The 144179-nt window shown below is 37.7% G+C and overlaps 6 protein-coding genes across 12 annotated transcripts; 1 reads left to right on the forward strand and 5 right to left on the reverse strand.

The window, feature by feature from the left end:
* Positions 1-29085: 29085 nt before the first annotated feature.
* On the reverse strand, positions 29086-32836 carry LOC136236092 (accelerated cell death 11). The gene is made up of 4 exons (XM_066026196.1): positions 31517-32836; positions 31240-31412; positions 29395-29540; positions 29086-29304 (listed from the first exon to the last, which is right to left on the reverse strand). Exons 1-4 carry the CDS (start codon positions 31706-31708, stop codon positions 29198-29200), a joined length of 618 nt encoding a protein of 205 aa, XP_065882268.1. The 5' UTR covers positions 31709-32836; the 3' UTR covers positions 29086-29197.
* A 19630-nt stretch (positions 32837-52466) lies between these two features.
* LOC136236100 (187-kDa microtubule-associated protein AIR9) lies at positions 52467-80535 on the forward strand. Of its 6 annotated transcripts, none has more exons than XM_065990788.1 (38): positions 52467-52847; positions 53418-54292; positions 55370-55441; positions 55524-55589; positions 55779-55850; positions 55958-56023; positions 56131-56193; positions 56277-56342; positions 60417-60516; positions 60752-60853; positions 61710-61942; positions 62032-62146; positions 62523-62643; positions 62761-62936; positions 63853-63988; positions 64237-64337; positions 64443-64490; positions 65499-65683; positions 65782-65899; positions 66015-66142; positions 68978-69146; positions 69592-69710; positions 69953-70121; positions 70241-70325; positions 70452-70525; positions 70616-70735; positions 71726-71921; positions 72002-72123; positions 72666-72873; positions 73104-73177; positions 75443-75581; positions 75886-76067; positions 76718-76873; positions 77070-77201; positions 78726-78784; positions 79457-79489; positions 79582-79713; positions 80107-80535. In XM_065990788.1, the coding sequence occupies exons 2-38, from the start codon at positions 53525-53527 to the stop codon at positions 80281-80283; spliced, it is 5082 nt and encodes a 1693-aa protein (XP_065846860.1). In that variant the 5' UTR covers positions 52467-52847; positions 53418-53524; the 3' UTR covers positions 80284-80535. The 6 variants fall into 6 exon arrangements, with proteins under 6 accessions (XP_065846860.1, XP_065882273.1, XP_065846870.1 ...); XM_066026201.1 differs by having other exon boundaries at positions 53482-54292; XM_065990798.1 differs by having other exon boundaries at positions 53509-54292.
* Positions 80536-80747: 212 nt separating this feature from the next.
* On the reverse strand, positions 80748-82916 carry LOC136200427 (cationic amino acid transporter 1-like). Its single transcript, XM_065990812.1, has one exon. It carries the CDS (start codon positions 82715-82717, stop codon positions 80948-80950), a length of 1770 nt encoding a protein of 589 aa, XP_065846884.1. The 5' UTR covers positions 82718-82916; the 3' UTR covers positions 80748-80947.
* Positions 82917-83990: 1074 nt separating this feature from the next.
* On the reverse strand, positions 83991-86036 carry LOC136200438 (pentatricopeptide repeat-containing protein At2g13600-like). The gene has a single exon (XM_065990817.1). The coding sequence runs from the start codon at positions 85965-85967 to the stop codon at positions 84210-84212; it is 1758 nt and encodes a 585-aa protein (XP_065846889.1). The 5' UTR covers positions 85968-86036; the 3' UTR covers positions 83991-84209.
* Positions 86037-89452: 3416 nt separating this feature from the next.
* LOC136200444 (30-kDa cleavage and polyadenylation specificity factor 30) lies at positions 89453-99474 on the reverse strand. Of its 2 annotated transcripts, XM_065990823.1 has the most exons (7): positions 98944-99474; positions 97708-98109; positions 94190-94352; positions 93896-94006; positions 93520-93588; positions 90825-90911; positions 89453-90534 (listed from the first exon to the last, which is right to left on the reverse strand). In XM_065990823.1, the coding sequence occupies exons 1-7, from the start codon at positions 99327-99329 to the stop codon at positions 89674-89676; spliced, it is 2079 nt and encodes a 692-aa protein (XP_065846895.1). In that variant the 5' UTR covers positions 99330-99474; the 3' UTR covers positions 89453-89673. The 2 variants fall into 2 exon arrangements, with proteins under 2 accessions (XP_065846895.1, XP_065846901.1); XM_065990829.1 differs by lacking the exon at positions 93520-93588.
* A 12266-nt stretch (positions 99475-111740) lies between these two features.
* On the reverse strand, positions 111741-129133 carry LOC136200457 (uncharacterized). Its single transcript, XM_065990837.1, has 19 exons — positions 128687-129133; positions 127020-127123; positions 125396-125482; positions 124534-124609; positions 124352-124426; positions 124196-124249; positions 123584-123643; positions 123164-123280; positions 122892-122986; positions 122594-122796; positions 121682-121779; positions 121382-121485; positions 121143-121308; positions 120877-120999; positions 120275-120357; positions 115200-115338; positions 113699-113728; positions 113255-113325; positions 111741-112684 (listed from the first exon to the last, which is right to left on the reverse strand). The coding sequence occupies exons 1-19, from the start codon at positions 128723-128725 to the stop codon at positions 112174-112176; spliced, it is 2235 nt and encodes a 744-aa protein (XP_065846909.1). The 5' UTR covers positions 128726-129133; the 3' UTR covers positions 111741-112173.
* Between the last annotated feature and the right edge of the window lie 15046 nt (positions 129134-144179).

A 144179-nucleotide genomic window follows, 5' to 3' on the forward strand; every position in this document is an offset into this window, starting at 1 on the left:
ATATAGGGAAGCTCCATGATAGTGGCGGCACAAAGGTCTTCATACCTTTGGGTAGGGGTGGGCAAAAAAACCGAGCAAACCGGTAACCGAACCGGAAACCGATAATCCGAACCGAAAAAAGAGGTTAACCGAACTGGTGGTTTTCTTAATGGTTAAAAAAATTGACTGGTATCGGTTTCGGTTTCGGGTTAGAGTATTCAAAAACCGCGGTTAACGGTTAACCGAACCGTTTAATAAATATATTTAAAAAAATTAATATATTATATACATATATTATAACTATTAAAATCAAACCCTATTCTATCTATTGTTCAAAAACCAAGATAGAAAATCAAAGAGGAAGCCGCCGTCCATCTCTCCTCCTCACACCATCGTTCCTGCTTATCCGGATCTCCACTCACGCCGGCCGTCTCTCCTCCTCACACCATTGTTCGTCATCCCTTTCGATCTCCTCACACGGTCATTCCTCATCCCTTCCTATCTCCTCACACCGTCGTTCCTCATTCTGTCTCGCACCGGCGTCGTTCTGATCTCGCACCATCTTCGTTCGATCTCGCACCACCGTCCTTCCGTCTCGCACCTCTTTCATTCCGATCTCTCACCGATGTTGTTGATTAAGGTAATTAGTAATATCTGGGTTTGCTAATGTCTGGGTTTGCTGTCATTCTTTATCCTTTTGTTCAATGTCTGGTTTGAAGAGTTTGCAGACAGAGAAGAAAGTAGCAATATTGTTGGTTTTGTAAGAATATTTTCAGTAATGATGAAATTGTATAGCTAGTTGGTAATTGAAATTGTTTATCTTTGAAAGAGTTTGAGGAATCTCTTTAATTCAAGAGTTTGATAGCAGAGTTTATCTTTGAAATTATTTATCTTTGAATTTGTATAGCAATGATGTAGTTAGTTGGCTAGTTTTGGACTTTCTTTTGATTTTACTTCTTAACGATGAAATGCACATCATATATGATATATAGCTAGATTCGTGTAAATTATGTCTCAAAACTGACTTATATATTTCTTGATTAATTATGTTATGTATGATCCTAAAGGTTTTCAATTTAATTTAGGTTTGGGTAAAAATTGTGGTTAACCGTTGATTTTTAGTTAACCGTTGAGAACTGGTTAAAAACCGTTAACCGAAAAACCAAACCGAAATTAATGGTTAACCGTTCATACGGTTAACCGATATATATGGACCGGTTTCGGTTTCACTGGTTAAAAACCGATAGTTTCGGTTCGGTTAATTTTAACACCCCATGGATCGGTTAACCGAACCGTGCCCACCCCTACCTTTGGGCCTCCTCCTCGATGAGGAGATGAAAAGGAGCCCGGTATTGGCGGGTGAGTGGTGGAGTTTCCTCCCGTTCGGGAGGTGGAGGTAATTGTTGGTTTTGTGCGGAACGGGAGGATCGGGCCCGAGTGGACCGTGGGGGACGTATGTCGGCGGCTCTTTTTCGTGCCATGACAATAGTGAGGAATGGAGGAGAAGTAGAAAGAGTGGGAGATGAGTGTTGGGGAAGAGTTGGGTAATGAGTGGAGAAAAAGAAGGGAAAAAGGAGGGGTATTTATAGGAAGGAAGCGGGGATTCAAGCAAAACTCGGATCCCCAGGAGGGGTACGCGCGGGCGTGAAGCGGCCACGCCACCCGTATCCCACCTTTTGAAGTGCTAATTACATAATACGGGTGCGATACGCGGGGCGTACATGGGGGTACGCCACGCGTAATGCACCTCCTGCCCTTTTGGATGGAAGAAAAAGGCAGGGACGCGGGGCGTACAAGGGGGTACGCCGCGCGTAAAGACGGATTGTGAAGAATCTTTTTCGGTTTTTTGAGATGTATTTTGAAATTTTTTTGGAGTTTTAATTCATGATATTATTAATGAGGTGTTAATGTTTTTATGGTTTTTATGTTTAATTAATGTTTTTGGGTGTTTTAATTTTGAAATTAAGAGGGTAGTTCATTTTAATTTATTATGGAGGGAGGTTAAGGATTTGAATTTGAAAGGGTGGAAGTTGATTGGATAGAAGAAGAGGTGGAGTGGAGAAGTGGGAAAGATTTTTGGGGAAGAGGAGTGATGGGAAGTTATGACAAAAGAAAGGCTGCCATGGGGAGTTGTGATTCACAACTCCCAGAGGATACGCGCGGCGTATCCTAGGGTACGCCCCGCGTGTCCTCTATGTGGCACTTATTGGGATTAATCGTAAGATACGCGGGGCGTATGGGGCGCATACCTTAAAATTTTTTTGGATTTATGTGGGATTTGATTTGGTTTTATAAAAATAATAAAAACTAGGCTAAAAATAAAATAAAAGCAAAAATTAAAACATAAACGAAAATAAAATGTAGAACAATAACTTAAAAAGGAAAAATAAAGAGAAGAGAAAAGAACAAAAATTTATAATTCATATAAGAAAAAAGGTTCGAGTAATTCAAACCGATGCTACGTTTATAGTCGAAGTAGCTCGACTTTCTCACGCCGCGGCTTAGGGCAAGATGTTCGGGTTGGAACTTGACGGGTCCGAACTCCTATTGTTGAAGAGCGTTATCACCTGTCCGGATTCCCGATTCTTACCTCGCGGGTTTTGTTCAGTGTTCGCCGGGAGGGTTCCTAGTGGCCTTTCTTGTTGTTGACGGTTTAGGTGGGCCACCTGGCGGCTAAGTGTTGGTCCCTTGTAAGGTTGCAAGTATAGTTCCAAGGGGGGGTTAGGAACTATTTTACCTTTTAAAACGATTAGGGCAGATTTCTTTTCTCTGAGAAAAGATTATATGACAGCGGCGCTGATCAAACGACAAGACACTGGCTTAGTCAACTAGTGACTAGGTCAGTTTCGTTGCTTAGGTCAGGAAATAGCACTTAGAGTCTATTCCTGACTTAATTCGTTGGCAGCGCACAACTCAGCTTGACCTCTTTTACTTGGTCAGATTTAGTTTGTTTTAAGCAAGCAATATAAATAAGGAGTTAAGGTTTAGAAATACTTCACTCAGCAGATTTATCCAGGTTCGGCTTCTTCTAAGCCTACGTCCTATCCCCGGAACACTTCCGAGATTTCAAATCCTCTACTGAGCTCTTTAAAGGTAGAGCCTCAAACCTTTTACAATATCAGCAATTGAGTATGACAATAGTACCTTCCTCTATACTTCTACTCAATCCTAATCTCTCCGCTGGGTACTTAAAACCGAGTACTCAGCCTCTCCTTTCTATTCCTAGAAATGATTAAGATTTGTCCTAAACAACAATTGCTAGAACACCTTAGATGATTGAGGATCAATCACTCTAGACTTTTACACAAATGAATAAGCTTGTAGTGTAAGAATTTGCTTTGCTTTTGATGGAGAACTTTTGTACACGTTTGGTCAGCGTAACGGCTTTTGCTCAAAGTTCTCTCCTGAATGTGGATTCTGAATGCTTTATTTATAGAGAGCTGTGAGAGCTTCTAGTTATTTCGAATTTCGAAATAACCGTTGGAGGGAAACGGCTACAGGTCGTTTTCACTCAGTCTGTCAGCAGTTCTCTTGGCCAATCAGATTCCAGCATCTTCTGTTCTTCGGTCAGTGTGACAGTATGTTCCTCCAAATCGGGTAATGTCAACTAGACAGCTTGCTGTATCTTCTGTTCTTTACCGAAAGAGGAAATACTTGGTCTGGAAGTTGCTTTGTGGTCAGCTGCTGTCTTGTACGTTTTGTCGAGACAGCTCAGCAGCTTCATACCGAAGTTGTCTACGTGGATCTTCTCGATCCTTCATTGGTGAGCTCCGTTTCAATACTCAACGGCAGCGTTTTGAAATACGCGGGCTGAGTGATCTTGGGCTTGTTTGACTTGGGCTTTGACTTCCATATAGGGCTTAGGCCTTATGATCTTTATGTCTTATAACAATTATAAACTCAACATTGAACAAACACATTAGTAACAATAAATCAAAGCACTTAAACTTAGTGTGTTGTAGAATATTTAATTTCACTTAATTAATTTTGTCAAATCAAAATCCTGTGGAAAGGTGTTTCAACAAACTCCCCCATTTTGATGTTGGCAAAACTAATCAGCAAGGAACTCAGCGTTGAGCTCCACCATGATAGTTGACCTTTTTGATTAAGTGAACTCCCCCGTCAGGGCTGAGCTACTGACTTAGTTTTATTCTAAACATTCTAAGGTTTAATTGAATAAGTCTAAGGTCAGTTTTCAGGTATAGGTCAGCTTATGGGACATATTCTATTTTACTCAATATTCAGCGGAAGTAATGACAGAGCGCTGAGTAAGTTATTTGTTCAATGGTTTATTTTGGACAAGTTCAAACATTAATTTTTAAACGCAGCATGCATTCAGATAATACTTGGCATTTGAAGGATGAATAACAAAAGTTATGATAGAGAGATGCAAGTATTCCAAATCTAAAAATAACAGAAGTTAGAATTGCTTTTTAAAAAAAAGATAAAGACAAGACATTAAAAAAAAACAGGAATTTTTTTTTTTTTAAATTTAAAATTCCTCCCTAACTTCTAATTTTCTAATTCTCTAATTTTTAACTTAGAGTTCCTTCTCCTGAGTTGCCACTTTTCTCCCCCGTTTTGCCAGCATCAGCAGTAGGCATATTGACGGTAGGGGCAGGAGACTTGGCTTGTGCTTGTAGCAGACGAATTTGACCCTCCAAAGAATTCATGTGATTGACCATAGTCAACATGAGTTCGGTCATTGTGGTCATTTGAGCTTGGGTTGGTTAATGCGTCTGAACCGAAGAGAAGTGGTTGATCAAGTCATGAATTTCACGCAGAATGTGGTGAGTTACAGATGGCTGAGAGGACTGATCGTGAGTGGACTTGTTATGGTTTGGTGGAGAATGAATTTGTTCTTGAAGCAGAGTGTTAAGTGAGGCAATGACACGCCGTCATGATTCAGTAGCACCTAGGTGTGCAAATTTGGTAGGAGTGGGCTCGCACTGAGTGCCTTGAGTAGCATCAGGACAATGGGGTGTGTTGACTTCAGGTGCTGAGTTGCTCTGGTATTGAGTTGGAGGTGGGATTTGAGCTTCTTTTGGACTAGCAGGGGTTTTGGCTTGTTTCTCACTTTGAGGAACAGAGGCTTGTTTTTGTGGAGAACCCTCTTGGGTAATGTGGGGCTCAAGAACAATTTCTTCTTCTGTTCTCATTTTCTTCTGAGCTGACTCAGCTAGGTCCTCATCAGCTTTCTTCTTGTTTCTTTCCATTAGCCTTACCTTTCTTAGGACAGTACGAATATCCTTCGAGCAGGTTCCCTTTTTCTTCTTCTTCTCAGCTTGAGCAATCTCAGATGGCAAAGTAGAAGTATACTCAGTTTGAGGTTCATCTGTTGGTTTTGTACCCTCATCAATTTGAGCAGTTTCAGCCATAACATTAGCTATAACATCATCCAGATCTGTTAGATTTTCCATTTCTCCAATGGGTTGCTCAGTCTCAGCCATAATATCCTCCTTCTCAGTGCTTCCATTTCCGTCATATCCTTTCAGGGGTTGACTATGTGATAGTCCATTCAGCAGACCTGCAGTGATAACACTTCCTGATGAACTTATTTCACCTACAGTCTCTATATTCTTATCCTGTATTATCTTGGTGATGAGAGAACCCAAACGGAGCTTCCTTCCACTTCGTTGAAAAGCTCCGACCAAAAAGACAGGAAGATTGAATGGAGTGCTGGTCAGCATGTGCCAGATGAAGCATTGTTCAAAGTTGGAGGTGGATGAGGGTGAGCTGAGTTTAGGAAAGATGAAGTTGGTCAGCATGAAGTGGACCATCTTCTGATTTTTGCCCATGCAGGTGCTGGGTACTTCTCCTTTGTATTCTCTGGGTTTACAGAACCCCTTCATCTTTTCTGCGATGGCTTTTGGTATGGGCTCCTTTGTTGTCCTGAACTGGATCCTTGTATTTGGTATATTTAGCAGTGTTGCTAGATATTCAGGGGTTATTACTATCTTTTGACCTTTAACTGTGGTCTCTAAGTAGTCAGAGTCATCTGCATCAACGTGCAGGTTGGAGTAGAACTCTCTCACTATCGTGGGATAGGTTTGTCCGGAAAGAGAGAAGAGACCTTTCCATTTGTTCTTTTTGATCCATTCACTGAATGGTTTCTCAGAAGAGACGAAACCAGAGTGAAAGTATCGACTCCTTAGTACTTCTTGATTCTTGGCCCAAGAGTGTACCTTGATCATCCTTCTTACCATGCTAGTTGAAGGACCAGCCTGATCAGTGGATTTGAGGGTTGGAGAGAAGGTACTTTTGTTTAAGGACATTTTTTGAAGTTCTGAAGCTCTTAAGTGCTTAAGGAAAATTCTGAAGCTTTCTAAAGTTCAGTGCGCATGAAGAGAAGGTAGTGGGTTAATATCCACTATTTATAGATTTTTAACTTGGATTTTCATTTGTATTTTGGTCGGTTTTGCCCTTGGGTTGTCTAATCGGCAGAAAATCTGACATTTATGACACTTTAAGACGTTTTCGGCGCATGCGCAGTACAGGTGTCATTACGCGTGTGGTGGCATTAAATGCTAATAATTACTTTTACTCAGCGTTTGTTGATATAAACGTTTCATATTCTGAGTAGTCAGTTTTGTTCAACGGATAGTTATAGAGGGTAGTTAATCGGCATGAGATAACTCACTCAGTGTGCATTTATTTCTGGGCATGTGATTTTGACAGATACTCTTTAAAAGACTCAGCATGGTAACATTCATTCAGCATGCATCATATCACATTTTTACTTAGGAATTTAAGATAGTGGATTAAACATACCAATGGCTTCTCTCAGTATGCTGAATTGCTCTCGTGCTAGAGGCTTTGTAAAGATATCAGCGAGCTGCTCATCTGTTGGTACATAAGTCAGCTTGATTTCTTCCTTGAGTACATGATCTCTGATGAAGTGATGTCTTATGCTGACATGCTTCATCCTGCTGTGCTGGATTGGGTTCTTTGAGAGGTCAATTGCACTTTTGTTGTCGCATTTAACTTCAATTGTCTTTGTTTGAACACCATAATCTTCAAGTTGTTGCTTAATCCATAGGACTTGAGCAACACAGCTTCCAGCAGCAATGTACTCAGCTTCAGTTGTGGACAGGGCTACTGACGCCTGCTTCTTGCTGAACCAAGATACAAGACAGCTTCCTAGGAAATGGCATCCACCAGAGGTGCTTTTTCTTTCCAGCTTGTCTCGGCCATAGTCAGCGTCAGTATATCCAATGAGTGTAAAGTCATGAGTATTTGGATACCACAAACCTGCATTAACTGAGCTTTGCAAATATCTAAGGATCCTTTTTGCGGCTATGTAATGGGATTCCTTAGGGTTAGCCTGATATCTAGCACAATAACATGCTGAGAACTGAATGTCCGGCCTACTTGCTGTTAAGTAAAGTAAAGAGCCAATCATACCTCGGTACAACTTGCTGTCTACTGACTTACCATTCTCATCAGCACAGAGGACAGTGTCAGTGCCCATAGGAGTGGATATTGGCTTACAATGTTCTAGTTCATATTTCTTCAATATCTCCTTGGCATATTTAGCTTGACTAATGAATATGCCATTCTTTCCTTGTTTAATTTGAAGTCCAAGGAAGAAGTTGAGTTCTCCCATCATTGACATTTCGAATTCAGTCTGCATTTGCTTGCTAAATTCCTTGCACATAGATTCATTAGTAGCACCAAATATGATGTCATCTACATATATTTGTGCCAGCAGGGTATCTTTACCCTTTCTCTTAATGAATAAGGTTGTATCAGCTTGACCTCTGACATAATTTCTAGTCAGTAAGAAGTTGGTCAGCCTCTCATACTAAGCACGTGGTGCTTGCTTGAGACCATACAGAGTCTTCTTGAGTTTGTAAACGTGGTTTGGGAACTTAGGATCCTCAAACCCTGGAGGCTGATTGACATAGACCTCCTCGTTTATTACTCCATTAAGAAATGCACTTTTAACATCCATTTGAAACAGTTTAAAATTTATATAAGATGCATATGCACACAAAATCCTAATTGCTTCTAGCCTTGCCACTGGGGCAAAGGTCTCACCATAGTCAATACCTTCTTGCTGACTGTAGCCCTGAGCTACAAGTCTTGCCTTGTTTCTGACTACGTTTCCTTGTTCATCCAGCTTGTTCCTGAAGACCCATCTCGTTCCAATGGTCTTTTGGCTCCTTGGATGTGACACTAGCTCCCATACATTATTTCTCCTGAATTGGTCGAGTTCCTCTTGCATGGCATTCATCCAGAATTCGTCATGCTCAGCTTCGGCAAAGTTCTTCGGCTCCTGAACTGAGACGAAAGCTACATTGCCGAGATACTTCCTTAGTTGATTCCTTGTCATCAGCGTATTTCCAGCTGAGTCAAGAATTGCATTTTCTGAATGCCCTCTTGGGACTCTTATCTCCTTGGGTAGATTCATGTCTTGTTCTACTCGTGTTTCAACATTCTCTGCAGAAGTAGATTGGTCAGTGAAAGTGATTTTAGGTTCACTCTTACTCTTGGTCAGCCGTTTTGTGAAGGACTCAGTAGCTGGTTCTTGATCAGCAGTTGCTGAGTTTGGTTCATCTTCTATCAGCGGCTGGTATCTTCCTGCAGGGTCAGTTTCATCGAATTGCACATGTATAGATTCTTCTAATACTTGTGTTCTCTTATTAAAAACTCTGTATGCTTTGTTGTTTGTTGAGTAGCCTAGAAAGATAGCCTCATCAGCTTTTGAATCAAATTTGGCTAAGCTATCTTTGGTATTTAAAATAAAACATCTACAGCCAAAGGCACGAAAGTATCCAATGTTGGGCTTTCGTCCTTTCCAAAGTTCATAAGGGGTTTTCTTAAGTATAGGTCTGACTAGAGCCCTATTTAGAATGTAGCATGCTGTGTTAACAGCTTCTCCCCAAAAATACTTTGGAAGCCTATGCTCATCCAGCATTGTCCTGGCTATTTCAACCAAAGTCCTGTTCTTCCTTTCAACAACCCCATTTTGTTGAGGCGTTCTAGGAGCAGAGAAATTGTGGTCAATGTCGCTGGCTTCACAGAATTCAACAAACTTTTGGTTTTTGAATTCTCCACCGTTATCACAGAATTCAACAAACCAAGTTTGAAAATGTCTCAAAGGTCTCATCCTTGCTGGTCAGCAAGATAACCCACGTATACCGAGAGAAGTCATCTACAATGACCAAGGAAAATCTTCTTCCACCCAGACTCAGTGGCTGGACTGGACCAAAGAGATCCAAGTGTAGTAACTCTAACGGACGTTTAGTTGAGACAATGTTTTTACTATGAAAAGATTGTTTGGTTTGTTTTCCAGCTTGGCAAGCGTGGCATAGTTGATCTTTTTGAAATTTAAGTTCAGGCAGTCCCTCAACCAATTGCTTTCTTGCTAATTTGGCCAGGAGGTCCATGCTTACATGACCAAGTCTCCTGTGCCATAGCCAGGAATTTTCTTCCTTTGTTACTAAGCACACAGTTTTTGAAAACTTTTTCTCTAAGTCTAGCATAAAGACATTATCTATCCGAGGGGCAGTTAAAATTAACTCATTAGTTTTACCCTCGTATATTTTACATCCAGTAGCATCAAATATAACTTTTCTCCCATTGTCACATAGCTGAGCTACGCTGAGTAAGTTATATTTGAGTCCGCTGACTAGGGAGACAGATTCAATAGTAGGGTTACCTCCGATGGTTCCTGAGCCTACTATCTTACCCTTCTTGTTGTCTCCAAAACTTGCACTCCCTCCTCGTTTACGTTCAAACGTGATGAACTGAGTTTCATCACCCATCATATGTCTTGAGCATGCGCTGTCAATATACCACATCTTTGACTTCTCGGCACATCTCAGGCTTACCTGCATTGTAACTAGTTACTTTTAGGTACCCAATTCTTTTTGGGTCCTGACTTGTTAGGTGCAACAGGTATAGCATCATATTTTATTTTATGGCGACATACATGGACAGTATGGCCATTCTTTCCACAGAAGTCACAACTGACCTTCTGTTTAGGATTTTTTACTGACTTGTCAGCACCCTAGTGCTGAGCGTGCCAGCACACTTTAGTAGTGTGTCCTAACTTCCCACAAAAGTCACATTGGACTCTTCGCTGGGGATTTCGTCTCTGTTGAGTACCTTGGTACTGTGTACCTTGATACTGAGTTTTCAGTGAAAAATTGTTTTTGTTTGGAACCTTTAATTGGTTCTGAATGGTTGTGATATCCTTCCTCAGTTTCTTTGAAACTGACTGGACTTCAGAGACAGACTCATGAATGATTTTCATATTTTCATGCAAAACTGAGTTGTCTTGAAGAAGGTATCTGAGGTCACTCAGTTTGACCTCTTCTACTTCATCACAGCGTCGGCTGAGTGCTTTAATCTTCCTGTTACACTTTTTAACAAGTGTATAGAGATCACTCAGGGCGTTACCCATTTCATTTCTGAGTTGAGAGAGTGAGATTACCTCATTAGATTGCTCTTCATTATCTGACTCATCAGATTGGTCAGCATGCTCATAAATGCATGGCTCAGCAAGTTCGTCAGCCATAAAGCATATCTTCGCTGACTCGGTGGCCTCAGTTTCTGTTGATGAAGATTCATCACTGTCACTCCAAGTAGCCACCATTGCCTTCTTCCCACTTTTCTTGTCTTTCCTCAGCGTGGGGCAGTTTGACTTAATATGGCCATCTTGATGGCACTCAAAGCATGTAATGGGCTTTGAGCTGTCCTTTCTGTATTTGCTGTTGCTTGAGTCAGCCTTATACTTATCAAACTTTTTGTAAGGCTTTTTAGAATATTTGTCATTCTTTCTGAACAGCCTCTTCATCTTTCTTGTGAACATAGCCATCTCCTCATCATCAGTTGAACTCCCGTCAGTGGAGTCAGTCTTCATGACAAGTGACTTCTGCTTCTTGTCATCAGATTTTTCCTTCACCTCAAAGTTTTTCATGGATATCTCATGGGTCAGTAATGAACCGATGAGTTCGTCATATTTGTAGGTGGTTAAATCCTGAGCTTCCTCAACTGCTGTCTTCTTTGCTTGCCAGTCTTTTGGAAGACTTCTGAGTATCTTTTTGACTTATTCTTCCTCAGTGAAGATTTTCCCAAGTCTCTTGAGCTCATTAATGATGTTGGTGAACCTTGCGTTCATGTCTGAAATGCCCTCATCATTGTTCATCTCGAACAGCTCGTACAGTCTCATCTGCTGATTCACCTTGGATTCTTTTACTTTGTTTGTTCCCTCGTAGGTGACTTCCAGCTTCTTCCAGATCTCTTGTGCCGACTCACAACCTGAGATTTTGTTATATTCTGCAGCATCGAGCGCACAGTGAAGCATATTGATAGCCGAAGCATGGTTTTGAAGCTTCTTAAGATCATCCTCTGTCCATTCAACCTCAGCTTTAACAACTGACTGGCCAGCAACAACTTTCACAGGTACAAACGGGCCTTGGACTATAGATAGCCAGGCACTCATGTTTGTAGCTTGAATGAAGTTCTTCATCCTATTCTTCCAAAAGGTATAGTTTGACCCGAAGAATAGGGGAGGCCTGGTAATGGACAGCCCCTCAGGTAATATCTGAGTTGTCTGGTTTCTAGGGAGAAACTGAGTGCTGTTTTCGCCCATGGTATGGATCAACTCAAGGTTGTTAGACTTTTAGTAATGAGCTTTTGAGGCTCTGATACCACTTGTTGGTCCCTTGTAAGGTTGCAAGTATAGTTCCAAGGGGGGGTTAGGAACTATTTTACCTTTTAAAACGATTAGGGCAGATTTCTTTTCTCTGAGAAAAGATTATATGACAGCGGCGCTGATCAAACGACAAGACACTGGCTTAGTCAACTAGTGACTAGGTCAGTTTCGTTGCTTAGGTCAGGAAATAGCACTTAGAGTCTATTCCTGACTTAATTCGTTGGCAGCGCACAACTCAGCTTGACCTCTTTTACTTGGTCAGATTTAGTTTGTTTTAAGCAAGCAATATAAATAAGGAGTTAAGGTTTAGAAATACTTCACTCAGCAGATTTATCCAGGTTCGGCTTCTTCTAAGCCTACGTCCTGTCCCCGGAACACTTCCGAGATTTCAAATCCTCTACTGAGCTCTTTAAAGGTAGAGCCTCAAACCTTTTACAATATCAGCAATTGAGTATGACAATAGTACCTTCCTCTATACTTCTACTCAATCCTAATCTCTCCACTGAGTACTTAAAACTGAGTACTTAGCCTCTCCTTTCTATTCCTAGAAATGATTAAGATTTGTCCTAAACAACAATTGCTAGAACACCTTAGATGATTGAGGATCAATCACTCTAGACTTTTACACAAATGAATAAGCTTGTAGTGTAAGAATTTGCTTTGCTTTTGATGGAGAACTTTTGTACACGTTTGGTCAGCGTAACGGCTTTTGCTCAAAGTTCTCTCCTGAATGTGGATTCTGAATGCTCTATTTATAGAGAGCTGTGAGAGCTTCTAGTTATTTCGAATTTCGAAATAACCGTTGGAGGGAAACGGCTACAGGTCGTTTTCACTCAGTCTGTCAGCAGTTCTCTTGGCCAATCAGATTCCAGCATCTTCTGTTCTTCGGTCAGTGTGACAGTATGTTCCTCCAAATCGGGTAATGTCAACTAGACAGCTTGCTGTATCTTCTGCGCTTTACCGAAAGAGGAAATACTTGGTCTGGAAGTTGCTTTGTGGTCAACTGCTGTCTTGTACATTTTGTCGAGACAGCTCAGCAGCTTCATACCGAAGTTGTCTACGTGGATCTTCTCGATCCTTCATTGGTGAGCTCCGTTTCAATACTCAACAGCAGCGTTTTGAAATACGCGGGCTGAGTGATCTTGGGCTTGTTTGACTTGGGCTTTGACTTCCATATAGGGCTTGGGCCTTATGATCTTTATGTCTTATAACAATTATAAACTCAACATTGAACAAACACATTAGTAACAATAAATCAAAGCACTTAAACTTAGTGTGTTGTAGAATATTTAATTTCACTTAATTAATTTTGTCAAATCAAAATCCTGTGGAAAGGTGTTTCAACACTAAGATCCCTGCAAAACACTTCGGTATCGGAAAGACGGGTTAATATGTCCTTCAACAAGGACGTGACCGATTAGTCGTGTACATTGTTGCAAGGTGGAGCGTTCCGATTACCGGGCGCGGCTTGTGGTTGCCCGAGCCCGTTTTTCCGAAATTCTTGCTCAAAGCCGGATGGGGGCCTCAGCACGTTATTATTATTGCCATATGATAAGTTCGGGTGTTGGTACCGAGGCCTCCATCCGCCGTTATTATTATTATTATTGTGGTGAGAATAGGAGTTTGGATGGGTAAATTTCATCCATGGTGTACAAACTTTAGCCTAAATCACACTTTGGTGTACAGACTTCAATTTGTCACACTAATATATACGTACTTAGAGGTGACCTCCCACTATGGTATATAGCCGGTTAAAATGACCGGTCAACGCTCAGTCAACACGCCACCTCAGCTTTGACCGGTCAAAAAATAAAAAAAAATCAACCACTAATATCAAATTACTATTATACCCTCTTTTTTCTTTCTTCTTCCTTTCCCTTCCTTCTCTCTTCTCCCTTTCTCACTCTAACTCCTCTCTCTTTTCAAGATTCTCTGATGCTCACCTAATTACCAACCTTTGAGCCTCAGACTTCCATTGATCCAATTATTATTCTACCTTTATTTATTTATTATTTCATCACAATTTATTTTCTGATATTTATTTTTTCTATTTGGCCAATAATTCTGTAGCATCCATCCACTAATAATGCCAGCACCAAGCTTCATTAGATCTTCAGTCAATGATTGTTTGCAAATCGGGATTCTTCATCACATCTTCCACCACTTTCGCCGTCTCCTCTTCCCACCCAAACCTGTACTGCTGCACAACTTTATTAGTGAAAAACGGAACCGTCGTTACTCTTTCAGGAATTACAGCGAGCACATGGGGCAACGTTTGAATCTTAAGTGCCTCGATTGGGGAGAGCTTCGCAGAGAAGCCATGGAAAACTTTTTTGTAAATATGAATGACTCTTGACTCGTGTGACTCGGGTGAATCAGTGAATTTAGTTTGAGAAGAAGAGAGGGAGCAGAGGAAAGAGTCGTACCAGTGCTTGTGGAGAGTGAAAATGGAAGGCTTGGCATCGAATTGGACTTTAACGACGAAAGTTGTGGGTTGATCATTATTAGAAGAAGAAGAGGAGGAAGATAGGTGTAAAGAGAGAAAAAAGAAGAGAAGAAAAGCAACCATATAAATATGATATGAGAAAGTGATTTTGATAATGGAGAAACCAGGGAGGGACATACTGAAGGAAAAGCCATTTTGAGTCTTTAAATAAAAGTGATTTTGTATATGCAAATGCAATGCAGCTTTTCTTGAAAACAAATACCAGATGAAGGAAACCCACTTCAATTAGAAAAGGAACAATATACATACTAACAGATGATCTGAGAGAGAAGGAAGAATGTAAAGAGACAAACCTGGATCTGAGAGAGGAGCACACAAAAACTGAGAGATTGTAAATATTTATATGGGTCAATTACATGAATATCATTATTAGAAGAAATACTATTTGGTGGTGGAAATTTTTCACAAGTTTGGTCCGACATAAGTTTGAGCAGGAGATAATCTTGGAGAGAGAGAGAGGTTAGAGAGAGAAAGGGAGAGGAGAAGGGGAGAGGAAAGGAAGAAGAAAGAAAGAGAGGGTACAATAGTAATTTTATATTAGTGGTTGAATATTTTTTTACTTTTTGATCGGTCAAAGCTGAAGTGGCACGTTGATTAAGCGTTGACCGGTCATTTTAACCGGTCATATACCACAGTAGGAGGTCACCCCTAAGTACGTATATATTAGTGTGACAAATTGAAGTCTGTACACCAAAGTGTGATTTAAGATAAAGTTTGTACACTATGGATGAAATTTACCCGAGTTTGGATGGGAATTATACCTTTGGTTGCCTCCTATATAACTTATGTTTTCGGCATCGCCGGCGAAGGGGCTACCGATTTGGCAATTAACCGCATCATGGTCTCCACCACAGTGGGTGCACATCAGGACCTGCACACTTTTGTTGAGGCTCAATTGGGCGATCAACGAGTCAAGTTTTTTGTTCATTTCTGCTATGGAGCTTTTCGGAGCCTCTTTCTCCATAGCGAACGTCTGGTGTCGCGATGGGCCGGCAAGCCGATCCTCTTGCCATTGCACACTTTTCCTTGCGAGCTCATGAATGAGCTCGTATGCCTCACTAGCTGACTTCCGAAATAGATCCCCACCTGCAGCGGAATCAACAGTCGCACGGTTAGTAGGAGTTAACCCGTGGTAAAAAGTGCTTACCAAGTCGTGCTTTGGGATGTCATGGTGGGGGCAGTTTCGGAGCAACTTCCGGAACCTAGCCCAAGCTGCGTGAAGGGCCTCGCATTCCAACTGCCTGAAGGATGTGATATCGGTCCGTAACTTGACTGTTTTGGACGGCGAAAAATAGTAGGAAAGGAACTCCTTTTCGAGCTCTTCCCATGACGTGATGGACCCCGCCTTCCAATGAGTGTAGCCATTCCAACGCCTGTCCTGTCAATGAAAAAGGAAACAATTTCAGTCTCACAGCCTCAACGGGAACACCATTTTTCCGAGAGGTATCGGCACACATAAGAAATTTATCCAAATGTTCGTTGGGGTTCTCATGGAGTTCCCCTCCGAATTGACCGCATTGTTGTATCAATTGGATCATTCCGGTCTTGATCTCGTATGTATTGGCCGGGATCGTGGGGGCGACAATGCCATTATGATTTTGGGGACGATACGGAGCAAGGATCTCCATCATCGAACGTGTATCATTACCCCCGCGGATGTTGTTCACTTGCGGCCTTGGGTTTCCGTTGGGTTGGTTGACCTCGGCGTTGGGGTTTGCCATTTTCTCTTTTCGAATCCTACAAAGAGTACGTTCAATTTCAAGATCAATAGGAATAAGAGAATCACTTTTCGATTGGGTGTGCATAAAGTAAAAAGGAAGTATAAAAGGTTATCAACAAGAAAGAATAATGTTAGTCAAAATATATATAAACAATTTATACAAAAAGAATGCTTAAACTAACAATGAAACGTTTTTGTCTAATATTGTAGGAGATCATAAATCCCCGGCAACGGCGCCAAAAACTTGATATGCGTGGCTCCTAGTGTAGTGTTTTCTACGATGACGACTAAATGTGTATTGCAGTGAATGTGCTATGAATATGATGTGATCTTTTAAATGTTCTAACTCCACTTGACACTATGACTACTTAAGGGCAAGTGTACCCCGTCGTATCAAGTAATAATCCGGTTAAGACCGGGTATCGAATCCACGGGATTTATAATTACAAGTATTAGACGACTCGGTTTCGTATGGTATTTAAGCGGCGATTACTTTGGGGGTGAAGTAAGATACAACTACACACTATCCTAACTATTGGCGACTCAGATTTGTGTAGCTAAAACCCTATGAAGTGGGATGAATATCGATAAGTTATAACCACAATAAATAATGACTCTAAATGTATACGGATAGTAAATTACTCTTGCAAAGACGACTAAGTGTAGTAGGACCGACCCGTGAAGCACTTAGACTACATGATTCCTAGTCAAGGCGTGTCTAAAGCGGGGGAATTAGAAACTAGGGCCCGTAAGTTCCGTGGCTTGTCAATTCCTACGGTTTCCGGTTTGTCACTTCCGGTAGGGAAACACCTATATAACTCCCTAAAGATAGCCCGAATGGCGTCGGAAATCGCGTTCTCCTACACAATAATCAATTATCAATATCAAAACAAGTAGCAAACACTAACACGTAGAGGGAAATAGAGATTATAAATCATGAAATTATAAATATGAAATGTATATAAATGGAATACAACTAAGCCTAGTACATAGGAAGAGTGCAAGCTGATTAGCACGTAAAAGGGAGAATCCGCCCTTGAAACTAGCTAACCAGACTCAAAGCCGTCTCCTAGGTCGTGGAGGTGGAACTCTCGAGCTTGGTGACGAATGGTGGAGCGGAACTTCGATGGAATGCCGAAACAACCGAACAAGCTCTCGAGGTGGAGAGTTTAGCTACAAAAACTGAATCTATACTACAACAAGTAACAAAACAAGTATAGTTTGCTCTCTAGTGTGTAATTATTTCTTGGTATCAAATGAAGTTCAAGAGCTTCCTATTTATAGACATCAAGCAAGGGCAAGTTTGTAATTTCACAAAGTACAAGTATGGAGCAACATTATTTGGTGCAGAAATCCCATGATACGCCCCGCGTAAGGTGGTTTACGCCCCGCGTAAGTGCCCATTCCATCAGAAATCTTCTGCAAGTGGACCAATTCCGTGTCTTTTTGTCTCAAGCACGCCCTGCGTAGCTAAAGTACGCCCCGCGTGTTTGAGTCTCTGAAGTTTTATTGCTTGAATTGGGGTTTTTACGCTGTGCGTAGCTGAAGTACGCCCCGCGTAAAAGAGTCTCTGAGTTTTTATCATTGAAGAATTGCCTGGTACGCCTCGCGTGTATGGTTATACGCCCCGCGTACGAAGAGTTGACTCAGGGAGACAGTGCAGTCTGACTTTAAGGATTAGGCCAATTATTGCCGACATGTGTCATACGCCCCACGTAGGGTGGCATACGCCCCGCGTATGCTGAGTCAATTCCACATGGCTCCTGCGGATAAGGCAATTATTGCTGACACATGTTTCACGCCCCGCGTAAAGGATTATACGCCCCGCGTATTTGAGTAGATTTTTGCTCCTTGCTCGTACCTGAAATACAAATCTTGCGAGCCGAGTTAGCTTGACGTTTTTATTTCCTAAACTAATCAAAAGCATGGAAAATTAACTGAAAGTACGAGATTTATTTTTATTTCTTTATTTTATCAAAACACTTTATTTTTGTAATTAAACTTTATTTATTTTATCCAAAATTAACCCGTAAATCACGCTAAAAGATAGGGGTAAAATACCCCTATCAGACATCCACATTGACAATTTGTATACACAATTTGTTGAAATTGTCTACATACTCTCGAAGGGGTTCATTCGTCTTCTGCTTTAATTCAAAAAGCTTCCATGACTTGACCACTGGAGGAATACATCCGGCGAATTTAGCACAAAACTCTCTACTCAATTGATCCCAGCTGTCGATTGATCCGGGAGGTAAAGATTGGAACCAATCATAGGCGGGGCCTCCTAAGGTGGTGATAAAAATCCGGCATAAGACCGCCTCACTTGCACGGTTAAGGTTGGGCAACATTCGGTACTTTCTTGCATAGGCCTCCGGGTTGTCTGCACCCATGTAAACGGGTATATTAGGTATTTTAAAATGTCTCTCCGTTTCTTCAGCTTCAATCCATGTCGTAAAGGGTGAATCACGATTAGCGAATAGATTATGTCGGGCAATCTCTTCATTAATGCGAAGCACCGCAGCTCTAACACGATCATCAAAATTCTCTGGACCCGCCCTCGGCGGTCTTCTAGGGGGAGATCTACTTGGAGAAGATGAGGAGCTAGACCCGGACGATGGATCTGATGGCGAATGCCCACCTCCAACACTCTGTCCTCCAGGAGGAGCTTGGCTGTTATCTCCTCCGTGGTCTCCTGAATGAACGTGTCTATTCTCTCCTTGGTTTGGTGGTGGCGGTGGCCTATCCGAACGTGGCATCTCTACTGACCTCTTGCTTTGTCTACGACCAGTTGAAGGGGGTGATCTACCTCGACGGGAAGATCTCTGTCTCGGGGGCGAAGGGGATTTCGACCGCCTGGTTTTCCCCTTTCTCCGCTTTTTGTGCCTTCGACCTTCTGATCCGCCTTCGGGGAGATTCGACCGTGGGCGGCTTGGGTTACCTGATCCGCCCAGATTTATCCCTTGGCCAGCGGATCCCCCAGGGGGAGTTTGGTTATTCCCACGACTTCCTCCTGCTCCATCAGAAAATAATTGCCAATTGAGTGGCGGTTATTGCCTGCGACGGTAGTAGTCACCATGGAATCCGTGGGTTGAATTTGGAAGAATGAAGAATTATGGGCGTTTGATCCTATAGTGGCCTGTTGCCATTGAGATGACGTAGGATTTGTGCGCCGAAGCTCTGGTACTATCATGAACGACCTTAGGCGTCTTTCCATCTTAGGGCCAAACGCTCTTCCTATGGATCCCGCACATGTTTCAATGAATGTATCTGGCGACATACTCCTTCCATCCTGCGTCGCATGAGTGCTCATATCAACGCGTCCAGCGCTTGTTTCAGGTTGGCTTGATGGTGTTACCAATGGTGTTTCAATCCCCGAGGAGGGGTTCTGTTCTCCATTCGTCGTACCTTTTTAACGTGAATGAAAAACCCTTTATTTGATTAAGGATCCACGATCGCCGCACCAAATGATGACTAGTGGAGAATTTCCGATCGACTTCCGTCTCTGTGGGGGCGTCGTTGGGTTCGACGGGGGGAAGCTCCGATGCCAAAGTCAGTATAGAAGAACAAGAGAGCAAACTGAATTGACAAAGGGTGAGTGAATGTGTACCTTGATAGCTTGAGATGCAAGCTATATATAGTAGTGAAGTTGTAACCATTAGTAACTAGAAAGTCTCCATTAAGGCTCCATTAATGGCGTTTACTGGTTTCCTTTAAGCATGTCCGTTAGGAAATTGATTGCTTATTAATGGTCTTTATTGCGGGATCGGCTCAGCTGTTTCAATAGCGGATTGGGCGGTTATGGCGATTCGCCTCATAGGTTCGCCCGCGGATCTCTTGTGGTGAGGTGTTGGTGATCCGCCTGTCGGATCCCTTTGCTCAATACGCCGTGATACTCCAGTATCAGGTGATCAACACGTGGTGTTCTAGGCGAATATCCCTTTTGATTCTTGGGATAATATCACAATGTTATCAATTTATTTTATAAATTAACCTCTTTTATTATCTAATTATCACAAACAAACCCCAAAATTAAAAATAAAAATCAAATACACCTTTTCTTCTCCGTCTTTTTTTAATTTCTTTTTTTTTTCTTCTTTTTCTCTTCTCTCTCTCCTCTTTGTTAATCTCTCCCTCTAAAATCAAATTTTTTTTTTTGATAATCCCTCTAAAATCAATTGAATCCATTAAAATCAAACTTCTTTCTCTTTGTTACTCACAACAATAAACGCTTCCTCTATTAAACTAAATCGTTTCTACAGATCAAAGAGGCATTTATTGATTCAGACCGAAGATTATCATCATTCCCGCTCGATGCTAAAGAATCTAGTGTATCACTGCTTCATCCACTTGCAGGTGTATCTGCATATAATTGCATAATATCACCAGAATTAGTACGGCCGAGATTAGCACTTGAACCAAGTTCGGTTGGATCTATCAGCCCTTCCAATTGCTTAAATGGATCAGCTGCTGAATCACTACTGTTAGCAGTAGGTTCACCCAGGTCAAGCAAGTCCGGAGGTGGTTAAACTAGAGTTGTTTTCTCTACTGGAACCGCTGCGCTAGCTACACTTGCTGATTTTGAAACATGGCTGCTTCCTTTAGCAAGCCTATGGCTTGTAGTAGATGATCATCTATCAGTTTTTGATGTACCTCCAAATAGTGATGCATCGAGCTTTTGCTTTTCTGGAGAGATTTCAACTTGTGGCTTCTTCGACTCATAAGATATTTCACGTGCTTTTAAATTTACATTGCTAGCCCCATTTATATGAGTCCCATTCACTATTTTCTGTGAACTAGAACCTGAGGTAGATGATGCAGTTGACGAGTAAGTTGGCTTCACCCACTTCTTTTGTATAGTCGTAGTTTAACGTCTGATGATCCAGTAGGAGATGAAGATGGAAATTCAATTGATTTTGGAGAGAGAAATTAACAAAGATGAGAGAGATGATGAAAAAATAAGAAATCAAAGAGAGATGAAAAAGAAGGTGTTTTTTATTTTTATTTTTAATTTTAGGATTTGTTTATGATAATTAGATAATAAAGGGGGTTAATTGATAAAATAAATAAATATAAGTACCAAATTAACTCTTTTTCCTTTAACTTTTAACACCGTTAGTCAATTTGGTATGTGTTTGCTAACAGAATGAACCTCAATGTACTATTTTGTAAATTTTTAAACCACAAGACTGCAATCGAAAACAGGTGTAACCACAAGATTTATTTTTGTACTTTTCCCAAAAAAAAATATTGAGCATCCATGGATTGCATTGATTTAGAGAAAAAAAGAAATGAAGCCTTCCAAATTTATTATTCTAAATGTTTTATTGTTAAATGGTATTATCTTCTTCTTTTACAACAATTTTTTTATTTAAAGAGAAAAAAAAAAGTTAAGAGCATCTGTAGTTGTATAAGAGGAGAACCATTCTGCAAATATATAAACTTATAAAACTACTCCAACCACTAAAATACAAAAAATAGACAGTGTTTGGTTTTGGTTAATGTTCAACCATGGACATTGTTTTGGGATTCATCTTTATTGGTGTGGCAGGTTGTTATTTGGTGCAACAACTAAATAATCTGTCAATGGATTCTGTTATTCAATATAAAATTATATTTATGATTTAATTTTTTTATATATTAGTATATAAATATGACTGGATGGTTGGACATAGTCATGAAAGCTATTGAAAGGAAAGGAAATGAAATGAGTGTATCATCAATGTGACCTCTATTTCATGTACTATAGTCTGTACCCTCCAATGCCTACAGAGACTAGAGTGCTCTAAAATAATGTGAAGATGGACTAGTTGTAGCAATAAAAATACTATTTCTCTACAAAATATTTTATTAGTCCAGGAGTGTTCTCTCGGTCTACTCAGTTTTTTAGCTTCCCGCCTTTCATTTAAAAATACATATTTATACTAATTAGTTTTTCTATTTTCAAAGACAATTTATAAAGTTACTGAATTTTGATAAATTTAACTACTTAATCCTTTCATCCTTTCATTCATAAATTTTATATAAATGAGATAATTATCAGTTAATTTATATAGATATTTTAATTAAATTTTATATAAAAAAATTTAGAGCGTCGCTATTTACCGCCCTCATTTTGCTTTTACCACCCCCTACATGCCATTTTCGCCCTCATTATTTTTTTTTCCTAAAAATTGAAATCCCCTCTTTCTCTCTTCCGAGCAAACCAGAAATTTGAATAAAAATGGATCCGAGAACTCCGGAATACGACAATTTCAAAGACAAGGTAAAAATCAATCGTAAAAGTACTGATTTTATTTAAAAATTAAATTATTTTTTTGTTTTTTATATTGCTTGGGCGGGTCAAGAACCCTCATGCCCAATGGGGAGGCGGCTCTAGGACCCGCCCTCACCATTGGGCAAACGAGTGTAGAACCCGTCTGCCCAATGGTGAGGTCGGGTCCTGGAATCGACTCCTCCATTGGGCAGGCGGGTCCATGACCCGCCCCAACCAATGGTCAGGTGGGTCCTGGACCTGCCTGTCTATAGGGTGAGCGGGTCCTGGACCCGCTTGTCTGTGGGTAGGAGGTTCCGGACCCGATTTCACACCATTTTCTTGCTATTTTTCCACCGTTTAACGTATATTTATTTCAAATATTCATGAATTTCATTCATTTTCAGGAGCCAGTTGGAGTTTGGATTGGTAACGGGATCGATTATAGTACATGTTTCATGACGAGCACATTATTTCAGACAAGTATAGAAACAATTCATTGGGCTAAAGACATCACAATTAAAAATTGTTTCGAGATTGTTATTTTTTCACACAAACACAGAGGAAAATAAAAGCTTCTGAGATGTCCACGTGGCGAATGGTATAGAGGAATTATGAATCCTTTAGAAGGGGATTTAAGTAGGAAAACTAAAACTAAATCGTTCAGCTGTAAATTCTGACTTAAAGTCAAACAGTTGCAAGATTTTTCGGGTTGGGAGATCATGGTTTATATCGGGGAGAAGGGTATGCATAACCATAAATTGAAGGTTTATCCAGAGGGACACCGACAGATAAGCGGACTCAGTCCCGCATCGAAACAAATTGTGCGTGACATGAGTTCGTATCAAGCAAAGTCGTGTGCTATTATGATGGCACTTTGTAAGAAATATCCAGCAGACAACCCAATAATAAATCATGTATATAATTACAGAGACTGGTTGAGGAAAGATGGGTTTGAGGGCAGAGATGTGATTACTCAGTTTTTCCATCTTGCTGTCGAGAACAATTATGTTCATTATACGCTTGTTGATCCGGAAACCAGTGTGTTAATGCATGTATTTATAGCACATCCATCTTCTGTGGATTTATTGTGTACATAATACTAGTATATTGGCATGGATTCAACCTACAAAACCAACAAGTACAGAATGCCATTCTTTGAAATTGTAGGGATGACTCTATGTAACAACAACTTCAGGATAGCTTATGTGATTATGAAGGATGAGACCGAGTCGAGCTATCATGAGATTTTCTGGTACCTCCTATATTGCTTAATTGGAATAAATGTCGTCACAGTAACGTTGAAGGATGGGACCTCTTGTATGCGGATCGGTGAGCACAATGGGATAGACTGGCTAGAGTTGCGGGCTATTGTTAAATATTATATTTGTTTATTGTTGTTTATTATTTATTAAATATTACTATTTAGTAATATCACTGTTTAGTAAGGTCACTGTTTAGTAATATCATTGTTTAGTAATATCACTGTTTTGTAATATCACTGTTTCGTAATACCACTGTTTAGTAATGTTACTGTTTAGTAATGTTAATGTTTAGTAATATCACTATTTAGTAATATCATTGTTTAGTAATGTCACTGTTTAGTAATGTCACTATTTAGTAATGTCACTGTTTAGTAATGTTACTGTTTAATAATGTCAATGTTTAGTAATGTTACTATTTAGTAAGATCACTGTGTAGTAATATCACAATTTAGTAATATCAATGTTTAGTAATACTACTGTTTAGTAATATCACTGTTTAGTAATGTCATTGTTTAGTAATATTACTGTTTAGTAATGTCACTGTTTAGTAATGTCACTGTTTACTAAACAGTGACATTACTAAACAGTAACATTACTAAACAGTGATATTACTAAATAGGGACGGTAAATAGCAATATCACTATTTAATAATATCACTGTTTAATAAGAAAACTAGTCAAAAAAACAAATCAAAATGTTGTTTAGTAACAAAACGACTGAAAATATTGTTTCTTAACAAAATAACTCAAAATACAGTCTCGAATCATTTGGCCAAATGTCAATTACTCATAACCTGCTCCAGTTCCTCCGCCCACACATGTGAGTTTTCCATATCTACCCGTTTGAAATCTTCTAACATGCCAAGGCATACGTTAGATAAGAGAGTAACCTACTGCAAAAACAAAAAACAAAACAGTTGAGTTCAATTTGTAAATGTTATTAATTAACATTTAATTTAAAAAACTTGTATTAATAGCTAAAATCAAAATGACTTACAATCTCACTGTTCGAACGAGTGAGAACCTCCGGTGGGTGTGCATGTATATCAGGGGCAGATCAATGTGCACGTACATGAGACATGAGAGGTGTGATAGTCTCGATCCTCATATAAGCGTCTTGACCTCTGGGCGAGCGCCCTTATACCAATCAATCAGTTCCTGCAAAATGTCCCTCTAGTATGGCCCCTCAGCTAGCCGCTCCAAATCCTAGCAGCAACATGTCCAAGAAGCTGGAAATCACAGAACCATCAATACAATTGGTCCACTGGGGACCAGATCTGTCACTACCCAATCCTCGTCTACAACATCCTAGAGCGCTTGCTGCTCCCTACAATTATATTACACATATAACATTTGAACAATTGAAGTTCTATATTAATAACTAAAGTAAACTAATAACAAAATAAAAGAATAATGTAAATTATTTACCAGTAAACTAACTAAAGTTCTATAGGATAGGCAGGCCCTGGGCCACTTGGGCTATGGACAGGCGGGCCCTGGACCCGCCTGAGCTATGTACTAGGGGCAGCTGAAATCGTTTTTTTTTTAATTTAGAAAAAAATCTTACTCGGGTGGATCATTTTGCTCCTTTTCCTTTGCCTTGACGACCAGCCATGATTGTTGTTCGGGTGTGAAGTGACGGAAGAAATTAGAGATAGGATTTGAACTTTATTTTTTTAAAAATAAGGAAGAAGGGCAAAAATGTCTATTAAGGGACGGTATTAAGTAAAAAGGGACGGTAAATAGTAATTCACAAAATATCTTATATTAATGCAAATATAAAAATAATATTAGTAAGTATTTTTAATTAAAAATATATGATCAAATTTATAATAATAAAATATTTTAATGTAAATAATAGTGAATCTGTTTTTCATATAATAATTTGTAATTTATGCACCATTATATATATGGGGGCTCAATGTTTAAGTCGGTAAAGAATATGATGATGATAATCTGTAAGTACAAAGTATGGGATTAGAAAAGTGTATCTCAATGCCTTGGGATGTGAGGCTATTTATATTAGGATACTTGTAACCATAAAACTAGTAACTAGAAAGCCTTTCATGTATGCTCTTTTAATGAGTAGTTATTATACTATTCATGTCTGGCCATTAGCTAATTTATGGAGTTGTTTCTAGTCATTAATGGCTTCAGTTAGTTTCCCTTCGGAAAGTCGGCGCCGACATCCTTGAGAGGATCAATGCTGGATGGCGGGTCTTCCAATCTTGGCGGTGGAGGACCTTTTTAAGGCGTTTGGCCTTTACGAGGCGTATCTAAAGGTCAAGGGTCCTCTGTGGCATATGACTTGCTTCGTACGCCACCTAGCTGGCGGACCTTGTTCGCTGCCGATGTCTAAATGCTTCTTTGGTCCTTTAATTATATGGGGCTTTACGAATTTGCTGCTAGATAATATCTGGATGTTATCAGAATATATATATATATATATATATATATTAAAAAATATCTGAATAAATAATTAAAAACCAAATGATAAATTTCCCTAACCATCATAAATTAGTTTAGTGTTCCATAAGTTAGATAAATCAATATATTAAAAAAACCAATTGTGTAAGTTCGAGTACGATAGTAGAAAACTTCAATTAGGAGAGGATCCACCTAAATGGTGTCTGACGAGTCTTGAATCGATAAATCGAGCAAACTATAAAAAAACCAATAATGTAATATTTAACAAAAAAAACTGCCTTCTAAAAAAACTACTTTTTTTGCTAAATCAATATGTTGGCTCAAGTGGACAATGGCCTCAGTCACTTAAACTAGAGATATCGATTTCGAATACTAGTGTACGTAAAAAAACTTTAATGGAAGAGGATTCACCTAAAGAGTGTCTATCGAGTCTCGAACCGAGCAATTAGATAAATTATAAAAAATATTTTTTACTAAAATAATATATATCAAAATTAATTAGTAATTGATGAAGTATGTGAGGAAACTCCCTGTTACCCATCAACATCGGTCCCTGATGTCATATCCCGTCGGACCTGGACCCAACTCACCGCCTCCAAGCTAGATCATTAGCCTAGAGGAACCATAAGGGCAGACTAGCTCCGATCCCGAGAAGAACCTACAAATATCCTTCAGCTACAACCTCACAATGGTAATTTTTTCTCTCTCTAATCACTTGGATCTTCTCTCTATATATTATCTTTACTAATTTGACTGTCGGAGTGTGTTCAGGGACTTTTCCTAGCAGAGGACGAACCACGAACACAACGAACTCGACTCCTCAACATTTCGTGCGGTGAACCTGGATTGAATCTTTTTAAAACCCTTCACCTTTTTTCTCTCCCACTTAGCGACATGACAGAAACCCCCCAACCGGTGGAGCCTACACCCACTAAGGAAGTCATAGGAACCAGTCAACCTACTCGACAACAAGATCTGGAGACAATAGCTAACTGCCTCAATTTTACCGACGGCGCAACGGCTAGCTCCTTCACGGACCTAGACCAAGACTCGGCAGCTCAACTCCTAAAAACATTGCAGCAGTTCCAGGCGGCCAGGCCGAGGCCCAACGCCAAATGCTAGCCACCTAGATGACCATTCTAGAGGACAACAAGAGGATCTGGGAATTCCTCCAGTTTAAGCACTCACTCGAGCCAGAGGCAGCCACTCTCGGCCTAGAAGAGGCTAGCACCCCACGTACGATGATTTGGAAACCAAGTTTCCAGCGTTTCTTGGACAAAAAGGCCTTGGGAGGCATTGTGGGAGGGAGCATCACGTCGAGCAAGACTCCTTTGGTCCAGCGAATCATAGAGGCCAGCTTCTTGAGGAATTGAAAAACCCATCAATTCCCCTGCTACACAGGGATCGAAGACACCAATAAGCACTGTGTCACGTTTATGAGCATGATTAACCTCTACTCAAAAAAGGACCATGTCATATGTAAAGTCTTCCTCACTACGTTGGTAAGCGTAGAGCAAGAATGGTACAAGAGCCTGACGCTAGATTCGGTCGATTCTTTCGACCTCCTCAATGATCTCTTCGTCGTTCGTTTCGTAAGAGCCATCAAGGCCAAGAGAATCGGCTCCGACCTCAATGACGTCAAGCAAAGGCCAACGGAACCCCTGATAGGATACCTCGCCCGGTTCCATCATATATCCTCACAAGTCAAGTCCATGAACGTAGAGGTCACGATCGACGCATTGGCCAAGGGCACAACCTTCCAGCCCCTACGACATAGCTGCTACGCAAACCCTCCCTCAGCTTCCAAGAACTCATAGTGGTAGGGCATGGTTTTGTCCAATACGACGATGGTCTTCGACCCACAGATTATAAGGAGAGGGAGAAAGACAAAAAGCTGAGGAAAGAAGACTGAAGCAAACCTGCAGCCGACAAACGAGATGAGTGTCGAAGTCAAAAGGACAAAGGGCTAATCCGCTACCACCCCCACGATGAGACTGCCGAGAAGTAAGAGACGAGCGACAACCTCAAGGAATTTTACCAAACACTTTCTATCTCCTATTTAGTATTGAAAGGCAAAAGGCAATTCTGAAAAATAGAAACAAACAGGCACTAAATATCTTAGCCGTATTTGGTATTTGGAAAGTTTGATGTGATAGTTAAATAACAGTGAAACCAGTTTTTTCAAAATTTCAGTAACGTAAGGCTAAAATTGATCTTGTTTGAAAATGTTAAATTAAATTTGAATTATTTTATACATTAAAGTTAAATTTGCACTTGACAAAAAATGTTAGGGTTAAATTTGATCCTTGTCCCAATAAATATTATTCTTACTAGAATTTATATTTAATATTTATATTTATATTTAATAAAAAAAATATAAATAATTTTTTTATAATTTTTTAATATTTTTATTAAAAAAAATTATTTCCCCCCCCCCCAGTTTGTGTAGTGGCTTTATCCACAAATTCATGCAATATTAAATAAAGGGGCTCTGCAATAGTAGAATCCCTTTACTTTTTCTCCATTACGGTAGATTGTGCACTGTAATGGTATTCTTTTTAATTGGAACTAAAAACAACCCATCCAAAAAAATATTTCCTAACTAATACCATATTAATAATAATTTTTTCAAAAAGCACCAAATTGATATTTAACCCCATGATGGAAGCAGAAAAAGAACTCTAGAAACTAACTAAGACAATGAATTTATACTTGTCTAATTGTATTAATTGCTTTATAAATTCATTATCATTTAAATTATATTTATTTAATTGTATTGTACAATGAAATTTTAATTTCATTAAAAAAATATTATTTAGTATTCAAGAAATGAAAAATCTGAATTCTAAAGAGGATAGATATAATAAAATGGAAGGTGTTCTCCCTCTAAACAGGGGCAAAGATGAGGGAAATAGTATCTATCCTTGTCGGCTATTTATAATATTCGAAATTTCCTTTTAACATTTTGAAAACAGTTTTTTTTTTAATGGGATTATAAAAAAAAAAAAAAAAAAAAACTTATTTCAAACTGTTAAAAAAAAACAATTTTTGAAGCAAATGAAATAAATACCAGCCTTTTAAATGAATTAAATAATTTGATAAACAAAACCTTAATAGGACAAAATAAATTATCATCAATGGTTTGATATGTCAAAAGAAAAAATCTGAGACTCAACTCATCAAAATGAGGAGAAATTCTAAAATGCTTGTAATTAAAATGAAGAGAGTATAAAGAAAAAATATTATTTTTAGAAGTATGGAATCACGAATATTGTAGAAAGTCTCTTGGTGTATATATTAACAAATAAAAAGGATTGATAATATAATCAGTTAATAAATATTATATAGAAATTGTATAAATAAGAATAAGATAAAAGCGTTCACTACCAATCTATACCCAAATCTTTAGAGAGGAATAATTTGTCAATGTAGAGAATGACAGGTGCTGATGCAGCAACATAATACTCCATTTCAACCTTGGCTGAGCTCTCTGCAAAACAATACAAAAAGAATATGTTACTTGAACAATCAATCAATCAATCAATCTCCTTCTTTCTTTGTATGAATGCAAAGCACTCACCATTTTCATTCAGCTTGTTTAAAAGTTGTGCTTTTGTAGGAAGAGCGTACATTCCTGCACCAACAGCTTTTCTGATAGCCCACCCGTGATGAGGGGCAAATACCTCTGCATAGGCCTTAGAAGCTGCCTCCTTCAATGATTCCCCCCTGCCATCAATCAACTTCTAATTAGACACAACCAAACCAATACTCCCCATGAAGTCATTTCCCAGCATTCCAACCAATAAAGCATCTTTCTACTTACAGATGGAATTTTAACACAAATCAAATGCCTACTGCTGGTTCAAGGACCCATTTCTGCGCCAACATGTGCATTAATCATGTAATAGTCTTCATCAATTTCTTACGTGTAAAAATATTTAGCTCCACTGCTCACCTATGCACTACATTACCCACAACTTCAACTTTCAAATAGAATCACATTTACCCAACTCACAACAATGCTTCTTTTCACAAATTGGCCAGCAATTCATCACACTTACCTCTCACAACAAGGTAAAGGAAAAAAACATATATATATATATAACCTGAATGCTTCATCAAACAATATGTTTCTCATTACAAAGTTTTACCATATATACAAACATATTACAAAATCCCGGTGACATTGATCTCAGTTTTCAATGTTCTAAGATGATGCTTCTGGAAACATGAAGAATATGCTAAAGTAGCGGTTAGCCAAAAAATTGAAGGCTTCACTCGTTCAAGGAATAGAAAACTGAATGTTTCATCAAACAATATATTTCCTATTACAAAGTTTTACCACACATGCAAACTTGAAATATAACCACTCTAGGCAATGATGACAATTACTGCTGCTATTAGTATTATCCAATATGCATGTTGAGTCACAACACAAACAAGTTCACAATGCCATACTCAGCTCGGATATATATCGAAAATGGAATATTGTTAGCAGTGAAATTGATGATGTAAACAATAATGAAATAAAGCATATGAGTTATTTAACTCCCAAACTAAGGTGGACAAAAAGTAAAAGAAGTCGGAAAAAAAAACAATTTGTCTATTGAGTTAAGAATAATAACTTATGCTATTCTACTCCCATTGTGATTCTGCTTCCTAATTCAGTTATCTACTTTTATTTTCTTTGATTTTTGGTCCATGTTTTGCTTAGCTAAGACATCAATATCTCCATTTGGTTCAGGGGAGGGGGAGGGGAAATGATAGATAGATATCTGCAAACAGTTGGTAAAATCATAATTTGACAGGCTCCTCCCAATCTTGGTGGAAAAGGAAATTTTGACTACCATGCAGATACTTTTACATTATAGGCTTGTAAGTGAATGTGTGCAGCAATTGCAGTCCAAATACTCATGTTTTCATATCTATCAAAGTGGCCATTGCAGCCAACAGGTTTCAAAGTAGAAAGAAATTTATTTTTCATAGAATATATTCATAGAAAAGACAATGTAAAGCTACATATCTGATTTGCAAAAAAAATAAAGAAATAATGAAATAAAACCTTCATTATTGGTCCAAACTATGGGCAATAACCTCATTGTATATGCTCATCTACAAAGCCTTCGATAATTCAAAGGTTCAAAAGTGTGATATCAGCTAATTTCCTATCATGAAACTAATTAATTTAAGACCATGGCAAGCAGCACAGAGACATTAATATTCATCAAACAGCAAAATATAATAATAAGTGACCAAAAGTGAGGTTGGCCATTGCTTAATGGCAATAACTTGGATATCCAATCCCTTTTGCAAGCTTAAACCTTACATTTAAAAAAAAAATGAAATTTGGCTCCAACAAAAAAAAAAAACACTAAAGAGAAGGCAAATGAGCAAAGTAGTAGCAAATACTAATAGACAGTCTTACTCTGTAATGATAATTTGCTCAAAGAGCACCTTCACCATGTCAAGCCCTCGCTTTACTCTCAAAAGATTTCTTGAATGGCTACCAGCTTTTCTCACACAGTTCTCTTTCAAATCTTTATCCAGCAAACCTTGTAAAGTCCCAATCGATTTGGAAGCGTTTGAAAGATCACGAACCTATTATCATAAAATGTAAAATCAGAAGAAATGGTTGCAATTACAGCATTTATTGAAATACCCAAAAAGGGAAAATTCCAACTTTCTCAGCCGAAAAAACCAACCTTGGCAACATAATCCATCTCAGCAAACTTGAAGGCGATACCTAAGCAACCAAAGAGAGGAGAGACGAGAGAGCAAGCATGAGAGAAAGAGCCGACTTCCAAATCCGGCGTTTGGGAATTTACAGCAACAGCCAATTCTTTGAAAGCCTCGGATATCTTCCTCAGGGGTTTATCAGTTACCGAATTCGCCATTGCAATCGAGTATAAATTAAACACTCGGATCCTTACCCAGAGTTGAGCAGGTGATGCTTATACTAACTGAATAAGAAATCAGAAGTTTGGTAAGGGTTGAGAAATGGCCCGGAGAGATGGTCTTTCCGGGCCGAATTTAGATTGATTTTTTTGGTCAAATCTATCAAAAGGTTCAACCAAATAACGAAATGCACAAGAATTCCATACGCAAAAGCGAATATTCCTATTCCAATAATAATAATATAAAAAGAAATTAGAAAAAATGTAATACTTCATAACTAAGTAATAGGGTAAATTCTAAAAAAAACCCTGTGGTTTTATGGATTTCGCAAAAAACCCTTATGGTTTGTTTTTACCAAAAAAAAAAGCGTGGTTTACACCGTTACCCGAAAAACGGAAAGTGGCTTAACACTATTAAAAATGCTGATGTGGCAAGGGGTAAAATGGTCCGAATTAAAATAAAAAAATAAAAATAACAAAAAACAAATAAAAAACAAAAAATCCCAAATTGACCCACTTCTTCTTCTTCTTCTTCACGTACATGCTACTGAGGAGAAATTAGAAAAAACAGAGAAAAATCAGATGCAAGTTTTCAGCGAAATCAAAATCCTCCGCCAAGCAGATTCTCCTTACATCGTTCACTGCCATGGAATATACGAGAAACCTTCAGGAGATACAACGATTTTAATGGAGTATATGGATTTAGTCTCGATACTCTGTTAAAGAAAAACAGTACTTTCAGTGAATCGAAACTCGCGATAGTTGCTTATCAGGTTCTGAACGGATTGAATCGGCATATAGAACCTTCAAATCTGTTTGTTAAAAATGGAGGTTGACGAAGCCGGAAATTTGCTTGTTAAAAATCGGAAATTTCCAGACAATATATAAAACCTTCAAATCTGAAATTTCCTCTTCGCCATTGTTGTTTTAAAAATGGAAAATTGAAGAAACACGTATAAAACCTTCAAATCTGATTGTTAAAAATCGGAAATTTCCAGACCACGACGACGAAGAGAGCGAGATGTGAAACTGGCAGCCGTTGACGAAGCCAACAAGATCGATCGATAATCTCACAGACTTTCGATTCTTCCGTTGCAGAAGTGTTCCAGATCTTCAACGGCGATCATTTCCGGAGGAGTAGGAAGAAGAAGGCCAAGAAGACGAAGGCTCGAGAAGAAGAAGACGACGAAGGCTCGAGAAGAAGATTTGGGGTTTTTTTTAATTATTTTAATTTTTTTTTTTTTGTTATTTTTATTTTTTTTATTTTAATTCGGACAATTTTACCCCTTGTCACGTCAGTATTTTTAACGGTGTTAAGTCACTTTCCGTTTTTCGGATAACGGCGTAAACCACGCTCTTTTTTTTGTAAAAACAAACCACAAGGGTTTTTTGCGAAATCCATAAAACCACACGATTTTTTTTTTGGAATTTACCCTAAGTAATATGTAGCCAATATAATTGTCACGTGACGCTGCAAAAGCTCGAACTTACTAGAATATGTACTATTTTTTTAGCTTAAAACAGCAAAACGATTGCATATCAAGAAGCTTGATTTGGAAAGTATCGCTAGTCGTTGTCATAATAATGTCTGATTCCGAGAATCACGAGCCAAGTGATTTCAAGGGATATTAGGCCCGATATCTAGACACAGTTCTTCCTATCAACAGAAGACATGTGGTCCACCTCGTTCCATAATCTATAATTGTCTTCTACAGCTCAACATCGGTGTAAATAGGACAAGCTCATATCAAAGTAAACAGATCCATCCATTCTATTAAATTTACATTACAGTTTTGTTTATTGATTGTGATCATTCTCCAGTTCTTTCATAAACTGACTTAGGCATCAGAGCAGGTTCGCCGTACAACAGCTCTCCTTTTGACCTTGCTTATGTGTAGTTGTATGTTGACACATGGATTCTCAGGATTCAACCACATCAAATTGGTGTAGTGAGAGCGTGGACTGATACGACGATGGCTCATTTAAACAGTTCCATTAAAATTCCTTCCACTAGCTCACTCCCCACAACAGAGTTCTAAAGAACAACCGAAGAATAAACGTGTTGAAACCGTCAAGGCAATGACGACCCACTTTTAGAAATTGTGGAATAAGGTGGGGTCCTAGAGTAACAACAACAAAGGCTCTTGTTGCGTAATCTCATGATGTCTGGTGGAAAACATCGATTTTGTCTAGGAAGTCGTCAACATCGTGAGACAAGAAGATGTCAGAAGAAACATTCAAGTATGTGAACAAACTTGAAAATACCAATTGGACGCCATATTATCTGAATATACTACCGTCAACAAGACAAGTCTCCAAAAAGCCGAATGAGATATCTGGACACCCAATTAAGGGGGGGAGGAGTCTCCCCAATATGACGCCACCAATCCCGAACTCCCCCTTTGTGCAACATAGAAAGTGTTGATCGATCTCTCGTTAGATCAATCTACGTGAGAGAAAGAAGATGACCCTCCTCGAACAGGAGGATGCTATACTCCAATCATCGAAGGATATATCATAAGTCAGCAAAATCCCGATCGGTCAATTAATAGAGAGTATCTAAGCCCCAAAATCGAGAGTATTGGGCACCAAATTAAAGGACCTCTCCATCAAAGACGAGGTCACTGAGGCTAAAGTTAAGGCAATGCAAAAAGAGCTCGATAGGTTTAGAAGCACCATTTCCGCAGGGATTGATGTCGATCATCTCGATGTCACAAAGGTAGAAATACCCTTGTGTAAAAAGATCATGAATGAGATTATGCCTCGAGGGTTTAAATATCCACTACTGAAAGAGTACGGTGGGACAACAAACCCTACTGCTCAACTCAAAAATTCCAGGCAAGTCATAGATACTAGCACAACAATAGATGTTGTGATGTGCCACTTATTCTCTACCACCCTAAAAGGCGTTGTCTCATATTGGTACGAGCCCTTAGGCACCGAGACCATCACTATCTTTAAGCAGGTGTCTAAGCTCTTCGTTGACCATTTTATAACATCCATCCCTAAAAGTAAGCCGATGTAGGATCTCAACTACTTAGTCTAACATGAGAAGGAAACTCTCAAGACTATGTAGAAAGATTCCAAAAGGAGGCCATTCAGGTCAATGTACTTAATATGGAAGGAGCGGCTAGTATTATGGCAGCCAATTTCCTTAGCAAAGAATTATCTCGGGAGTTAGCCATCAACATGCCCCAAACATTTAAAGTTTTGATCACCCGGGCAAGAGACTTCGACAAGTGGAAGGCCCACATGTTAAATCCTTTACTAAGTGAGAAGGCTGCCCCTGCTAAAAAGCAAACCAGGAATGACAGGGACCAAAAGAGGAAAATCCACGAGAGCACTTGGAGAGCTTACCCATCTCTGTGAACGTCCCCTAAGATGACGTCATTTACTAGGTGGAGAAAAATAGCGTAACCATCACCTATCCTCCGAAAATGAAGAAGTCAACCTCACGTAGAAATGGAACTTTCTACAACTTCCATAAAAGTGAAGGTCATGACACGGAATACTGCAGGCAACTCATCATCGAGTTGGAAAAACTTGCGACTCATGGAACGCTAGACCATTTCCTGAAAAAGGTGAGGCGAGGTTCGGCATCCGAAGAAAGGTGAGGGAGACATAAAACTCAGACCAGACCAGCCGGTTTAACCAGTTGAATCGGGAACCGACAAGGTTTTCGATCCGAGTTGAATTGGTTTGTTGCAATGGCAACAAACTAGACAAAACCGGAGTCAGACCGAAAAGCGACGGTCCAGCCGCTAACCGGAATGATTCCGATTTGATAAATATTTCTCATGCACACTATTATTTCTTGCGCACAATACTTTATTAGTGGACTAGCTCCCATCACCCAAGCAATTCAATCAGTTGGGTGTTGCAACTATTTATAAGATTTAGCTTGGATTGATCTGCCTTGGACTTCCGATGTGGGATATATTTTTATCTCAATTCTAATTCTTATTTGGGACCTCTATTGCATACCTCCATACCAAATCTCATCCAATTAAAATCTCTTTCACTAGCGTTGATTTTTTTTAACAAATTAATTAACATTGATGAAGCAATATATTTAACTAAATAGACTTTTTTCCCTCAATTTTCTAGTTCTTAACTTATGTTTTTTTAAATTTTTTTTAAAGCTAACTTCTTATTATTCTTTAATTATATTCTTTTAGCATTTATACTATATATAATAACAAAAGCAGAGAGAAATGAACAAGAAGATTTAAAGGTATTTTTTATGAGTCGTCAAAATAGTATCAAAAGAAATTTGAAAAGCCACACACACACACATATATATATATATACTATTTATAATAAATTGAATTCATTCCCCGTATATTAGTGTTGGGTCAAAATTGAAAAGTCATTTATTCATTCATCATATCTAAATTATTTATATAATAATAGAAACAGAGAAAAATAAATAAAAAAGTTTTAAAATAGTAACAAATGAAAATTGAAAGCCCATATATATATATAAATTGATATAAGGAATTGAAAAATCATATATTAGTGCTTGATCAAAATTGAAAAGAAAATCAACGGTACATTCATATAGTACTATTTATGATAACAGAAACATCGAGAAATCAACAATAAGAGCTTTAAAAGTATTTTTGATGAGTTGTCAAAATAGTTTCAAGAGAAATTTGAAAAGCCATTTATATATATTTATTTATAATTTATAATAAATTAAATTCATTCCCCGTATATCAGTATTGAGTCAAAATTGAAAAGTCATTTGTTCATTCCTTATATCTATATTATATATATAATGACAAAAGCAAAGAGAAATGAACAATAAGAGTTTTGAATATATTTTTGACGAGTTGTCAAAATAGTAACAAATGAAATTGAAAACCTATTTGTATATATTTATTTATAATTTATAATAAATTGATATAAGAAACTGAAAAGTCGTATATTAGTGTTGGATCAAAATTGAAAAGAGTATCAACAATAAATTCATATGGTACTTCTAGCATGTGAAATTTTTCTAAAGAAAGTAAAGCCGGAGGTTGATACATTTTTGTATGAGGAATGTGAGCGAAACCCAAAAACTGCAATTCCAATGTATAACTTAATAATAAAATAACAATGATTTATTTTTCAATATTAATCAAAATTATAAGGATATATTTTTCTTTCACAACTACATATATAAGTTCACGATAGTAATTCAAGACTTAAGGATCCGTTTGGTGTGTCGTAATGCAATGTAATGTAATCAAAGTCGTAATGTAATCAACGTTGTAATGTAATGGAATGGAACAGTGATTCCATTACCATGTTTGGTTGACAAATAAAAAAAAATATGATACAATATAATTACCATTACAATAATTCTATAGGATGCTCAACCAAATTAAACCAAATATATGAGATGTTAGATAAAACTTTAAAGATAGAAATTAGGATTGCATGCTTTGGATGTAATGAGAATTCAAGCCATTTTTTTATGTAATGAGGATTACAATTTAAACAAAATTTAATCAATGGATTTTTCATTCATTTACAACAAAACTTTAATATGCAACCAAAACATGATACTCTTCAATGTAATGGGTATTTCATTACAAAACTCATTACGTCTTACCAAACGGGTCCTAAGTGATTCTACCATATTTGTATTTTTTGACATAGAAATTATACAAAGTTATTTTTGAAAAATTATTCTCTTTTTTAACTTAAAATTATTTTAAAACAAAATATTAATATCATTATATGAAAATGATATATTAAAAAATATTAAGAAATTAATTTTTTTTTAGCAAATTTTTATAGACACGCGCAACGCGCGGGAACAATACTAGTTATCATATATTATAAGCAACATTTTTAGTGTTAACATTTTTAATCCTATGTTTACTTTCTTTAATCGGAAAAAATAAATATATAATGTCATATTGATATATTGGATTATATATAATTTATAAAAATAACTTCAAATTAATTATATATAAATGTTATTTATTTATTTATTACGTCATTCGGTTCGACCAATCCGAATCATCTGGTTCGATCAAGTGATTGACCCAATTATAAATTCGGTTTGATGTCCGGTCCGGTTCTGATAACATTGGTAATTTCTCACAAGTCAAAGCATACACAAAAAATGTCAAGAAAAAAAGCTTTTTGATGTTTGCTTTTAGGCTCAAGTACAACTCACAATTCGCTGGGTTTTAATTTTATGCTACTAGTTCTTCCAAGCTCAAGTTTAATATCACATGTCTTCAAATCTTAATTTATCTACCTAAGTAACGATTTTAGCATTTTATTCAAAGTAGGATCTATGTGTGATCTTAGCTCACGCTTTTACATATATAAAGGTTGTGTCCTACACCTAAACTAGCTAGCATGAAATATTAGATTCGATTTTTAATTCCTAGGAACAAGTAACGAAGTTTAACTTTGAAGGAAGTGGGTTTTTAGGCCCTATTTAAACAATTAAAAAACAAAAACAACACAAAACACACCATAAAACTAAATCAGACATGACGTGAATTTTTTTTAAAAACATACAAATTTTTGTAAGTTTGTCTACCCCTCATCCTCACACTTAAAATTTGCAATAAGTTCCAACATTGTAATTTTAATCATGAAAATACAAAATGTAAAGAGTTAGGATGGAGAAGATAACTTACTGATGGGATTCTCCCTTTACTTGTCTTTGAGGTATAGGACATACGTGTCTGAGTTATCTTTACCAAAATAAAGCTTAAGGCGATGTCCATTTATTCTTTGGGTTGTCCCATCCTTCCCTTCGATCTCAATCATACCCGGTGAGTTCTTTGACTTCAAATGGCCCAGACCATATACTATTGAGTTTGCCAGGAAAGAGCTTCAATCGGAATTGTATAGAAGTACTTGGTCGCCTTTTTGAAAGGTTTTCTTTTGTACTTTCTTATCATGCAACATTTTAGTCATTTCCTTGTAAAGTTTGGCATTCTCATAAGAGTTGTATCTGAGCTCATCTAACTCGTGCAGCTGTGCCAATCGAAGGTCACCTGGAAGTTTAAGATCAAAGTTCAGGTATTCCAGTGCCCAATAAGCTGTATGTTCAAGTTCAACAAGCAAGTGACAAGATTTTCCAAAAATCAAACGATAGGGTGACATTCCTATGGGAGTTTTAGAAGGTTGTTATGTATGCCCAAAGAGCATCATCTAGCCTCAAACTCCAATCTTTCCTAGCATTCCCTAGCATTTTCTCAAGAATACATTTTAGCTCTCTATTTGACACTTCTACTTGCCCACTTGTTTGAGGATGGTAAGATGTTGCAACCTTATAAGCTACGCCATACTTTTGAAGCAACGTGTCAAATTGTTTATTGCAGAAGTGGGATCCCCTCCATCACTGATGATAGCTCAGGGGGGTGCCAAATCTTGTAAAAATATTCTTTTTTAGAAAATTTCTCACTACTTAAGCATCATTTGTGGATAATGTTACTGCTTCTACCCATTTTAAAACATAATTAACCACAACAAGAATGTATTGATTGTTATGCGACTTAGGGAAATGTCCCATAAAGTCTATGCCCCAAACATAAAAAATATCACAGATGAGTATGCCTTGCTGAAGCATTTCATTATTCCTAGAGATATTTCCTACTCTCTGACATGCATCACAATATTTAACAAAAGTTACAACATCACCATGCATTTATGGCCACCAGAATACACATTGAAGGATTTTGGCCACTATCCTATCTGGCCCAAAATGGCCACTTGGTTCTCTAGAATGACACATGATTATCACTAACTCTACCTCTTTCTCAGGTATACATCTCCTAACCATGCTATCTGTGTAGAATCTAAACAAATATGGTTCCTCCCAAAAATAATTCTTGCTTTCAAACAAAAATTTACGTATTTTCTTTATATTTTGATTAGGTGGAAGGATATTACCAACTTTCTAGTTTGTGACGTCTGCAAACCAGGGGAGAGATTTTACCGAATACATTGCTTCATCTGGAAATACCTCCTTTATCTCCTCATGATCTGGAGAGCATTGTTCTGAGTCCAACCGGGATAGGTGATCCGCTATCACGTTCTCTACTCCTTTTTTTATCTTTAATCACAATGTCAAATTCTTGGAGTAGGAGAATCTAGCGGATCAGCATTGGCTTTGCATCTTGTTTGCTCATCAAGTATTTCAAAGTTGCATGGTCAGTAAAAACAATCACTTTAGATAGCTCCAAGTAAGATCTGAACTTATCAAAGGCAAAAACTACAACTAGAAATTCCTTTTCAGTTATAGAATAGTTCTGTTGTGCTTCATTCAAAGTTTTGCTAGCATAGAAAATAGGGCAGAAAATTTTGTCCACCTGTTTCCCAAGACAGGCACCTACAACTAGGTCACTAGCATTACACAACTAAATACAAAAACACAACACAGGTGCATCAATTAATTTCTTTTTTAGCAGTTCAAAAGCATCAAAACACTCATCTGTGAAATTAAAATCAGCATCTTTAAGAAACAATTGAGGGAGGGGTTTAGTGATTTTAGAAAAATCTTTTATGAACCGTCTATAAAAACCTCGCATGCCCCAAAAAACTCCTAACTAATTTTACATTGGTAGGTGGAGGTAATTTTTCAATCACTTCAATTTTTTCTGGATCAACCTCAACCCCTTTCCCTAACACCTTGTGTCCTAATACTATACAATCGCGGACCATAAACTGACACTTTTCCCAATTAAGTGCAAGGTTTGTGTCTTCACAACGTTTTCCACTTCTTGTACCTCTCCCCCCTCCTCATCGTCCTCATTTCTGCTCATCCTCATCCTCTTTATACGTCTCAAATAAAATCTCAATATATATATCATAACCATCGATATAGTCCTAGAATAACTTATACCATTCCATGATTTTCAATTTCCTCAACCACAAGTGCAGCTTCTGGCCTTTCGGCGGACTGAAAAACATAAAAGTGATGCTCGTAAAGTATATAGCAATAAATAGGACAAGTGTATCCTATTGCAACAAGTAATACAGTGCTTAAGCACGAGATCGAACCACAAGGACTACTATACTAATCAGTTAAATTCAATTGGGAATCTGTCTATTCAGCTGGGTTAAAAGAAATTTTATGTTTATACTAATAAATTAAATGACTAAACTAAGAAAGCAGTAAACAGAACGAGCCACGGGGTGGATTGTGATTAATGATAGTTATAACCTAGGAAGGGGATTCCCTCAGTTAATTCCTATGAGTGGGATTGTAGGGGTTCGGGTTCAGGTTCAAGTTCGACTAGTGATTGAAGGTAATTGCCCTAAGTGAAGGACAAATGTGATCAGTATTTCCCTTCATATTCATATGTATTCGGGTGACGGCTTGATTAGGCATATACCCTAGGACATGCAAAGCGTTAGGTTCGTTGGCAACTAAGGCTTAAGCCGTAGCCCAGCCACAAAGCCTCATTCCTAGTGGTCTCTAGCGAAGTCAGTTTAATGCAAATTCTGTATAGAAGATTCTGTGGTCAAGAATCAATCTATCTATTATCTAGGCCAATGTCAGGGTTACAAGCATTAGGCACATTATATACACAAACAGGCTAGTTGATCATTATCAATGATCATTCTAGCATAAATCATGTTCCTAACATTACCTAGGCATAAAGCATGCATAAACTGATCGAATCAAAAGCGAATTCCTTAAACCCTAAACCCTAAACATTCATAACAATTCAACCAATTTCATCCCCATCCTAGATTGGATGGGGATTAGTTCATAGACAACCCAATCATAATTATAATGCAAAAGGGAATAAATGAAGGCATACTCGGATTAATACGTAATTAAGATAAAGGGAAAGAGAGAGTAATTCTAAAACCTGTTGTCTGATTACAGTATAAACAAAGTTGGTAGATCCTCCACCCGTTGAGCTGTTCTTCAACAAAATTAAAGCTAACTACAAACTTTTATTGAAAACTAAAGCTAAAGAGTGTTTAATACGGCTACAGGAAAGAAAAATAATAATCATCCCATTTGGATTGAGTTAGGCTACCTATTTATAGTCGTAGGCAGCAAACCTTGGTCTTCCGGGGGTACTAACGACTTTTCCCGCGTAAAACAAGTATTAAAAAGACTTTGAATTCGAGTTTCCAGCTGGGGAGAGGCGTTTTTACGCCTCTCCCGCCTCGTCTCGTCGACACAGAGGATGTCTCGTCGAGACGAATGGCTGTCTCATCGAGACAGCCTAGTGTCTCAACGAGACAGTGCCTGTCTCGACGAGATAGGCCTGTGTCTCGGCGAGACATGCATCCAGATGGGGCAAAGGTCCGGTTTTTCCTCCATTTTGGTCCCTGGGCTTCTGAAATCCGCTCTAATGGCCCTTGATGAATCCCAAAAGTGCTCCGACGGTTCCTGAATTGTCCGGAATTGCTCCAAAAGGCTCGGGTCTAGTTCGGGAATACTCAAATACGCCTTAAAACACCTGAAAACACAGAAAATGCCATAAATACTCGAAACTACGTATTTTTACTAAAAGCGAACAAAATGACAACAAAACTGAAAGGAAATAAAGCGAAAACGAATTAAAAAGGGCATAAAAACCCTATACAAATGGGGGTTATCAACCTCCCCACACTTGAACCTTGCTTGTCCTCAAGCAAGAAAGAAATAAAAGTAGTGAAACATCAGCAAATAGCTCCTGTACATAGACAAGGATCCATTGCACCTTTATTATCCATACGGTTTCAGACTACTCAAGTTGTAATTAAAAACGACATGAACCTCAAAACAGTCTCCAAAATGATCAAGTAATTTTATCAACCAACACTTTGCAAAACGAAAGGCGAGGACTAAAACTACTAGCTCACAGGTGGTCACTCTTACACTCAAGTGTTTAGGGAAAATATGCATATGGTAAACGCTCGACAATTTATTGCACAAAATGGTCACGTTGTGATTGCATCATCCATCCGGTCGAAATTAGCATCACAATTAAACAAGATTATAGGTCTTTACAGGGTTGTAACAAAGGCTAAAGGTTTGGGGGTAGGAAAAAGGGAATTTAGGCATAAAGTTAATGACTCAACTAGCTAGAATTTGGCAATTTTGCACCTTTTCCGCTATGTGCGAGATAAAAGCTCAAGGTTGTTTTGTTTTTAGTTCGGGAAGCAACTGAAGTACACCTTCTATCCTTTCCTCTACAATTTATTTGGCTCTATCTTCGAACCATATGAATTTTTTTTAAAGGATAGAGGGGACGAAAGGTCAATTGAGTGGGTTACTTCTTCTATATAGAGTGACAACCTTTTAGTTATAGCTAACGGAAGTTCGAAGGGTGTGTGCCCAAGTATTTTTCTAACCGGTATTGAGTCAATTAACTAGGGTGAGAAAGGATATTTATGAAGGCTAAGGGCTTGTACTCGGTTGATCAAAGAAGAGGGGAAAATAAGGCTCAAAGGGGCTGATCTAGTGGAATTGGTAAGGGATTTTGGCTAATCAAAGAAAAGGCTAAGTTCACAAGGGGGTATACATAGATTGCCTAATCATTTCAAGTTCAATTATAACACAACATTCAACCAGTATTGGATGCAATTCCTATAAGCATAATGACAATAAATGTATCCCACACCTAAGAGATCAATTGTTCCTAAAAATGAGTCTAAAATATTAACCCTTTGGCTCTAACTCACACTTTAGGGGTTAATTGTAACAATCCTAGCCTCACCTAACGAATCGTTCCATGTCAATCTTAGTTAAATGACACTCTTTGGAGACTCAAATATTGTTCACAAGTTTTTGCATGCATCAATTTCAACTGGGCTTTCAGACTTTTAGGGCACAATTTCAATCGTCATGTCAGGATTACTAGATGCATCAAAAACAACTGCCTAGGATTCTTTGTATTCCTAAAAGCTAATGGCAAAAACAGGAAAAACACAAAAATTTAGAAATCCTAAGACATGCAAACGGTCTAAACGCAACACACACAAAAATGCATAAAAAGTAAAAACATGCATAATCAATGGAAGAACTCCAAAGTTTTCTATCCTATTGCAACCTACCCACACTTACGATATGCATTTATTCCAGAAGTGCAAAAGCAAAGCATAAAGTAAACTGCGAAAAAGAAATAGGATAGAAATACTCCCTAGGGGTGGCGGTCCATTGGGTCCGTCAAACTTGCATTAGTGGCTGTTTTCTTGCTATAACTATGCTCTCTCGATACTTCAGTGAAGTATTGGCTGTGGGTTAAGTCCCATTCCCACTCAACAATATCGGCCTCCTTAAATTCGAAGGCCTCATTCATCTCCTCCTCATTCCAGACACGCTCAATGTTATTAAGGCGAAAGTGCAAAGTTTTCACTCCGTCGTCATCTGTCTCCAATTTCAGAGTCGTGTAGAACTCTAAAATAAAAGAGGGAGAGAGGTGGCGATGACGCCTTTCAATTATCAACCAACCCATATTAGACAGAAAAGATTGAACCCGCTCGTGTAAACGACACTGTGTTAACCAATCCCAATAAAAAAAATCGAGGGATTGCACATTCATAATTTTTTATTTTTCTAAAAAGTCTACCGTCGTCAAGATATTCTATAAGGAAAGGACAATGATACCTCTATGACAATGGGTTGGGGTGGTAACGATTGGCGTTTGGTGGGGGGGCAGGAGGAGGATCGACGATTCTTGCACGAACTGTGCCAGGAATAGGCACCAGCTCCTCAGGGAGTGAATCAGTATGTCGACGAAGCCGACGACGTCGTGGTTGATCTTCCATTGAATCTGCAAAATAAAGAACACAAACAAAAGAAAAGAAAAACACAATAACAATGAAAGTTAATTGCTGAAATCAAAACTAAAAGAAACAGTGAGGTAAGATTGTTCTAATGAAACTCACTAAAATAAACTAACCCCTAAAACAAAAATCATCCAACACAACCTAAATCAAATCCTAAATCTAAGAAATTCAAAACAAAAAACCATACCCACATGATAATCCCTAATTTTACCACAACCAAATGTACCTCTCAAAACAATCAATCTCTAATCCATCAATTTAAGCTCGTAAACACTAAAAGATCCCTAATTAACTTTATCTCAATCAAATCCCTAAGTTTACCCAAAACAAAATCAAGGAATAATCAATATAAGCCCCAAAACACGCAAAACCCCAAATCATCCAAGCTCCAATCAAGGAACCAACAAGCAAAAATCAACCAAAATCACCAAAAATGAAACTAAGAGAAAACTTACCAACTAATAACTTTGAAGAAAAATGAAATGAAAGGGAGAAATGGAGTTGAAGAGAGGTGGAGAAGGTAAAATGAGTTGGAAGTCTTAAATAGTTTAATATTAGAAGGGAGTTTTGGTAGTTCAAAGGTTGGGAGATGAATAAGTGGGAGTTAGGAAGGTGAATGTGTAGGGTTTGAGGAGATGGAAGATAGGAGAAGTGAGTTTGGGGATATAGAGAGAGAGAGAGAGAGAGAGAGCAAAGGAGTTTGGAGAGAGAGAGAGTGAATGAGAGTTATGGTGGTGATAGAAGGTGAAAGGGTAGGAGAAAGGGTTAATTAGGGGTTAGAAATTTAGGAATTGGAGGTTTTTGGGGGATTGGTTCGGCCAATCCCCTAAATTAGCTGCCCAGGATAAGCCTTGGGCGGCTCGTCTCGTCGAGACACCGCGGCTGGCAGAAATGCCGCCGCAGTCCCCTCAGTATGTCTCGGTGAGACGTCTTGTTTCTCGCCGAGACGAGGCGCAGGTTTTAGAATTTTTTTTTTTTGTAATTAAAACTTAAATAAGAACAAATCCTAATTGAATCCTAACAAAACTTAGAAAGGACCAAAGAGTTAATCACTCAAATAGTTTGATAAAAATTAAAATGAAATAATTAAAAGAATTGTTCAAAAATTGTACTCATCTTTGGGGTGCCTCCTAACAACGCTCAATTTTAAAGTCTATAGAGCTTTAGAATGTCCTTCCCCCTCAGGGTACTGGTGGTTGTCTCTCCCTTGGATTTGGTTCATTGTTAGGCGGTAGCTGTCCCGTAGCTTGTTCAGAATTAATCTTAGCCAGCTGGCTAATCTGAGTTTCCAAGCCCTTACAGAAGGCCTTGTTGTTGGCCAGCCTGCCTTCCATTATTCCAAGGATCTTCACCATAGCATCAATCTTCTCCTCCATTCCATTCTTGGACCTATGCCCCTGATTCTGGTTTTGGTTCTTCTGAGGTGGGGGAGGAGCAAATCCCGGTGGTCCAAGGGCTGATTGGTTGTTGGACCAACTGAACCCTGGATGATTCTGCCTCCAAGGTGTGCTGTACGGCCTGAACTGTTTGATGTAGTTCACAGACTCAATGACCATTGGGCACTCTGCGTTCTTGTGCCCGCCACTACAAAGCTCGCATTATGCCACTACTTTAGGTTTCTGAAACTGAGCCACCAGGAGATCCATCTTCTCATTCAGTGTTGTAATCTGTGGATTAGGCTCTGCAGACACACTTGGGGCAGCTACTGCAAACACTCCCCTTCTCTGGCTTGGCTTCTCGATCTGCCAATGTGCACTCCTCTCGGCCAGCTCCTTCACCAGACTGTAGGCTTGAGCTGTCGTCTTGTTGAACAAATTACCTCCCGCTGCGGCATCCAGTGAGGCCCTACTAGCAGAAGTGATGCCTGAATAGAACAGGTCCACAAGATGGTGCACCTCGAAACCATGGTGGGGATACTTCCTCAACAACTTTTGGAATCTCTCCCATGCCATATGCAGGTTCTCACTCTCAAACTGCTGGAATGATGTGATGTCGCTCTTGAACTGAGCAGTCTTTGATGGCGGGAAGAACTTGGCCAAGAATGCGGCTATTGTGATGTTCCAATCCGTCAGAGAACCCGATGCTAGCTAGCTCAGCCAATCTGCAGCATCATCCTTTAGAGAAAATCTGAATAGCTTCATGAAGACTTGTTCAGGTGTAATATCTTTGTACTTGAAGGTGCCACAGTACTCCATAAATTTGTTGAGGTGTGCGTTGGGATCTTCATGGTAATCCCCACCAAACTGACCCGAGTTCTGGATCATCTGTATCATCGCCGGTTTGATCTCAAAGGAAGCTACCGTAATCTCAGTATCAAGGATGTTTGAGGTTGCAGCCGGCCTCTGTGCCTTGAGCAGCTCCATAATAGACCTATCTTCCATCAGTTCCTCTTCACAAACTTCATCGGGGATTGCTGTGTTGAAGTTCTCCTCGGCTCTTTGTCTAAGCAGGGCTGCCTAGAAAGACGGTCTATATCAGGATCAAACCGTAATGGAGAATGACTCCGAGAATGTCGGTTCATGGTAAGCCAAACAAACAAATATGTACCAATCAAAATTAAACTAATCAAAATTAAAGTAGTCCCCGGCAACGGCGCTAAAAACAAGTGTATCCTATCGCAACAAGTAATACAATGCTTAAGCACGAGATCGAACCACAATGACTATTATCCTAATCAGTTAAATTCAATTGGGAATCTGTCTATTCAGCTGGGTTAAAAGCAATTTTGTGTTTATGCTAATAAATTAAATGACTAAACTAAGAAAGCAGTAAACAGAACGAGCCGCAGGGTGGAAGTGATTAATGATAGTTACAACCTAGGAAGGGGATTCCCTCGGTTAATTCCTATGAATGGGATTGTAGGGGTTCAGGTTCAAGTTCGACTAGTGATTGAAGGTAATTGCCCTAAGTGAAGGATGAATGTGATCAGTATTGCCTTTCCTATTCACATGTATTCGGGTGACGGCTTGATTAGGCATATACCCTAGGACATGCAAAGCGTTAGGTTCGTTGGCAATTAAGGCTTAAGCCGTAGCCCAGCCTAGGGCTGTGCATTATGCGGTTTGAAACCGCAAAACCGAACCGAACCGACACTGTTCGGTTTTATTATTATATGGTTTGGATTTGGTATGTTATTTTGGTGAATATCGGTTTTCGGTTCGGTTCGGTTCGGTTTCTAATAAAAACCGAAATAACCGAACCGTACCGATTAGTTGCTACTATGTTGTATAAAACATGTATAGTTGGAAAAAAAATATAATCCTTCCTAAATTAATACACACCACCTATCTAATTTTTGAATTTATGATTCTAAAAAAAAACATTTAATATAACCATTAAATTCTAATCTAACATCTATTTACCTTAAGTTTGAATTTAATATAACCATTAAATTCTAATCTAACACCTATTTACCTTAAAAAACATTTAATATAACTATTAGTATATGAATTAAAGCTTTGTGCTTTTTATATTATTTGTAAAGTTTTATATAATTCGGTTAATTCGGGAAAAACCAAATCGAACCGAAAAAAATCGGTTCGGTTCGATTCGGTTTATATTCTTACGTCGGTTCAGTTCGGTACAAGATTTTTAGATATTTCGGTATTCGGTAAATTCGGTTTGGTTCGGTTCGGTTCGGTTTTAAACCGATGCACAGCCCTAGCCCAGCCACAAAGCCTCATTCCTAGTGGTCTCTAGCGAAGTCAGTTTAATGCAAATTCTGTATAGAAGATTCCGTGGTCAAGAATCAATCTATCTATTATCTAGGCCAATGTCAGGGTTACAAGCATTAGGCACATTATATACACAAACAGGCTAGTTGATCATTATCAATGATCATTCTAGCATAAATCATGTTCCTAACATTACCTAGGCATAAAGCATGCATAAACCGATCGAATCAAAAGCGAATTCCTTAAACCCTAAACCCTAAACATTCATAACAATTCAACCAATTTCATCCCCATCCTAGATTGGATGGGGATTAGTTCATAGACAAACCAATCATAATTATAATGCAAAAGGGAATAAATGAAGGCATACTCGGATTAATACGTAATTAAGATAAAGGGAAAGAGAGAGTAATTCTAAAACTCGTTGTCTGATTACAATATAAACAAAGTTGGTAGATCCTCCACCCGTTGAGCTGTTCTTCAACAAAATTAAAGCTAACTACAAACTTTTATTGAAAACTAAAGCTAAAGAGTGTTTAATACGGCTACATGAAAGAAAAATAATAATCATCCCCTTTGGATTGAGTTAGGTTGCCTATTTATAGTCGTAGGCAGCAAACCTAGGTCTTCCGGGGGTACCAACGACTTTTCCCGCGTAAAACATGTATTAAAAAGACTTTGAATTCGAGTTTCCAGTTGGGGAGAGGCGTTTTTACGCCTCTCCCGCCTCGTCTCGTTGAGACAGAGGATGTCTCGTCGAGACAGCCTAGTGTCTCGATGAGACAGTGCCTGTCTCGGCAAGACAGGCCTGTGTCTCGGTGAGACAGGCATCCAGATGGGGCAAAGGTCTGGTTTTTCTCTATTTTGATCCCTGGGCTTCCGAAATCCGCTTTAATGGCCCCTGATGAATCCCAAAAGTGCTCCAACGGTTCCTGAATTGTCTGGAATTGCTCCAAAAGGCTTGGGTCTGGTTCGGGAATACTCAAATACGCCTTAAAACACCTGAAAACACAGAAAATTCCATAAATACTCGAAACTACTTATTTTTACTAAAAGCGAACAAAATGACAACAAAACTGAAAGGAAATAAAGCGAAAACGAACTAAAAAGGGCCTAAAAACCCTATACAAATGGGAGCTATCAAAAAGCAATAAACACAACGCCAATGAACACAAAACCCATATCAAAAACCATATTACTTATAGTAAAAACATCCGATGCTTCTTTAAATGTTGGATTTTTTGAAGTTATTTATCTACTTAAGCATGAGAGCACGCAACTTTCTTTCCTCATATAGAATCTACGAGGTGCCTTCCATACATCGAGTATCCAAACTTGTAAAATAGTTCATTTCAATTCAAAACACAACGGAAATCTAAAATCAAATAAACCAAATATATATATACGAAGCGTACTTGAAATGCTTGTGCTAGACCAACTAGTTGATATGGAACAACGACATCGATCTTACCCTTACTAAATTTCTCAAATTTATCCTTAATGGTCGAACCGGTTATAGCCATTTCCATGGTTTTACACGTCTCATCTTGAGTAATTACACCCCATGGAAACTCAATAAACAGTTTCAGGAAGCCAATTAGGTCGAAGATGTTTATTATCAACCGAATGATGTGGATCAGTAGTGAATAAGAGCATGTGGATAACATACAACGTAGCTATAAAGACTACATCACTGTCTTCTTTGCCCCTCTAATTTGTGTTTTTGAAGGCTTCGTATATGTGTTTGTGTGTTAAGCTTCGACTTCCTCCAAAGTATAAATTTCTTAATATGGTTGCCTTCTTTAACTTACTTATCCTCAACAAAATTGGTGTTGGGTCACCAAATCTCAATTCGGTGATAAGTCCGAACTCAAACTCACCGAATTTAAGTTCAACTCCTTTTACGTTGAACCACATCTCTATATGTTTTGGATTTAGTGGAGTAATCTCTTCAGTAGTGACCACATGGCATAACAGAGTGGATAACATACACACCTCTATACCAACAAAATGTCCAAAAGAAAGCTTCCTAAACATCATCATTTGATCTTTAGTTAATTTGCTATTGACTTTCTTCATCACATCCCAATTACCCCTCACTGTTATTGATATCCTTTGTATTCAAGCTAAAAGGATACTTGAATTTGATGTCTTTCGCACTATCATCAGCGACTACTCTCTTCTTTTTCTTTGAATCCTTTTTAGAATCATCAACCTTCACAAAAATAGAGCTAATTTTAAGAAAACAATTAAAGAAAATCACTTCATAGATGTATGGGATATATCACACCATGAAGTAAATCATGTGCATTTTCCTTCACGGTTGAATGAAACCGTAAAATAGGAGTAAAACTGCGACTCTATAGTTTACTCAAAAGTTTCGCGGTTTCACTAAACCACGAAGGGAAAAACTACTTCGCGGATGTGAATTTGCTTCGCGATTGATGCAATCCGCGATGATTTTGCTTCGCAGTTTGTGACAACCACAAAGCAAACTCACAACCGCGAAGTAGTTTTATAGCAAAACAACACTGCACACTCTAATATAGGACCATTTCTAAGTTACATTAAGCAAAATATACATAAAAAATAAAGCAAAACGATAACTAAACCCTAAACCAAAATCACAAAAAGATAAAACGAACCAACAAAACCCTAACCTTATAACCAAATCATAGAAAACAGTTAAATACTTACCTTTTTTCTGATTTTTATCATTGAAATCGTTAATAAACACTTTGAAATCGCCAAGAAACACTTCGAATTCGCGCATCATATAATAATTCAAGTTCGCAAAAAAAAAAGAAGAAAAAACAACTAAGTTTGTTGTATATATACGAGAGTATTTCAGAAAGTCCACATTAAAATAATCTAGATATATAATGTGTGATGTAATGAGTCTAAATATATAAATACGTAAAGTGTGGTGTGTAATGAGGAGTTAGACTATGCTTACTTTGTTTTTTCCACCATTGGATTTGGTGGAAAAAACAAAGTAAACATAGAAGAGTGTAATGAGATGCTAGGTTTGTGATTTACGGTTACTATTATTATTAGGGAGAATTACTAAACTAGCCCCTTTTAAGGGGTTAGTTTACATTTCTAGCCTCTTTGAATTTTTTTTACAAAACTAACATATTTCAATAGACAACTTCCATCTTTGCCCTCATCTTCTTCCTAAACAGAACTTCATCTCTCTAACGTATCAAACGCTGCGATAGGAAGAGGAGGAAGAACGAGAAGCGACAGCGGCACACTCAAAGAGGTGGAGAAGCGAAAGGCGGCGATAGGAAGAGGAGGAGAAGCGAACGACGAGGAGAAAGAAGGAGAAGCGAATGGCGACGATAGGAAGATGAGGAGAAGAAGGCGAACAACGAACGGAAGAGGAGGGAGAAGGCGACCCTTTGTAGATATCTGTAGTTATTTGTCGATATTTGTAGATATCCGTAGATATTGTAGATATCTGTAGATATCTATAAATATCTATAATATTTGTCTTATCGACAAATATCTACAGATATAGAGAACACATATCTACAATATTTGTCGATATCGACAAATATCTACAGATATCGACAGATATCTACATATCTACAAATATCAACAAATATCTACAGATATCGACACTATCGGGAAAAAATATGAAACTGATATTCCAACCAAAATGCATTTTCAGATAACAATGCCACTGTTTTTGGGGTTCGCACGACCAGGAAAAACATGAAAAAGGAAGAGAAACAATATATATTGGGTCGAGATTACCGGAAAAGGGCCACCTTCTTCCTCCTATTCCGTTCGCCGTTCGCCTTCTTCTCATCCTCTTCCTATCGCCGCCATTCGCTTCTCCTTCTTTCTCCTCTTCATATCGCCGCCTTTCGCTTCTCCACCTCTTTGAATGTGCCGCCGTCGCTTCTCGTTCTTCCTCCTCTTCCTATCGCAGCGTTTGATACCTTAGAGAGATAAAGTTCTGTTTAGGAAGAAGATGAAGGCAAAGATGAAAGAATTTGTTGAAATATGTTAGTTTTAGAAATTTCTTTGAAATGAGCTAAAAATGTAAACTAACCCCTTAAAAAGAGCTAGTTAGTAATTCTCCCTTATTATTAATAAATAAAGAAATGATGTCAGGGAGTCAAACACACAAACAGACACGAATTTGAAATTATTTGATGGTCACATTGACGCATTGGGTTAGCATCGAGTTGAGAAAGAAAGCGTTAAACTCGGTCGACTCAGTGTATTTGAAAACGTTGTATTATTATTTTCCGCCAAATTCAGTTTTCTATTCGAATCTTATCTTTCTTACAAATTTTCAAAGTTAATATTATTTAAAAAGACAAAACCTTCACTCATTCACTCTCTCTACTCTTTCCTTTCCTTTCCTTTCCTTTTCAGTCCCTCTCTATCTGTAACTTACTTTATTCTTCCCTTTTGTTTTTTCAGCTGCATTTCTTTCCCATTCTTAAACCCTAAAGAAATACAGTGAAATCCTGTTTCTGTTTTGTTTTTCATCGACAACTGCTTCTCTTGATTAGATCTGCTCACTGTTGTTTTCTCTTCAGTTATCATTTCACTATTTGCACTTAGATCGAGGGACAGGAAGCTTGGATTCTTGCTAAACTACCTGCATTTTGTGTTAGATCCAATCCAAGTACGATTTTCTGAATCCTTGTTTTGGACTTGACAGTTTCTCATACTTGCCTTTTCACTTCGTAAGTGTTTTCTACATTTTCTGTCTTCAATTTTATTGTTTTTGCCTTTTTTTTTTCTTGGGAGGGGTTTTTACCTGCACCACACTCCGTTTTTGGTGGGTGGGACAGATGATTAGGATAATATAATTAAATGAATTTGACACTTTTTGGCTTAGATTATTTGATTATTAGTGATTGAGAATGACTCCTTAACTACAACCAGCACCATCTGTACCAGTAGTTGCATTGCTTAAAAAATTGGTTTTTCTCCCATTGCTGAAATTTGTTAGATTTTATTTTTGTTTCTTTTTCTTGATTTAGGCACTTTCTCAACAACCTATGCCAAAATTTTCTTTGCTTAATTACTCAGAAAGCTGAAACAAATATTTTTAGAATGAAAAGGGTGAAATCTTTCTATTGTTCAGTTGGTGTAAATTGTTATACCTGCAGGGAAAACAATACCCTTTTTATTTTTCTCCCTTTTGGGTTGATAGTTAAATCACAATCAGGTTAATGATGTTTCTTCATCTCCCAAATCTTTGCATACTTTAAGGTTCAACTTATTTGTAAATTTTTTTCACTCTTCCTCAGCGTACTGTTAATGATCTATAAAAATGTTCACTAGAAATCTTATGCTGTGTGATGGCTGAATCAGGCTATCTGTTGCCTGATTTTCAAACAGAGGTTCCTTAGTTACAATGGAGGAACCATTAGTGCCATCTGCTGAAGAGCCTGCGGATGGGATTCAAACTTCAGAGAAACAATCCTCTGTTAGTTCAGCCGGAAGCACAAAAAAGGTGACAAAAACCACAAAGCCTACCATTGCAGCAACCTCAAACCTTTTGTCCCCAACTGGTGCTTTAAGAAAGAAAGCTGCTGCATCCCGTGGTTTGACTTCAGTTCCAGCGGCAAGAAGAAATAGCACAGGAGGAGTGCTAGAGAAAACATCTACAATAAAACGGCAAAATAGTGTTGCCTCTGTTGCAGGGAAACAATCTGCTGGTGTTTCAGACCCAGTTAGACAGTCTCTTCCGGAGCTTAGAAGGAGCTCCTTGCCTTCAGTTTCTACAAGACCTGTTTCTCGAACAAATGTTTCAGAGACCAGGAAGTCAGTTCCTGTGGCTAGGAATTTGAGATCATCAACAGGGTCTGATGTAAGTAAATCAGAGACTGCCAAGAAACCTTCAGCTAAGTCTACCATGTCTGTCTCTTCATCCTCAAAAAGGATTTCTTCCACATCATTGGATAGTACTGGAAGTAGCATGAGTAGGAAGACGGTTTCAAAGCTTTCTTCACCTTCAGCTAGGTCACCTTCAATTTCTAGTGGATTGAGAACTGGCTCTTCCTCAACATCTCTGAATAGAAGTTCTAATTTATCCGGACGGAAGAAAGTAAGCACTCCTGAAAGTCGAGATTCTCGGTTCATTGTTCTTCCACAGGTGGAGATTAAAGCTGGTGATGATGTGGTGAGCATATTGTTATTATTAAATCTTTAAATACCAATTTTAGTATGTCATTTGTCTGCTAGAATTGTTAAAAGTTTGTTTGGTCGTTTGTTTTCCTTTATGTTGCTATTTTAAATATTTTCCTTTTGCAACTGCTCAGTGTCTACATGCCTAAGCATATGCTGACTATAAAATTTCTCAAAATTTTCATTTCAGTGCTTCACGATTCTAAGTTTTATTTATTTTGTGCTAGAGAGTCTTGCATTGGAAGTGAAAAATCTGATTTATAATAAATAGTCTATATTAATTCATATCTCTCTGTTTCCCTACCCAATTAAACACTCTGCGCTGCGCCTCAAACTGAAAATAAAGAGGAGAGTAGTTGAAAAAGAAGTGACCAAGCTAGTCATTCTTTTGTCGCCATTAATTGTTATATACTTATATTCCCTTGCAAATTTCTTGCTTACTACTCAGACATCTCTTAATAATTTTCTTGATGCTCGATGTTCATCCTGAGATTGAGATTGAGATTGAATGCAGAAGAAATAAAATTGTAGATTGTTAAAAATGGAATCAGTAACATCTTCAATAACAGAGGAGAGGAGCATTGATGCTGTTCTTTTTAGCTATAGATAATATATAGGAATTATGGTGTTTCATAGGGTATCATGAAATGCAGAGCCCTAAGATGTTGTATGCATCTTTCATGTTTTTCAAAGTCGGAAGTACTTTTGACTCAACCTTGGATTTGTAGTTTCATCTTCTGTTTCCTTTGTTTTTGTCAAGGAACGGATTGAACCAAAAGCTTAAGCTAATTGTTAAGGTCCAAGAATAGCTTTTATTATTATTATCTCTGACACCCCCTCCGCACAACACATGTCCATCTTACCATGCTTTGAAATTTAATCAACAAATGGGATTGTAAGTACTCGAACCTTTGACCTCTAGGTCTAAGAGGCTCTGATAACATGTCAAGGTACCAATTGAACCAAAAGCTTAAGCTGATCGTTAAGGCCCAAGAATAGCTTTTATTATTATCTCTGACAGTTTTTTGAAGCTTTCTATTCTTTAATCATGACTGTGTTTTTTGATGGTCAGAGATTGGACCTTAGGGGTCATAGAGTTCGCAGTCTTAATGCTAGTGGGTTGAATTTGTCTCCAAATTTAGAGGTAAGCAAATTCTCATGCAGATATATTATATATGTTAACTATTTTCCGTAGTGATTTTTTCAATGATACTCCCGTTTTACAGTTTGTCTATCTTAGAGACAATATTTTATCTACATTGGAAGGAATTGAGATACTGAAGCGGGTGAAGGTTCGTTCTGTCCTAATGCAAATGATTTTATTCTTTGTTTTCATTATTGAGCACTTTTGTTAGACAACCTTTTATTGACGAAGTTCCTTAGTTCTAACTCCCAAGCCCCTGAAGTATGTTCGAGGTTTATCTTCAAATCTTGGCCAACCAAACGTTTGGGAACTGATCACAATTCCTGTTTCTTGCCAGGTCCTTGATTTGAGTTTCAATGAGTTTAAGGGGCCTGGGTTTGAACCTCTTGAAAATTGCAAGGCTCTGCAGGTTTGTTTTTATGGGCATTAATGTATCTAGTTCATATATTAGTGAGTGAACATTCTGTAGCTTGTAATCTTATGTAACGAGATGTTAATCTGTTTTATCATTTGTAGCAACTGTATCTTGCTGGTAATCAAATAACGTCACTTGCAAGTCTTCCTCAGCTTCCTAACTTGGAGGTGAGCCGTTGGATGGCTTCTCTGCTGTTTTACTGTTGTAATCCATCAATTATTACTGAGTTATTAATTTCTGCTCAATATGATTATGCTTTCTTATCTGCTTCTAGTTTCTATCTGTTGCACAAAACAAATTGAAGTCTCTTTCAATGGCAAGTCAACCCAGATTACAGGTTCGTGTGCCTTTTCATATCATGTCCACCTAGGCTTCTTCAATATGATACAACTATCTATCTGAAACTATTTCATCTTGCAGGTTTTAGCTGCCAGCAAAAATAAAATAACAACGCTAAAGGGTTTTCCGTATTTACCTGTCCTTGAGGTTAATTTTATGAATTCTAATTTTTGTCCTTTTAGATCTGGCATATGCTGTATGGTTATGGAAGTGGTCTTCCAGTTCACATTTTTTGGTGTATTCTATTTGGTTGGTCAAAGTAGCTAATTATATGGTACAAAATGTTCATTTACATTGGTCTAGGTATTTCCAGGGTCTAAGAGGTGGCAGAATCAGTATAATTATCTAATTTTGCAAAAACACATAACTATGTGGTGAATCCCTAATTTTCGAACTGTTATGACTTGGTGCAAACTGTTACATATCAGAGAAAGAAGAAATCTACTGTTAGCAATATGTGACTGCATTTAAATTACTGTCATGCCTTGAGTGTAATTCTGTTATGATGCTCTTTTGTTTGCTAGCTAGTTTGTTATGTCAGGTGGCATTCTTGTTAGTCCTTTGTAACCTTTTTGGCCTTTATAGCTGGTCATGCTCATTGAGCACACCTATCAATAGAATTATCATCCTGTTTCCTCCTAAATTCTCTTCTTCTTCTACCTTTCTTCCCTAAATCCTATATCAGAATTCTGCAGAACTTAGGTTCTGACATTGGTATCAGAGACGACGTCTCCTCTGGCCATTTATGGTCCACCCGCAGACGAGAGCAATTACACGAATGGAAGCCTTGGCGGAACAATTGACAGCATTCAGCGCTGAGCTGAATGAACAGAAAACGTCGACGGAGACGAAGTTGACGGAACTGAAAGCTCAGATCTCCGACGAGCAAACTCAGCTAAAGAAGGAACAATCGGCTATGCATCAATCCCTACTCACCTCTCATAAAAATTTGGAAACGCTCGTTCAGAAAACCATCAACGCCATTAGCAAGATGGTGGAACCTCAATCTGAATCAATTTCGATTCCGTTGAAGACCCCTGTTAACCCATTCAAAGAGAAGGATGTCTTCCCTGGTTCTAAGGGAATACTTGGGCCAACTCCGCCTGGAGGATTTGCAAGTTTCAACTCGTCGGGATACTATTCCGGTGAAAACTCAGGCAACAAGGCACAAGTGCAGCAAATATTTCCAGATATTCGAGATTAGTGATGAAAAACGAGTAGACCTAGCCGGACTGTTTATGCAGGGACGAGCCGAGAAGTGGTACAGGAACTGGAAACCCAATCATATGGTTGCGACTTGGCCGGAATTCGTTGATGAGGTGAACAAACGGTTTCCGGACACCGTAGTTCGTGACGCTATAGAACAATTACTTAAGCTGCGACAGGTCACTACGGTGGAAGCATAGTTGTTAAATCGAGATTCGACTCGTGACTCGAAATCTCATTTTGCGAATCGAGACTCGTGAATCGAATCGAATCGTAAGATTCGGATCAAATTCAAAATGCTATAAAAAAAATAAAATATTAACCATATTTAACTTTAAATATTAGTCCAAAAATGCAATTTTAATATCTAAATAGAAATTATATCGAGTTATAAAAAAAAGTAGAGACAGACAGAACATAGAAAATAGAAAGAATAAAGAGTAGAAGAAGATAATAATAAATAAATAGAAAAGAAGAGGGAAGGTTTTGGAATTTGTAAAGTGAAGAGTCATCTAACTGAAACTATTTGTGTTTCATAACTTCTGTACGTTTTTTGTTTTGTTTCTGTAAAGTGAATAGTCATCTTCTTCTGCTTTAAGTTTTTTAGTTGTTAAAAATTGGATTTTTTTTTAAATGGTGGCCTGAATTGACCGACTCGGGTGACTCGGTGACTCGATGAATCGGCCGAATCGATAGTGACTCGGCCAATTCATGAAGCTTCCGAGTCGTACCATAGATACGACTCGAATTCTTCATGAATCGTATCGAATCGTACGAATCGACTCGCGACTCGTACGATTCTAATAACTATGGGTGGAAGCATTTCAGGATCAGTTCGAAGAGGTGAAGAGAAATCTTATCCCACCATTGATGAAGATTTTTACTGTAAGGGATTCATAGTTGGCCTAAAACCAGAATTACAGACTTCAGTGAGATCATTCAAACCTGTATCCTTATACGATGCCATTCAACAAGCCAAATTCCAGGAATTGCATGTTCAGGCCATGATGGAGGCCTTAAAACCTAAACCTACCTTTCGATCGCCCTTACCAAACAAATCCTGGACACCCACTACCCCTACTAAACCAAATACAAACCCAACACCTTCACACAAATTGCCTGAACCCAATCAACTAGTCACTACTCACCCTGCACCTATGAAAAGAACTCCTGGAGTTTGCTGGCGCTGTGGAGACAAATTTTTCCCAGGCCATACTTGCACAACTAAGAAATTACAGGCCATGGAAGCACTGGAAGAAGAACCTGAGCCAACCACTGAGGAAATACAGGAAGAAGAAGCTCTGTCCCCACCTTCTCCCGCGGAAGAGCAAATTACCCTGTCTATTCATGCTCTTACTGGTGGTAGAACCAGTGGAACCTTGAAACTGAAAGGAACTATGCAGAAGAAGATTATTCACATCTTGATAGACAGTGGCAGCACCCATAGCTTTGTGGACGAACACTTTGCCAAGGAAGTTAAGCTACCATTGATCAAGGTCAAGCCTGCAGCGGTCACCATTGCAGATGGGAGACAGCTTACAGTCCAATACAAATGCCATGACTGTTCATGGACAATGCATCACACCAGGTTCCAATTTACTTTAAGAGTACTCGAGCTAGGGGAATATGATTTAATTTTGGGGGCTGATTGGATGAGAGCTCACACACCTGTGACATTTGATTTTGATAACAATAGATTACTTGTGTGCAAAGATAAGAAGGAAGTAGAACTTAAGGGCATTGAGGTTGAGGACATGTCCATTAAATAGATGACACTTAAGTCAGTGAACAAACTTCTCACCAAAGGTTGGAGAGGTGTAGCTTCCTCTCTATTCCTACTGCAACTCAGTGAGGACACAGAACCCCAAAACGCCACCAAACAACCTGATTTCTTACCACCTGCACCACCACCTTACACACCATTACTACATCAGTACAAAGCCTTGTTTCTAAACCCTTCAGCCTTACCTCTACCAAGGTCACATGACCATTCCATACCTCCTAAAACCATTGAACCAATCAATTCCAGGCCCTACAGGCACTCCTTTCATCAAAAGAATGAAATAGAGAGGTTAATAGCTGAAATGCTTACCTCTGGAGTCATTCAGCCTAGTACAAGCCCTTATGCCTCCCCTGTTTTACTTGTTAAGAAAAAAGATGGGTCTTGGCGATTCTGTGTTGATTATAGAGAGCTTAATAAACACACCATCAAGGACAAATTCCCCATTCCTGTGATTCAGGAACTTATTGATGAACTACAAGGGGCCACAGTGTTCACTAAGCTTGATCTTCGTTCTGGTTACCACCAGATTCGTATGCGCCAAGAAGATGTTTCCAAAACAGCCTTCAAAACCCATTCAGGACACTATGAGTTCCTGGTGATGCCCTTTGGGCTCATAAATGCACCAGCTACCTTTCAATCACTAATGAACCAAATATTTCAGCCTTATTTACGCAGGTTTATATTGGTTCTGACACAAACCTAGATCATTCTATGGGCCTTGGAGGTGGAAGAATTAGTGTTATCTAATTTGGTTAAAAACACTTGATAATGTGGTATCCCTAATATTCAGACTGTTGCGACTTAGTGGAAAAGGGTTACTGTAATTTCTGAGTTCCACTTAAGACTTTGTGGTGCTTAACCAGTATTGGATGATCTGGTTCATTTTGATGAATCCAAAATTTTACTGAGAAGACAATTTGAAAAGTTAATTCTTTGTCTAGAAGAAGTAAAGATAATAATGCATAGAGATAATTTCCAAATTTGGTTCTGGATTGTTAGGACTTACTTGTAGTAACAAGTGAACTACGTGCTTGCATTCAATATATGAATTCTGAAGTCCAAATTTGTTGAATTGGTGAAACTAATTTGTGTCTGTTTTATATTAGAAGAAACAATTACCAGTTTTCACTTTTAAGCGCTGCAAGTTTGCAACCATAGATCACATGATACTTGACTGTCAAATATTATTATTTTCTTAATATCCTACTATTACTTCTTATCCTTTTCTGTAGCATTTACGAGTGGAGGAGAATCCCTTACTTAAGATGCCCCATCTAGAAGCAGCATCCATTTTGCTTGTTGGCTCTACACTGAAAAAGTTTAATGATAGAGGTATATCTGTTTTTTTTTTCCTTAAAAATAGTTTTCCACTATATGTTTTCCTGAACACAAACTTGATTGAGGTATTACTTTCTCATATATAAAAGAGTTTTTGATTTTGGGTTCATTTCTTTTTGCTTTTTTCCCCCTATTCTCTACTCAGTGAAATAAAGTACTCACTTTATTAGGTTTCTTTATTCAAAATAAAAATACTTCATAATTTTATTGTTTCTCCTGGAAATCACAGATCTTTCCCGGGAAGAGGTTGCAATAGCAAAGCGTTATCCAGCTTGCACAGCCTTGTGCATTAGAGATGGTTGGGAGTTTTGTCGTCCTGAGAACGCAGCAGGTGCGAGTTCAGTAGCACACACTTCCACTTGTGCCTAGTTTGAGAAGTACATCAATCAATGGTGGCATCTAACATGCATGTTGAATTTGTGACTGTCTCAGGGACAAGTCACCACTCTATATGATCACTTTATATGAACATACTGCATTGCGTGGAATTTGTTTTGAAAGAAAAAAATTCTGCCAACCATATGCAAGTGTTTAACCTTTGTACTATCTCATTAGATGCTTAAGGGATGTTATAGATGGTTAAAGCCAAAGCTACAAAGTCACATATTGTCATTAGGAATTAAATTATCACGGTATCCTTGTTTAGTTATGAACCTGTTGTTGTAGAAGTACTTGTAAGTGCATGAAATTTGTCGTCGGGCTTAAGACTAAATACACAAAGTTAAAAAGTCATGGTTTCTTTTCATTGGATTGTTGAATAAGGATGACAACAGAAAACATCATTTTTTTATGCTCTTTGGAATTAATTCCATGACATTGTTCAATTATCAGAAAATGTATATTGTCATGGCAATTTGATTTATTTATAAATATAACCCTTTATGCTTTTTTTCCTTAACTCATAAATTGTTAAGAGGTTAGAATAAAACCTAATGACACATACATAATCTCTTTGCATCTGGTGAAGAATTTATGTTTTTTCCTTGCCAGCATGCAGTGCATTTATAGTTAATATTGGACAAGCATATTTCTGTTTTGACTTTGGGATAGGTTCCATATTATCTTTAGCATATACTTTAAGTTTCAACTGCTGAGTGAGACTTGGATCTTCTAATATGATGCAAATGTGTTTGACACTGGTTGATTCTTTCTGAAGATTCAAGTTAAAATCATGGTCTGTTGTACAGATTCTACTTTTCACTTTCTATTCGAGCAATGGAAAGATCAACTTCCTGCTGGCTATCTACTCAAGGAAGCCTCAGTTGATCAACCTTTTGAAGAAGATGCTTGCCGATGCCAATTTGTTTTTGTCCAAGACAACACTCTGAGCAGTTATCCACAACTGGTCTTAAAATATCAATGGTTTTTGGGAGAGAGAACACTTTCAGATTTTGTAGCTATTCCTGATGCAACTGCCGAAGTAATGGATTCATGCAGAGATGATCACGATCGAGTGTACATTTAGACAGTTTTCGTATTTTCTCCTACTAATAGCCTTGTATATATCAGGTATACTGGCCGAAGCATGAAGACATCAATAAATTTCTGAAAGTGGAATGTACTCCCATCCTAGGAGAGACAGAATACCCTAAGATTTTTGCAATATCTTCACTAGTTGCACGAGGTATTATTTTATTTTCATACTCGCAGACCACAAATGTAATGTTTTATGCTAGATGCATTCCTTTACGATTCTAGCATTATAAGTTAACTATTTATTCATAATTGCTTTTATCTAGTTAGCTATGTGCATTCTGGTGGTGTATGCATAACATGTTTTTTTTTAACTATATGGAAAACTATTTAATAAGATATGAACAAAGGTGAAAATCTAGAGGCTTGAGTGAGGTAGTGGATTCAGCTATTATAAGCAAAGTAAAGAGTAGGCTTTAGAATTCATGGCAGAATTTCCTTTAAACTGATTGCTGTCCACATATTTTAATCGTGAAACTTGTATTTTATTGTCCTCTAACCTTGCTTTTCCTTTCCATCTTGAGAAGGAAATGGAATTCCAAAGGTTGTCAGCCTTGAAGTGCATGGAGATTTAGTTGAAGGAAACCTTATCAGAGGTTATGCTGAGGTTGCATGGTGTGGTGGAACTCCAGGGAAAGGCGTTTCAAGGTAATATAGCATCTCAAATGATGCAACCTACTAACTCCCAATGGGTTCTGCAGATTTGCATGTGTCGTCTTCCAAAAATAAAAAAAGTAAATGCAACATTCCTTTTCCTATTTTCAGTTGGCTGAGAAGAAGATGGAATAGCAGCCCTGTGGTCATTGGCGGTGCAGAAGATGAGGAGTATCGGCTAACTTTAGATGACATTGGTTCGAGTTTGGTTTTCATGTACACACCAGTTACAGAGGAAGGTGCCAAAGGAGAACCTCAGTACAAGTATACTGATTTCGTTAAAGCAGGTGTGTCAGGAGTGGAATTCTTCTTGAATCTGATCACATTCATTTCTATTATTGTCCCTTGGTTCTTTTCCCCCTTCAACTTATCTTTCAGATTGCTATGTATTCTCTCTTTGCTTGTCCATAAAATGAAAAAAATTGTCACTGTTAGAAAATATTCTTTGCGAAAATTCTTTATTGTTACTAATTTGTGGACTACCCTAAATACCTTGCTTCCCGAGATTTTCCTGGTAAATGTACTTGTTTTCCAACCTCAGATTGATGCTTATAGAATCGTAGTTTGATACTTCCTGTTGCACATTAGTGAAATCCAAGTGTGTTTCTTCATGTGTGATAACATGTTTCGACTTGGAGATTTGTAGTATACGAAACTGGGAAATAGTTTCAATTGTCATGATGTGAAAGACTGCTTTGTCCACAGGTTTTAATTCTTGGTGCTTAGGATGTTAGCTTGTCAATTTGCATGATACCAGTTTATACTGGCATCTTTTTGCTTGGGGAAGATATACTGCTTGCTCCAATTGAATGTTATGGAAAGGCTACCGAAGAACTTCACTTTTGACCAAGTACTGAATGTGAGAAATATTTTATGACTTTAATACCTTTGGACGATAAGAAACTCTCATTACCTGGATGATATAAAATTTCATCTCTCATTTTGTATCAAGGATTTTTCATGGACACTCTTGCTAATTTATTTTTATAATTGATTAATTCAGAATGACAAGGATTTTTCTTGCCTTAAACAGTTATTTTGACTTAGTTCAGATTTAAGGGAAAATACATAGTTCATTCTTTCTTCTAGCTTCGAATGAACTAGGATGACTTTCCATACTTGTAACTTCTTGTAATATTGTCATTTTCCTTTAACCCAAGATTATGTTGTTGGATGCTAAAAGGTCGTGTTTCATTGTGGCAGCTCCTCCATCAGTCAAAAATGTCCAAATTGTTGGAGATATTGTTGAAGGAAATATCATAAAAGGAGTTGGAGAGTACTTTGGTGGAAGAGAAGGTCCTAGCAAGTTTGAATGGTTACGTGAGAATAAGGAAACTGGGTTAGTGTGCTAATCTTTTTCAAGTTCTAAGAGGCACTCAGGAAAAAAAAACAAATATATGGCATTGTATCTTTAGAAGTTGAGTTTCTCTTCAACTTCAAGTTTGTTGTGCTTCATATAAAAAGTTGAGTTCTGTTTCTTGTACTCAAATCTGTAATGGGAAAAAAGTGCTTTTGTTCATTGATATGAAAACTTTGATTTTGATACTGTTCTTTCCTCATTTTACTCTTATTGGCTTCTGTTGGCAGAGATTCTCTGTTGGTATCCATGGGTACAGCAGAGTATACTTTGACTAAAGAGGATGTTGGCCGACACATGGTGTTTGTTTATATACCCATTAATTTTGAAGGTTAATACACTTTTTTTTCCCCTGTAGACTTATCATGCTTGGTTATAGCTTATTTCTTTCTTGTAGATTTGTACGTTGTAACATATTAATTGGCATGATTTACAGGGCAGGAAGGGGAATCTGTATCTACAGTATCTCATGTGGTGAAACAAGGTAAATAGAAATGATGCTTGCAGTTATTTGGATGCTTTTTTTCTTGTCATTTATGATTTTGCAGAAACAACAGAGGGAACATTTGCAACACGTTGCGTGATAGAAATTTAATAAAATAATTTTATGATGCCATGAATATTGGAGACAAGTACAAAAATTCCCCTGATCTTGTAGTCCAAGTTCAGTTTGGCCAAAAATTTACCCTGCACTTTCATATTCTGGTGAACGCGGCCCATGTCGATTGAGCTGATTTTGCCAGAAAATATAAGTTCCAAGTGTGAATTTTGGCCAGAAAGGTCTTTGAGCTAAATTGGTCCTAGACTATAAGTTTAGGGGGCTGAATTGGACTTTCAGCCCCAACAATAATTAATTGTAGGTTTGGGTTATATTCCGGTGTTCTGCAACTGCATTCTTGTTTATGAGTTCAATTTAGATTATTTATTTTAATCAAATTGATATCAAAGTAACTTTTAGAAAGATTATGCTTTCTAGAGAATTTTAGGTTTTAGGAGCATAAATACCAAACTAACTCTGTTTTTGATGTATTATTTATGGTTACTTGGAGTCAAGCTTAGCTTTTGTGAATTGTTTTATAAGCATGACAATCTAATTTAGACACTTGAGTACCTTTCAGAGGAGTTCAATGGGTGGGGATCCTATAGTTTCTTTCTCTCTCTCACATGAGGGGGCAAAGTAAAGGTTGGGGACTTCTATAGATTTTTGTTTTATCCAGTTTTATCAATTAACTAATAAGGGGCATTTGATAGATATTGGTCAATGGCCACTTTTTATGCTGTTATTGATGCTGAAATTGTCATGAGAATAACTTAGTGAGACAGTAGTGTTTCCGCTGCTACATTTACTGAGATAATTTTGTTCATGTTTATAAAGGGATATTGTTGTTTGTATCTTCAGTATGGTCTTTGGCTCCATCATGTTGTATAGCATATGTACTAATAAAAAACTTCCTCTTGAATTGATGGATTTGTTTTCTTGACCCAATTCCAGCGCCTCCAAAAGTTACCAATGTAAAACTAATAGGGGATATGAAGGAAAACAGTAAGGTTACTGTAACTGGTATTGTTACTGGAGGAACTGAAGGTTGTAGCAGAGTCCAGTGGTTTAAAACAAGATCATCGACTTTTGATAATGAGAATGGCCTTGAAGCAATGAGTGCATCTAAAATTGCAAAGGTGGGAATGAAACATGTACATGCATAATCATGGATCTGTGTTTTTTGAGAGATTGTATTCTATTATAAATTCTTAGCTTAGCTTTAACATTTGTTTAGGCATTCCGCATACCTCTTGGAGCAGTTGGTTGTTACATTGTTGCAAAATATACTCCTATGGCTCCTGATGGTGAATCTGGTGAACCAGTATATGCTACATCAGAAAGAACAGTTGAGAGTGAGTTTTTTTTTTTTTTTTACTATATAGTATATACCTTGAATTGGTTTGATGCTTCTTCTGATAGTTGGTTTTGGCATAATAAGGTTTTCTAATTCTTAGTTTTTGCTTTCAGCTCTTCCCCCGAGTTTAAATTTCTTATCTATTACTGGTGATTATGCCGAAGGTGGAATGTTGACAGCATCATATGGCTATATAGGTGGTCATGAAGGAAAAAGTGTTTATAATTGGTATCTTCATGAGGTATGGAGTGTTAGTTGATCTTATTATTCTCATGGAAATATACAAATTCTAAGTTAGATGAGGCAACTTTAAACCCAGAGACATGATTACGCCATTCCTGTTTGGCTTACAGTTGATATCCCGACTTACTGCTGAATCACTGGTGGTCTCTTTTATCATCTTCTTGTATCTATATATGCACTTCGGTCAAAAATTCAAAAATTAAAATATAATTAAAAAAATTGAAGAACAAAAGAAAAAAATAATTTGTTCAATTGTATCAATTGGCTTGCTCTGTTGTACAAATGATAGTTTAATGTGCTTCTGAACTCAATTCGTGCGAAGTTAGCTGTCATATTTAGGCTTACATGGAACAAGATATCAGTGTATTTTGTCTGCCTTTTATCATAAATCAATGGTATCAACTCAACCAACTTTGGTTGAATTTTTGAACTCTAAATCCTTTCTCTCAAATATACCTTTTTAGGTCATTTTGGTAATATATATATATACATTTGATTGTTTTGGGACTTGGGAGATTTTTTTTTCATCTGCATTTAAAGTTCTATAACTTAATATTATTTTGGGAAAAAACACCTAAAAGATGTAGTTTGGGAAATATTTCCAAACCTAGCGCCAGTTGGGAAATATTTCCCCACCAAGATGGAGCTGTTTTTAACCATGTATTGAAAAACGCCCCAATTACGGTATACATTACACATTAATCATATTATTTTAATTAATAATATGATTACGGCTTACAATATGCCATAATTGGAAATTCTTTTAAAATAAGATGATTACGCCATGTTGTACACGCAATCTTGTTATACATAATCTATTAATCTCTCTCTCTCTCTCTCTCTATATATATATATATATATATATATATATATATATTATATTTGGTAAATAAAGTAAATAATATGTATTTTAATTATTTTTATTTTATTGATATTATATTTTTATTTCTTTAACTTATTTATATATTAATTTAATATAGGCTTAGAACACTATTTGCCCTTCGAGCTATCAAAAAAGTTTGTCTTTGTCCCTGATCTATTATTTGGTAACGTCTTCCTCCCCCCCTCACTTATCAAAATTGGTGAAATCTTAACCAGGATGGATGGTAAGTTAATGGTTGAGATTTCACCAATTTTGGTAGGTCAGGGGGCAAATGTTACCTTATAATAGGTTACGGGGGCAAAGACCAACATTTTGGATAGGCCAGGGGCAATGTTACCAAATAATAGGTCAGGGGAAGACCAACATTTTGTATAGTTTAGGTGGCAAATAGTGCTTTAATCCTTTAATATACCCATGCAAGTCATTTCATCTTCAAACAACAATAATTCATTATAATTTAGCCTAGCACTAACTATCAATCAGATAATAGTTAACAACTACCATTAACATCAAAATTTAACAGTTACTAGCTGAACCAAACAAGCCTCTAATACCAATTAAGGTTGGCTTGAGTGGTTAAGGGCCTTAAGTCGTCTTGAGTGCCTGTCGAGCCTCGAACCGAGAAATCGGATAAACGATAAAATTAAAAATAAAAACAAACCTCTAATAGTAACTAGAGAAACCTTAGTGGTTTTGTATACATTTTAATTTGTTCAGGAGATAAATAAAAACAGTAAATAGAACTGAAATTTACAAATAGAGAGGAATAGGATCAAGTTTCCAGAGGGAGATGTATAGATAAACAGCTACAGCTCGTATATTTTGTGACACAAAAAATTAGAAACTAAGAGTGGCATGTTTGGAGATTTTTAATTAGATGCATGAATTAAATAAAAGAAATTCATCACCATAATTTTGCTAGAACTTTCATTTTCTGTCTCTATTATTGGACATGTAGGTTATCTAATTTTTAAAATTTAAGTTTTAGAGAGAAATCATATGAGGGCGAGCCTTGGCGCAACGGTAACGTTGTTGTCGTGTGACCGAGAGGTCACGGGTTCGAGTCTTAGTAGCGGCCTCTTGCCAAAAAAATTGGTGGGGGAAGGCTTGCCCCCAATACACCCTTGTGGTGGGACCCTCGCTTAGTGGGGACGCGTAGTGCACCGGGCAGCCCTTTTAGAGAAACCATATGTTGATATGAGTTAACTTGCAAACAAATCAGATGTGGCCGCCCGAGATTTAAGTTTTCCTTTTTCCTCCAATTACGGCCTACAGTACACTGTTATCGTTCTTTTAAATTAACATAATATGATTATGGCGTATTGTTTTGCACGCTGCAATTGGAGCTTTTTTGAGCATATAGTTAAAAGCAACGCCATTTGGGGAAATATTTTCCCAAACTACACCTTTTAGTTTTTTCCCTATTATTTGTGTCCTAACCAATAAAAGGTTGGCTTGAGTAGTTAAGGACCTCAAGTCGCTTGAGCTAGAGATCTTGAGTTTGATTCCTAATGTCTTAATAAATGTAAATGGGAGAGGAACCACCCGAAGGTTGTCTGACCAGTCTCGAACTGATTAATTAGATTTACTTAGATTTTATTATTATTTGTGTCCTTAAATTAGGATTATATAACTTTGAATTAGAACATTTTTTGTACAATTTTGAATTGAACTTCAAATAATTAGGACTGTTAAAGAAAAACCCCTTTGATTTCTGCAGTTAAGTGTTCATATTTGTTCTAGATGTCTTAGATTGTCTACAAACCTCAATTTATGTCAGTTTATATAACTATTTGCTTAGAATGATTTCAAATCCATTCCAGCCTCTGAATGAATGCAGTGACCTGAGACAAAATGCTCTCTTCTTTATCTGAACAAAAGATTTACTGATAGGTTCAATTGCTTGCGTTTTGAAGAATCCTGATTGACTCAAATGTTTGACATAATCAGGCTGTAACAGACTCTGGTGCATTGATACTAGAAGGTTCAGGAATGCTTCAGTATCGTATTACCAGACACGCAATTGGTAAATTCATATCCTTCCAATGTGTCCCTGTTTGTGATGATGGGACTGTAGGTGAACCTAGAACTTGCATGGGACAGGAACGTGTTCGGCCTGGTAATGCTCTTATTTCAACTTCCCATCATTTTTTTCTTTATCTATTTATTTATTGAGTATGGAGAGATGAGATTTCAACAAGAGAATCTGTGACTCCTTCGATTAAACAAATGAATCGCTTGTATTTTCTCACCCAATGTTTAAATACTGAAGTCATAAATTTTCTAGAAGTCTTGATATAGAATGCATTCGGATCTACTTAAAAAAAAGTATACTGGACATCACGTGTCCAATTAATTTTAGATTTAGTGCTTAATTGAAATTCCTAGTAAGTAGATCAATTAGTGTGTAACTTTTTTATCTGTTAGTTATCAAAATATCTACATGTTAATTTGTGCTTAATGGTTTAACATTTGATTGGTTGGTATGGATATGTTTCCTCTATCTGCTTTATATCATTATCTGTTACATAAATTTCTTATGCCAAGTGTTCTTTGGTGATTAGGAAGTCCAAGATTGCTTTCTCTACAAATAGTTGGAAATACTGTTGAAGGAACAACAATAAGTGTGGACAAAAAGTATTGGGGAGGTGAAGAAGGAGAATCAGTGTTCCGTTGGTTTCGGGTACTTTTTAATGTCATGCAAGAATAAAGCTTGAAATGTCGTTATATTGTAAAGTAGGATTGGTAATTCAGCATTTTCAGTCAGAGAAAAGAAATCACTTGTTTTGCTAATGTACATAATAAAAGAAAATGTGTGCTTCTAAAATATGTGCTTTTCCAGTAATTATAATACCATTTCTGGTTTCCTTTTTTCTCACAGCTGACAAGTAGTTGCTCTTATTTGATCAAATTATTCTAATGCAGACTACTTCAGATGGCTCTCAAAGTGAAATTTTTGCTGCTACTTCTATTTCATATATGCTTTCAATTGATGATATTGGATGCCTTATCTCGGTTTCTTGCGAGCCGGTTAGAAGTGATTGGGCTCGTGGTCCTGTTATTGTTTCTGAACAAATTGGACCTATCATACCTGGTATAAAGTTGATTTCCTATCACTGCTTTGGTGAAATTGTTTAGTCAAATCCTTAGTATTATGTAAATTTGTTCAGGACAAAGTGGTGTTGATAACAGGGTGAATTAATTCCATTGCAGGCCCTCCAACTTGTCAGTCTTTAGATTTCTTAGGGTCAATGATGGAAGGACAGCGTCTGAGTTTTGTTGCTTCATACAGTGGAGGGTGAGACTTTGTTATACACAATCCTTTGACACATTGAAACTTCTAGTTCACTTGTTTTGATTTTAACTTGCTCCTGTTGTTGTGTTTTTACACACTCCAATAATGAAGGCGTTCTTTGTGATTCAGGGAGAGAGGAAATTGTTCCCATGAATGGTATAGAGTGAGAAGCAACGGGCTAAGGGAGAAACTAAGTGCTGATGGTAAGTCATGTTGAGTTACATAAGGTGTATTCTTCAGTGCAAGTTGTGTTGTGGGAATTATTGGATTAATTGGTTACATTACTGGCACAGAGTTTCTGGATTTGACTTTAGAAGATGTTGGGAAGTACATTGAACTTGTTTACACTCCAATGCGCAAAGATGGGGCAAAAGGAACTCCAAGGAGCATAAAATCCAATGTGATAGCACCAGGTGGGTTGTATTCTGCAATTCACTTGTGCAAATTTCAACTATTCACCAAGTGTAATCTTCTCATGTTTAATAATGTCCATGATGCATTGATAATTGAGACTCAAGAATCCTGTGGTGTTTGGGATCTGCCAGGTCAGAAGCATATCTCTGAGATCTGACTATCATTTTATCTGATAAATTATGTAAAAATGAGGCGATCTTCTAACTCTCAAGATAATAAATGTTTTTAGAATTATTATTGCTTTCCGGTTCTAAATTAATACTGCAATAATGCCACTGTGGATGGTGCATAAACAATCAGGAGTTTGAGTTGGTTGAGGCTGTTTTGAATGATCAGCTCATTTCTGATTGGTTATATTTTGCTGGAGTAAGCGAAATTAAGAAATGGGTTACTCTAAGATCTCTGAGAGTTCATCTCTGGTTGGCTTTTTTTTTGCTAGAATAATGATCTTAGAAATTATAGAATAGATTACTCCAAGATCTCCAGTAAATAACCTCCCTGACCGTTTCGTTGAATTAATTGTCCCAAAGTTTTTAGTAAATAGACTAATAATCTATGGTGCATGAAATTGATGGTAAGTGTGTTTGCTATGTAGCACACCTATGACTATGATTGCAAAAGGTAAGATGATGTTTATTGGCAAAATTTCATACATGTCCATTTGTAATTTGCTTGAAGTTAGCATTTAAGGGTTTTTTTATTATTGTTTTTTTATCATTTTTTTTTTCAGTGCAGATTTTTGCTTGGAAGATGCTCTTTTAATTCCTCTTACTTGAGTCCTGAACAATTTTGATCCATATTAATTTATCATTGATCTTATTTAGTTTTGATAATAGTTCCCTCTGCTATTTATTTTGTGCTTGAAGCAAATGAATCTCATTCATATTTCAATGTTTCAAAAATTGATATTGTTTTGTAGCATGTTTGTTCTATAAGACTACTTTTCTATTCACGTTCACTTCCTACTGAAATTTAATATTTTTGAGTAGCGGATCCTGTGGGATTGGAACTTGTTATTCCAAGTTGTTGTGAAAACGAGGAAGTGATACCACAAAAAACATACTTCGGTGGACGGGAAGGCGATGGGGAGTATATTTGGTATAGAACTAAGAATAAACTAACTGGAGCTACACTGATGGATACATGTAATTCCAGTGATGCTATTGTCAAATGCAATAAAACATTGTAAGTTCCGGTAGAAGAGATTTTGAAATAGTTGTTACATTTTAAACTTTGAGTTGCTGAGAAATGTGTTCCAATGGCAGCACATATTCTCCATCACTTGAAGATGTGGGTTCCTATCTGGCATTATATTGGCTGCCCTTACGTTCAGATGGAAACTGCGGAAAGCCATTAGTAGCATTTTCCAACTCTCCTGTGAGCCCAGGTAATTTGGTACTATTTATTTTTTCTACTACTATATTAGTGTTTCCGTAATGGTAATGGCAAGTTTGCTTCTACCTGAATGGAAAGCCATTAGTCCAAGTTGTCCAATTGCCTTGACCTAAAATCTGGGAAAGACTATGTGGGACTGATGGCCCTTCTCCAGAGTAATTCCAATGCAGCAGACTCTCCTCCATGAACAGTTTGGGCAAACTGTTCAAAGAGGAGAGTCTGGTGAATTGGAATTGCTCTTTTAGTGCTCGACAAGAAGGCTTATCTTCTGAACAGGCTTAGCTAAAATATCATTAAACTCCAATTTGCGCTCATAATTTGAGTGTTTTGAAGTTTATGAGGTTGAGATGTGCATATGTTTTAGTAATTTTACTGTTTCTTACCACATCTGTAGGCTTGACACACTTGATACAACAAACTATATTTGTTCCGTTTATTTTCAGTCAGTTAATTATTGGCCTTAGTTGTACCAAGTAATACAAAAACTTTTAGCTATATTGCTTTTAACACGCATGAAATGAAATGATGTTGCAGCTCTTCCAGTGGTTTCTAATGTCCAAGTTAAGGAGTTGTCTTCTGGAATTTATTCTGGAGAGGGCAAGTATTTTGGTGGGTACGAGGGATCGAGCCTCTTCAGCTGGTACAGAGAAGCTATTGAGGGGACCATTGTTCTTATTGATGGGGCAAACTCTCAAATTTATGAAGTCACAGACGCAGATTACAATTGCCGCTTGTTGTTTGGGTATCTGTGCTAACTTCTTGACTATTATGTTTAATCAATTTAAACTAGCTTTCCATGGAAATCTCCAACATTTTTATGCCTTGACCTCTAATCCAAACTTCTGGTTTCATCTTTATTTGTTTAACGTTCTTATTCTAGACTCGTGATTATCAAGTTAATATTACCGTTTGTAAAATGCAGCTTGAGAAATTTCACCCATTTAGATGTACATGCTCAAATGTTTATCTTAGGTACACACCAGTTCGTTTGGATTCAGTTGTTGGAGAACTAAAATTGTCTGATCCAACGGACATTGTTCTTCCAGGTATGTGATTTTTCTTAAAAAACGCTTCAATCAATGTTATTTTCCCCTTAAGAGAAGCACATCCATATTTAAATCAAATTGGAAAGAAAATTGTATAGCCGTGGATGTTATACTTATATACATACTAACTCTATTTATGGCAATTCCTTTTCATGTTTATTACTGCAAATTTTCATATCTTACTTTGAGAACTTGCATTTTTATATTATCAATTAAAGAACTTTTATTTATTTATTTATAATTTCATGTATTAATATAAATATTACATCCTAATGCACATTTAATTGTTAATATTACTTACATATTTTAACGAGAATAATAGAATATAATGTGAAGCAATTTCATTTTTCAAGCATTTGAAAATTAAAATAAACTATTAAGTTAAATTATTAAATATAATAATATCTAATGATATAAATTTGAAATATGAGAATTTAAAAAATAAATAGTTCAATTATATAAAAATGTTGATTTTTTTTGGTCAGTTGATGTACAATGCATTAATTTTAAAAATCATTTTAATAAAATATTGGAAGATCAACTTATGTATTTTAAAAATTGATGACATACGTTTATTCCAAATGTTTGATAGAAAAATTTCATCAATAAGATGATTTTTTTGATAATAGTAAGATGTTCATTGTTCATGCTAAGAATATATCCACATAAATCCCTTTTCTTTGTACAAGTGTTGTATCTAAATTAAAATAATTAGCTAGAAAATAAAATATGAAATGTTATTTAATCATAAATGCTACTTTTATAATTAAATAAGCATATGATGCTGATTACATTAGATTAAATTTTTGCACATATCCATACATAATAAAGGAATTTTACATTCTATTATTAGCTACATGACTTATTTCATTAAATCATTCCGTTGTAGCGTACCATGTAGAGCCTTGTTTTTTTTTTCCTTGTTACCTTATATTTTGTTTGATCAAGTCCTTGACAGTGTATGCATGGGTAGAACGAAACTGCTGTTAAGGACTTAGGGTGATTTTGCTATCTGACTAAGATTGATAATTATGAGAGGATATAGGGACTCAGTCACTAAAGTTTCAAAGTTCAAGGACCCTGTCAACAATTTATGCAAAGTTCAGGGGGCTCAATAATGCATTTTAAAAAACTTTAGTAATTCTAATGGCATTATAGGCATAAATTTCAGTGTTTTGTGTATTAAAAAAAATCCAAATTAGTTAAAACTTGAAGTATAAGGGCCAAACTGAGAAAGACAAAAGCATGATTTTTCCATTCCCATTATGTTGAGTTGAACACAGTGCCAGCACTTACACGTTTGTACGATCACAACTTGAGTTCTTCTGTATGCACGCTGATCTGAAGCTGCATATTCTACATGAAACTTAATTGAATATAAGAAGCGAAGGGATAAAGATGGATTTTTTCTGTGGAGAAAAGAAAGTTGAAGCTGTACCAAAAATAAAGATTATCTTCTACAGCTGCTAGAACTGTTTTTTTTTTTTACTATTTTTTCTGATCTGAAGGCAACTTTAGATGCTCTCGCGCACTGAATTAGGCCAAATAGCTGGGGCTGAAGCGCTAGTTTCTTCTAATTATTTTATTGTAAACCAATCAAATTCATTTATCCTACTAAGTTCTCCATGTGCACTGTTTTAGCTTGCCTTTTATCCTTTTGGGCACCTTGTGTCTTTTCATTGTCCAGCTAGTTAGAGGCTAAAGCTTTGAAAGTATGAACACAAAACTTTTGACTTGGTGGTCTTCTTGTCACTATGCTTTTGATTTCTTAGCAATGATGTACTTTTGGTGCAATTGACATCTGTTTTAATTGGAGGCAAGTGGGAAAGGACATGAGCATGGTTTTAGTCATTTTCCCTGAGTGCTTCTTCATTTTTCTCTTTTGAGTTTTATTGTTCCCTCTACATTGTCTGCAAGAGGGGAACAAATATTTTAAGTTGGTTACCTTCATTTGTGATGATGAATTGAACTTTTACCAACAAGACTTTTAGTTGTCATCTCTAAAGGGCTAATCACTATACTGTCCTATACTAAGCGCAGTTTTAATGTGGATAATTTTTTTTTTCTTTTATCATTTTTGTCTTTTACAATTCTTCCCCTGTTCTTTCGTATGTAAACTTTGCATTCTCTAGATCCATTTAGGGACTCACACTATAAAAACTGAATTACTATAAAATTATTGACTGTACTCTCAAAATTATGGCATATTGTGAATCTAAGCAAGGGTCACTATTTATGTTGTTCTGGACATTTGGTTTGCTGTAGAGCTTCCAAAAGTGGAGATGCTCGCTCTTACTGGAAAGGCAATAGAAGGTGATATACTCACTGCGGTTGAAGTAATACCCCAGAGTGAAGCTCAACAGTTGGTTTGGAGCAAGTACAAGAAGGATGTCAAATATCAATGGTGAATTTTGATTTTTTTTTAATAATTTAAGGCATGGTTTAATTAAATGTTTTAAAATAATAAATGTTTCCGTTATCTTCTAAACTTGAAGAGCTTCTCGTTCTTATTGATGCTTCTCTTGGGAAGTCTCCCCAGTTATATTTGAATTAGTTTAATTGGCTTTGGGTAATTGGTAAATGAGATGCAGGATAATTAGATGGATGGTTTCATTTGAAAGCTTGGCTTTACATGATGAGATAGAAATTGATCATGTTTTGTGGAAGTTCTTATCAATTCCATTATATTTAACACTATAATGCTTCAGGTTCTGTTCATCAGTAATAGGGGACAGAGACTCCTTTGAGCCTTTACCTTCATATCGTTCCTGCTCTTACAAGGTTCGGTTAGAGGACATCGGCAGATGCTTGAGATGTGAATGCATTGTCACTGATGTCTTTGGAAGGTCAAGTGAGCCAGCATATGCTGAGACTGCTGCTGTATTTCCAGGTCTTCTATAATACACTAGCAAACTGTCATTTTCCTCAATGGAAATTAATCTTGCACTGCTGATGCTAAAAATAATTGTTCATCTGTTTACTTTAACTTGAAATATTCTACATTTGATCTAACAGATTCTATAATATGTTTGTCTCTCTTGCTTCTAGAATTTTTTATTTTGACATTACACTTGACAACTTTTTGCTACTCCATGTCCTAGTTAACTATAAGCATTCAAGTTTATGCAAGCTTGTTTTAAATTTCTTTATTGCACTTATCAATTGTTATTTTCTTTTTAATTTTATATCAATAACCTTTACATCCCTATTTCTTTTACCTTCAAGAATAACATTACCAATGTCAAATCCCCATAACCTTGGAATTATTGTTCTAAAAGAACACTTTTCCAATTATATTGTCTTCCTTTTTGTTGCTACTGGTAGTTTTGGACGCTTGGTTCTCTTGGATTATTTGCGTGACATGTTAATTAGATACTTTGGGTTTTTTCTAAACTGTACTATTCTTCTTATAGTCTTCACATTTTTTTTTTGTTATGTCAACTTTATTTCTTCTATGTTTGTTTGCTGAATACCTTATGCTATGTAGCACTGTTAGTTCTGTATGGGGAATGATTTAGTTCCTTTATTATTTAATTGCAGGGATTCCTAGAATAAATAAACTGGAGATTGAGGGACGGGGTTTTCACACAAACTTATATGCTGTTCGAGGCATTTATAGTGGAGGAAAGGAGGGTAAAAGTAGAATACAATGGCTTAGATCAATGGTTGGAAGTCCTGATCTAATATCCATACAAGGTATCTTAGAAGATCTTTTGAAGTGTTCGTTTGCACGCCAGAAATTTATTTCTCGCAAACCTCAATCTTTGCTAAAAATAAGACATAATAAATCATATGATCTTACTTTCTGACACTACATCTGATTATAGACTTTGCTACATGATATTTTTCCATCTTTTTGAATATCAATTCCAAATGGTGATTGGGCTTTCAGGTGAAGTAGGAAGGATGTATGAAGCTAATGTGGATGATGTGGGGTACCGGTTGGTAGCAGTTTATACTCCTGTAAGAGAGGATGGTGTTGAAGGGCAGCCTGTGTCTGCATCAACAGAGCCAATTGCTATTGGTAAGTTGAATGCCTATGGTACTTTCTTTTATCACTTGTCTTTTCTGTTTAATTTCATTTGATTTGAAAAATTGTTATTCACAGAAAAACTGTGGTTCATTGACTGGATCTAAACTTTTTTTTTCTTATAATTAATTTCTAGGATTTTTTAAGATCCATGACTACTAATAGATTCTTAAAATATCATGACATGTGGATGCTCTAGTAAGCCAATGTCTGAGAGGGCATGGTAATACCGGTGTAAAAGAAAATTTCAAAAGAAACTTTGGATGGGCAAGGATATCTTTTACACGCTTAGGCCACAAACTATTAATTTTGAATAATTTAATAGCAGTGTCTTAATGTGGCTAGAGCTGTAGTTGGGCTTGCCTGACTCCGTCTTTGTTTTATAAACATCTTTTAGATGTGCAAGGCAATCTTGATTTTGGTTGTTTCAGCTTCTATTCCTATTCCTAATCCTGAATTTATAGTATGCTATGTCAAGGAACCATTTACCGAGCGTATATAAAATAAGAACACTTTACCATGTGTTGAAATTTCAATAATAAATGGTATTGTCAGAATTTGAACCCTTGACCTCTTGATTTAAGAGGCTCTGGTACCCTGTCAAGAAACCATTTGCCCCAAAAGTTTAAGCTTACAGGTAAGGCCCAAAAATAATGTTTATATTATCTCTAGCATGGTAGAAGCAGTACTTTGTCTTATATTCCATGTCGATTGTGTAAAAGGTGATGTTTATATGAATGTGTTTACTCACAGTGTGGTTGACCTTTTCAATGGAATAAAAGATAACAGTACTTGTACTTCTCTAATGGAAGAATCAAGCATTTAGATGTTATTCTATATTAAAACTTCATGAACTCTGCCTGAACTCATCCCGAAGAGTATGGTTTTGTTCTGGCTGCAATTGCCGTTTGGCATACTCATAGGTGGGATAGCCCAAGGGGTTTTCTTGTAGTATATCTGTAGATGTCATACATGATTTTTTTTTTTGTAGGTATGAAAGGTTTTTTCAAGTTTGCTGTTAAAATTATCACCAAAACATTTGAGCTGAGTTTAGCTGAAAAATCCTAGCTCATATTATATTGGCAAAGTAATGGAGGAGTTGTGAATGCTGTAACGCTAATGAGGCTCAATATATTGAACAAGAAATGGAACTTGCTGTTCAGCCAATGGCTAAAGGACTCCCTTAGTTTTCCACTGTTATAGTATGAACAAATGTGAACACATCTAGTTGTAAGGGAAGAATCAAAGGAGTAATTATAGGGATTAGTATATTTGTCCACTTCTTATCCTCATTCTTGTATACAAGCTCTTTATCTTTCAATATGAGTAGTTTTCTCCCAAAATAACATCTGCAAAGTGAAATAATGGCATTGTTGCATACTTATACCTATGTTAGTTTGCTCTGTCACACTTCTATTTCTTTCACTTTGGAGATAAAGAATATTTCTAGGGTTATGTGAAATCATGCTTGAATCTCTAATATTCTTTTCTGTGTGTTTTGACATGATTAACTTGCAGAGCCTGATGTGTTTAAAGAGGTGAAACAGAAGCTAGAACTTGGATCTGTAAAGTTTGAGGTGTGTATAGTTTTTGACTGATATATGTTGAGTTTTGGTTCTTTGTTTCTTCTTCCTCTTCTATTTTTTCATTTTGTTTGTTTTTTTTTCCATTTTTCTTTTTGTGCCAATCAACTCCTGGAATCCTTTAAGGTGCAGGAATTGAGAGAGAGAGGGAAAAAATGAAGAGAAAGAGGGGTTGCATTTACAGTCTTAGGACAACTGACCAATAGGTATAGGGACACTTGTAAGCCTTATCGAGTGTGCCAACAAGCTTTGAGAGAGATAGAATGGGTAAAAGAGAGAGAGAGAGAGAGAGTCTTGAACAGGAGGTGGAGCTTTTATGATGCGAGTCAAATGCATGCTAAAGTGCTCGTTCTTTTTTCACTGAAAACCTGAAATGATTGATTGGAACTGTAATGAAAAATTGAACATCAACGCTCAAAATGACTGGGTATGAAGTTTATTCAAGTGCCTTCTACTTTGGTGGATACTTCTTGAATGGGTTGGCACTTTTCTTATCTTGCATGTGTGACATTATATAATATACATGTATGTTTGTGTGCACATCTGGATAGAAAATTTCATATTTAAACAATATCTTCTGTCTTTATTTTAATCACCTTCTCCATGTCGTGGTTTTGTCTTGTTCTTTGAAAATTAACATTGCATGTTATCACTCTTTATAAACAGGCATTATGTGATAAAGACCGTGCTCCAAAAAAGGTCCTCTCTCTCTCTCTCTCTCCACATTTCCAAGTTATCTATTCAATTCACAAAAAGTTAGAAAAGGATTAATTCATCAATGCAAGGTGCAGATTCCTGGAGAAGCAAGCCTTGAGAGAAGAATCCTCGAAGTGAATAGAAAAAGAATCAAGGTTGTAAAACCTGGTTCTAAGACTTCTTTTCCTACCACTGAAATTCGTGGAACTTATGCTCCTCCCTTTCATGTAAGTTACTTAACTGTGGATATTTCTGTTCAATCCTGTCTATTTAACCAATTGTGGGAGACATTTTCTAATTAACTAATCAGATAGTTCTGAGTTGCGACCATCTTTCAAGCATTCACATGTAATTATATGAGAAATTCTTCTTTAGGAATTGCATTTTTGGGGTTCTTTCAGTGAGATGTGAAGTAGATTTTACTTCCCAATTTTTTTTTTTTAATGAAAATGATTTTTTTTAGCAAATACCTCAAGAATTTTCATGATTGCAAATTGCAATAAAAAACGACTTTTGTAAAGTATTCACATAAACTGCACAATTTTTTTCAGGTGCCATTTTATTTTGCTTCTCTTTGTTTTTCAAATATACAGAAAGGGTAATGCATCGAGTTTTTGCAGGTTGAGCTTTTCCGAAACGATCAACATCGGTTTAAGATTGTAGTGGACAGTGAGAATGAAGTAGAATTGATGGTCCAATCCAGGCATTTGAGAGATGTAACTGTGCTTGTGATTCGAGGACTTGCGCAAAGATTCAATAGTACATCTCTCATTTCTCTCCTGAAAATAGAGACATAGCTTTGGCTACGTGTTGTAAAGTGAGTTCTTAGCATAATACTATGTTCCTTGGTAGGTTTTTCAATTCGATTAGTTATTAGTGTTTCACAGTTGAATCCCCATTTTTCACCTAAAAATTGTTTTGGTTTTATTACCATGTTCTCAGTTTTGTGTGCAGTGCTGGAGAGACTGAATTGGGAAATATCTGTATATTATTTGTGTAAATGATGATATCAAATGATTCGAGAAATAAACTATTATTTGTCTTTTCAATAGTTTGTTTATTTTAATATATCTATGTTGTGGATGGAGGTCATGGCATATGCCATATTCCAGTGTGGTGTGGGAGATAAATTATTGACTCCTTTAGAAAAAGCCTAAAATCAATTGTTCATCTCGGTAGAAAATCAGAATATTACACTATTTTAACTTTTAAGCGATAGAAAATAAATTATTCTATAAAAACATATAAACAGTGGACCTTCTCTAGAAACCTAAATATCTCTAATAATTGTGAATGTACAGGCACATTTGTGAAATGGAACTAGTGTAAGCAAGAAAACCTACAGATGCTATCTTACTGCTACAAATTTCATTGCATTCAACTGAGAGTTAATGCTAATGACTAATGAGGAAGAAAAAACAAAACAAAACAAAAAGTTTGAACTTGTAATTCAGTAAATTTTCATGTCGTAACCCCGGCTTCAAGGTTTGTTGCAGTAGTAGTACTACTTGATGCTTGACTCTTCAACTCATTGGCTGCATCATATGAAGCATGCAGTGCTACAAAGAGATAATAGAATAGCAACACTAGTGTCCAGATTCCAAATCGAATGAATGATGCCACATCAATGGATCCCATTATAAACACATTCACAAATATGGAAGCAGATGGCAGCCATGGCAATGCTGGTACTCCCCATAGTTTTGGCTTCTTTGCTTTCTTTATTGTCAGCTGCAGTCCAAGTGTAGATAAGAACCATATTGGCACTGTAACTGCATAACCGATCCATCCCCCATTCCCAGCTGCTGAGTAAACAGCAGAACCAATGGAGGATCCCACAATCACCACCAGAAATCCCACTAGCTTGTTTCTATCGGAATCTGATGTCTCACCGCTAGCATAGTATCGTCTCACTAACAGTGCTAGAGCTATGAGTGAAAAGATGAAAAGGGTGGATATGGAAAGAAGGTTTGACAAAACATCAAGGCTTGTGAAGAAACCAACAATGGAGTTTGCAAGAGTCATCACAACTGTGGCAATGATTGGTGTCCCGGTTTTGGCATTGATGGAAGCAAGTATGGGAGGAGCCATGTGGGATCGCCCGATGTGGGTGAAGTATCGAGCCTGACCGATGATGTTAGCTAATAGAACAGTAGTCATCCCTTTTAATGCACCAAAGGCAACAATATATTTTGCCCAGTTCATCCCCACAGCTTCAAATGCTATTGTGAAAGGTGCATCAACATCAATTTGGGCATAAGGTTGCATCAAATTGAGTGTTGCTGCAAGAAGACAGTAAATTACTATGGTAATAGACATCGAACCGATGAGTCCTATTGGTATATCTCGACCAGGGTTTTTGACCTCCTCGCCTAAAGTTGCTACTCCATCAAATCCAACATAAGCAAAGAAAAGCATAGCTGAAGCTTTCAGAACTCCGCTGATACCAAATGGTGCATAATTTGCGGTGTTCGCCTTGGTAAGACCAGCAATAACGATGAAAGACAGGACGACTAGGTGGACTATTGTAGCAATGGAATTGAATCTCGATGACCCTTTTGTGCTCCAGCAAGCACCAATGCAAATAACTATAGACACAGCAACCGCAATTGGATCCAAATAGTTGTAGTTTGTAGCAAGAACGGGAGCATATATGCGAAAATCGTTGGGTTTATGATTGCAAAGTGTGGCGAAATATGAAGTCCAGGAGCGAGCCACACCAGCACCAGAAACAATGTACTCAAACAGGATATTTCCAGCAGCTATATAAGCTATGAAATCACCAAGCTCTACTCTAAGGTAGGCAAATGACCCTCCGGCTACGGGTAACTCAACAGCAAATTCACTGTAGCACAAGACTGATAGCAATGCAGATATTCCGGATATCAAATAAGAAATGAGAACTGCAGGGCCAGCATAATTCCTAGCAGCTTCACCGGTAAGGACAAATACACCTGCCCCCAAAACAGCTCCTAAACCAAACCAAATAAGATCCCACCAAGTGAGATTTTTCTTCATTTGATTACCGCTCTGAGCACGCATTACCTGCAACTCGAAGGTGTCGAGAGATCGAGCAAAAAGGCGGTCTTTAAGCCTTGTTATGGTGTTGGACAAGGCATTGAAGTAGTTGTGCCAGGTCCGGAATGATTCTTCCGGGAGGAAATCCTGTTTGGTGCAGGTGCAGGTGCATCCTCCTGCTCTATTTCCAACATTACTACTAGAACTAACCATACTATCCCTTCAAAACAACAAACAAACAAACATATAGCATTTAGTTTCTTATGTCTCTGCCTAAACTAAAACATTATGAATGAATCATGAATCATGAATATTGAATATTGAATCTTGAATCTTGAATCTTGTTTGTCCAAATCCTAACAAATTAACTAATTACCAGGAAGAGTACCCACCAGATAAGGGGTTCACTCTTGACCGATGACTCCATATTCTTAGTATGGAATTAACTAACTTCATATAATTCAATCTTTTGATAATAATAATAATAAAAAAAAAATAAGTTGTCACATCAGCTTTTGGTTTTGTAGATTTTAAACGTTAATCACATGCAATTTTTTTTAGCTGTTTTCTATTCTATTTGCTAAAAAGTTTAAATTAATGATTTTCTTTTTTGGGTCATAAAATAAAAAAAATCACACAAAAGGTAGGTCTCTCCTCCACTATTCTCAATTTATTCATCAAAATGTTCGTATTTGTGACCGCATCTGTTATTTAGTAATATTTGTCATTTAATCAATCTAAAATATTGATAATCTATTCAAATTGTTGAAATCTCAATCAATTTGATGTTAAATTAATAGTTTTGTTAAATTTTAAACAATCTTGTTAATTTTTTTGTGGATAAAATTTCTATTATTAGGATAAACTAAAACATGTTAACTTACCATCTACAATAGTTAAGATTTTAATTATCAAATAATAAGTAAAGGTAGACTAATATTTTTAATAACTATCTGAGGTGGTTAATAGTCATCAATAATTTCAGCATTTGGAAACAACAACGGGAATGCATTGAAAACTTATAAGATAAAGGAAAAATATATATATAAAAAAATATATGTTCTAATGAAGCAGCAAAGAGATAGGGTGTAACACTCTGACCCAATATCATGTATTGGATCCAGGTTTTACTAATAAGCCACAATCACTCCCTCTCCATTTGAGGTGAGATTCAGTTCATTCCTGTCTCATCGTCATCCCGATCCGGTCCGGACATATGGTGAGATAAATAAAAACAAAATACTTTTTTCTTCTTAAAAAAGAAGCTTCAAGTAGAATGAAAACGGATACAAAATGAGAAAACGCTAGTGACAACCGAAAGATGGGATAACTAAAAAGATTTGAGTAAAAATATTAAAGAAAACTTTGGATCTTCTACTTTGGTTTAAAAATAAAAAGATAAAGAAATACCTGAAAGAAAACAAGAGGGATTAGGGCAGCAAGTCCAAGAGCAAAATTGGGATGATATATATTAATGCAAACAAATAAAAGATTGTGAATCTTTAATTGGTAGTTCCGTAATTTAATAAGTAGTAGATCTACATGATGGAAACAAACAAGACTTCTATTTCATTCCTAATCAACAAATTATATTTTATCATTTCCACGTAAATAATACTCTTTTGATTTAATCCACTTTTCCCTTTCAAATATCTAAATTGAGGTTTTGGAAGAAAGACAAATATAAGCAGTGAGAGAGGGTTAGTCAGTCTGGATTGTTAAGCAGTTCCATATCATGAGATTGAGAATGTAGCTTCTTCATCTGGTTTGTAAGCATTTTCAAAAAGACATATATTTGATTGGTTTGAGAATGTGTTTTATCTTTAACCATGAATACATGAACACTTCCTAGTATCTCGATCCAGCTGCAACCACCTTCTTTTATAACTCCTCTTTCTTTCATTACTTTTCTTACTCTTACTACATCCTCCCATCTACCAAACTCAGCATACATATTTGAGATAAGAACGTATCCTCCCGACTTCTTACTCTTCATTTCTAACAACTTCTCTGCTGCATACTCCCCTACTCTCATGTTCTTATGAACTTTACAGGCGCTAACCAGTGACCCCCATATCACTGCATCACCCTTCATATGTATAGGCATTCTCTCTATCATTTTTTTGGCCTCATCCAGACAACCTGCTCTACCCAGTAAATCAACCATGCATGTATAATGATCCTCTGATGCTACTAAACCATATTTCTCACTCATTGACATAAAATAATGTCGCCCCTCTTCCACTAGCCCTCCATGCCTACAACCACTTAGAACACCAATCATAGTAATTTTGTCCGGTTTTTCTCCAAATGCCAACATTTCCTTAAATAATTCAATGGCCTCTATCCCGTAACCATTTTGAGAATATCCTACTATCATCGCATTCCATGACACGATATTCTTTTCTACCATCTTCTCAAAAACTTGACATGCTTCCTCAACTGATCCACATTTCATGTACATATCTAGGAGAGAGTTCCCCACAAAAACATCACCATGTTGAGATTGATACCCTTGCTTCAAAAGATCCGTGTGTGCCTGTCTACCGAGCTGCAGATCAGCAAGATTTGCACAGGCATTCAATATGTTTCCAAAGGTGTAGTGAGTTGGAGAGATGGATTCCCTCTTTAGCATTCGGAAGAGGACAAGTGCCTCTTCACTTTCACCATTTTGTATGTATCCTGCAATAAGGGCATTCCAAGATACCACATTCCTCTTTACCAACACCACATTTCTCATTCGCATCCTATCGAAAATATACCTGGCTTCATCAATTCTACCACATTTTGCATACATATCAACCAAAGCATTGCTTAATATGAGATCATCCCTAAAATTATCACATTCCACCACACAATCATGAATTTGTAAGCCTTGTTTAGGTTCAGCCAATGTAACATTTTCCATCATACTCACAAAGACATCCAATGAAAACTGAGATTTGAACATAAGAGCATGAATTTGAGAACCCATTCTCAGGTCCTTTAATCCTGAACAAGCACAAAGACCACTACCAAATGTATACTCATTCAGGACAAAGCCCTTCCTGTGCATTCTGATAAAGTAACCCAAAGCTTCTTCAAACCTATCATGTTGAGCAAAACCCGCAATGATCGAATTCCAGGAGCATTGGTCAGGCACAGGCATGGAAGAAAACAAGCGCGCAGCCTCATCAGGAAATCCGGAGTTCATGAAGGTGGTAATCATGGAGTTCCAGGAGAAAGTGTTCCTGTCAGGCATTTTATCGAACAGCTTCCGTGCATCATCCAAAGAAGCGCACTTTCCATAGGCATCGATGAGCCTATTCTGTAAAAATATTTGAGAAGCGAACTGGGTTTTGATGATGCGAGCGTGTATACGACGAGCATCACGGGCAGAGTGGGATTTGACGCAGAAATCCAACAGTTTTGAAAATGGGAAGGACCCCGCGAAAGAAAGGTCACCAATGATTGGTTTACTCATTCATTCATCGCTATCTGCCCACTGCTACTCATCAATTCTCCTCGGTTTTAGTTTTAGACATTTACTGTTGTTTGTTAGAATGGATATATGAGGTGGGATAGGGATAAAAAATACGAGATAAGTTATCCCGTGTTTGTTTGGGAGATAGAAGAGTGAGACACATATGGGATAAACCTCTTATCCCTCGAATCCTATAGCCGAGAGGGGGCTGGTATAAGGAGGTGAGATAAGCTCCTACGATTTTAATAGGATGGAAAAGTCCATCTTATCCCTCAAATTAACGTTATGTAGTTTAAATAAGGTTAAAACAGTAAAATACATTATTTTATCTCTATCTATATCCCACATATCAAACATTGAATAATAATTCTCGACTATCGTATTTTTATCTTTATCCCAACCATTTATCCTTATCTCTATCTCAATAAAATATCAAACGCCCCGTTAGATTATTGTATATTTTGGGGTTAATTATGTATAGTGTCACGTGCTTTCCTCGATTTGCAAATGGATATTTGTGCGTTTTTTTTTCAAAACTTGTAAAATTTTACATTCACTTTATCAGAATTTGACCGATAACGACATAAAAATGAAATTTTCAAGAGTCAATGAAATTTTAAGCAACTTTAATTCTTCGACTTTTTACGTTTGAGGTCATTAAAGCGTTGTTTTTATGAGAGAGAAAATTAATGTTTAGAGAAAGAAAACTCCAAAATTGGTGATTTTGAAAAATTAAAAATATAGTTCATAATAAATAGAGTAATTAATTTATTAGTACCTATATTTTGACAAAACACATTGTTTAGTCCATGTGTTTTCAAAAACACACAGTAAGGTCTCTAACCTTTTTCTCAGTTAACTGTTTAGTCCTTCCGTCTGTTTGTTAGTTTTTTTATCGTTTATGAATTCGGAAATGACTAAATTACCATTTACTATTTATCAGTCAAAAGCAATTCACACCTCTATGTCTTTCTCTCAGAACTTGCACTCACAAAAAATGGAGAAAAGATTGAAACTCTAACCCATAATCGAATCACTCATGCTCACTCTTCCTATTTGAATTGAAGGTAGAAATCAACTCAAATCTCTCTCGCTTACCAGATCTAATGCTTACGAATTTGAACGATTAAGAAAAAAATCAAGAAGAATAACCTTCAAAGTTGATTTCAGATGCAGTAGAGTCTAAAGGAAATGAAAATAAAGGAAAAGAAGAACGCAGAGATGAGAAACAATGAATTTAATGATCTTATATATTTGATTTTGTGGTAAAGGATAGTTAAGGCATTATATTTTTACTTTAAATAGATTTTGACTCAAATCCAAATTGACTAACAGAATCTTAATGAGAGTCCAACGACATGGACTAAACAGTTCAACGAGAAAAACGTTAGAGACTAAACAGTTCATCGAGAAAAAGGTTAAGGATCTTACCGTGTTTTTTTGAAAATACAGGGACTAAACAGTGTGTTTTGTCAAAATATAAGGATTAATAAATTAATTACCCTAATAAATATGATACTAAACAACTTTAATTCTTGAAAATTTTCATTTTGGCCAAATTTGGTAAAGTAGAAAAATTGCAATATTTTACAACCACATGGTTGCGTTTGTAAACAAAAATACCATATGTACCCATCTGCAAATTCGTGTAACCACATGACATCTACTTGTAATTAACCCTATATTTTACATGCTATTATGTACTTTACATTTTAAAAAAATATTTTTAGAATATTGGATAGTTATAAATAGTTAGTTTAATTATGACTAATATCTAACTTATCCTATACATAATGACACACAAACGGGTTGTCTATATGAATCGTGATGTCATGTTAGAAATTGACCGCACTTAAATAGATTTTTAGTTTTTCCGCTTGCTCAAAACAACAATGTAAAGTTAGTCGAAAGTAGGAATGACGATCTAATTGAGGATTTAAAAATCTCCATAATTGTATCTAATGAGAATCAATGGTACAATTCGGTTCGATTTAATAGAAATGCAACAATTCAATTCAATTTCAATTTTTTTATTATTTGAGTATTTGCTCATCCAGTTTAAAATTCTCCAATATATTTAAATTTAAAAATCTCAAGAACTATACCTAAAGTAAAACAACGGTACAATTTGATTTGATTCTAAAGAGAAATATCAACAATTATAAATAGTATCAGGTTCAAGCGTCGGGATGTCACTGAATACGGTATTATCATTGATGAGGTGAGATCCTTACTTAGCAGCCACACCATTTTTTCGGTGTTCTATGTCTCAAGATTAGCGAACGAAGTGGCTCATTTATTGACACGAAACGCTCGTTCATATGCTAATTTTTTCATTCATTATTCTTCTCATGTATTTATTGGAAGCGGCCTAATTCGGGATGCTTCTCTCAGTATTGAATAAAGTTCGAGTTTCACTTCAAAAAAAAAAATAATAATAATAAAAAGTAAATTTCATCCTTTTTTATCATGTACCTCAATTTAGTAAAAGAAATGATAGGATTCATTTTTAAAAAAAAATATGTAAATACACTCCTGATATAGGGGAAAAAAAATGGCTCAGCTTTCAAACCAAGATTAATATCAGGTCTAAGGAAAGGAACCATAAACGAGACCATTATTTGGATCCAGAACTATAGTTTGGAAACCTAAAAGCAAAATTTTACAAATTTTTACTTAAAAAGATATCTACACTTTCTCAAAATATTAATACAAATATAAACATTATCCCATTCTAATATCTATAAATTAAACTCTGATTATTATACCGGCAAAGAGTATCATGAGGTCTTTGATCTTTCAATTTTTTGTTGATAAAACTTTGATCTTTTATTTAAATATATAACTCTTTGTGTTACATTAAGTCTTTACTTACAAAATTAATTTGGTGTGAATATCTAATTGATTTAAAAATATGTTATTCATTTCAATTCAATAAAAGTATAATGTTCATTGAAGGTATTAAAATTCCTCCTGCATCAACGACAACATAATGAAGAATAACTTTAACAAACTTAAATTACATAAGAAATTATCTAATTTTTATTTATTCAATGATGCTGTTTTTTCCATGTGAACATTCCTGTACTAGATTACTCGTTGGGAAACAATATTTATTGATACAGTGAATGGTGAGCAACAAGCCCTTTGCTTTGCACACCTTCAATAAGTTCCTAAAATTAAATTTCAGTACATCCAAGTCAGTATTGTATTAGATAAATAAATAATAGCAAAATGTCTTTCTGTACATGATCCATTATTCATTCCTAGATAATAAAAGTTTAAATAATTAGATGATAAATTAAACAAACCATTATAGAGAAAAGCAAAATTGCCTCAAATATAGACTTCTTTCTTTGCTGACTCATAATCAGAACTATTTTACATTTTCAATATATATATATATATATATATATATATATATATATATATATATATTATTTGCATCAATCAGCCACATCCGGTTATTTGAAGATACAAATGAATATACACAAATCTCATCATATTATATGTTTCAATATGTTAACCTTAACAAAATTGAGATTAAAACAAGTAGGAAAAAGAAATGAACAATTGACAGCCCACGAACAGGCATTCTGTAAGAAATCGTACAAGAGACTCCATTCCATGGCTGAAATGTGCTTAGAAATTTGATCTTCCCAAGCAGTTAACCTTCACCATCTAAAGCTCAGCCATCAATGTACAGTTAATGATCAGAGGCTGGAGTTGCATCTCCTTCTGAGCCTCGTCTCTTCTTCTTCCCTTCCCCGTGCCTTGATCGCCTAGGTGCCTCATCCTCACTTTCACTCTCATCGTTTCTAAAGCTGTTACCTGAACCATATTGATCTTCATGGGAAGCCCTTGATCCTTCTTGTTGGTATGGTGCATCGTCATCTGGTCCCCTGCCTTGCTCTGATCCTAATCTATCATTACCTACTATTCTCTGATCTCTCTTAACAGGTCTAATGCTGTTTTGAGCTGGAGGTCCAGGCATTGGCGGAAATGGCATGAGACCTGGCCGATTTCCTCGAAGAGGGTTTGTGGCAGCAGGGCCCATCCCTCCCATAAAAGGAGCACGTCCTGGACCTGGCATCATGCCATATCCACCTGCTGGAAACACACCCCCAGGTTGTGGGGGTCTCCCAGGAAACATCATGCCGGATGGAGGGCCTGTAAAATCACCAGAAAACCTTGGACCATATGGGGCAAACCCGCGAGGTGCCACACCAAAGAGATCAGGCATCCCAAAACCATCAGGCGCCATAGGTCCATAAGAAAACCCATCACCACCCATCATCATTGGGGGAAAACCTCGCATACCAGGCATGGGTCTAGCACCACGGGCCATTGGCATGGGAGGCCACATGATACCTCTGCCTCTCCCCCGCCCTTGAGCTGCTGGCACGAGAGCTTGACTATAGCTCTCCTCCTCCTCTTCACTTTCCTCCTCTTCCTCTTCTTCATTGTCCTCAAATGGAACAATGTCTGGATTCACACCTCCATTATCTGGGTTAACCCCTTTTGCTTTTTCCTCTTCCCGTTTGGCTTCTGCTGCAAGCGAGATTGCCTGCATCAAGAGGAAAAAGCAATCAGTAATTAGCATTACTTAGTTTTCCAAAACTGCTTCAATAGTTATCTTCTTCTTTTCACTGACACATTCTAGTGTTTTCACATAATATCCCTATGTATGAAATCCTAGGAGCAATTCAAATTTACACAACATACTGAATAAGGAACACAATCTTTCCTTAAATTTCTACAGTTCTCTTCTCTTTTAGTTTTACTTTTTGGTAACATATTCCAATGTTTTCACATAATATCCCTATGTTTATAACAGAGAATCTAAAATAAGCATACCATGAGTTCATTATCCGGTTCAAGATAGAGCAAGGAAGCTAACTGCTCGCCAATCAAGGGCTCTAGCTCCTGACAATCTCTACTGATCTGCATTGCAGCCATATGAAGTAAACAATGATTAAGAATAAAATGGGTGACTACATTAAATCCTGACCAGTAATTATAGTGTCAATAAGCCAAATGCATTAAAGAGATTGTGATAATTTTAAAAAAAAATAACAAAATGCTTAGCAGAAAAAATAATAGAGCTACCTAACCAACTATATTGTTGCTAAAGAATTAAATACAATTTCTCAGCAAGTTTATTAAAGCATACAAGTCCAGTTATTTCTGAGGTCCACCTGAACATGGAAATTTTGTAATTAGGTTCTTTTTAGCTCATTCCAGATGTGGAATGCACATGTCAAAGTAACAAGACTCGTGTACATTCTTCACTAAAACACAAAGGCACAGCCAATCTGCAGCTTGAAGTAACATGCTAATTTTCAATAGCCAAAATTGGTTTATGGTGCTAAATTTCCAATATGTTTAGATAACAGGCAAGACCATATTCAGTGATGATGTTTTAGGTTATTTACTGAAAACACTACTATAGACATTATTTTCACACCATATTTGAAGCATTTTATTGAAAACTCTACTGAATATTTATATTTAAAAAAAAATGTAAAACATATAAGAAATATACTATAGTTTCCTACACTTTTATTACCATCAATATTAAAAAAAAAAAAAGGTTTTTAATATATTATTTCCATATTTTACTACAAAGACAAGTTTTTAGCATGTACAAGTTTCAAAATATTCAATAAAAGAGAATATATCATAAATATAATTTTGATCAATTTGACACACAAATATTCCCTTTGGCATTCCCATAACACCTCCGAATTAAGCTGTTTCACAACTGGTTGCTTTCATGTAGCACAACCTCATTTTCAAGGACCTAACATCACCATTTCACTTGCCTCCTGCATTTATACAGCATTTGTTAGGAGCCAATGAAGGTTGACCAGTAAATCCATGTGGTACTGCAAACCGCCAAAGAAAACCTAGAAACATTCCACAGTAAGCATACCAACTCGAGCAAAAAGTTGTTCACAACTACGTTGATGATCCTCTGAAATATCCCACAATGTTGAACCATTTGGCTTCAATTATTGCAGCAAATTGTTGGCATGAAATGCAATTTAAATTGGTGCTTGAACTCCTGGTGGACTATGACCTACCTAACTCCAAAATTCATGAACCTGAACAACATTTTGGTCTCTTCATGATGGAATAAAGCCAACCTTACTTCCTCTTCTCTAGAAGTTGAGGAATTCTGTTTGAACACGAGAGATGATTGCATGTACCAGCAAAACAGGGGCCGGTTTAGGAACTCAGATAGGGGTGTTAAAATGGGTCGTGAGTCTCATGACCAATTTAAAGATTCATGCAACCCGGAATTAAACGAATTAGGGTTGAGGTTATATGGGTTTTGGGTTGCGGGTTACTCGTAAGTATGTTGTAAATAATGTTATTCAATCGACATAATAGTCAAAACACAAAAACGAGAATATAATTAAACAAACAGAAAAAAAAAATAACAGGAAAAAAAGGAAAGAATTAAAAAAAAAAAAAAAAACTGACAAAATGAAATAAAAAATGAGAAAAACATTTATCTTGATCTTTCCTAATGTTGAGAAATTAGGGGATGTTTGAATATCATTTTTTCACCTATTTTTACTCATTTAGTTAATTGGGTTAAACGAGTCAATCCGTTTAATAAATGGGTCGCATTGATGTTGACCCAACTTGTTTATGACTCAGGAACATATTGTTCAGCCTGATTCACCCTGTTCACATGCTGCCCAGACACATGTTTTACTGTTTTGATACATCATCGTTCTCATTTTGTTATTGAAAAGATCCATATACCCCATAACATTATTGGCTCAGACACCAATCTATCATGGTTCTGAGATAAGAACCTGGTTACAGGTGGATTGACTAGGAAATCATAGAGAAAATCTCATGTTAGGATGTGCTTCTTAAAGTTTCTGCATCTTTTGTAACCATCTTTGCTATAAGAGAATCCAACAATCTCAGGGCATTAACTCTCAGCAATAAAACAATATAATTAGGCCATAATAGTTTGCCAACCAAAATTGGTCCCAGTACTCACTCAGCCATAAAACGTCTACTGCACATGATTTTTGTGAAGAATACATATTGTTTTACAGTTTATTCAATATTGTTCCAGAACTAGTTGTATATGTATATTTTTGGTGATAGATCATATCCATCAAATTTATATCCTAAAGAAGCTTAACGAGAATAGAATAATCACCAATTCAAATGCACCAGGGGTGCAATATATGATGAACTATATTAGGCTTAGTGGGACAAGATAAGTGTCCTATATATGTGTACGAGCACATGTGCTTGTATATATGCATCTGGTCACATTTAACAAGGCATTGAAATTGGCAGACTCCAAAAACATAATGTGAGAAAAGAATTTGCAAGCTCTCACAAACCAAACATTATCTATGATGTCATGGGGATAGAAGAGGATGAGAGAGAGAGAGAGAGAGAGAGAGAGGGGGGTGGGGGGGGGGGGGGGGGGGGGTAGGGGGGGAGGACAATAGAGCCAGAAGAAATATTTATTATAACAGAACATTAGCACTGTTTTTCAAAAAAGAGGTAGTACCTTCACTGGTAAGTTCTCATTGTATGGGTTTCGTAGGTGGCGAGTTTTGTGGAACGATAATTCACACAACTGCACATAGAAAATTGAAATAAGCACATAATGCATTTGCATTTTATAGAGACATGCCTGTGAAGGAATCTGCATATGGAGCTCAGAAATGAAATTTTCAATTGGATCACACATAAAAAGTAGCATCTAGTGAACATAAATATATAATGATTATTTTTGAAATCTGAAATATCTTCACAAAACTTTAGGTGCGCTCATCACCGAAAAAAATCATATAATGCAAAAGAAACTAGAAAGGTCATTTACTTCATTGTTGCAACTTGACAATAGTAGATTCAGCAAGTAAATAAAATAGAGCAAGATGTACCTTTAACCATTTAACTGAGAAATTCCGTCCATAATGTGCTGTTCCATGCGCATATTTCCAATTCCCTCCACCGACGGTAGCGCCAATTTTAGATGCCATCTTTGCACATCCCTATCACCCATAGATGATTGCAGGTTTAGTGCCTCAGATAAAGTAAAGTAAATGGATCAATTTGATTTGGTTCAGAAACCAAGCAAGCTAAGCAGAAGCGGCCATCAAAAGAAATCCAAACTGATTATTTAACAAAAGTTCAAGCAGACAGTATTAAACAAGTCATATCAGATCCAACCATACCTGGAAATGCCGAGTCCGATTGACTGAGAAAATCAAAATCACATTTTCGGCAGAGTCGAAAGCTTCATTCAACTTAGCTTCATTGCTTCTTTGAGTTGCCCACACTCCTTGTTGTACAGATAATTCCAAATTTTCACGGTTGCAACTTTTAACAATAAAATACCTATGGTTCCATTTATATCAAAGTAAAATAAGTAAAATTAATTGAGCAAATGATTGTCCAAATTGAAAGCATGGTGCTTTGAAATAAGCAAAAGAATGAAGGAAAACAGAGTCGTTGGCAATCAATTATTAAAAAGATCGATTGCTGCGTAAAACTTGGTAGATTCTCAAAATTTATGAATTTGTATATGAGCAGCAATCAAGGACAAAGGTACATGGCAGCTCCAATTAGCAACCAAGGAACCCTGCATACAGTAGTATGATCTAAAATTCTATACGCTGGAGCAAGGACTTCGTACAATAAAATTATGTGGCATCAAAGAACAGTACTGTCACAACTGCAACATATTCCTAACTTGCACAAATACTGTGTATTCCTAACTCTACTTCATAATATCACTTATGAACTATATAATTGCAATTAGCCTATTGTCATAAAGTTGAAGAAGACATGAGGAGTTTCCTGCAAAGAACATGTGCACTAGGATGCCAGATACTTTGGGGGACATCCTAATTAATAAACCAATTATCATATACAAGATGACAAAATGTGCAAGAAATATAGATATTAGACAAATATATAGTAGCGTTAGGTAGAAAAACATGTCAATGGCTAACAAAATTAACTATGGAAACTATATCTTAAGTGATAAGAAATTTTTTCAAACAGAATTCCGACAATGAGCAAAAAAAAAAAAAAAAAAAAAAAAAAAAAAAACCCATCTCAAAAGCACAATGTGGAATTTTTCTTTCTCTCATTACAAGTACATGCTTCCTTTTCCAAGTTCTAAACATCTACCTATAAACAGAATGTGGATAAATTGTAGGCCAATGCTAAGACATCTATGAGCCGAGGCAGGACACAAATGCAGCAATAACACACTGTAATATACAATACCGATTTGCAAGCACAAACTGAAGCACATACAAATGCATGTAATATCAATAGATCATCGATTTGTGTAACATACATGAAAGACACAGAAACCCAATATGCAAAATAATATTATCCCGGTCATTTTATTAAGTTCTACATTACCCTCACATTTCACTGAATAGGATCTCTAAATTTGAGATGCACGCCTCTAGCATCAAAATTATCCAAACCCATTGCTGGAAGCTCTCAGAAAAGAATCTCACATGGAAGTGTTAAAATCCCACCAGCTCTTCTACAAATTGCCAGTATTCTGTTTCCATCATATTTGAATTGGAAAACTTTGATAGCCAGGGCAGCCAATGACGAAGGAAAAAGAAATCATATTTCCTTTCCAGCTTCTAAACAGAAATTGTAAACCAACACTAAAAAGTCAGGCGAATTCAATGATCTGGAACTATGAATCCTAGAGTTGTGTAATCACATGCTTTGCAAAAGTACAAACCCCAGTCCAGTCTTTTTCAATGTATAGACCCTATTATATTTGTCCAAGAAATTTTGAATATTTCTCAAAGCAACTTATCATGGTAATCAACTAGAGATCTAAGAATAAGCAATATTTAAGTTTGTAAGATTTAGGGGGAAAAAGAAAAGAAAAGAGAAGGCAGAATCAATCTTGTATAAGCGTACCTAAAATTTGTTCACAGTTTTCTTTATTCAAAACAAGAGACTAGAAACTCTGCGCACTATCAATCAATTATCTTCTAGGCATATTATACGTCTATATTTTTTATTCCATTGTCCTGTATTACTAATGGTTCCATCAAAAGGGTCACCTATTCTCCATCTCGTTTAACTGTCATGTTCCCTCATCTCATGGACATCACGAAAAATCATATAACAAATACAATTTCCTTATGTTGTAATACAAAAATATACCCTACAAAGCATCCTTTAGAACAATAATGCCATCAACAAATGGAGCATCCACCATAAATATAGAGTTTGAAGTGTTTATTTTAACACTTAAATCTTTATACCCAACAACTACAGGAAATTAAATTGCAATCAAAAGGGAAGCCAGCTTAATCTTCCTTGCTATCTAACCCAAAGTTATAACTTATAAGCATGCCTACACACCACAGATAATGATTTTTGTATCTACAAAAATAATTATCAAAGTTCAACAATGTAAATGAACACATAAATCAACTATGCCGATACTTTGTACAACCATTTGAAACATCATTTCGGTCAAAGAATTTGGCAAATTCCTGTCCAGGAACCCTTTTAGGCTATTAAATATGAATAAAAACCATTTTTCCTTCATTTTCCTGTTTGCATCTGAAAAATGATAAAAAAATCATTATTGCATGCTTTCAAATGTACTAACACTATGATACTATACTGTTATACCAAGCATTATCAGTTTATGCACGTCAAATAAACTAAATGTCTGTGCATATGCAGTTTTGCATATTCTTTCGAAACCATCTCATTCTATATATTCAAATACAACACAAGTCACAAACTTGAAGACTTTAGATAACTTTTGACACAGTTAAAAATAACAAAGAGAAACCCACATACACAAACAAACAAAAGGAAGGTTCCACATTAAGCTATATTTATGACAGTTACCCATGAGTCAAAGGCCAAAAATTGCTTATGGATGCACAATCATAAAGCAAGCCTTTTTCATAACATCAAACATCCAAAAAGTAAAAAAGCTTTGGTTTCACACAAGTTTTATAAACAAATTTACTGTGATAACGATGTCTTAATGCATACAAGATCACAAATATGCAAAATCTTTTACTCTAGAGTCTACACATGATGATAACTGAGCTTGGATAATTCAAACTACAGAAAAAATAACATATGCACATACATCAAACTCTAGATATAAAAAAAAATGTTTGAAGTGAGATTTGGAAACAAATAAAGACCATGACCAAGTTTGGCATACTGAAGTGAGCTGATTATAGAAGACAACACAAAAGCACTCTAGTGCCAATTAAGAAAAATAAACTTAGCGAATGATGCAGACATCAACAAGAAAAGCAATATGAAGGAATGATGCCACAATCCAATATGTGCCGGCCTTTTTGGATACACACCGAAGTTTGATGACCCTGAGGCTGTAGTCAGAATCATGTAACTTTCGCATTATTAAGATTTAATACATTCGATGCTTGCTCTAATATAGTTTTAGGTGTGTCTATAGTACCAAATTACGTAATAACTGCATAAAAAATGACAAATTTAAAAATCTCATATATAAAATGAAGAAAATAAAACGTTCTGCCCTTTATTTTTGAGGTAATGGTAGGTTTTATTTCATGATCATAACTCAATACAAAACAAAAAGTCCTCCTAAAACCATTGCCTATTATCAATATAAAGCTAATAACAATATCCAAACAACGTACAAAAATTGATTTACATAACCCAATTAAAGACCTTAGGACTCTGAACACACCTAGATATTCCCTGAGGCAAAGGAATTGAAGTTCTGTTTGGCTGAATGGGCTGACCATTTGGAACACATGGTGTTTGAGTCTGAGTGGTTTGCTGTTGAGGCTGTTGTTGAGGCTGTTGCTGCTGTTGTTGTTGCTGTTGCTGCTGCAAATTAGCAGACTCAATGACAGTAGGCTTTCCAGCCACACCTGTACTGTTAGGACCTTGTATAAACTGAGATTTATCTGTATGTTGCTGTAAACCAGCACCCCTTTGCTGAAAAAATTTGTTTGAATGCCCATAATTGTAAGAATTTAATTGCTGAATCTTTTGAAGGACTTCTTGCACAGGAGGGGGAGGTCCAGGCAACTTCGCATGCCTATACCGGCAGTCAGGACCATTTGGGCAAAAACCTAGCTTGTACCTGCAATAAAGTACTCAATTAGCTCTAATAAAAAAAATAAAAGCTCTGTGTTTGTGCGACGATGCTATTTGGCACTCCACAAACTGACTGTGTGTAGCATATAAGCTCCCAGTCCACAGATTAAGTTTCAAACTACAGTTCTGGTAGCATCAGAAGAGAGCTCATTGTTATGGTTGTCCGTCTGGATCGGGATTCTCTCAAGTTGAGCTTCAACATGAGAGGTCAAGTTGTAAACTCAACCATTAATTACAAAATTGATGGTTAAGATTTAATTGCTAAATTCTAAGATCTAATTAATTATTTATTAAATAATTAAATCTCAACCATTGACATGACCTCTCAAGATGAAAGTCAACTTGAGAGGATCCAAATCCTGTCTTATGAATTGTATCAGCATTAAAAGGAAAGCAAATTGTAATAAGAAACATATTTTATCATTCTAAATCTTTTAGCCATAATCAAATACACATAAGAAATATATATATGTATACACACATGTTATCAAACTCCAAGTCCAGTGAGTTCTCCACTTTAGACTGACTTCAGTTCCCGATCCATAAAATTGTTATCACAGACAAAATTATGAAAAAAATTAACCCCATAATTCCTATTTTCACCATAGAAAAAGCATAATTTTAAACATGCAAATGCAGCAACAGTAAAAACTTTAAATGATAGCTCCTGTAAACTCGGGCTATTTTTGGAAACAACAAATTCGATTTCTTCACAACACCTATCGCCCAAAGTAACTTACATGACCACGTTATGCAGTTTAAAACACAAAACTGTATCACCAAAGCATTTTAAATATAGAATTTAAGTATAGGGAAATACATATTGCACTCCTTGATGTCCTCATTGGTATGCTTGTAGACGCAATCCTGCTCCCGGCACTCTCCAAAAAGCCTAAAAAAGCGGCAAACAGGCATTCGAGACTTATCATATTGATGTAGAAAGCCGCAGGCATCGCCCTTCATACAAAGGCTACGTAGCCAGTGCCTACAGACAGTCTGCCGGAAGCTCCGCCTGCCCGCCTGGTTGCCACCTGCGGTGGTGGGATCCGAAGTAGAGACAGGCGGAACAGCGGAAATGTTGGTAGCGGCAGCAGAAACGGCAGGATTTTCGGAAGGTATGTTGGGCATAGAGGCGGTGGGATTGGTAGGAGCGGAATCGAGGCCACCCTCGAAGTCAAAGCTTAGAGCCCCTTCTGTATCCTCCATAGGTGAATGAATGGTAGTATTTAGTTTGCAACTAGGGTTTTGTGTATGAAGATCATACGATCCGCAGATGAATTTAACATGGAACTGAAGAAACCCCTCGGCAGCTGGATGAATGAGGTTTACATTTATGAATTCTTATTTCTTTTCGTTAATTTCCGTTTAGTTTTTTATTTGGCGAAAAAAATAAATAATTTCTCTTTTCTTTGGGTTTATTTACAATTATACCCCTTTGTTTTCTTACAATGTGCAATTTTACTCTAATGTTGAAGGCTTAATAATACATTAATATACCCTCAAAGTCAAATTTGGTAAGTTTTTCCACTGGGCATCCTAAACTTTTAACCTATCACGCATTTATACTTGGCTCAATTGAACCTCTTACATACTCAATTGTAGTATAATATTTTGATAACATCGAGATATTACTTACAGGACCGAAAGGGATATTAACCAAAACGACCGCGTATCCAGACGATCGGGAAAGCTATGGCGTATCAAGCAAGCTACCAAAGTGGCGGATCACATAGATTCCTCCACACGCTATCTGTAGTCAAACCTATGGGAGACCCACCATCATGCCTCGATCCGCCCGTTGAACGGCTGAGCCGATTTCCAATAAAGGCAACTAATAACCCATTAATAAGCTACCGTCATACTTGAATAAGATCAGTAACCGCCATTAATGAGGCATTAATGGAGACTTTCTAGTTACTTGGAGTTACGACTACATGACTATAAATAGCTTGCATCCCAAGCTATTGAGGTACACATTCACGCTCTCCTAAACCCTACTTTGTCATTACAGTTTATTCCTATTACTATATACTGACTTTGGCATCGGAGCTTCCCCCGCAGGGAAGGAATCTGATCGAGAGTTCATCACCAGTTATCAATTGGTGCGGTGAACGTGGAAGTTCTAATCCAAAAAGGACTTAGTTCACAATTACAAACATGGCAAGTGGAGGGCCAAACCCCTCAACGGGAACTGCAACGCCGTCAATACCGCTTTCAATCAATCCCACGATACCCGCTGGAAGTGTTGATCCTGATCGACCCATAGTTCATGATGAAAGGGAGATGTCGCCAGAATCTCCAATAGAAATTTGCGCAGAGGCACTGGGGAGTGTGCATGGGCCACTTATGGCGGGTCGATTGAGGGCCTATCTGGAGAACCAGGATGTAGGTGGACCCACAACTGGGACTATTCCCTCGCTGAATCGTCGTCGCCCACCAAGACCAACCGCATCACAATGGTAAGCCGCCTACTATAGACCAGGTGCTTTCCGCGATTCGTCGTTCTTGCTCTCTCAACCCACAGATTCAATGGTCGTTAATCCGGAGCTCGCTAGTGATATACCAATAAACCGGAGGTTATTTCCCGATATACCAGAGGGAAGTCGAAGGAATGATCAAGCTCCCTCGAGGAACACGACAAACCCGGGAATTACTATTGGCGGACCCCAAGCTCCTCCGATGCAAACTGGAACGCAGGCGGGTCAGGAACAGATTAATGCCATGGCGGATCACCTAGAAGGTGGACATGATGATCGTAGACATAAAAGGTGAACCAGATCACGTGGGAGAAGACGATCCCAATCCCATCCTCGTCGCAGACGTCGAACTGGATCCCCCCATCGGGGAAGATCACCGCCACCTACAGGGCGAAGGGAGGATGAATGCCGAGCTGGGTCACCTCACCGAGTCATACCACTGCCACCACCAAATCAATGAGGAGGTGGATGATCCCCACCGAGAGGGCGTGGTGGAGGTGGAAGAAGGTCACCATCAGACCCTTCATCAGAATCCATCTCCTCCTCCTCACAGCGAACCAGATCTCGTAGTAGGAGACGCCCAAGAAGGAATCAAGGTTCTATGGCGGATCACATCAGGGAAGAAATACGTAGGCAGAATGAGGAGAATGCCAGGCATAATCCTTTCGCCAATCGAGAATCGCCCTTCACATAGTGGATTGAAGCTGAGGAAACTGATAGGCATTTCAAGATCCCAAATATACCAGGCTACTCTGGTGAAGATAATCCTGAAGCTCATGCAAGGAAATACGCATGTTTCTTGGGCTTAACCGTGCTAGTGAAGCACTGTTGTGCTGAATGTTTATCACCACGCTAAAAGGCCCGACGTATGATTGGTTTCAATATCTCCTTCCGGGATCGATAGATAGCTGGGACCAATTGAGTAGAGAATTTTGCGCAAAATTCGCAGGAAGCATCCCGCCAGTGGTTAAATCGCGAAAACTCTTCGAACTAAAGCAAAAAGAAAATGAGTCTATAAGAGATTATGTCAATAACTTCAACAAGTTATGCATTCGCGTGGTAGATGTGGAAGTCTCCATGGTCGTAGAAGCAGTGGTAAAAAAGCATGACATGTAAGAGCTTACAGGTGGATCTCATCAGAAATAAGCCAAAGACCATAGCAGAGCTGATGGAACGGTGTAAGGATTTCATGGAAGTTGATGATATCCGAAGGGAGTCTGCTTCTCCTCCCAAGAGAGGGAAAGGCGAATCCCGAAGGAGAGATAAGGAAAAAGAAAAACTCCCTGATTCATCCTCCCGAAGTAGGCGGAGAGGCTCTAGGAACAAATCAGCATATACGCCATCGTTTACGCCGTTAAACGCCTCCAAAAGCGAAGTACTGATGTGGATAGAAAACAGCCAACACAAACGGATCATTTCATACCCCGAACTAAAGGGGGAGAGTACACCAATACGGGAGAAACCCCAAGAATTATTGCAAGTATCACAAGAGGAACGACCATGAAACAGATGCATGCTGGGAACTGGCCAGGGAGATTGAAAGGCTTATTGAGAGAGGAAAGCTGGACAGGTTCGTCCAGAATGACAAGAAAGGAGATGGCGATAAACCAAGAGATGAGCCAAAGAAGAAGGCTAAGGGGGTCATTAATGTCATCGCTAGCGGACCAGGGTCTCAGCGTACAATAAAGAAGGCGAAAACTATCGCTCTAGACAGAGCATCACTCAATCGCCCCTTTGCAGATATTAGTCCAGCGATCCCTCCACATGCAGATGCTCTCGTCATCACCATGATGGTGGAAGGATTGGAAATGAAGAGAGTGATGATAGACACTGGCAGTTCATGCAATGTCATCACTAGAGGAGCGTTCGCCAAGCTCAAGGTTGATCCCATTTAGATAGAGACCACCATCGTAGACATCTTGGGAGTAACAGGACACACAATCTAGACAAAGGGACAAGTGACGCTAGAATGCGAGTTAGCCGATGAGGATCAGGTATGGATGGGAGATCTGGAGTTCTCCATTATGGACGGTCAATTGGCATACAACATCATCTTGGGGCGGTCTTTTATCTCAGAAGTGGCAGCTCTCATATCGATACGCCATTTGACGATGTACATCCCTATAGCCAAGGGAGGAGTGATGATCAAGGGGAATCAGAAGGTTGCTCAGGAGACATACTCGGCGTCCTTATCGATTCGCCCACAGTCTAAGGATGATGAAGAGGATGAGCTTGTTATGACGGCCCTTGGAGATACAGAAATGTTCCTCATTGCAGATGGTAAGCAAGTACGGATCGCCAAAGGGCTGAGAGTTGAGATTAAGGAGGATGTTACGAAAGTTCTCCTCGAATCAGAAGATGTGTTCACATGGAAAGATGAGATCCTCATAGGGGTCAGTCCAGATGTGATCACTCATAAACTCAATATCGCCGAAGACGCGGTCCCTGTAGCTCAGAAGAGAAGGAATCATGGTCCAGAGAGACAAAAAGTGATCGAGGGAGAGATATCTAAACTGAAGAAGGCAGACGCCATTGAGGAAGTTATTTATACGCAATGGCTGGCAAATGTAGTCCTAGTTCAGAAGGCAGGTGGATCATACTGCATGTGTATTGATTTCACGGACCTTAATAAGGCTTGTCCCAAAGACAACTACCCTATGCCTTGCATTGATATCCTAGTTGATGGAACCGCAGGACATGCAATATATTCCTTCACAGATGTGAAGTCGAGCTATCACCATATCCCCATGGAGCCATCAGACAGGATCAAAACTTCCTTCGTAACTCACCAGGCGGCCTATTGCTTTAAGGTCATGCCTTTTGGGCTCAAAAATGCTGGAGCTACTTACCAGCGGATGATGAACAAGATATTCGAAGGAAGGAAAGGCGACAACTTCTCAGTTTATGTGGATGACATGATCATTAAGAGCACCACCATGGAGAGACATGCAGAGGACATAAGAGAGGTCTTAGGAGTCCTTCGCCATCACAACATTAAGCTAAATCCTGAGAAGTGTACTTTCGGAGCAACTTATGGAAAATTCCTGGGATATATGATCAGCCAGAAAGGAGTAGGTCCCAATCCAAATAAAATCAAAGTTGTACTGGACATGAAAGCACCGTAAAATGTCAGAGAAGTGCAACATCTTAACGGGCGGATCATATCACTTGGCAGGTTCATTTCGTGCTTTGCTCGTAGATGCCAACCCTTCTACGAAGTGATCAAAAAACAGAAAGCATTCGAGTGGAATGAAGATTGCAAGCAAGCCTTTGAAGGGATCAAACGCTTCCTTTCGGAACCACCTTTAATGAGCAGGCCCCTAGAAGGTGAGAATTTATACATGTATGTTTCTGTCACTGACAAAGCGGTTTATACTGTCATGATAATGGAAGAAGATGGCCAACAATATCCAATCTATTATGTAAGCAAGGTCCTAAAAGATGTCGAAACTCGGTATTCAAGATTGGATAAAATGGCATTGGTTGTGGTCACCACTTTGATTCGCCTTAGACCCTATTTCCAAGCTCATACAGTCATCGTCTGCACCAACATACCCATGAGGAAGGTACTACAAAGGCCAGAAACTTTAGGAAGATTGATGGAGTGGGAAATCCGCCTGGGCGAATTTGACGTTCGTTATAAACGCAGATCCGCCTTGAAAAGCTAAGTCTTGGCAGACTTTGTGAATGAATTCACTGAAGAAGGCGTGAATCTTCCTAAACCAAAAGTGGAGGAATGGACGATGTACACTGATGGCGCTTCTTCAGCACAAGGTGCAGGGGTAGGCATAATGATCAAGGGACCTCATTACATCAAGTTACATTATGCTGCGAAGCTAGAGTTCCCCGCAACAAATAATGCTGCAGAATATGAGGCCTTGATATTGGGGCTACGCCTGCTGAAGGAGATTACGCTGGAGCGAGTTGTGATCTATAGCGACTCCAAGCTGATGGTCAACCAGGTGATCAAAAACTTTGATATGAAAGATGAAACTCTGGTCAAATATGTAGAGGAGGTCAAAAAGCTATTAAACCACCTGGAAATCAAAGAAACCAAATGGGAGCTAGTCCATATGTTGTGAGGATCAAACAAAGAAGCGGATCACCTGGCTAAACTGGCTTCAAGTAAAGATCAGTGGGCGGGCCTGCAATTCCCATTCGAGGTGAAAACTAGATCGGCATTCGCCCCAGAAGTCGTAGCTCTTCTTACATCCGCCGCGGGAGATTAGAGATCGCCGATCCAGCAGTATCTCGCAGACGGAACTTTGCCTCAAGACAAAGAAGAAGCCATGCGGACGGTGAGAAAAGCAGCATACTTCTCCATAATAAATGATAACCTGTACAGAAAATCTTTTGGACAGCCTTGGTTGAAGTGTGTTACGACAGAAGAGGGACAGGAGATCCTCAAAGAGTTACATGAAGGTGCTTGTGGAGCCCATGAAGCATCCGTCTCCATTCTGAAAAAGTCCAGGTTATCGGGATTTTGTTGGCCTACAGCGGAACTTGATGCTCAGAAGCTAGTAGAGTCTTGTCATAATTGCCAAGTTCATGCAAATGAATCTCACACTACTAAGCACCTACAAAATCCCATCATCGAGGGATGACCTTTCGCCATTTGGGGTATCAACATGTCGGTCCTTTTCCTCCTACCAAGAGACAAAGGAAATACATGGTAGCAGTTGTCGATCACTTTACGAAGTGGGTAGAAGCCGAAGCTGTCTCCTCCATAAATGCAGAGCGAATGGTCGAGTTTGTAAGGGATAATATCGTCAGAAGATTCGTAGTCCCTCACACAATTATCACTGACAATGGGACGCAGTTCAATTGTGGGGAGTTCAGAGCATTTTGCGAAAGTCAAGGCATTCAGAACAGGTTCGCCTCAGTATACTACCCTCAATCCAATGTGATGACTGAAGTTACAAATTGAACAATCGTCAAAGGCATAAAAAAGAGATTGGGGGAGCATAACAAAAAGTGGGCGGATCAGCTGACGAATGTCCTATGGGCATACAGGACCACTCCTCGGACAGCAACACGCGAATCGCCATTCAATAAAGAGAAATTTTCATTTACGATTTCCTTCTTAAGTATCTTTTTGGAGAAATATAAATATTCCAGATTCAAAAATGGGGAGGCAACAAAAGCATTCCTATGGTAGAACAATGCTATCATAGCACATCTACCTTCTCCTCAAAGATATGAGGGTAACAAATTCGGATGGCGAATCAATCTACCTCAAAGATAGGAAATGATTAACCGCTGTTGGAAAAGGATTAAAAATTTCTCAGACGTGAGATCTTTACATCCTCAAATATTCTTCCCAAAGAAGAGTTTCAAGACCTGGTGGCGGATCGATTCACCTCAAAGACAGGAAGCAATCGATCGCCTAAGGCAGCTTAACTTCCTCAAAAGGAATAAGAAGCTTCAAAGCCTTAAAAAAGGCTCACATTCCGAGGTATGGCTGGCCACCTACCTTGAACTAGAAAAATAAGTCCCAAATACAAGAAATTTACTTGCTGAAAGATATAAAGCATATAAGTTAAAATTAAATGTTCACAACATTATCCTTTTTGGATCCCTTCTCAAGAGACGCATCTTTCGAGGGAACCTCATTCTCCTTATCAACAATCCCCGCTTGAGGAGCCACGTCATTGATCCCGGCTACATCCGCCTGATACCCTGCCTCCTTGGATGTCTCACCAAGGTCATCTGCGTCAAGGTTGACAATTGGCTTGACTTCTTCATCTGATCCTTTCAGCTCTTTCCGGACTTGGTCACGGATGAAGTCACGGGGATTTGGCACTCTATCATATCTAATGGCACCTTCAACCTCGGGGACCACGTACTCCGGATCCACAAAGTCAATCTATGGGTAGGCGACTCTGACGTAAGCCATGATCCGCTCACCATAATAGTATTCTCGACTACCCGCCATAAGCTCCTTATTTACCAAGGCAGCTTTGTGGTCCTCAGCATCTTTCGCCATCTTCTCTTTCAGCTCACGGATCTCGTCATCCTTGCTCTCATTGAGGGCAATGGCAGCAGTTGCATTGGCATTAGCAACAGCCATATCATTCTCCAGCCTCTTGATAGTAGCCTTATCCGCGACTCCCTAGAGAAGATCCGCCTCCATTGCGCGCATATGAGCATAAGGCTGACAAGGTAAAAGGACCGTTTAGAAACAAAGTCTCCCTCATGGAGATCACTCTTTCATCCAAAAATGTAAAACAAGTAGAGAAAAGCTTACCGAAAGGAGATCCCTTTTCCCATCTTGACATGATCGGATCCAAAGAATTTGGTTTGGCTCTCTTGAACTTCACCAAGTTGGCCAATGGCTTCATCCAAGTCGTTCACAACCGCCTCGTTCCTCAAGGACCCCTTGGTACAATACTTGGAGAACCAGTACTTCCCCAAATCAGGTTTGATCACCTACACGTAGGAAGCAAAAGATCAGAGCATATAGCCAAAGAACAAAGAAAGATAAAGCGGCCGTACCTGCTCTTGGTTGAAGCCAAACCAATCCATCTTAGGCTTCCCGGCTCTTGAAGCATTCGCCAGTAATTTCTCCCCACCGGCAGCGATTGATCTCGTTTTCTTACTTGGGGGGATCACAGCACCCTCCAAAGGGCGTTTCTCATCCCTCTTGCTGGGATTCGCCACCTACACGTTCTTCTGAGCCTCCAGCTCCTTCTGCTTCTTACGCCTCTCTACAAGGGCGCGACTGGCTTCAGACAAATCCCTGACAAGGGAACAACAAAATAATCAAGGTTCAAGGAAAGAACAAAGGTACCTTCATCAAGTTGAGTAAACTTCACGTCAGTAATCTCAGCCCCCACTCGATGGACTAGAGGAATGTCATTCATCATGAATTCCAGAGCATCGGCGTATGTCTAGAAGTCTGTTTTAATACTCTTCATGAGATTCGCCACTTTTTCCTCCGCATCAGTCAGTATACGCAAATCTCCTTTCATATGTTGGGGCTTAAAATTCCAGTTCAACGGGAATCCAAGAGATTCGCCCTCTTCCACTTTAACAAAGAAAAACTTTTCATCCCAAAGATGGACGTTTCACATCTTATCAATAAAGGGCGAATAGCCTTTGAATTTGACGAAAGTGATGAAAGATTCGGTTTGATGTTTTGAAGGCTTGTGAAGAGATCGGAAGACCCTGGGAGTACAGGTTACCCCCAGATTAGAAGCTAAAAAATAATCTAAGGCTACATCCAACCAGCCATTCGGATGCAACTGGCTGACAGTGACCCCAAAGAAATCCAGAATATCCACCATCACTTTGGGAAGAGGAAGGCGGAATCCCCTCTCGACATGGCTCCTATAAACAGAAAGATATCCCCTAGGGGGACAGGCGGGTCGCTGGTGAGCATTCGCCAATGTGGTCTCATAATTTTTTATCCACGAGAAGTGATCCACCAAGTCGGCAAGATCCGCGAGGCTCATACGAGATGAAGTGATCTCTACACGAGGTTTCTTTTTCCTAATTGAGGTTGAAGGAGAAGCCTCCATTCCAAAAAAGGTTCTAGGGTCTATCGCTGGAACAATAATTGAACCAGGGCGATGATTCCTATGCCACCTCACCGAATTACGCAACTCCGATAGGTCGCAACTAGGGGTACTCTCAGAGGAACCTGAGCTCTCAGAAGAAGTCCAACTAAAGGAAGGCTCATAGGAGGTAGTTAAATCGAAAAACTCAGTGGTAGAGTCAGAGGAAGAACTCATAAAAACCAGATGACAGCAAAATAGAACAAGAAGGTTAAACTTACATGGAAAATCGGAAGCTTCAAAAGTTCTTGGCATAGGAAAAGCTCTGGAAAAACGCAGACAGAGGTCGGAGGAAAATTAGCAAATGAGAAAGATAATGGAGGAAAGAGAAAGAAAGAGTTTGAAAGGATGCCTCCATTTACCTCGAGCGATGTGTCTAGGACACCTGTCGCACGGTGGATGGTCTGGGACAGAGCAACAATTAATGCGGCACCTCTTGACGGCACGCCAGGGAGTTCAAAAGCCCTAAAGGACTTTAATATTACTTTGGGGGGGCTTCTGATAACATCGAGATATTACTTACGGGACCGAATGGGATATTAACCAAAACGACCGCGTATCCAGACGATCAGGAAAGTTATGGCGTATCAAGCAAGCTACCAAAGTGGCGGATCACATAGATTCCTCCACACGCTATCCGTAGTCAAACCTATGGGAGACCCGCCATCATGCCTTGATCCGCCCGTTGAACGACTGAGCCGATTTCTAATAAAGGCAACTAATAACCCATTAATGACCTAACGGTCATACTTGAATAAGATCAGTAACCGCCATTAATGAGGCATTAATGGAGACTTTCTAGTTACCTGGAGTTACGACTACATGACTATAAATAGCTTGCATCCCAAGCTATTGAGGTACACATTCACGCTCTCCTAAACCCTACTTTGTCATTACAGTTTATTCCTATTACTATATACTGACTTTGGCATCGAAGCTTCCCCCCGCCGATCCCAACCGCGCCCCCCGCAGGGAAGGAATCCGATCGAGAGTTCATCACCAGTTATCATATTTATACCTACTAACCGTGTATCTGAACTTGTGATTGGAAGTGTAAATGCCTTGTCGAGTCTTCTAGAGTCAACCTGTATAAAAGAACCAAAGTTTAGAAAGAGCAGTCCAGTCTTATCAATCCCTTGTTCCATTAGCAATTTAAATATTGATAATGCATTATTTGACTTAGGAACGAGTATCAATTTGATACCTTATTCAATATATAAGCAATTAGGATTAGGAGAACCCCAACCCACTAGGATGTCAATACAATTAGATGACCGAACTATTAGACATCTTATGGGAATAATGGAAGATGTCCGTGTTAAGGAAGATAAATTCATTTTACTCGTAGATTTCATCATCATGGACATGGGTGAAGACATACATGTACCAATAATCTTAGGAAGACCATATTTTGCCACAAGTAAAGCTTTAATTGATGTTCAAAATGGGCAACTAATACTAAAAATCCATGATTAAAAAGTGGTTTTCAAAATGAATGAAGCCAGGAAACATTCTTCAAGTGATGATTCATGCTACTTTCTTGACATAGTTAACGAGTCCATCTTTTGGCATGAACAATTAGAGAATGATCAAACAAGTCAAGTTGATGAAACTGCATTAGAAGAGAATGAAGAATGGCCAACTTGCTCTGCCATGTTTGTGAACAGGCGTCCCATTTTTGAACCATTAAACAACCCACCAAAACAACCAATGAAATCTTCCATTAAAGAACCACCTTCACTAGAATTTAAACCCCTACCCTCTCACCTTGAATACGCCTTCTTACATCCACCAGATAAATTACCAGTCATCATTTCACACAAGCTAAAACTCAAACAAAAAGAGCAACTATTGACCATCCTTATAGAGAGCAATGAGGCATTAGCATTGGAAGATCTCGGACATCAAAGGCATAAATCCCGAAGTTTGTGTTCATAAATAATGATGGAGGAAATTCACGAAGACACGGTACAACCTCAAAGAAGACTCAATCCTAACATGAAAGAGGTGGTTAAGGAAGAAGTAATCAAACTACTTGATGTGAGCATTATCTATCATATCTCGGATAGTGTGTGGACTAGTCCGGTGCAGGTTCTTCTAAAAAAAGGAATGATAGTCACTGGATGAAGAGTTTATGTTGACTATCGAAAATTGAACGATGCAACAAGGAATGATCACTTCCCCTGCCTTTCATTGATCAAATGCTTGAGAGACTATTTGGATACGCATTCTATTGCTTTCTTGATGGATACTCGAGGTACAACCAAATTGCCATACACCCCTTGTTTCATTTGTATAAATAAAATAAAAGATAAAGGGTAATTTTGAAAAGAAAATATATGTAACATGACTCCCCTCCAATTTGGGGTGTAAGAAAAACTGACCATAATTCAGTTTGTTGCCCCAATCTGAGTTCCTAGATTTTATTTCTCAAGGAGGATGTTTGGCTTTAGGAGAATTTGACCCCAAATAAACGATTCTCTCAAAATGATCGGCACATTTTCTTTGCGATTATTCGTTGGTCGCTTTGGAAAAATAGTACTATTATCTCTAGAAAATCTATTTATGAGTTGGTCCAAAGCATTAAAATTACAGTTATAAGCATTAAGGAGAGCAACTGCTCAACGATGGTGCGAAGTGAGAGTAACCGTCCATTCAGGGAAGGGAAGCTGATTGGATAGCAATCTAAAGATAGCTCCTTTAGTACTAGAGTTGGTGGACTCATCTGTGTATACATGAGGGACTAGATTCAAGGATTTAGAAGAACTTAGGCACTTGCTCGGTTGTGAAGACTACGTTATAGGGTATTTTTGAAGGTTTGGGAATGGCTTGAAATTCGAGGTTCAGGAAAATCATGCTGAAAATCAACAATAGAATATGTGTGGACCTTTTTTTAAAAGAGAAAATTTTGGAAGAAATTTATGATCACCCCATAAAGCTAAGCTGGATGGTTAATCATGCTCAATCTATCAATGATTTCCCCACCAAAATTAACTTCCTTTTTTCATTATGATCGGGGTACTATCATTTTTCTGGACCTTATATCCAGCTTCTCGTCATAACCTAGTGAGGTGAGTAAACTTGTGAAGACTATTATAAAACTCATCAAGAAAGATTGAGAGGTATTATTCGTATGCCATGTCGACATGGAAAGGAATAAAAGCGCAAAGTGACTAGAAAACTAAGGTTGACTATCCCCTTGGCAAGAAAATTTTGAAGAATCCTTAGGAGGGCTTGTTATGCCTCTTAGAGCAAGATCTCCAAGGTATTTCACTTCCTAGGTTTTGAGCTTTATAGCCTTGTACTACACTTTTTTTTCTCAAAAATAAAAATATAGAGCCACTCAATTACGGTATCCTCTAGTCAGAAAAATATATATATAAAAAAAAAAAAAAAACAAAGCAAGAGCTCTTTTGGCTAACTCCTACGATGCCGTTTAGTGTTTGAGCATATCAAATCAAATTTATAGGTAAAACCTCAATCACGGCAGAACATGAGGTTGGCCGAACAAAAGGACATGCCATAGGGTTAAATTCAGATTGGGGCAAATATTTTACAAATTCTATAAGAAAAGACCAAAGTAATTATAAAGTGAGAAATTGTCTGTTTCCATTATGAGGAGGGTTATTTCTATTATATTGGAATTATAATCAATATCAATACTTTGACATTAATGTGAAAGGACAAATGTATGTTATAAACAGGTTCTCGTGCTAAAAAAGAAAATCACATGTACCAGTAACAAATGCAGTTACTAAACAAACTACAAAAGCGAAGCAGCAGCAGCTATCCATTCCCGATTATCATCATCGATCAATCCCATGGAGAGAGAAAGAGAGAGCTTTCTTCGAAAGGTGGGGAAAAAGAATTAAACCCTACTAAACAACAGCTACCGCCCATTGATGATGTACAGAAGGCCCTAAAATACAGTCACCTACTCAACCCAACAATATAGCTCAGCTCGGCATTTATCTTCCCACCTAATCAATCAATCAAACTGACTCCCAAGAATTTACATTAGTTCTCTGCTTGCTTCACTGCATCTTTTTCATCTTTGCTGGCCTCTGGAGTTCCTTCAGCCATCACCACATCATCACCAGTCGCAACAACAATTTCGGGAGTAGGTTCCTTTGTGGCATCCAAAGAAGATATAGCACCACCCTGATTCTCTGAATCCACTTGAATCTCACCATTTGGCACATCTGAATTGGGTAGGTCACTGGTATCTGGTGTCTCCCTCCACTCAACCCATACTGGTGGTTTATCATTTGAACTCATTTCTTTTATATCTTTACACAAAAGGTTCTTCGATGACTCGTCCATACTTGGTTCAGCTGCTGGAGAAGATGATGCCGTGTCATCCATGTCATCATCCTCTCCAACTATAATCTCATCATTGCCCTCACCATCAGCAACACCAGTTCCTTCATTATTAGGAGAAGAAGAAGCAAGTGCTCCTGCAGACCGCTCACTCGCAACTCTGTCATCCTCAAATGCAAACCAGTTGGAATTTGTAAAAAGCGACCCACTGAAGACACCACACATAAGTCAATCACTACAAACCACATAATTCAATGAAAACAACATCTATATCAATTTTAAACCAGTGCATTGGTAGACAAAAACAGGCAATGAAAAAAGAGCTGGAAAAATTGAAATATCACAAAATACTTCTCTAAAGTCTAGAATGCCAACAGCAATTTTAAGTCCCATTCTCAGACTATCAGAGCCCAACTTAAGCAAAATAACTTTTTTACCCAAATTTTGCCAACTCAGCCCATCTCATCACTCAACAAGGTGTTTAACTTGAACGAGACAACTAAAGTGTGGAAGTGAATCACCCAAAAAGTAAAGCATGGGGTGAATTTGGCCAAAAAGGTCAGTAGAGCTAGATTGGGCCCCGACAAGTTTATGGCTCAATTTGTACTTGCAGTCAAGACTGCAAAAGCAAGTCAGCCGCATGATCCCCCCAAACAAACAAACAAAAAGCAGCAAAGATGACTAACACAGATCATTTAATTTGACCGACCCAAAGTACAAAAAAACCCAGTACGTTTCTCCTCAAAATGTAGGGTAAGGTAAAAGAACAAGGGCTGACCTCTCCTGGTCATCTCCAAGACGCAGAGAAGAAATAACAACTTCGGCAGATTCGTCGTCGAAGTACACATCCTGAAAAAAATCTTTGTGAGAAAATTGATCATATGCATGTTAAATCATTCAATGCCACACCAGACTCAAAAGTGAAAGAGAGAAGGGATTCAAGCAATGAATAAATTTTCTTTAGGAATATTTTTCTTTTTATACAACAGACAGTTCCATCCAGGCTAGCCAATCTCATGGAAAATTTTGGATTAACCATTTACAGATATCACAAAGGAAGGGCACATGAGGGAGGAGTAAAGAAAACGTAGTGCTTTGAAAAATAATTTAAAATGAGAACTGAATATTCTATTCTATCAACCAAATTACATTTATTCAAGTTTATTACAGCCAAGAAGGAAGAGGGCAAAACAAAAAACCATCAAATGGAAGTACATATTACCTCATCATCACGTTCAAGTGAGTCATGCACCTGCAGTGCATACGAAAAAAAAAAAGGCACTGAAATTAGGAGAAAAACTATGCATGCAATAACAGCTTTGTACGGACACAGCTGAATGAAGGGAAAGGTCCTGTATAAACCCCAACTAACTTCGCATACACAATGAAAATGTAGATGTGCATGTGCATGTTTTATGTACTCTGGTATAAGTGCTGCCAGATGCTCAAGCATCAACCTATTTACTCCACTTGATTGTAATAGCAGACACACACTTCGAGACACCATTAACTCGTCATATTAGACATATTCTTCATTTTCAATTTCTCAGATAAGCAACTCATATTAACTTAAGTTCAGAGGCCAGCCATACGAAAGGTTCATTCCAATTGCAGTCCATCTAGCCTAAAATGTATAAATTGTTACCAAGGTACATTCATCACATGAGGGGCATTAACTGGCATTCTGCTATCTTTTGCAGGAGTAATTATAAATTCGCACTCCTTGACAGTCCAGTTTACCAAAGTATCACATGCTTTTATAAGCTAATGACCAATAATCCGCCCTTTGTTTTACATCTGAAACCAATGCTCGTTTTAGCTTGTTAATTTTTTCCAATTGTGGAGTACCAAATTATTTGTACCCTTGCTTTGAAACATGCAGCGACATAAAACCCATGCCAAGAAATGGAATTCTTGTTTTTCTTTCATTATCCTTGATTTATGTTTTAATCATCCTTGTTCTGATCCCTTTGGCTGAGTTTTTTTATGTTACAATCAAAAGCCATGTTAACACAGCTTACTTTGAGAATTTACAGATACAACTATTTTTTGTTATCTATTGATAGTGCCACACTGAACTTTTAACAAATTGATGACAGGAGTTCAAAAAATTTTGGTCAAGTCAGTCATAATATTTGCTCTAAAGTATGTCGCATTTCAATGAGGTACAGTAAGAGATTATTATAGATTAAACAACTTTAGCCAAACGCATGTATCTATAACCAGACTACAGATAAATGATTACTAAAAATAAATACTGTTAAAAAATAAGAAATTTATAAGAATAATTATTTAGTGAAATCACATTGAGCTAATTGTAAGAGACTAAGAGTGTTCAAGCCTGGATCAATACTTGTATGGATATTGAGGATGAAGAAAATGAAGTATCTCTCAGAGCCAGAAAACACACATGGTAGGAGCAGAAAAATGGATCAAAACTATCAACTTAAAACACACAACTATATGGAAAAGAGACTCTTAAGGGTAGCAATGCCAGCATAGCATGATCATTAGAACGACACTGGTACTTCTGTAAATTGGATTCACAAGGAGCATAAGCAGGCAATGAGGGGCAAATAACTGGTCCAAGCTTTTGTGAAGGCGAAGTTACTTTTTCACATTCACAATGCCCCCGCGTACAAAATTACTTGCTTACAAGCTAATACTTCAAAGAAACTTCTAAAAAGAAATTGAAAATACACCTCAAAAGTTCTAAAAGATACCTCATCAATGCCATCATTGCTATAAATGCCATATCTAAATGCCTGGCTTAGATTATTTGCCAAGGCCGCAACATCATAATCCCTATCTTGGTAGTCATCGTCATCACTATCTCTCCGGTCTTGGAGAGCAGTTGGCCTCCTGTCACATTTATTCCTCTCACAGAATTAATATAACATTTATTAAGAAAAATCAAGGATGAAAAGCTCACCACATCCTCAAATAGTTTATGCAAAAGACTGATACGTTTAGTAAAAAGTTTATTGTCAAAATAATACAACTAACTCGCATGAGAACTGGAAGTACCACTAGCTGGCACATACACATACTAGCATATTACTGATTTAAAATGATCTATGTTTACCTTTTGCAGAAAACTCATGTTCCAGGTAATTCGATAAAAGGCATATCCATAATTTACTTATTTAGGATCGTTCAACGGTAAACGTTATTGTCGTGTGACCGAGAGGTCACGGGTTTGAGTCTTAGGAGCGGCCTCTTGCCAAAAAATTGGCAGGGGAAGGCTTGCCCCCAATACACCCTTGTGGTGGGACCCTCGCTTAGCGGGGACACGTAGTGCACGGGGCCGCCCTTTAGGATCGCTCATGTCTACGTGTAATGAATCATATGTTCCAAAGGATAATCTGATAAAGGCATAGGCATAATTCGAAGAGGTCTTTTTCCAAGACAGGAAGGAAACATTTGAGAAACAACTACTGAATAGCAGCAGGCTAATATAAGTCTAAAGAGAGTCCTCAGAAGCTCAGTGCAGCACAAGCCCTGCATGAACCAGAGATGCAACCGGGAAGGTGAAAAATAAAGATAGAAATCACAAAAAGCTTACCATTCAGTTCCACTCTAATATAAGAAAGTAACTTCCAATCCTTACTTTTGACAATGAGGGAAGGTTCAACTAAGAGAAGGAGAAAAAAGAAAATAAAGTCCACAGCTATAGGGATGAGATGATTTTAAGAAACAACGAATTTGTGGAAGTTGAACAGCTTACAGTTGTAGTTCATAAAAGCTCATATCAGATGAGAATGCATCTTCATATATAGTTATAGTTCCTAAAAGCTCAATAAGGTTGAATATACATCTTCATACGAATCACTATTTTGTTCATGGTTGCAGATTACATTCTTGCCTGACTTTCAAATTCATGAACAACAATTTCCCTTTGTCAGACCATGAAAAGGTGGTATAAGAACTTACATCACATCGATATATATAGAGTTACTTCCTTTTTTGCTAATATATAGTCCAAGTGAAAGTAAAAGAGGGCAAATTTGGAGGCATAAATATAAAAGTACAGTTGTCGGCAAGGAAGTTTCCAGAAATATCATAGCATCGTCAATTCATATAATAGAAGATGACGAACAGGTGATTTCTAGAGGTTATATGTTAAACTAGTGTGGCATGAAACCTTAATGTGCATGATATCTACTTCAAATTTACAATCAAATGAATCCCGTTCAGAAAAGGCCTATCAAGACCATGTAAAATAATAAGGGCAAGAAGAAAACCAAGCATAAGTTGAACAGTTCATGCATCATCATAAATATCATAACTACCAGCCAAATATAAAACCTTGTTTGAAAAATGTTGGTACCAACAAATTGGATCTTTGAGGATTTCTTTATGTCAAGGAACCAATTTAACTAAAAGCTTAAACTGATACTTAAAACCCAAGACTAACTTTTATTATTATCTCTTGCACACACCATCACGTGAATGACCCTGGGCTTGAAGGGTGTACAACACAAACTCATCTTACCATGTGTTGAAATTTAATCCACAAATGGTGTTGCCAAGATTAGGGGTGTAAATGAGCTAGGGTGGTTCGCAAACTGTCCGAGCTCATCTCGGTCAAAGCTTGACTAGATAGAGCTCGGCTCGAGTTCGGATCGGCTCAAGACATTCATGAGTCAAGCCGAGCTTCCTTAGGTTCAACTCGAAAGCAGTCTCGATTGATTTTTTAATTACTATATATATTATATTAACATTTAAAAGATATAAAGACGTTTGATTTGTATTAGCTAAAAAGAAAGATATTTAAATTGCATTGGGCCTAATTAAGTTTTTTTTCAATTTTTAGTTAAAGCCCATTAACTTTTAGATTTTTACAAAGTTCTGTATTATTCAATTTAGGGGTAAAAGAAAGAAAGAACCCTAAGTTAACCTAACACAAATTCTCTTTTCACTCACTCTTCTCGTTCTCTCTCTACCGCCGCCGACCATCTCTAAGTTTTCCTGTCTCTGCCGGCGATCTGAGGTGGAAGAAGATCGCTGCTAGCCATATGAAGCTCTCACACTTTCTACCGCCCCCAAGTTCTCCATCTATCTCTGCCATGACAGGCTTGTTTTTGCTTGATTTTAATATCATTTCTGAATGCCAGTTAATGAGACTGTAACTCGTCCCGGTTAGATTGATTTTATAAGCTGTTTGATGTTAGAAGCTGTAAATCGTCCTGTCGACCTGTTTGATTTTCAAAGCTGTAAATAGTCCCTGTTTGAAAAACTCATGAAAAGTTTAGGGGTATTGAAAAAGATCATCTGACCGCACGTTTGTATCATGACTTTTTTACTGATTCAGAAACATACCAGATGTTACATGCGAATTGATCTGGTTGTTTTGTCCCTGTGCTCTGGTTATCGAAGTTTGTTTTTCCTTCCTCTGCTATATGCGAGATGTTATTTCTGCAATTTTCGTTTTTTTTTTGGAGATATTATTTCTTTTGGTATTTGTAATGCATTATAGTTTCATATCTTTTAACACGTGAAGTCCGTTCCACTCCAGAATGTTTTTTTTTTCTTTTTCTTTTGTAGGATGTTTTCATGTTTCATGCCTTGTCCTTTTGGTATTTACTGTAAATTGCAATATGGATGTTTACTGTACCTAAATGCTCTGTAACAGGGCTTGGAAAGCTTATTGCAACTAAAAACTAAAAGTGTTTTAACTTTGGATTTGTTTTTTGAATTAAGGAAAACATCTTTAAGCTCATGATTTTAAAAATTTTCTTGATTTATTTGTTTGTGTATCATATAGTTTTTTTTAAGGATTTATAATATAGTTTTTATATTTGAACATATAATTTTAGTGGTACAAATAATGGAAGTAAATTAGATACTATGCAACTAGCCTACTCTTGGAGGTGAAGTGAGGCAGATATTTTGTTCCACCATTGATTTAGTCCATTATTTTCATAAGCAATAAGAAGATATGATAGTATGTTTGTAACAGTTAATCACAAGGTTGAGCAATTAGTTTTTTTTTATATCTGTTTCCTTGTGTTCTTTTGCTTCCCGCTCCACGGTGGAAATGTTGATTTGCACCGGAGATTGGTGTAAGTCCACTTATGGATTGAAGAGAAAGAACAAAGTAAGTATACTTCTTTCTCTTTTTTTCATGTATTATAGTTAATTATAATATCATATACTCATAAAGTCATATTTGCAAGGTGATGATGAAGAAGACAAATCAACAGAAATCATTTTTCCCATTACTTAGAATTAGATTTCGTTGTGTTTTATGAGGGTTGTTTATCTTTGACTTTATTTTTTGTTAAATTTGTTGTAAACTTAAAACTATATGGTTGTATTTGAATTTGTTAAAAACTATATTTCTTTAATCTTATAACTTCGTTTAAATTTGTTGTAAATGATATGTTAACATTTTTTTAAAGTTTAAACTTGTATTTCCTTCGTTAGAAGACTAAAAATAAATAATAAAAATGTTGAATCGGGTACTTTAGCGAGCTTTTCTCGAGTCGAGCCAATTTCGAGCTCGAATCGAGCCTAAAATTATTAACTCGTCGAGCTTAAAATTTTAGCCTCGGGGAGCTTTGAGCTCGAGCCGAACCTCATTCGAGCTCGAGACGAGCTTAAAAATTACGAGCTTCGAGCTCGAGCCAGATGCTTTCTACTCTCGAGCCGAGCCTGCCCATGTTCGGTATCGGTTCGGCTCGTTTATATCACTAGCCAAGATTCAAACCCTCGACCACTTGGACTAAGAGGCTCTGATACCATGTCAAGGAATCTATGAAGCACAGAAATTTCAACATGCCTGCCTATCACGTTTCCGATACGTTTCGGATACGGAAACTCCCGGAAACTGTTGGGATACGTTTCGGCTACGGAAACTCCCGGAAACTGTTGGGATACGTTTCCGATACGTTTCGGGGCCGTTTTTGTAATATTCAAAAGTTGGATACTCGTATCTGTCCGGGAAAAAACTATTGCGTTTCATTTTAGAAAAAACATAGGTAAACAGAGCAAGTATGGTTGATCCTTACTTCTTGGTGAAGATGGAAATATCCAAAGGAGTATGTGCTGCGATAAATCTTAGGTAAACCAAAAGACAAAGAGGAGAACTTTAGATGAACCGGAGCTAGAATCCCTACTTGTTGGTGAAGATAGAAATAAAAATTGAAGAAATAGATTTTTAGTATTCAGGAGGACAGCTTTCATTGTTTTATCTTATTTTCTCGGAACGTTTTTTTGACATCATTTATATTTCATGTATTTAATAAGTATGTTTATATAAGAGTTTTATAATTTCTTTTATATGTATTTATTTAGTTATATTACAAAAATTCAAATATAAAAATATATTTTTAATATTTATAAATGTGCCCCAATATTTTTAATATTTACATGTTTCCCCCACATTTCCGTGTCCTATGGTTTATAGAAAAGACTTTTCCCATGACCGTGTCAGTGTCGGATACCATTTCCGTATCCGGGTAACATAGCAAGGAACCCATTGAGAAAGCTTAAGCTGATAGTTAAGGCCCAAGAATAGCTTTTATTATTATCATTATATATTGCCAATATTTTGCACATTTCACATTCTTTTCGTCTAAGTTAATGTCAATGGCTCCATCACCAGAAATGCAACACAAATAAATAATCACCATCCCAACATATTCCATTTTCCCATTCCTTCCTTTTTATTGGTCAGGTGGCAAGAAGGTGTTAAGGAGCAAATGAAGCACACAGTAGAAGGCTAGAAGTAGCAACAAACAAAATGGATTGGCAGTATAAACAAAGCAATATCAGCTATGCTAAAAAAACTTACCCACATGCCCATTGATAGACATTTTCCAAAGCGTTGCGCTTCGTCAACACATTTGCATGCCAATCACTCCATTCATTATTTCCCTAAAAAGAAAAAAATTATGATAAGCAACTTTAAGTGGCAGGACCAATTATAAGCTAATTAAGGCTTTATCAATAATGTATACATGCTGAAAACATAGTATTATCAACTACAAAATTGATAAAGGCGGCATTTGTTAATTCCCAGCAGAAGGAACATAAAGCTATAACACAAACAAAAATTAGATCAAGAGATGAATAAAGAGCAAAGGTAAAGACAGCCTCCAGAAAAAGATGTTCAGACCTTAATTTTGAGATGCACAAATAATAAGCGCAAGATCAGCTACATTATTGAATTATGTAATAAATGAAGGGTGTAAGAAGAAAAATGGTCGACTAATTTCATGCGTATATGAGCAATAACTGATGATTCGTCATTAGTTTTTGTTCTATGACATAGTAGAATGATCAATGTCTACTTCATAATTTTTGCTCAGGCTGACACATCCCCAAGCTGTTCATGAGATCATAATATCAATTTTCTTCCTACAATCATTTGACTATGAAAAGAATAGGACAAACCTGCAAGCAAGCCAAAATATCATTATTGCTATTCCCCAACTGAACAAGTTTATTGGATATACGAGTCAAGTGACCAATATTCCCTATCCTCGGTGGTGGTCTATCAGCCCCAGGAAGTGTTGGCTGCAAAAGAATGAACAGTTAACATGCTTAAGCATTAATAAACATCCAAAATACAAGAAACACCTAATTAATTAGGGTGATGGGGAACCTTCAAATCCACCACCAAAGAGGTATTGGCATGAATTAAGTGACTAGTAAGTTACCTTTCCTGGGTCAGCTGCCAATATGAAATTCTTTTCTGCCTCAAGTATTTTACCAACAAGATTACATTCACGAAGAAGATGTTCAATGAGAGTAGCATTCTTGCTCTCCAAACATGAAAACAGTATGTTCTCTACGTGGTGATGCAAAAAATTATTGTATGGGTACCTACATTAAGACAGTCATTGAGTAAAACCTGGATACAATTGATCTTCAATTTATGACAGGTTCAAGAACTCACTCAAAAAACAAATCCAAAATCCTTTGAACTGCTCCAAGTCGAATCAATTCCTTCTCAGCAGGTTCACTTCCAACAGACAGTAAGACTGAGATGAATTCTACAATCTAGATTTGAGAACAAAAGTGTAGATCAATAGTCGTCACAGTTTGAGCAACTCAATACAAGGTATCCTTACAAATTTCGCAGCTATATATCAAATGTGAACCCCAGCCAACCCAGATAACAGCAAAAGAAAGAGCATAGAGAATAAAATACTTAATTACAGACAGAAAGTTCGTTTCAGAAACATATATGATTCACCTTCAGCCGGTGTTTTCCAAGAGGTGGTTGCAATTTGCCATATGTAGTCAACAGAACATCTTGGGTTGACGAAATAGCCAAAAGTTTCAGCAGATTCCCTGAGCAAAAGATGATAAAAGATTATGGTATCCCGCCACAAATATGATATAATGCTACTGCTCATGACATAATGCAAATAAAATGCCAATACAATATCTCACTCAGTTTTCAATTATCGTACAACCCCGACCTATCCTACTACTACCAGTTGAACTGTCTGTGACCATAAGCATGCATTGGAACATCCATAAGACAACAAATGATCAACCATAAACACCACATGTTGAGAATAGTCATACACCACCACCACCAGTTTCCTTCCTCGTACCACAAAGGATAGAACCCGTGGAAAACGATTCTTGACTAAGTTACATTATGACTAATGTCACCAATGAGCCCATAAGTTCAGAAGAGAAAAGTCATTACTTTGATCACAATGTAAAGTAGGTTAATCGCCATATACTATTCTGCAACCACACTAGCACCACCCAAATAAAATACATTTCGTTATGCATGCCAGCAGTGAAAATGGAAAAGGCTTGCAATAAATACGAAGAATGAGTCATCATCGGTCTCTATAACACTATTCATAATTAGACTATATCACAAAAAGAACTAAGAGAACAGACGGAGCAGATTTCAGATAACATATGTTTGGGACCATTCATCACATGCTTGAAGTAAAGAATTCTCACGATCAGTCAATTTGGTGATGAACCACCATATTGCTCCTACCCAGCCTTTTGGATAGAGCCTATAGCATGCCTCTTTTAGGCTCCTTACACCTTCCTTACCAACCAAATAGAAATAGGGAATACGAAGAAAGGCAGTTCACATATAAATTTAGCTAACAGGGTTAAAAGAAAATCTCACCTAAACTGTCCAGCATGCCAACAACTGTCTCAGGACTAGCAGTTACTGTAGAACCATGATTCAGCTGACGATTATACATATGATATGCCCCCAAATTTAGTTTCTTAGGATCTAACAATGATATGCATATAGACAATGAGTTGACAAGGACAGATTTCGGACGTGATTCTTCCAAAGCATGACGAAACAATCTTCCAATGAAACTGCAGAATTGAAAGCAAAGAAAGACCAATAAGCACATGACAAGAAAAACAAAAGTAACCTGTTTTGTGTCACAAAAAAGAGAAAAAAACAGTACTTTGGGCTGGAAATTTTAGCAGCAAGTCCAGGAGGAGCAAATCGTGTTATTGCACAAAGTGTTTCGGCTGCATTAGCATGCACTTCTGGGCAATCCTGCAAAATACAAGTCCAACATTTGTGAGATGCCAAACTCACTATTAAGATCATAACTTACAACATACTTATTTAGCATCAAATCATTCATCAAATGCCCCAAAATTTCATAAATAACCATATTGAAGAAGCTAGTCAAACAGGGAAAATAATCACTCAGATGATTGTTGCACGTACAGAAGAACTGAATTTGTCCACTATCATCTCCAATACATCTGTTTCTTCTATCCACTGCATAGAATCCATATAGCTGGTATACATATGTTCATCAGCACCAATCAAACGTATTAATACCTGCATAACAAGAATGTATGATCGATAAGTACATAACTCCAACATGAACAATTTAATTTTTTTCTTAGTGGCTCTAGAAGGGTGGTTGATATTTAAGAGTTTTATGTACAGTCGCCCTCATAAACTATAATATCCAATAAAGTAACAAACACACAAGTCTGATCACTGGTAGAGCAGGAGGGTAATGGACCAAAATACAAAAAATTTGCAAAATGGAAATATATAGTCAAGTAACAAGCACATTTAAAAAGGGGTTATGTCATTATCAAAAGCATAGGGGAGCTCTTAAAGTAAAAGATGAACCTCCATAATAGATGTAATGCCAATCAAGTCAACGAGTTGTGTAAGAATAAGCTGATGAGCCTGAAAGACAACAAGGGACAGTAGATCAGCTAAACAGGCATAAATAAGGGTTATAACTTTAATGGCAACGAACAACCATAAACAATTCATTAGAACAATAAAAAGCAATAAATGTCAAACTAGAAAAGGTATATAACACCCAGTAACCCCTCAACTGACATAACTTAAAAAAGAATTATTGCCTCATCGAAGTTATCATTTCAAAAAGCACTATAACAGTGCAAGTTGTAAAAAAAAATAAGAACTTCTTCAAAGTATATGCATCCTTAGTCTCTAATATGGTGGTCTCCATCAGTGCACTGATCTCAGATTTTAAATCCACAAATTTCAACCTCTTATTCATTTACTCACCAATGAAAACACAGTTCAAAAATTGACTTCTAACAACAGTATCAACATGTAATCAAGAAGATTGGGCACCCAATAAACAGAAAGGAAGCATAAGTTCGAATCAATATTAAAATTTGAACTTTTTCCTATAAAATGAAGAAAAGGTCCAAATAACACATCAAAATGAACATAACAATGAACAAAAATGGGGTAAAGAGTTACCTTAATATACTGCATAAAAGGCACTGTCTTCCGCAACAACAGACATATCACAACCTAACAATAAATAAATATTGTGGATAAAAGAACCAGACAAAATAATAAGGCACCTCCCATTTCACAAATGAAGGAGAAGGAAAACAAAACATGATGAAATACCTTGCTGAAGTACCCAGCCAAGAGTGTGCTGTGTGAATGTTTTGGTGCCAAAAAGGAAAATAACAAATCCATCAACTGTAAACAAACAACGAAAGAACATCAACTTAACACACAATGAAAAGTCATCAATGTAAAGCCTTCCACAACGGTATGACAGCCATAGAAAGGGAGAAATATAATACCTCCTCATCCTCCACTAGCGTTTTCAGAATTATATCAACCTCACAAGTAAATATCTCGCAAGCAATAAATGGAAACCTAAGCACAAAGTGAAACAACAATGTCAAGGGAAAATTAGCTTAAGAACACCATTGCCAAAGACATAAATGTCTTGTAAGTAAATAAAACCCTAGTTGTTAAACACGTGCCTCAGGCGCGCCTCACTCCAGGCTCAAGGTAGTGAGCCTTGATTGCAGAAAGCGAGGCCCTGTTTAAAAGACTCTCACCTTGTGCGCCTCGCCTGGGCCTCGGAGCCTGAATCAAGGCGCGCCTCTGTGTAAAACAAATGTTTGACTAATCTCAACCACTAATATAATTTAAATAAGATCTAAATAAGAATATCAAGAGATATAACTAAATATAGAAAGACTAGAGAGGGAAGTGCAGTAAAGTAAAGAAGAGTCTCCTCCACTCCACTCAAACAGAAACTGGACAGACACACAAAAAAAAAAAAAAAAAAAAAAAAAAAAACACACAGAAGAATATCAAGTGACAATGAATGGTTATTAGTTTAGTAGCATTACTTTGGTACTTAGGTTAAGCCGTTAAGCATATGTAAATGTCTCTATGAAGTATGAACTTAACTTGGTGTTTTTCACATTTATGTTTCTATATGGTTTTATTGTGTTTGTGTGTTCGTAAGTGTGTTTTTTTGGGTTTATGCTTTAACTAGTAAAAGAGTGCTTCTTTTTTTTCTGCGAATGCGTCTTGCATTGTGCCTTGAGCCTAGGCTCCAGGATCCCTTAGTGCGCCTTTAACAACTATGAATAAAACCCATCCAGATATCAGTATCATCGGGCAGCAATGCCAACATGTCTATCTTACTTGAAAGTCCGCCTCTTTTCAGCATCCTCAGGAGCTTCTTCCACTATATAGCGAATAAGCTGCTGAACCTGAGTCTTCTCCCGCAAACTGCAGTTAAAAACAACATATAAACAACAGTCAAGTATCTAAATGACATAAACTTCCAAAAACAATTAACGTTCACTTTAGGAAAGAGATCCAAAGGTACACAAGAATATATGCTAACGACTTCCAGCCTATGTCTTCAAGGAAATTTATAAGCATGCAAACAGAACATTCATGAACAATTTCCCACATAGTCACTCCAAAAAAATGCTTTTGAAGACATTAAAAGTGAGGAAAGATGGAAAGTATAATGTATCTGGACATAGATGTCTAGATACTGGAGGATAGCTTATGTAGTTAGACATGTATTCCACACATTTTCCCTTTTCCATCCTTCCAAACAAACATGGCCTAACCAATTAACCAAGGAGAGGAGAAAAAAAGTAACCTACCTAGTGATAAACATTTTATCATATCCTTAAAAAAAAAAAAAAAAAAAACCCCAACATTCTCACAGGCTTGTAAGTTAGGATAAACTTGAGATATAAAAGTATTTGTAATTGGCATCCCAACAGGTTAGCAAAGAAACTGACCAATTTGACTCTTCAACAAATTTGTTGTTTGATATATCTCAAAAAACGTTAAGAGGGAAATAACACTTGGAAAATTATTTAAAGCACAATTCCAAAACTGAAACTTGAAAAGAAAAAAAAATAGAACGCATAAAGAAATTTAAATTTAAGAAACTACTTTGTCATCAATTTTTTTCATCTTTGATCCTTTTAACCGAAGAGAGTATGAATTAAGTGATTCTCATATTGATCAGAATAAAACGAGCCTGCCTAGTTCGCAAACTGTTCGAGTTCGAGATCGATTGGGCTCAGCTCGAGTTCGAGATCGGCTCGAGCATTAATGAGTCCGAGTCTGAGCTTCCTTGGGTTCATCTCGAGAGTTCATGAGCAGACTCGAGAGTTTTTTTAATAATATTATATAATATATATATTATTGGGTTCGTAGACTACATGTTAAATTCGAATTTGTTAGATTCTATATTTGTTTAATCTTATTACTTTGTTTAAATTTGTTGTAGATTGTATGTTTGTTTTTTGGAGCTCAAATTTGGTATTCCTTCATTAGAAGGCTGATTTTAGATAATAAAATGTTAATCAGGTACAATTAAGTATATTCAAAATTGTTTCAAAACGAGCCACTCGATGAGCTTCGAGCTCAAGCCGAACCCGATCTCCGAACTTCTCGAGCCGATCCGAGCCGATCCGAGCATGCCCCTGTTCGGTCTCGGTTCGGCTCGTTCGCACCCCTATCATGATATGCCAGAAAAGGCTTTAAATCTTATAGCCTCATAAGGGAAACCAACTTGTCAATTATTAGCAAGGATCTAAGAACATAGTGACTTTTGAGGTCAACTGTAAACATAGATACAAGTACAAAAAGCACCATATTTAATAGTCATACTAGGACAAAAGCCCTAAATCCCCAAACTGAGAACAGCTAAATTACTAAATTAAGAGAAAAAATAAAAATTGCACAAAAAGCCTTAACCATGACACAAAAATGAAGGAACTGAGTAACAGAGCATTACAAATTGATGAGACGCCCATTCAGGGCTTTGCATTCTTGAATAATTTCATCTTCATCAAGAAGCTCCTCTAGTGTGAAGTTGTCCTTGTCTAAAATTGTCTCCACCTGTATTTTATATAAAATTACTCAGAAAGCATAAATAGATGATAAAAAGAGAGCACAAACATTAGACTTCGATTAAAGCATTACAAAGACAAAAAAAGTTGAGAGAAACAGAGAGAAGGGCAGTTAAGGTAACAAATAGAAAATAGATCACACCAATTTTGTAGGGTTTCCATCAGAATGACTGAAAAATAATTCAAAGTGTCTTTCTTAATTTCTATGAGCATACTAACTTAATAATTCGAAGTGTCTTTCTTAATTTCTTTTCTGAAAAATAAACCATGAACCTCTATAGCTTTAACTCTTCACTTCACCTCAAGGTACCAGTTCTGGATGCATATTTGACTCTTAAAAAGTTAATGGCACATGTGCGTGATCCCCGAGTACGAGGAAAGCAATTAACATAATAAATGTAACCATGAAGGCAATGATATGCAATCCAAACTCATGTCTAAGTATCTTAAAGACGTTTCGTTAGAAAATTAAGGTACTTCAAAGCTATCAGGACACCAAATAGCAATTTTATCCTGTGAAGTATTCTTGGAAAAATAATGAAGGTAAAATCTTAAGACCAAGAAAGAGAAACATTACTCAGAAAATCCTATTAACTTTCCGCATATTGACCTTTTACAACAAGGTAAATTCGATTCACTAAGATTATAATGCATGATGTAGTTCCTCAGTTTATAGAAGAATCAATCTAACTGCATGTTGCCGAGAAACAAAAATAGATAATGAAAGAAGCAAATTGAAACCGAAGCTTGAAATGCACTTTAGAGAACAACTAAAGAAACCATTACCATGATTGTAGTCTACAGTTTTTCATCAGTTCCATAAGTTATTCCCCAAAATAATCACATGTTCTCAACATTTCTTTTTGGTTGAATTAAATTGTGGCAGAGGCAACCATTTCAAGGATAAAGAAGTGTTCAAACAGTTATTTTGATCAGCAAATTGTCCACTAACAACTAAAATACTAAGTATAAACAGTATCAAAAATTAATGACATACATAGTTCACTTCCTACTAAAAAACACTGAAACTTATACACGCTCGATGTAGAAAGAAAAGGATTACAATTTGTTCGAGGTCACTGTCCCAAGGGTAAGTAAGGATACAACCATGTTTATCTCTCAAGACAAGTAACCCATTTTCATCAAAATGAACAAAAAAATCAACTTGCATAAAAGAAGTTCAAGCCAACTAAGTTATTATTACCAAATTATTTCATATCGACCCACTAACCTCCGGGCTTCTACCAAAAGAAAGAAAATGGAAATTGAAATATATTATAAAAATGGAATTACACGTTACAGTGCTGAATCAGAAAAAATATTCAGTTGATGTGGGTCCCAAATGCTAAACACAACTCAAATTGAAATGCCCGTAGCCTTCAATTTTTCCCACACTTATCAGCAATCAAGATGATAAATTCAGACAGCAAGGAAACCAAGAAATTCAAAGAAAACAGCAAACACATTTTCCAACACATGAACATGAAAGAGAAAAAATGAAATGAAACAGGGAACTAAGAAATGCCAAAAGAAACAAAAATGAAGTACACACCGGCGACGCCGTGGAGAGCCCTGCCATACGCCAAAACATCTTAAAAGTTCACCAAAGAAAACGCCTCCGTCAAAGGAAACCTTAATCAGATCTGCGAGCCCCAACAAACCCTAACAGCCCCAACAACAATCTACAATCAAGAATTCACGTCCAGATAAAGAAATGAAGGAAAATCAGAACAGAAACCCTAAATTTTTAGAACTATAAAAGCTCCACATTAACTTCTCGGATCGGATCGAATCGAATCAAGGTAAGGAAGATGAAGGAGAGCGAAACGGAGAGAGAGAGAAGGAGAGGAACCAAAAGCAACCTGTGATCGCGGGAGGGAGGGAGTGAAAAACTATATCCCGATAATGAAAAAAATTATATATTTTTATATTTTTGTTAGCGAAATATATGTTTTGATAAATACAAAATTATGAAGCAGAAGTTAATTTATTATATATGTGGTATACATTTTAATATATGTTTTGCTAAATTATGTGTTAGTTGCCTAATCCTCTAATGTTGGCCGCTTATCGTCCCATGGCAACGTTTATGGTGTGCCCCCTTCAAGTTTGCATAATGCTCATTTTCAATTTGGAAAATCAAAATTATTTTATCTTTTTTTATAAATCAAAACCCTCGTCCTCATCGTATAATCCTATTGGTAGAAGTGCATATTTACTTTCTTAGAGTTAGGGTTAGACTATACTTACTTTGTTTTTTACAAAGCAAGGTTAATTTTACTCATGTTTATAAAAAAATTGAACGAATTGGTTTATTGTTATTTGACTCGTTATTTAATTGTTACATCGAACTTTTCAAACATTAATTATATTTAAAATGATTCATGTGTTACTAACACAATTACAAATAATTCATCAAAATATCGACAACAAAGTCAGTTACGTATAAATTAATCGCAAAAAAAAAAATTATCTAAAATGTTTGCTATATTATTAGCGCAATTACTAACAACTTATCGAAATGCATGAAACTAATCAGGCATATTCGGTTTAGGCAGAAACTAATCAGATCATCCTAACATTCATTGGACATTTAGATCCGCTTAGAGAATACACAATTCTTCCTAATTGGGATACTAGGAATATTGGTCTAACTAAAAGTTTTTGAGCATGAGCGGTATTCTCATACTTTTACGGATACCTACCTCATTTTGGATTTATATCTGCTCTTATGTAAGGGGTCTCACTCCCTCGAAAAATACTTACATTTTACTTACGATATAGTGAGGTATGGACATTAAACAGTGATAAGCCCACTGAAGTTGGATGTCATGCGTCGGGAGCGGTCCCTTTATAAGCCTCAATTGTCAAGTTAGTAAAGATAATCAGTATTAGATAAATAATGCAGAAAGAGTGAGGCTCCATTCTTTGGTTACATGTAGCCTTTGTATGGGCTTCGGATCCTTTAATTAAAGTTTGTAATGCCTTTAGCTTATGATTAATCTAAAAGTCAGGTCCTGAACAAAATGGTCTGATTGGGTCATACGGGTTGGACCTCGCTTGGTTATTATCCCTAGGTGGTTAGGCTGGAACCACGTCATTTATCAACGGGCCCGAAGCGTGCAGAGTTAGGCCTAAGGCCCAAATGCCTCATCAAAAAGTCCCCCTTTTGGTATGTATGTCGAGCTATTCATTCGAGTTTATTGAATCATGCTCTTTTAGGTGGGGAGTGATAAAATAGGGTCTGACTCCTTTGGTGAGGATAGTTCGAGGCGCTCTCATCATTTTGTTGATATTGGGGACATTACTATATGAGAAACACATGCCCTTTCTCTAGTGGGGTAATAGAAGATTCATGTTGTATTTATGGATGTGTGCATGCGTGTCCTAGTGCCTTCTTAAATATCAAACAAAAGGGGCGACACCTTACATGAGTGATGATGATTGTGACTCTTGGTCCTCCCGGGCTGCGTATAAATACATGGTCATTGCCTTTTATGGAAATGTTTTTTGTGAAAGGATGTTAAAAATTCAATTTGTTGTCGTCGTCTCTTATATGGGTATTTACGTGTATGATCGGGTGGTCATTTCCCTCTGATGATTGTGGGACATTGCTTTTCTAATTGTTGTGCTATAAACTCTTGCGGAATGAGAGGTTAGTCCATACCTCCCATTTTGAGTATTCTATCTTCTTTCATCTACTCTTTTATTTTATTATTATTTTTTTTAAAGGGGTGGGGTTCCTTATTTTTTATTTAGCCTTAGAAACCCATTTGAAGTATGTCTAAAATGGTTGGTGGGTCACAATTCATCTTCAAGGGTGATGTCGTTCGATGGTAAATTACCCCCTTCCTAAAGGAGAAAACGATCAAAGGCAAAGAAAATAGTTGAAGACGGCTCAGAGTTTCCCTTTACTTATGAAGTCACTCCTAAGATTAAAATCCCTAAGGAGCAAATGACAAAAGTAGAACCTTACGTGCCCCGCCCAACGAGGGGGGTTCAAGAGAACCATTAATTAGTGGTGATCGATCTTCCTAAAACCTATCGAAACGTTGGAGGCTTTGATTTCATCTATCAAATGTTTTTTTGAGACAATGTGGCCAATGAGCTTATCAAAGAAGAAAGGTTCTTCTAAAGTTATATTTAGTGCCTTTAAACGCCTTTTCGTGGCAAAATTGAAGTTTTTGAAGGATTCTTACAACATCATTATTGATAGAGACTTGGGGGCGATTGCGATATGTTACCGAATTGGGCGGTCATTGAGGTTGTGGTGTCGTCATTGATAGAGAGGGTGAATGAGCAAGTGGGACCGAATTAAATGATCCTTGGATCATTTGGATGACGTGATGCGACTGCCACTGCTCCCTTTCTCTGTGGAAGTTTTGTGAGAGTTTAACTTAGCATTTGGCCAAATAATATAGAATGGTTAGACCTAGTGGATTTATATTCAATGTGCCAGGAGAATGGGGTTAAGGTGATGAGCATAGTGTTCTACAAGTTTTTTAATCATTTGTAAGGGGATAAGTTTAGGCATGCGGTATGGTTGCACTCGAAATTCAATGCTTTGAGAAGTTGAAAGATAAGCCTTTGGAGTGGAGAAATCAATTTTTGAAGGTGCCTATGACAGGTATGGGCTTCCATTTTGAAAAAAAAATGGAAGCAGAATCTTACGTGTCTAGGCACATAGATAATGGAAATATAACTGATCCTGGTGGAGGCCCAAGACATAGAGTGCCTATTGGGGATTCCGAGAGAGGAGAAGCGGGATACCGAGATCCTAATTCAGAAATTTCTGAGTAATGATTGGTTCGTCTAATGGACCTCGAGGATGACCTTTGTAATCTGAATAGTATATAATAGTTCTAGTTGGATGGGGTTTGACCACGGGGTTTGGCTGAACTAGAGTCTATAAAGGTGAAGGTCATGAAACATTAAGGTTGTTATTGGGATGGGGTTTGTCTTTTTAGTCGACTTTTCTTTCTCAATTTCATTTTTTAACTTGTTTGTTTTCTATTATAGTGTGATGGATCCTGAACCATCTGTTGGGTATTCCATCAACTTACACATGTTGGAGTTTGAGTATGAACTATTGTCGCTAGTGTGGCATATAGATTAAGTGTTCATCCATTTACTCTGAAGTGGGATCCATTCTCAAATTAGAACCAATCTATCGTCTGAATCATGAGGATATTTTTGTCGATGCTCGAAAAGAGTGTGAGGCAAGAGTTTGTGGGAATAGTGCCTTCGTAGCCTGATGTTAGAGAAGATGGTGTGTTTAGGTATGTTATTGATATTGTGTAGATTTAGCAACACCATAAAGCGTCCATGTGAGGCGCCGTTGGGATCAGCCGGGGCACTCCGATGCCTAAGTCAGTAACCTTCTTAAGAGAATAAACTATAATGACAAAGCAAAGCTAAGAAGAGTGTGTAAGTGTACCTCTGTTGTCATGTTACAAGGGTATTTATACAGGTTTGAGTGATAACTATAATAACCTTCTCTTTAATGTCCCTTTAATGAAGAGTAATGCTCTTTCAATGTAGTTTAACTCCATCCTCTAACCTCCGAGCTTTGGCAGGTTCTGAGCTATCATTAATGCTAGTTAAATGATAGTGAGTTACGCTATATAATCATCTATTTCTTCCAGAGGCGGATTTCCATATGAGGCGAATCCCTTTTTGCCTATCTTGGGCGGATCTTTGTAAGAATCCCTAGCACGACACTGTATTTCCAACTATGGCGGATCATAAGTGGAGCTCTACGAGACGATATCGTATTCCTGTTATGTGCTATGTGGCGGATCATAAGAAGGAATGCTCAAGACGACACCGTATCTTTATTTGTACGCCATATATATCTTGGAGGCGGGCCTTTTCTCCCTTTAAGCCCTATTCGTTAGGGAATATCTCCAGCTTAGCCCTTCATGTTTCATGTCGGATGTTATCAGAAGCCTCCCCTAAATGGTCTTTTAAGTTCTTTAGGACTTCTCAGCTTCCTCGCATGCTATTAGCATTTATTGCACCTGACAGACACCTTTATCTAGGCCAATGATGTTTTTATAGGTGGCAGTTCTCAACACGGATTTCGAAACTATTTAATCATTTCACTAAATAGAAAAGGCTTTCCTTCAACTTCTTTCATCTTTATTTTTGCTCTCTATGATTTTCTTCAATCATCTGCAGAAGCTTAATCTCTCTCTCTACCTTTCGATTTTTCATGTAAGTTCATCTTTCTACTGTAATCTTTCCATTCTTTCATGAATTCTTGTTTATTGAATGCTTCTTTCATCTTCTACTTCTTCTTCCAAGAGAACCTTGAGTTTGAACTTAAACCCCTCTTTGGTGCCTTCTTCATTTCGTATTCCTATTGCGACCATGAAGGCCCAAAACCTTACCTCTGGAGAAAAAGCAAGTTCTTCTGCTCCTAAAAAGAAAGGGGCAAAATCCCCTAAAATGGAGGTGGCCTGTTTTAGTTTTAGCTTTACCCTCCTGATAACTCTTCAATCTCTATATTCTTGGCTCCGAGCAGCTTCTTGCTAGGGGTTATTTCGTAGTCTATCAAAGCCACGTTAAAAGGGGCTTTGGTTATCCGGTTCCCAAGATGGTTGGGGACATTCTTGAATTTTTCTATATCCCTAGTTTCCAACTGCACCCAAACGGTTGGTTAGACTTAATATTGGATACTTACTTGGCGGCAAATCTTGGCTTAATTCTGAGCCCTCACATTTTCCAAACTCTTCACATCATGTCCAAGTGTGGGGTGGAAAGTCACATTACCTTTTCCAAATTGAAAGGGTATTCGCCTTTTCATAGTAAGATGTCGAACGTCCATCGTTGGGAGCAAAGATTTTTCTTTGTGAAGATAGTGGAAGGCGTACCTCTCGGGTTTCCTGACGGATGGAACTATAAACCAAAAGAGAAGGCGAATCAGAAGTTTTACCTTACCCAGGAGGAGAAGAATACTCTATGGATTCTTCGGTCTCTCAAGCACGACTTTTGGACGTATGACCAAGCTTTGGCCATTATGAAGTTTGGCGACCCCCCTAGCGACGATACGGGACGGAGAGACCCGCTACAATTCTTTCTATGCTTTTGAAGGCATCTTCTGCCTTTTTTTATCCGCCTTATTAACCTGCTTTTGCCATTCGCCCCTTCTTGCAGGGGGGAATTAACGCCAAGGATGTTATTATAGAGAGGCGGAAACTTCAGGCAGCTTTGGTCGCCCAAGAGAAGGCGAACGCTACGCTTAGCAAGAAGGACGGGAAGCGTCCTGCGACCTCTGGTGCTCAAACCCCTCCTTCTTCGAAAAAGGCCAGGGCGGACGGTCCTCCTCAGGAGCAAGTTTCACAATCCGGCGAATCGGATCAACAAATGATTCCGGCGAAGACTTCTAAGGTCTCCTTATTCTCCTCTTCCTTTTCTCAGGTATGCCTTTATTTTTGATGTGTTTTTGTAAAGAATATTAGGATTTACATTTGTCTTAGCTTTGCTTTTCGTTTGGATTTTCAGTCTTCAAAGCCCGACCTCGGAGGTTACTGGTTATCCAAGCATGGTCCTGGGTTGGTCTTGGCTTTGGATCATATAATGCATGACATTGAGGAAGCTATCGGCAAGCTTCCTGTTGTTTTGGAGACGAGGGCCAAGTACAAGACCCTAACCCACCTTAAGATGATCAAGCGGCGATCTTTAGCGGTATGTGACATTTTTGCTCCTGGTACCTTTCATACTTTCCTTTTCTAACTCACTCTTTCTTTTACTATCTGTTTTAGACCATTGATCACTGTAATGCTGTGGAGGCGGACATCACTATGAACACGGTGAAGGAAGCCCGTCTCAAGCAGCTGGAAGATGAAGTCTCTGTTGCCAAGTCCAACACTCAGGCGGCAAGTGCTTTAGCGAATGGCTTAAAGGAGAAGCTTGCTGATCTAGAGAAGAATATAGAGGAGAAGACCTTAGAAGCTGTCAAGTTGTCTGAGGAGTTGAAGGCAGAGCAAGAGGGTCGAGAGAAGGATTGGGAGCGGTTAGAGGGAGCTTACGGACTCTGTGCCTACTATGATGGCGAACGTTGTTGAAACACCTTTCCACATGATTTTGATTTGACAAAATTATTTATGGAATGATAAAAAAATATTCTAACACATTAAATTTAAATGCTTTGATTTATTCACACTAATGTTTTTGTTCAATGTTGAGTTAATTGATTTATAAGACATCAAAATAAAAAGCCTAAAGGCCCATAAGAGGAAGTCAAGTCCAAGTCAACAGATCAAGACCTCACGGCCCAGAAAGACAAAAACCAGTCGTATCAAGTAAAACGCCATCTCAGCATGAGAAGGATCGAGAAGCCTTCGACCAAATAGCTTCAAGACGAAGCTGCTGAGTTAAGCGACAAGGTAGTTAGGTCAGCGGCAGAACAGAACCAACTTGGAGACAAAGTATTTCTACTTTGGGTAAAGCTCAGAAGACGCAGTAAGCTGTCTGGAAGTCTTTACTATAAATGTCGAAACATTTTTTTCATCTGACGAAAAGTTACTGAGCACTGCCGTAGACAGAAGATGCAAGAATCTCATTGGCCAACGACACTGAGCACGTCCTGAGTGAAAGCGACAGGAAGCCGTTAGCCTCCAACGGTTATTTCGAAATTCGAAATCACCTGTGCCCGAAGTGTCATTATAAATAGGCCTTTCAAATGCTTCATTCGATGCAGATCTTCAATCAAGTCGAAACGCTGACCAAATTCATACTTGAAGTTTTGTGAGAAAAGCAAAGCAAAATCTTACACCAATTTCCAATCATTGTGCAAAAGTATAAAGTGATTTCATTCATCTAAAGTGTCTTAACAATTGTTGTTTAGGACAAACACTTATCATTTCTAGAAGAATAGAAAGGAGAAGCTGATTACTCGGTTATAGTACTCAGCGGTAGTTATAGGAGTGAGTAGAGGAATAGAGGAAGGTACTCTTGTATACTCAGCTTCTGTTGTAAAAGGTTTCGTGCTCTACCTTTAAAGAGCTCAGTAGAGGATTCAAAAAGCTCGGAATGAGTTCCAGGGACTGGACGTAGGCGGAGAGGTCAAACCAGAATATGTCTGCTGAGTAACATATTTCTAACCTTTGATCTCCTTTATATATTGCTTGCTATAAAACTGACTAAGTAACGAACTCACGCTGAGTTGAGTGCACTAAGAAGTTGAGTTCAAGAATAGACTTAAGTGCTATCTCCTGACTCAAGGAAAGAAGCAGACTTAGTAACCAGTTGACTAAGCTTGTGTCTTAAAACTACTTAGCGCCACTGTGTAAACCTTTTCTCAAAGAAAAGAAGTCAGCCTTAACGGACAAAATTTTAAATAGTTCCTATCCCCCCCCCCTTGGAACTAATCTTGTCACGTTATACGGGACCAACAAGTGGTATCAGAGCTTAAAAGCTCACTCAGCAAGATATAACTATCTTGAGCTGATCCCCATAATGGCTAAGAACATCACTCGTTTCCTCCCAGGAAATCAGACAACTCAGATTCTTCCTGAGGGACTGTCCATTACTTGGCCTCCTCTGTTCTTCGGGTCTAACTACACCTTTTGGAAGAACATAATGAAAAACTTCATTCAGGCAACAAATATGAGTGCATGGCTTTCTATAGTCCAAGGCCCATTTGTTCATGTTGAAACTGTTGACGGCCAAACGATTGTTAAAGCTGAGACTAAGTGGACAGAAGATGACCTCAAGAAGCTACAAAACCACGCTTCATCTATAAACATGCTTCACTGTGCGTTAGATGCTGTAGAGTACAATAAAATTTCAGGTTGTGAGTCAGCACAGGAAATCTGGAAGAAACTGGAGGTCACCTACGAAGGAACCAACAAAGTTAAAGAGTCCAAGGTGAACCAGCACATGAGGTTATACGAGCTGTTTGAAATGAATGATAATGAAGGAATCTCTGAAATGAACTCAAGATTCACAAACATAATCAACGAGCTCAAAAGACTTGGCAAGATCTTTACCGAGGAAGAGCAAGTCAAGAAGATACTGAGGAGCCTTCCCAAAAGCTGGCAAGCCAAGAAAACTGCTGTTTAGGAAGCTCAAGACTTGACCACCTATAAGTATGATGAGCTTATTGGATCTCTGCTGACCCATGAGATCTCAATGAAGAATTTTGAGGTGAAGGAAAGTCTGAGGACAAGAAGCAAAAGTCTATTATCATGAAAGCTGACTCCACTGATGGGAGCTCAACAGACGATGAACAAATGGCCATGTTCACTAGAAAAATGAAAAGGCTGTTCAGAAAGAATGACAAATATTCCAAGAAGACTTACAAGAAGTTTGACAAGTACAAAGCTGAGTCCAGCGACAACAAGTACAAGAAGGACGGCTCAAAGCCCATCACATGCTTTGAATGTCATCAAACTGGCCATATCAAATCAAGTTATCCTACCTTGAGGAAAGAAAAGAGGAACAACAAGAAGGCAATGGTGGCAACCTGGAGTGACAGTGATGAGTCATCATCATCAGAAGCTGATGCCACTAAGTCAGCAAAGATTTGTTTCATGGCTGATGAGCTTGCTGAGCCTTGTGTTTCTGAGCATGTTGACCCCTCCATTGCATCTGACGATGAGGCACACTCAACTGAGGTAATATCACTACCCCTGCTCAGAAATGAAATGATAAATGCCCTGAGTGACCTCTACACACTTATCAAAAAGTGTAACAAGAAGATTAGAGCACTCAGCAAGCGATGTGACGAGATTGAAGAGGTCAAACTCAGTGACCTTCGATATCTTCTCCAAGACAACTCAACTTTGCATAGCAACATAGAAACTATGCACAAGTTTGTCTCTGAGGTCCAATCAGATTCTAAGAAACTGAGAAAGGACGTCACATCTATTCAGAATCAATTTAAGGTTCCAAATAAAAGAAATATTTCTCTGAATACTCAGTACCGAAGTACTAGTTAGCAGAGATGGAATCCTCAGCGGAATGTCCAGTGTGACTTCTGTGGGAGAAAGGACACACCATAAAGGTGTGCTGGCATGCTCAGCACTGGGGTGCTGACCAGTCAGTGAGATATCCCAAACGGAAGGTCAGCTGTAACTTCTGTGGGAAAAATGGACATACTGTCCAAGCGTGTCGTCATAAGATTAAATATGATGTTTTACCTGCTGAGCCTAATAAACAAGGACCTAAAAAGACTTGGGTACCTAAAGATAACTAGCTATATTGCAGGTAAGCCTGAGGTGTGCTGATAAGTCAAAGATGTGGTACATTGACAGCGCATGCTCGAGGCATATGACTGGTGATGAAACTCAGTTCATCACACTTGTGCGTAAATGAGGTGGAAGTGTAAGTTTCGGAGACAACAAAAAGGGTAAGATAGTAGGGTCAGGAACCGTTGGTGGTAATCCTACTATTGAGTCAGTCTCCCTAGTCAGTGGACTTAAATATAACTTACTCAGCGTAGCTCAGCTATGTGATAACGGGAGAAAAGTTATATTTGATGACACTGGATGTAAAATACTCGAGGGAAAAACAAATGAATTGATTTTAACTGCCCCTCGTATTGATAATGTCTTTATGATGAATTTGGAAAAGAAATTTTCAAAAAATGTATGCTTAGTGTCAAAGGAAGAAAATTCCTGGCTATGGCACATGAGACTTGGTCATGTAAACATGGACCTCCTGGCCAAACTAGCAAGAAAGCAATTAGTTGAGGGATTGCCAGAACTTAAGTTCGAAAAGGATCAATTATGCAATGCTTGTCAGGCTGGAAAACAAATAAAACATCTTTTTATAGTAAAAACATTGTATCAACCAAGCGTCCACTCGAGTTGCTACACTTGGATCTCTTTGGACCAGTCCAACCGCTGAGCTTGGGTGGTAGGAGATTTTCCTTGGTCATTGTAGATGACTTTTCTCGGTACACTTGGATCATCTTGCTGAGTAGCAAGTGTTGAAACACCTTTCCACATGATTTTGATTTGACAAAATTATTTAAGTAAATGATAAAAAATATTCTAACACATTAAATTTAAATGCTTTGAATTATTTATACTAATGTGTTTGCTCAATGTTGAGTTTATTGATTTATAAGACATAAAGATAAAAAGCCTAAAGGCCCATAAGTGTAAGTCAAGCCCAAGTCAACAGATCAAGACCTCGCGGTCCAAGAAGATAAAACGCAGTTGTATCAAGTGAAACGACGACTCAGCATGAAGAAGGATCGAGAAGCCTTCTAACAAAAGCTTCAAGAGGAAGCTGATGAGTTAAGCGACAATGCAGTCAGGTCAGCGGCAGAACAGAACCAACTTATAGACAAAGTATTTCTACTTTGGGTAAAGTTCAGAATGCGCAGGAAGCTGTCTGGAAGACTTTGCTATAAATGTCGAAACATTCTGTTTATCTGACGAAAAGCTGCTGAGCACTGCCGTAGACAGAAGATGCAAGAATCTCATTGGCCAACGACACTGAGCACGTCCTGAGTGAAAGCGACAGGAAGCCGTTAGCCTCCAACGGTTATTTCGAAATTCGAAATCACCTGTGCCCGAAGTGTCATTATAAATAGGCCTTTCAAATGCTTCATTCGATGCAGATCTTCAATCAAGTCGAAACGCTGACCAAATTCATACTTGAAGTTTTGTGAGAAAAGCAAAGCAAAATCTTACACCAATTTCCAATCATTGTGCAAAAGTATAAAGTGATTTCATTCATCTAAAGTGTCTTAACAATTGTTGTTTAGGACAAACACTTATCATTTCTAGAAGAATAGAAAGGAGAATTTGATTACTCGGTTATAGTACTCAGCGGTAGTTATAGGAGTGAGTAGAGGAATAGAGGAAGGTACTCTTGTATACTCATCTTCTGTTGTAAAAGGTTTCGTGCTCTACCTTTAAAGAGCTCAGTAGAGGATTCAAAAAGCTCGGAATGAGTTCCAGGGACTGGACATAGGCGGAGAGGCCGAACCAGGATATGTCTGCTGAGTAACATATTTCTAACCTTTGATCTCCTTTATATATTGCTTGCTATAAAACTGACTAAGTAACGAACTCACGCTGAGTTGAGTGCACTAAGAAGCTGAGTTAAGGAATATACTCAAAGTGCTATCTCCTGACTCAAAGAAAGAAACAGTCTTAGTCACCAGTTGACTAAGCTTGTGTCTTAAAACTACTTAGCGCCGCTATGTAAACCTTTTCTTAAGAAAAGAAGTCAGCCTTAATAGACAAAATTTAAATTAGTTCATATCCCCCTCTTGGAACTAATCTTGTCACGTTATACGGGACCAACAGCAAGGATGAAACCTTTGAGACATTTTCAACATTAGTAAGAAAACTTGAAAATGATAAAGACCTAAAGTTGGCTCACATCCGAAGTGATAATGGTGGAGAATTCAAAAACCAATAGTTTGTTGAATTCTGTGAAGCCAGCGGCATTGACCATAATTTTTCTGCTCCTAGAACGCCTCAACAGAATGGGATGGTTGAGAGGAAAAACAGAACCTTGATTGAAATAGCCAGGACAATGCTGAGTGAGCATAGGCTTCCAAAGTACTTTTGGGGAGAAGCTGTCAACACAGCTTGCTACATACTTAATAGAGCTCTAGTTAGACCCATATTAAAGAAGACTCCCTACGAACTTTGGAAAGGACGAAAACCCAACATTGGATACTTTCGTGCCTTCGGCTGTAAATGTTTTATTCTAAATACTAAAGACAACCTTACTAAGTTTGATTCAAAAACTGATGAAGCTATCTTTTTAGGCTACTCAACAAACAGCAAAGCATATAGAGTTTTCAATAAACGAACTCAGGTCTTAGAAGAGTCAGTACACGTTGAGTTCAATAAAACTAACCCTGCAGGAAAAGACAAGCAGCTGAATGAGGATGATCCATACTCAGCACTTGCTGACCAAGAAACAGCCGCTGAGCCACTACCTCAAGGGCTGACCAAAGGTAAAAGCGAAACTCAAATTGTTTTCACTAACCAATCTATACCTGCATAGATTGTTGAAACACAACCAGCTCAAGATATCACTCTACCGAAAGAGATCAGAATACCAAGAGGACACTCAGAGAGTGCCATTCTTGATGCCGCTGAAAACACTCTGATGACAAGAAATCAACTCAGGAGATGCCTCAGCAACGTTGCATTCGTCTCAGTTTAGAAACCAAAGAACTTCTCTGAAGCTGAGCACGATGAGTTCTGGATGAGTGCAATGCAAGAAGAACTTGATCAGTTCAGAAGAAATAAAGTGTGGGACTTAGTGCCAAATCCAAGAAGCCAGAAGACCATAGGAACAAGATGGGTCTTCCGCAACAAGCTAGATGAACAAGGGAACGTGGTCAGGAACAAAGCAAGACTTGTAGCTCAGGGCTATAGTCAGCAAGAAGATATTGACTACGGGGAGACCTTCGCCCCAGTGGCAAGGCTAGATGCTATAAGAATTTTAGGTGCATATGCAAGTTATATGAACTTTAAATTATTTCAAATGGATGTTAAAAGTGCATTCCTTAGTGGAGTTATAAACGAGGAAGTCTATGTTAATCAGCCTCCGGGGTTTGAGGATCCCAAGTTCCCAAACCACGTTTATAAACTCAAAAAGGCTCTGTATGGTCTCAAGCAAGCACCACGTGCTTGGTATGAGAGGCTGACCAGTTTCCTGTTGACTAGAAATTATGTCAGAGGTAAAGCTGATACAACCTTATTCATTAAGAGGAAGGGTAAAGATACCCTATTGGCTCAGATATATGTTGATGACATTATTTTTGGTGCCACTAATGAGTCCATGTGCAAGGAATTTAGTAAGCAGATGCAGACTGAGTTTGAAATGTCAATGATGGGAGAACTCAACTTCTTCCTTGGACTTAAATCAAACAAGGGAAAAATGGCATCTTCACCAGTCAAACTAAGTATGCTAAGGAGATATTGAAGAAGTATGAACTTGAGAACTCCAAGTCAATATCTACCCCTATGGGCACTGGCACTGTCCTCTGTGCTGATGAAAATGGTAAGTCAGTAGACAACAAATTGTACCGAGGTATGATTGGCTCTCTACTCTACTTAACTGCTAGTAGGCCGGACATTCAGTTCTCAGTATGTTATTGTGCTAGATATCAATCTAACCCTAAGGAATCTCATTACATAGCTGTAAAAAGAATCCTTAGATATTTTCAAGGCTCAGTGAATATAGGTTTATGGTATCCCAATACTTATGATTTCACACTCATTGGATACACTGACGCTGACTACGGACGAGACAAGTTTGAACAAAAAAGCACCTCAAGAGGATGTCACTTCCTTAGAAGCTGTCTTGTGTCTTGGTTCAGTAAGAAGCAGCCGTCAGTAGCCCTGTCAACCACTGAAGCTGAGTACATTGTTGGTGGAAGCTGTGTTGCTCAAGTCCTCTAGATTAAGCAACAACTAGAAGATTATAGCGTTCAGACTAAAATAATTGAAGTCAAATGTGACAACAAGAGTGCCATTGACCTATCAAAGAACCCAATCCAGCACAGCAGGATGAAGCACGTCAGCATAAGACATCATTTCATCAGAGACCATGTACTCAAGGGAGAGATCAAGCTGACCTACGTCCCAACGGATGAGCAGCTTACTGATATCTTCACAAAGCCACTGGCTCGTGAGCAATTTAACATACTAAGGGAAGCCATCGGTATGTTTAATCCTCTTCAATGAAATTCTATGTTTAAATTAAACGTTGAGTGATTACCATGCTGAGTAGGCTTACATACTGAGTGATTATATCAAGCTGAGTTACTAAGCACACGAATAATTCCTTTGCGTAAAACTGATTACTCAGAACATTAAACATTTAGAATTCTTAACACTGAGTAAAGATCCGTTGCACAATTAATGCTAAACACACGAATTAAATAGCCACCTAGGATGACGTAAGCGCAATAATTAGAAAATACATGCGCCGATTGTGTCATAAATGCCAGAATTATTATCGATTGAGTATCTCGAGGTCAAATCGTCACCTCAACGCTTCAGATCAACTCGACACCTCTATAAATAGTGGACGAATTCCCACTTGTACCTCTTTACGCTCAGAAATTTCTGGTATTCAAATCCTCTCTTTTCTAAAAATCCCAAACCTCTCAAATTTCTCTGAAAATCATGTCGAATTTTCAGAATCTCTCCGGAGGCGGTTACAACGACAACCACTCCGATGAAAATCCATCGTACCAAACTGAGCAAGAACACGAGGAGACCTTAACTGAATCTCAAGGAGCAGGTCAGCATGACCATTCTAAGGTCACAACACCAAGCAAGAAACCCCACGTTGACCAAGCTGCCTCTTCGAAAGGGAAACAGAAGCAGGATAAGGGAAAGAAACCGATGGAACGTACCTACTCCCTAGTTTACAACAACGTAAGGGGATTGATAACAACCCAAATTATTATTGAATAAGGAATAAGGGAAAATTAATAGAAATAATGGCAAACCATTATTCCTTCTAAAAGAGATATTTATACATGATTAATGTGGAATTAATGATAATTAATGCAGGGGAGAATATGCAAATAATGAGGAAAAGGAAGGAGTCTCTAGCATTATGCCACGTCACGTGGACCATGGCGAGATACGCCATAACAAGATACGCCCGATGAGAGCGAGTAGCGGAGACCCGCCATAGCTCTCAAGGAGAGCGTACATACGCCTTGACGGATCAAAGAATACGAAAAGGGATATTCACCTTGAGAACGCCGCAAGAAGAACCGGATGACGGATCTCCACGGTTCAGCTCAGTGAGATCCGCTGGCGAACCTATGAGGCGAATCTCCTCTTTCACCCGATTCATCACAGTAACGGCTAACCGTCGACTCGGCTATAAAGACCATTAATGAGCTATCAATTAGCTAACCGCCAGGTTAAAGGTAACCAGTAACCGCCAGCTTAAAGGTAACCAGTAACCGCCATTAATAGAGCATTAATGGAGACCTTCTAGTTGCTGAAGGTTACGACTTCCTAGCTATATATAGCCTACATCCCTAGGCTATCAAGGTACACTTTTACTTACCCTTTGTCAATTCAGTTTGCTCT

This window comes from Euphorbia lathyris, chromosome 1 (genome assembly GCF_963576675.1).
Source record: "Euphorbia lathyris chromosome 1, ddEupLath1.1, whole genome shotgun sequence".
Classification (NCBI taxonomy): domain Eukaryota; kingdom Viridiplantae; phylum Streptophyta; class Magnoliopsida; order Malpighiales; family Euphorbiaceae; genus Euphorbia; species Euphorbia lathyris.

Bases quoted from the DNA above. Each gene is read 5' to 3' on its own strand.
- LOC136236092 (XM_066026196.1), bottom strand. From the start codon at position 31,708: ATGGCGAATTCGGTAACTGATAAACCCCTGAGGAAGATATCCGAGGCT. The intron at 29,541-31,239 runs GTAAGACTGTCT...GATTGATGGCAG, and splicing joins GAGCAAATTATCATTACAGA to GGGGGAATCATTGAAGGAGG. The intron at 29,305-29,394 runs GTGAGTGCTTTG...ATTGTTTTGCAG, and splicing joins AAACAAGCTGAATGAAAATG to AGAGCTCAGCCAAGGTTGAA.
- LOC136236100 (XM_065990788.1), top strand. From the start codon at position 53,525: ATGGAGGAACCATTAGTGCCATCTGCTGAAGAGCCTGCGGATGGGATT. The intron at 56,024-56,130 runs GTGAGCCGTTGG...ATCTGCTTCTAG, and splicing joins CTCAGCTTCCTAACTTGGAG to TTTCTATCTGTTGCACAAAA. The intron at 60,517-60,751 runs GTATATCTGTTT...TGGAAATCACAG, and splicing joins GAAAAAGTTTAATGATAGAG to ATCTTTCCCGGGAAGAGGTT.
- LOC136200427 (XM_065990812.1), bottom strand. From the start codon at position 82,717: ATGGTTAGTTCTAGTAGTAATGTTGGAAATAGAGCAGGAGGATGCACC.
- LOC136200438 (XM_065990817.1), bottom strand. From the start codon at position 85,967: ATGAGTAAACCAATCATTGGTGACCTTTCTTTCGCGGGGTCCTTCCCA.
- LOC136200444 (XM_065990823.1), bottom strand. From the start codon at position 99,329: ATGGAGGATACAGAAGGGGCTCTAAGCTTTGACTTCGAGGGTGGCCTC. The intron at 98,110-98,943 runs GTATTTCCCTAT...ACTTTATTGCAG, and splicing joins GACATCAAGGAGTGCAATAT to GTACAAGCTAGGTTTTTGCC. The intron at 94,353-97,707 runs GTGTGTTCAGAG...ATGGAACCATAG, and splicing joins TTGCCTCAGGGAATATCTAG to GTATTTTATTGTTAAAAGTT.
- LOC136200457 (XM_065990837.1), bottom strand. From the start codon at position 128,725: ATGTTTTGGCGTATGGCAGGGCTCTCCACGGCGTCGCCG. The intron at 123,281-123,583 runs GTTCATCTTTTA...CTTGTTATGCAG, and splicing joins GCATTACATCTATTATGGAG to GTATTAATACGTTTGATTGG. The intron at 112,685-113,254 runs GTCAGCCCTTGT...TGGTGTCTTCAG, and splicing joins CTTGGAGATGACCAGGAGAG to TGGGTCGCTTTTTACAAATT.